Source organism: Peromyscus leucopus, chromosome 7, assembly GCF_004664715.2.
Source record: "Peromyscus leucopus breed LL Stock chromosome 7, UCI_PerLeu_2.1, whole genome shotgun sequence".
NCBI classification, from domain to species: domain Eukaryota; kingdom Metazoa; phylum Chordata; class Mammalia; order Rodentia; family Cricetidae; genus Peromyscus; species Peromyscus leucopus.
In genome coordinates, this window is record NC_051069.1 from 67251693 (window position 1) to 67375490 (window position 123798).

The following is a 123798-nucleotide window of genomic DNA, read 5'->3' on the forward strand; positions in this document are numbered from 1 at the left end:
GAGGACGGGAGAGACGAGAGAGGAGGGAGGGAGAGAGGGAGGGAGAGGGGAGAGAGGAGAGAGAGAGAGAGGAGGGAGAGAGAGAGGGCAGGGAGGGAGGGACGAGAGGAGGGAGAGGGAGCTAGGGAGGAGGAGAGAGAAGAGAGAAAGAGGGAGGAAGAGAGAGGAGAGGAGAGGAGGAGAGAGGAGGAGAGAGAGGGAAGGGATGGGAGGGAGAGAGAGAAGAGGGAGGGAGGAGGGAGATGAGAGAGGAGAGAGGGAGAGGAGGAGGGGAGAGAGAGAGAGAGAGAAACGAGGAGAGAGAGAGAGAGAGAGGAGAGAGAGACGGGAGGAGAGAGAAGAGAGGAGGGAGGGAGGGAGGGAGAGAGAGAGAGGGAGAGAGAGGGAAGGGGGGAGGGAGAGAAGAGAGAGGGAGGGAGGAGAGAGAGAGAGAAGGAGAGAGGGAGGAGGGAGAGAGAAGAGGGAGGGAGGAGGGTGAGAGAGAGAGAGAGGAGGAGAGAGGAGAAGAGAGAGAGAGAGAAGGGGGGGGGGGGGGGAGAGGGAGGGAGAGAGAGAGAGAAAGAGGAGAGGAGAGAGAGAGAGACGAGAGAGAGAGTAGAGAGAGGAGGAGAAGCAAAGAAAATGAGGGAGAAGAGGAGATGGAAGAGAGAGAGAGAGAGAGGGGAGAGAAAAGGGAGAGAGGCGAGAGAGAGGAGGGAAGAGGAGGGAGGAGGAGAGAGCAAAGGAGGGAGGAGGAGGAGGAGGGAGAGAGAGAGAGAGAGGGAGAGAGGAAAAGAGGAACGAGAGAGAGAGAGGGAGGAGGAAAGTAAAGAGGGAGGGAAGGGATGTAGCGGAGGAGAGTAGAGAGGAGAAGGAGGAGGAGGGAGGAGAGAGAGAGAGAGAACGAGGGAGAGAGAAAGAGGGAGAGAAGAGAGAAGAGAGAGGAGGAGATGAAGGAGGAGGGAGGCGAGAGAGGAGGGAGGGAGGGAGGAAGAGAGGGATGGAGGAGAGAGGGAGGAGGAGGAGGGAGGAGGAGGGAGCGAAGGAGGGAGGGAGGGAGCAGGGAAGTGACGGAGGGAGGAGGAGGGAGAGAGAGAGAGAAGAGAGGATGAGAGGGAGGGAGGGAGGGGAGAGAGAGAAGAGAGGAGAAGGAGGAGGAGAGAGAGAGAGGGAGGGAAGGAGGGAGAGGGAGAAGGGAGGGAGGAGCGGAGAGAGAGAGAGAGGAGGGAGGGAGTGAGAGAGAGAGAGGGAGAGAGGGAGGAGATAGAGAGGAGGGGAGGAGGGAGGGATGAGAGAGAGAGAGAAAGAGGGAGAGAAGAGAGGGAGAGAGGGAGGAGGAGGAGTGAGGAGAGGGATGAGAGAGAGAGAGAAAGACGGCGAGAGAAGAGAAGAGGGGGGAGAAGAGAGGGAGGGAGAGAGAAGAGAGGGAGGGACGCGGAGGGAGGAGAGAGAGAACGAGAATGAGGAGGAGAAAGAGGAGAGAGAGAGAGAGGAGGGAGCAGGGAAGGGAGAGAGAGAGGGAGGGAGGGAGGGAGGGGAGGGAGAGAGACGACGAGAGATGAGAAGAAGAAAGAGGGAGAGAGAGAGAGAGGAGACAGAGGGAGGAGAACGAGAGAGAGGGAGGGAGGAGGAGAGGAAGAGGAGGAGAGAGAAAAGAGGGAAGAGAGAGAGATGAGAGAGGCGAGGAGAGAGAGAGGGAGGAGGGAGAGAGGGAGGAGGAGGAGAGAGAGAGAGAGAGGGAGGAGAGGAGAGAGATGGACGGAAGGGAGAGGGAGGAGAGTCGGGAGGGAGGAGGAGGGAGGGACGAGGAGGGAGGGAGGAGGAAGAGAGAGAGGGAGGATAGGGAGAGAGAGAGGGAGGGAGGAGAGAAGATGGGAGGGAGGAGGGAGCGAGCAGAGAGAGAGAGAGAGGAGGGAGGGAGGGAGAGAGGAGAGAGAGAGAAAGAGAGAGAGAGGGAGAGAGAGGAGAGATGAGAGAAAGAGAGAGAGGGAGGGAGGAGGAGGGAGGGGAGGGAGGGAGGAGGGGGGAGGGAGGGGGAGGGAGCAGAGGAGGGAGAGGGAGAGAAGAGAGAGAAGAGAGATGAGAGAGAGAGAGAGAGAGAGAGAGAGAGAGAGAGAGAGAGGCAAGGAGATAGATGCTAAGAGCATCTTCCTTAGAACATGCTGGTACCCTATACCATACATGGACATGAACTAGACAATAAAAGAAATCAGGCTGGTAAATGTGTACGGTGGTTATCTTTGAGGTTTTTTGTTTTTAAATAATTCCTTATTTCTTCTTAATGCCTTTCGGTATTTTCTAAAAGGACTATATTAATTCTGTATCAAAAAGATGTTTTGAAATATATATTCCCCAAGGAAACAATACAGGAAAGAAACAAATCCAGAGACTACATATTTTCATATAAGTAGCTCATGCTAACCACTTGTGCCTCTGGATACATTGTACTTCCCTACCTATTTTCAAACTGAGACAAGCTCTGAAAACTTTACCTATTGCTAAGAGGTACTTTTCCCGGGGTGCTGCAGCCTGTGAGGCTTGTGAAGCTTTAGGATAGGATTGGCCAACAACCAGCATTGATGAGATTTTCCTGGACTCTGTCTTCGTTATCCACACCGAGGGGAGGAACTTGGGTGGCAGTCTCTGGGGGTATGTTGTGTTTCTTTTGCTTATGCTGATTCAGAAAAGTCTGTGAACGCCACAGATGCTTCCCCGACAGGCGTGCCACTGTGACATGGGGGTGGGGTGGGGTGGCCAAGGAATATTGGCTGTCTTAAGAAGAGTAGGAAGAGAGCTGTAGCACACCCGTCCAGGAGAGCTTGCCCTCAACTGCCACACAGCATGGCAGCACATGGACAAGTGTCCTCATAGGCAGAGAGACACCGGCTTACTGACTGTCTCAGTAGGAAGGGAAGCTCCTTGCAGAGCCTTGCTCTTTCTTGCAGCAACATCTCTTTTTTCTTTTTTCAGTATAACAAGAGAACCTCTATTCACCGTTCCCTCCCTTCCATGTTCCCATAGTTTGTACCCATCACTTCCCAGAAGCCCTCAGCCACTATTCTCATTTTATTACGTTTACGTATTTGCTTCTCCGTGTGCATGTATGTGGGGGGATGGCTGGGTGGGTATGCCCCACATGTTCACCTTAAGGTCAGAAGACAGCTTGTGGAAGCTGGCTTTCTCCTTCCAGCCTGGAGAAGGAGACTCAAGTCATCAGCCTTGGTGGCAAGTGCTGTTACCTGCTGAGCCATCCCACCCCCAAATGCCCCCAACTCCCATTTAGATTCTTTTTATTATCCCCGTTACCCTCTGGTATCCTCTCACGCATCCCACTGAACATTTTCATGCCGACCATTCCCCTCCAACTTTCCTATCTTTCCTGGCCAGCAGGGGCTGGGGGGGGGGGTTGGCGGTGAGGAGTGGTGGTGAGGTAGAGGATGGTGGTGTGTGTGGGGGGGGTAGAGGTCCGTGTAGGGGGGGTAGAGGTGTGTGAAGGGAGCGAGAAGTGGCCCGCAGCATTTCTTTAGGGCTGTTTTCCAGGCAGAGGTGGAGGTTGTATGCTTGGACAAGGAAGCCTCTTAATCTTTACATTTTTTCCCCCTAACTCCTCTGGTTCTTCGGGACTAGGTTTTGTAACCTAGAAGGCCTGTTTTGAGACTGCCATTTGTGCTTCAAATGCTGATGTCTTTGTGTTGAGTTGTGGGAGAGGTTAGGCAGGGCTAAGAGCAGGGGCGGGCGGTTTCTAGTCCTGAGCATGTGTAAAGGTCACCTCCATTAAAGAAGAACTGGGCTACACTGTTTTGTACTCAAGTATTGTCAAGGGTGGAGTCCTCATAGATGTATAGAGCAGCTACAGCAGGCTGTAATTTGGGAAGGGCCGTTAGCTTTAGAGACACTCAAGGCCTTTGCTCTGGACTATTGGGCTATTCGCAAGCTGCTGCTTCTTTCCTGCGGCTGGAAATTTAATTTTTACTTTTATCTCCCCCTTTTTACGATCTTTTGTTACTGTATTGTATACCTTTTTTTTTTTTTTTTTTTTTTTGGTTTTTTAAGACAGGGTTTCTCTGTGTAGCTTTGTGCCTTTCCTGGAACTCACTTGGTAGACCAGGCTGGCCTCGAACTCACAGAGATCCGCCTGGCTCTGCCTCCCGAGTGCTGGGATTAAAGGCGTGCGCCACCACCGCCCGGCTGTATACTTTTTAAACAAGCCCTGGAGAGTTTTATTAAAACGCTTCCCCAGTTTACTTTCACCAGCCTAGTCTGGCATGATTCTAGTAACATCAGAATCACCTGGGTCGGTGGTACGCAGATTTCTCCACACGCTGTGCCCAATTCAACATCATTGTCATTGGGGTGACGGACTCCGGTTTGGGCCAACATGGAATAGTGTTCTCTTTCCTATTTTCCTCAAAGCTGGGCAGTTGTCGGTGAGAATAACCAAGTTGGCTTTGCCCTGTCTGCTCATCTTCAGATCGGCTCGCATCCCACCAGCAAGGAGTAAAGTTTCTTTCTTGACGACAGCCATTCTCACTGGAGTGAGAGAGTCCATCTCACGCAAAGACGTTTTCATTGGCGTTTCCCTAATGGCTACAGATTTGGAATGCTTTCTTCAAGCATTTGTTGGCTATTTTTATTTCTTCTTTCGAGACTAGTCTGTTCAGTTCATTGACCCATTTGCTTTACTTTGTAATACATATTTTATTTTTAAGATTTGTTTTTATTTACGCATCTGTGTAATGTGTGTGCTTTGTGTGTGAGGATACCCATGGAGGCCGGAAGACGACAGAAGAACTCCCTGAAGGTGGAGTGACAAGTGACTGAGAGCTGCCTGATGTGGGTGCTGGAACCCTAATTCAGGTCCTCTGTGAGAGTAGCAAGTCCTCCTAACCAGTGAGCCATCTCTCCAGCCCCTGGCCCATTTATTTATTAGATGATTTGAGGTTTTAACATTTGATTTTTTTTGCAGTTTTTCCTATGTCCCAGATATTGGTCTTAAAGCACTCTATTAATAAGGAGTAGAGAAAGTGGACACCCTCAGATTATTTATGACTTTAGTGAAAATGCTTTTTCTCTATTTAGCATAATGTTGACTGTAGTTTGTCATATATGTTAAGACATGTCCTTTCTCTTCCTAGACTCTAGGATTTTTATCATAAAAAGATGTCTTTCCTGCATCTATTGATAATGATCACGTGACTTATATCCTTGAGTCTATTTATATGTTTTATTATATTTCTCAATTTATACATGTTGAACCATCCTTACATCTTCGGAATGAAGCCGACTTGATCATGATAAACAATTTTGTTTTTGTGTTCTTGAATTCAATTTGCAAGTGTTTTGTTGAGGAGTTTCGTGTCTGTGCTCACCAGGTATGTTGACCTGTAACTTCCTTCTTTTGCCACCTGGCCTTTTTGTTTGTTCTGTTTTGTTTTTGTTTTTGAGACAGGGTTTCTTGACATAGCTTTGAGCCTTTCCTGGGTCTCACTCTGTAGTTTGCTTTGATGGTAATGCCTGCTTTGTGAAATAAGTTTGGAAGTATTCCATCCTTTTCTGTCTTATGCACAAATTTGAGAAAGGTCGGTGTTAGCTCTTCTTTGAAGGCCTGGTAGAATTATGCTGAATCCACATAGACTCAAATTCATTTTGCTTCAGTTTTGTTGCTTGTTATAGAGCTGTTTAAATTCTTTATCTCAGGCCGGGCGTTGGTGGCGCACGCCTTTAATCCCAGCACTCGGGAGGCAGAGCCAGGCGGATCTCTGTGAGTTCGAGGCCAGCCTGGGCTACCAAGTGAGCTCCAGGAAAGGCGCAAAGCTACACAGAGAAACCCTGTCTCAAAAAACCAAAAAATTCTTTATCTCATCCTGGCTTAACTTTAGTAGATCATATGCACCTAGAAATTCATCTATTTCTTTCAGATTTCCTGACTTAGTGGGATATGTTTTAAGCTATATCCTTATGATTTTATGAATTTTGTTTTTATCTACTATATCTCTCTTTTAATGTCTAGTTTTATTAATTTGGGTCTTCTCTCTTTCTTTTGGTTAGTTTGGCTGAGGATTTATCAATTTTGTTGTTTTCCATGAACCAATTTGATTTCATTGGTTCTTCGTGTTTTTTTTTTAAATTATTGTCTATTTCTTATCATTTATTATTTATTGTTACTGTTTCTATTTCTTTTATTTCTGCCCCGTCTTAATTATTCTTATATCTGATGCTTCTGAATTTGGCTTGTTTATGTTTTTCCAAGACCCTAAAGTGCATCCATTTTATAATGTAGAAGGGCGTGTGATGACTCAACATATATAAAGACTCTCCATTGAGCTTTTTATTTGACTTACTGAAATTGTCGCTTCCCCAACATTTCAGTTTGATTTTTCTCCACTATTTCTTTATTTTAAAACTCATTTGTTTATGCACAGTTACATGTGTGTAGGCATGCTTATGCCATCAAATGCACGGGGAGATCAGAGGGCAGCTTGCAGGAGCCAGGTCTCTCCTCCCATCATGTGGGTTCCGAGATCAAAGCAGGCCATCAGGCCTGGCGGCCAGGGTCTGTACCTGCTGAGTCATATCACAGTCCTTCTTCGGCGCTCTGTCTCGTCACTGAATTCCATTTTCATATTCTGAGGTAACTTCCTTGTTTCATTCAGATGTTTGTTTTCTCTTGGAATTCACTCAGGCATTTGTTCATTTCTTTGAACATACTTATCATCATTCCTTTGAACTTTCTGTCCAGGATTCCATCCAAGTCACTCCCATTGGGTCATATACTCCGGGATTGGGAGCTCTTCGAGAAGACATATTGTCATGGTCTTCGTGTCTTTTATGGTTTTGCTCTGGGGTTTGCACATCAAGAGTCAGATAGTTGTTGGATTTTTTTTTCTTAATTATTTAGGTCATTTTTCTTCTTTCATTCAGAAGCGTCTGTAACCTTTGGGGGGGACTAAATTGTAATTGGATTGATGTGTCATTTCCCCCTGTATGAATTCTGTACGGGGCACCAGACTCTTTCCCAGCCGTCCCCTGCAATAGCAGTGGTCATCTATGGGTAGACCTTCTGTGAAAACGAAATCACAATCATACAATAATCACTCCTTAGGTGCTGGTCATTTCAGGAGTAAAGGGACATCGACAGCACTGTGGGTGGTAACATTAGTTATTAGGTAATATTGTGGGTACAAGTTAGGCTTGGGGGAGAAGAGTGAGAAAAAAAACCAGTAATTCTAGTAAGTAGTAGTATGGGATAGGGGAATGTAGAGGAAGGGAACATAAATAGGAGGGGGACTGTAGCGAGAAAGACTTGGGGAGATGAGGGCGTTGGGGTAAAGATGTGCTATCAGGTAACAGAGAGCAGTGCATCTCTCAGGAGGCTCAAGTCCAGGTACCCTACAAACCAAGGAAAGATGAAGGAGGAAAAGAGAAAGTGAAATGTAAAAAGCAAAAGAAAGAAAAGGAAGCAAGAAAGGCGGCAAGGTGGCCTGCAAAAACGAAATCGGGTAGTAAACTCGGGTGGTATAGATAGAGAGGGAGATAAAGCCGGGTGGGGATCTAGGACGTGAAAACTCTCCAGTTTGGTGCTTGGCTGTCCTCCATACTCCCTTGCATTCCTTCCCTGATGCTAGGAGGTCCTCTGAGATGGTCTGTTCTCAGTTCTGAGTTGGCCTTTGGAGGGACAGTGTGCTATTGCCGCACTTCATGGCTGGAGTCTGATGTGGTAACAGCTCTGGGAATACCTTCTGGGCTCTGGCTGCCAATACTGCCCTGCCTCGGTGGCCATCACCAGTCCTACATGGTGCTTGAGTCTGTGAAAGTTCTGGTGTAACTTTAGTTACATTATATTTGCAACTTCCTAAATGTGTTCAGATGCCTTAGAAATTTCTTTCCTGCAACCTTGGGGGGTCGGGGGACGGTTCTGCTGGTCAGATTACAATGTATCGTCCCATACCACTTTGTTTGGGTGGTTATTGTTCTGCTTGTTTTGGTGTTGTTTTAAATGGTGTCTTGTTTCTGTTCTGTTGGTTGCCAGCGCTGAGCAGCCATTGTTAAGGTGAAAGGCTTTTCCTGACTTTTCCTGTAAATTTGGCTACTGCCCTAGGGTGGACTCTCCTGGAGCCATTGAGTGATCATTGCTTTTCAAAAGATAACTGTATTCCAGCCTTCTCTGGATGATTCCCTGGAGACTCTGGCCAATGCCTGGAAGATTGTTCATCTTCCTCCCCTTACAACTGTCTCTGTGTGTGTGTGTGTGTGTGGTGGTGTGTGTGTGTGTGTGTGTATGTATGGTTGCATTTTTAACATCTTCACTACCATATGTTATATGGTGTCACCTCTCTGGTCACATCTATAGAGGATCCTAAATGCCTCTTATGTTTGAATATCTAGTTCGTTCTCTAGATTTGGGGATTTTTCTGCTACAGCTTTATTGAGCAGGCTCTCTATGCATTAGCATTTATCCTTGCACTCGGTGGAGTCTTAGGTTTGGTACCCTGATATAGCCCAGGGTTCTTGGGTGCTGCGGCCATGTTTCTTTCTTCCCCTGATGATGTTTGTATGTAACACATCACTGACATTGTCCTCCATGATCTTTCTACTGCTTGGCCGAATCTGTTGATGTTTGCCTCTGATTTATCAACATTTTCCATCACTGACATCATTTTTTTTTTTTTAAATCTGTATTTCCTTGCTGAAATTTTCCCCACATGGCTGATGTTTTCATCTGCATCACAGGCTTCTTCATCTATTTTTCTGGCTTTTGTCTCTGCGCTGCTGCCTGTCCCCTGTGGGTCCTGAATCTGAAACCTCTTTCAGGTCAGTGATGACTTTCTACTAGAAAACTTGTGACGTCTTCTTGGAGTTCACCTATCCTCAGTCACACACTGAGTTTGAGGCCTACCTGGGCAACAACTCTGTCTGAGAAAAATAAATTAAAGAAAGAAGGAAAATATAAATCATAAGACAAGGGGAAGACTTTTCTCGGCAATGTCCACACGGTGGGATTTGGCCCAAGCCTGGGAGAAACTATCATTTCTAGTTTCTTTATAAAACATGTCATCTCAGAGACAGCAGCACCAAAGAATCTATAAGAAGATTTGTCTTCCCATGTCTGAAGCCTGAAATGGTCCAAGCCAGACATCAAGGAATCAGACTGACATCAGAAACAGTATGAGAAAAGCAGAAACTGGCATGAGGACTTGGATGGAAATGGGCTAGCCAATCCTGACAGCTCAGTTATGCATGTTCCCAAGGCCCCTGGAGTCACACACAGCAGCGAGAGAGATACTGAGGCTCCTACAAAGCGGCTTCACAGGAACACGGAGGAAGTGAACGGGGCTTCCTGGTGCTTACTGTACTCTCGTATGCCAGAAAACGAGTAATAGTAGGAACAAGGAAAAAGAAGCCTCCATTCCAAGGCTGCATCTGATGAAAGGTTGACTGTAGTGCACTTTTCTTAATTAGTGATTGATGTGGGAGGGCCCAGTCCTTGCAGAAGGTGCCCCTGGACTGGTGGTCCTGGGTGCCATAAGAAAGCAGTTTGAGCAATGAGGAGCAAGCCAGTGAACAGCACCCATCCATGGCCCCTACATCATCAGCTCCTGCCTCCAGGTTCCTACCCTGATTTCCCTCAGTGATGGAGTGTGACCTGAGAGCTGGAAGGTAAAACAATCCTTTCCAAGAAGCTTTAGTCGTGTTTTTTGTTTTTGTTTTTAAATCACAGCAATAGAGACTCTAAGTCAGAAGCTTTGATGCTGATGAAATTTCCTCAGGACCGTTCTTTAGTCTGACAAACACATGCTCTGGTCAACACCATGAAGGGATATTGAAAACTTGGGATAAGAGGGACACCTAGAGGCAAAAACACACTTTACTCTATTTGCCAGGAGACTTTTACGATTTCTTAGTGGTTATTTTCCCAAGACACTGGAATCAAGGTTTTAAAGGAATTGGCTAGGTGTACACACCTTTAATCCCAGCAGAGGCAGGAGGATCTCTGTGAGTTCCAGGCCAGCCAGACTACATAGTGAGACCCTGTGACAGCATTCCTCTTGAGCTGCAACTGGCCCAGTCCCAGTGGATATATCCACACAACACTTGCACACTCAAGGCTCAGGGAACGCTGGGGAAGAGGGGGTAGAGGAATTGTAGGAGTCAGAGGAACATGGAGTTTGCTATGAGACTGTCTCCTAATAATGTCAGAAGCTCCACTCATGAAGTCCCACCCACACAACTGCCTAAATGTCCGCTGGACAACGATGACAACCATAGACATGCTCACATGGATGATGGAAAGCCCAGGAAATGTCAAATCCATACAAAGAACTGCAGGCAATTAAGAAATGCTGAGCCCCGGAGAAACAGTCTTCCCAAGGAAGAGCACTCCAATTGGTTACTGGACACCAAGCAGTCAGCCCGAAAAACACACACAGCAGTAACATTAGACAGTTGGAGCAGGCTGTGCTTATGGATGAGAGGGAGAGGGTGGGAGAGAAAAGAAATGTATATAACAATAATTGATTAAAAAAAGAGGCCATGAATTTGAAAGAGCAAGAAGGGGTCTATGGGAGGCTTTGAAGGGGGGAAAGGGAAGGAAAAACGAAGTAATTATAATCTCAAAAATAAAAAACCTCAGCACTCGGAAGGCAGAGGCAGGTGGAGAGGCAGGTGGATCTTTGTGAGTTCCAAGATAGCCAGAGATACATGATGAGACAGTGTCTCAAAAATAATAATAAAATTTAAAAATAACATATTTCCTCACTACCTTCATGAGGATAGTTAGCCAATTAACAATGTCTAACGTTACTTTTAGCTTTGACATCTCGTGTTTCATCTGAAATTTAAAAATCAATCGTATTTGTCATGTCTTAAAAAAAACCTGTCTTCCCATATGTGGCTCCTGTTGCCACTGACAGCTGTATGGAAGCCCAGGGACAGGTCAGCTACCTGAGTCCATGTTAGTTACCTAGGGCCATGATGCAGCCAGGGCCATGCAGATCTGAGTGGCCTGCACTGCTACCCAATGCCATGGTGCTATCGAGGCCAGAGCTGCAGCTGAGGGCCATGTCTGGGTCCATGGCCCTGCTGCAGCCAGGGTCTGCGTTGATGTCTGAGGCTCCTGTTACCATCAAAGGCCATGAAGATGCCTTAGATCTGGGGCCATGCTGATCTGAGTGGCCTGCACTGCCACCTGGGGCAATGGTGACATCCAGATCCAGCTGTTGCAGAGGACAACGTCTGGGTTCGTGGTCCTACTGTGACTGGGGTCTCTGCTGAAGTCCAAGCCCCATATGGCCACCAAAGGTTGCACAGAACCTGGGGTTAGGGCCTCAACCTGAGGTCTTGGTGTGGTTTGGAAGCCAAACTGCTACCAGACCCACCCCAATCTGAGTGACCAGCACTTCCACCCAGAGCCAGGATGTCATCTGGGCCCAAGCTGCTGCCGACGGTCATGTCTGGGTCCATGGTCCAGCTGTAGTCTGTGTTGATGTCTGTGGCCTGTATCACCTCAGGGACCCTAGGAACCATGGGTGATGAAATCAGAGTTCCATCCTGAGCCAGGCCTACCCTTCACTGACCCAGAGAAAGCTGGCCCTGCCTCTCATTGGACACTGCAGCAAGAGAGCTGACCCCTGCTCTTGGGAGAGGTGGCAGAACTGACCCTGATGACATGGGTGTAGGGGAGCTGGCTCCGCCTCCTCACCTCAGGGTGGCCCCGGTGGCCTGGACTGACCAGCTCAGCTACCACCCAGGCCCTTGGGTTGTCCCGCCCTAACATCTACCCCATCTAGGACCTGCTGGAGCTCTTGAAGGGACTGGTGCTGTGGGACAATACCAGCAGGACCTCCATGACTCTGGGTGGCTGCAGGATATCCCAGAGGAGTTCCGATGAGGATCCAGGGATGATGGTGAACCAGAAACCAGAGGTGTTGAACCAGACCAGTGACTCATTGCAATGAACATTTGCCAGTAAAGCTGATGGGACAAAGGGGTACACTGTGTGACACACCACAGCTCCCAATGCCACCAGGACGAATGAAGAGGTGTGGGAAAGATGGAGAAGTGAAGAGGGTTTATTTTGTTCTGTTCTTGTTTGCTTGCTTTTTTTTTTTTTATTTTGTTTTAGGGGGTACTGCAGGGGTGTGGGGAGAATGTGGGGGGACAGGGAGGTGAGTAGAATTGGGGGGGTGCATGTGAAATTCCCAAAGAATCAATTATTTAACAATAACAATTATTTTTTTTAAATCTTCCCAAGTTTTCTTCCTTTTTTATAATCTGCTGTTCTGTTTCGTTCATGCATCTTATTTCTCCTCTCTGACCATATTTGCCCCTTTATTTTCCCAGTACGTGATTTAATGACGCTCAAATGGTCCTTTATGAAGAAGGACCCTAGAGTCAGTTGGTTGAGCTTGCTGATTCCAGGCCTGAGGGAGAGTCACTGTCTGCCACTTACACGTTTGTAAGTCTCGTGGTTGAGATTAGAGTCCCCAAGGTCTGGGGTTAAATGTGACTGGGCAGTGACTCTCAGGCCTTGCTGGCTGTTCCAAGACTGTTTATTAAATACTCTCACATCTTTAAAGGCCATCCACGTATATCTCCTTGAAAGACACATTTATTGATGATCTTTATTGAACAGTTTCAAACAAATCCAGAACAGGTTTTACATTTTGAGTCTGATGCGAAGACACTATGTCATGCGGGAATAAATACTATCCAGTGTGCTCCCTGACATATGCGAGGATGAGGATGTTCAGGCACAAGGCAGCATACGTGACGGATCTGCTCAGAAACCTGCTTGAAAACATGATTTAAACCCCACTCTTAGGTTTACTACCACATAAATGTACTTAACAACTTCTAATTTCAAAACAAATTACCCCAGAAATCAACTACCCCTTTAAATAAAAAAAATAATTTATACTCTTCTTAAAGGAATTCCAACAACTTAAGATAAGTTCCAACTCCATGTATGTACATATAACTTAGGCATTCGGGCACGCTCTGCTTCTGCTCATGCAGCAGTGGCGTGCTGGCGAGGCTCTACAGAGGCCTTTCAGAGAAGGCAGTGTAGCTCCTGACTCTGGCGAAGAACAAGGGGGTGTACATCTTGTCGATCTCAAAAGCGCTGACTGCAGTCTCTCCAGTTGATCTAGAAACAAACACAAAACTGCCGAATGAGGAAATCCCAATTTATCTGAAACCCCTGCATGCTTGTACAGGGTGAGTTTAAAGTCTAAACAATGGAGGCACATTGTAAAACATTTAAGAACTTCCTCCAGAAACCATTCTTATTGGCTGCACAACATTATAACACCTGCTTGTATCATAACTTACTAAATAATTATTCTTTTAGAAAGTGAGATTGTTTGATATTTGGCAACTAAAGTGATGTGTATTATGACCCTCTACACATTCCTAAGAGAATTTCCAAGTCAAAGGCCACAGACAGATCTGCATCCCTTGTTAAACTGTTTCAAAAGAAATCCCATTATCACAACAGAATGACTTAGTATTGGACCAACAGCAAAATCCTAAGTGTGCGCATGCTCAGGGCCACTAATATGTTGTCACAGCCACATTATACACCCCGAAGAGAAATCAACCGACCTTTGACTATCACAAGATTGTGGTCACAAGCAGTTACAAAGCACTTCCCTCCTGAAGAGGGGTTCTCACTTCCTCCTGGGGCAAGTATAAACTGTGGTAACCACTTCCTGGCTTCCCTCTACTTATGGGGTTTACTTTGAAAGGTAGGAAACCATCTGCATCAGATCACAGACTGAATCGAGAAGGGAAAGATTGGAATGTGAGGGACACTCTGCCCATCTTGGTGGGCGGAGCATCCAAATGAGCACCGAAGTCATTCACAAGGTGGCCATGGGATGGAGAACATTGACCTTGCGTGGTCAAGACCACAGAACACATTAATGGGAGCCTACCTCAAAACTTCTCTCTCAGAATTCTGGATTCAACCTGCATGGAGAGCCCCAGAATATCAATCTTCTTTCAAGCCCGCCACCGTTAACTCGGGCAGTCACATGACCTGGTATTTCACCTCTCTGCTGTCTTCTAAAGTTTTTCTTATTTCTGTACTGCTCCTTTTTGATAGTCTTAATTAATTACCTAATCAGACTAAACCTGTTCTCACAGAATTAAGAGTTTTAAACAGGAATCATCTACCTAAGCCATTTGGCACTGGTTACACTGAGCACCATTTTAAAAACAGACATAATTTTCTAAGTATAATTTTTAAAATCATTCACTATCTGTGGAAAATACCCTTTTGAAAAGTGCCTAGAGTATGTCCATGAATAAGTATCTCGTTCACAGCCTGCAGAGACCTGAGTTCTGCTGATGGAATATCCCCTCCTCACTGAGTGGGCGTGAGTACTCATGCTTGGTCCTTCAGACTCTCACTTCTGAAGTGGTAATACTGACTGGGTAGGAGAGGCAGGGCTTCTCTTCCTCACTCATGGTCCACTTTTTACCTTTGAGCCTCTTTTTGGTCTGTGTGTTTGCTTTTCTGGTTCATATAGTTTTACACTGTGGTTTTTACTTTGTAACAAGATACTGAAGAAATTCAAACATATCAAGCTTCTCAAGCTGGATATAAAGTATACTTTATGCTAGTCTTGTCATTTTTTTTTTTTTTTTTTTACTTTATTTTAAAATTTTCTCTTATGTGTATTGTTATTTTGCCTGCATATGTTGTATACCACATGTGTGTCTTGCGCCTGTGGAGGCCAGAAGAAGGCATCAGATCCCCTGGGAATGAAATTACAGACAGTTGTAAACTGCCATATGGGTGCTGAGGACTGAATTTGGGTCCTCGGGAAATCAGCAGTGGCCTTAACTGCTGAGCCATCTCTCCAGCCCCTAATCTCGGCATCCTGTACTGCATTCACCTACTTGTAAGTGATGTGACAAGAGTGATGGATCCAGATGAGTTTGTTGAACCTCTGGTGGCCACTGGAACACAGCTGCAGCCCCACATGAAAACTGTGATCTGCTTCTTGCACAGGAACACGACGAAAATATCTGTATTTATAGTCAAGTGGTTTCTGTAACAGAAAAGACTCGTGAGCTACGATAACTGTGTAAACGAATACGATGTAAGCGTCACACTACAAGTAACTTAACAGTTACACACTGCAGACTGCATGAGTATCACATGCACATCTTGAAAAAGCAGTAAGTAACATACCAGGTTTGTTCCCCGCCACCACAGTAACTCATGTGTTAAACATATGGCTGAAGAAATGAGGATGCAGGGAGATTAAACAAGTTACCCAGCAGTTTCAGAAATAAAACTTTTATCTCCAACCTAATAGTTTCTTCTCTTAGGAAATATTTCCTTTAAAATACTTTTTAAGGACTGGAGAGATGGCTTGGCAGTTAGGTGCACTGGCTCCTCTTGCAGAAGATCTGGGTTCAATTCCCAGCACCCACCCACACAGCAGCTCACAACTGTCCACAGCTCCAGTCCCAGGGGATTCAATGCCTCATCTAGCCTCTGCAGCTACCAGGCACACACATGGTGCATGGACAGGCATGCAGTCAAAGTATCCATGCACATACAATAAAATTAAAAAAATAAAACAACTTTTTTAAAAGAAGAAAGTGATAAACTGGTGAAGGCTGCCAAAGAAAGCATGGAGAGAGGCAATGGTGGCACACACCTTTAATCCAGTACTGGGCAGAGACAAGCAGATCTCTGGAGTTTGAGGACTGCTTGATCTACACAGTGAGTTCCAGGCCAGTCACGGCTACACACCCATCTTACAACAATAAAATAGTCCACAGGTAAACAGATGTGATGAATTTGATTCTAATAACACTTTTGTAAATTGTGAACACTGTGACTGGTTTCATTATAAAAGGATACTGACACGCCACACGGGAAATCCTAAATACTTTTATTAGAAAAAAAACTTAATGTTGACTTGAGGAAATGCGTAGTCACAGTCAAAGTAATTATCTCTGTTCCTCAGCCTGTTGCACCACAAAATTCCAGGAGCCTATCAAAGGAGGCAGGGGAGCAGGGGTGGTGGTCACAAGTTGGTGGCCTCACAGATATACCCCTGCACTGTCTCACTATATGACAGCAGGAAGAGAGAAGGACCCCACAAGAATGACCCCTCAGATAGACGACACAAAAGTACTTGCTTCAGCTACCTCACAAGGGAGGTGACCGGTGTGCACTATGCCTCCTAACCAGGAGGGACAAAGGAATTTAGAGAAAGTTGTGAAAACATTTGCGCTTCAATCTGCCAAGAATTTAGAACGCTGCAGACTGTGACATATATTAATAATCACAGTTCTGCACAAAAGCAGAAGTGGGCAGCTTTTTTCCAAAAACTGCTCTCTCTCTAGTCTCCTGGCAAGAGTGGTCTGTGCAGGCAGCACAGGAAGTCGCATGGCCTGGTTAAGACACGAGAGTGTCAGATGCAGGGATCCTGGCCCCACATTCCTGTGCATAAGAATCCTAGAACAGTTTTCTGGAAAGACTAACACACTGTTCCAGAGAAAACAGCAGAAAACCCAAGTTCTTCTGGTAGATCTGTTAGAGACAGCAGAAATCTTATGCCAGAGTATCTCTGCTTTCTTTCTAGCTGAGAACATACGGATGGATGGGCTGTAGAACAGGAACACCCCCAGTTCCACGGTGCATACTCACGTCTTCTTTTTTCTTAGTTATTACAGCAAATACTTTGGTCTGATTGTCTGCATCTTGTGACAAGCGATAATGACCCAGCAGAATTGCATCCGTTCTAAGAAATAATAAATGTACCTTAAATCAACCAGTTATACTTACTGGAGTAATCTAAAAAACTGAGTTACACCACCACTTACTTAGGAATCTACAAAGGGTTACTAGAATGAGAATGAAATTTTCCTCCAAAGCCCCAAAGCTATTATACAGGCTGCCCAGGGAAAAGCTTCTGGAGACTGATTCCCCCAGCGCTGTGCCTGCTTTTTAAGTCATGCATTATTAAGAGGAGCACTGCCTTAGGTTAAATCTGAAAATACGGACTGGCTAGAAAGCTATGTAAAAACACTACCTGGTGTTCCTAGTTCTTAAACGAGGAACAATGGACTGAGGCTCCTCGGGGGTTGTCAACATCATCACATGGCCATCAGGAAAGAATCTTATGTACCTACATAAAAGAAAAAACACCAAACACCACACACACAATATAAAATGTGCCCTTAGTTTGCAGGACCTACACTTGGTCATAGCTGTGAAACCCAGACTGAAATACCATCAGCAAAGCACCGCTGAGACAGGAGAGCACACAGGACAAGTCAGTCTACAGGAGAACGAAGGCATTCTACGAACTTCCCTGGGACTCTGCTGATCTTTTCGTTTTACTCACTGAACAAACATTAAACTTGGCTCTTCTCTTAAAGTTCCATGTTTTCCTAAGGCACTAATTAACGCCTGACAAAGTGAGACCCAATAATTACTACACAATGACCAGCACTATTCTACTTATTCTCAGCAGCAGTCACATGTGGTAAACACTAAGACTGGGACAAGTCTTACATGTTATAATCGTAACAGACAAAAAGGGCTCTGGACTGTAACTAGGGGCTGGAGGGATTATAACATTTATGTTAATCTTTTGGTTTTAGAATGCAGTTCCTGTCATAATACTGGATAAAAATACTGAGGATCATCTTGTGGATAAATCATAAGCAATAGAAAACAGACAGAATAACTAAGGAGCTAATACTTGAGAGAGTTCTCCACTCACTCATTTTACAACAGCTGTACCTGTAGTATTCCACTTGGTGCCAGGCTCTATAGAAACCATCCAGAGACTGCTCTCCCTGGCGGATATATGTGGTTTTACTGATGTACACACCTAGAAAAAAGAAACAGTTGTTTTAAAGGTACATACATACATAAAAAAAAAAAAAGTACATGCATACAATTTAAGTCAGAATCATATAACATAGTGTTGTTTCTTTTAATTATGCTTATATGCACTTAGGTCCATTACAGAAAATAAAAACTTTGTTTTATCAAAATTAGCACTACATACCATGATTTCTCCTGAGTTCTTGAATCCAACTTACCATCAAAGCGAACACGAGGCCGTTCTAAAAACATCTCTCTCCAGGACGAGTATGGGACAAGTTTCATACAGCTTCTGCCCCACACTTTCAAGCAAGCCAGACGCCATATTTCAGGGTCTCTAGGTAAGAAAGTATATCACCAGTAAGTGTAAAAGCTAAGTCTTTAGAAGCAGTGAATATTCTGACTACCGTGTCTTTCTTTTGAATTCAACAGTTATTTGTTGAGCACCATTAGATACTGTCTCAAGGGGTAGGCACAGATTGACAGATGGGGTGCAGACCTTTTGTTGACTGGTGAGAGGAAATATTTCCGGTCAAGTGCTCAGTGTAAAATTCAACCACAGAAGTAGTTAGATAGGAATGACACTGTTCAAGAAACTGGCCCTCTGGACAGGGTGACCACAGGGACAGGAAGACTATCCTGGCAGGTGGTCCATGCAAGTTTTGGGATGAAGTGTGAATGATGGGCTCCGCAAAGAGCCAGAGGAGCACAGGCTGCAGAGGTGAGCAAGCTGAGCAAGGCAGAGGAGGAAGCCTCTAGCAGGAGAGTGCCGATTCCCAAGACATGCATGCCACTAGAAACTTGGAGCATGACTATGCTTTCTAAGGACAGCTCTGAGAGAAATGGAATAAAGAAGGGTGACAGAATCTGAGACAGCATCAACAAAGCAGTCAAGGCATTCAAAACAACAGAGGATGATAAAGGGACAGAAAGCTGATTTAAAGAAACTTCCCAAACCCAGAAAAAAAAAAAAAAACAAATACCCAGGAATCAAGAAGAACAAAGGATCTTAATCAAATACAACCAAAATATGACAAAGGGAAGTCCCAATGTGCCTAGCAACAGTCTTCCAACAGGAACTTCTACTAAAGGTCAGGGGCCTGGGGTGACCCATTCGAAACCCTGAAGGAAAAATAACTGCTAAGCAGAGATGAAGGACCCAAGAGAGCTGGAGAGCGCCCCTGTCAGGACTGCCACAGAGAATCCAACAGCAAAGGGAGACTGCACTCCACTGCTGGCTGGGGGAGAGCTCTGCAAACAGCCAGCTGGTGGCAAGTGCTCTCAACAGAAGGGTAACGTGGAGGGTGAAAGAACTGCAGAACTGCAGTTTCGGTGCCGGCTGCCGGGGACAGGTTTTCAGGGCCGGCTGCCGGGGACAGGTTTTCAGGGCCGGCTGCCGGGGACAGGTTGTCCTTGCACTGCCAGGAAAAGGAAAGTGGCTCAGTGCTGGCAAGAGCAGCTCAAGAGCAGGCTGGCAGCTCTAACTGTGGGACAGGGAGTTCCTGACACCACAGGCATGGCGGTGTGAGGCTGGGGATTGAACCCAAGGGCTTGCGCATGCTAAACTATCTACAGGGGTTTTCATCACAGTTCCAGGAGCTGGCTGGTCTAGGAGTGCCCGCCCTGCTCCATGAGGAGACTCACATTCCCTAACGGCAGAATCCTAGCTGCTTCAACAGCAGCCAATGTTGGATACGCTTCAGCTTTAGGGGCTAGCAGAACCTCTTCTGGTGCTGGCAGAAGCCTTGGGCTTGAGGCCTCATGGCCAGTCAGCATATTCAGATCACCAGATGGCACTGCCATAAGCTGGAGTCCCACCTGCATTTCCTGGGGAATCTGGGAAGGTGCCCCTTTGGCTCCCTTTCTTGGCACTGCAGCTGCTGATACGGGTCCAGCTTTACCTGTGTCTGTCCACCAGAAGGTGGGAAGGTCCTTGCCACTTCAAGCAGCTCTACAAATACCACCAGAGTTCCACCACCTGGTGCCATCCGCACTCTGTGGGAATGGGCAAGGTTTCTTCTCCAGCCTGTTACCTTGAGACTAGCTAGCTGTGAGCGCCAAAACCCAGCATCATCCACCACCACTGTCTCTCAGACCTGGGAAGAAACCTGATACACTTCCACCCTAGGTTTCCCAAAGGCTTGTGTGTTTACAGCTTGACCCTCAGATTATAGGGCTACTGGGAGGGGACAGAAGACTGTGTTAGGAGGTAGAAGCCATTGTTGTATTCCAGGGCATTACAGCATGCCCTTGAAAGGATTAAGAGGACGCTGGTTTCTTCCTATCCTTTCTTCCCAGCTACCATCAGGTCAACAGCAGCCTGGGCCAATATTCCAAACCATTATGATCTGCCTTGCTGCAGGCCCCGAGGCAACTGAGCCAACAGAGCAAAGGCTAAAACCTCTGACACCATCACCCGAATAAACCTTTGAAGTTGTTTTCCTCACCTATTTTGTCCGTGACAGACACCACCACAGGTCCATCTATGCCCATAGCTCTAGAAACCCAGCTCTTAGCACCCCAAATCTGTCACAAGTACACGCCTCCCCAGAGAAGACTAGGAAAGGCCTCCTCCCCAGTCCACAGCCTTAGTTCTGCAGTACCCAGCCTATCTTACTCATGTCCTGCAGTCCAAGACTCTGACTACCGACGCTTGCCCCACAGGACCTAGGGACATTTTATCCACACCCTGCAGAAAACAGATACCAAAACCACAAGCCCCTGAACCATGGACACTCAACCCACAGGTCCCCACATCCAGGATCCCCAAGAGTGCGGACACAAGCATCACAAACCCAACTCTTCCCTACACCTGCCCCACAAGGTCTGTGTACAGGGACCACAGTTGCTGGCACCAAAAGGTCACTTGTACTTGTCATTTGAGACCGAGTTCCCACAGCTCCTGAAAAGTGGCTGTCAGAGGTCCAAGTCCCAGAGCCACCCACAACTGTCCATGACAGAGAAGATGCCCTTTGCATCCTGTAACTTCTGGTGTTACTGATGCCACAGACACCACCATCAATTTGGTTTTTATCACATGGGAGCTAGGCAAGGTGACACCCTACCACATGGCTCCCAAAACTGGCCACTGGCACAGAAGTCCAGACATTTCCCCCATTTATCCCAAGAGTTGTGACAAGGTCTTTTTCAAATCCTACAGTTCAGGGACCATAGCTGTGGGCATCACAGTCCTTGGTATTACTTGTGCTTGTCATGAAGGACCTAAGTCCTCTTGACATCTCATACAATCGAGACTATGGTAGATGCTACCATAGATCCCAATGGAGCTTGAAGACACATGAGTCTCTGGAAGTCTGTGGCCATTGTAAAGTTATATAATTCCTGTATGAATCACTGTAGTCTAGACTATTCAGGCACTCGGAGACATTACTAACATCAACCAGAGCCAAAGAAATCAATCACAGAGATGTTATACATTTAAGCTCCCTTCTAACCAGAGCCAAAGCCCATAGCTGGCTCTGTATCTCATCTAAATGAGGGGAAAAAATGTTTCCAAGATGTACAGGAAACGAAAACAAGAGGAGATGAAATTACTTCAAAATAAGGTTTCTTTCTGGGTCGACGAGATGGCTCAGCAGGGATTAGCACTTACTGCCAAAACTGAGGACTGAGTTTGGTCCCCAGGACCAGATGGTGGGGGAGAATGCTGATTCTGTGAGTTGTCTCTGGTTTGCACATGCATGGCAAATGCATGCCTGTATACATGTACACATGAAACTCATAATTAAAAATAATAATTTAAAAGGCTTCTTTTTGCACAGCAAAGTAAACATCTAACAGCATGCAGAGATAACCAACAGAATGGGAGAATCTGCACCTGACAGAGTTGACATTTATAAGTCATTTATAAGAAACTCTAAATACTCAATAGCAAACAACAACAACAACAACAAAAAAACCACCAATAACCTAATTAAAACATGAGCAATGAATCTAAACAGACATTTCTCAAAAATAGGTATTTTGAGGATGAACAGGTACATGAAAAAAATGTTCTGTACCACTGATCAGCAGGGAAAGGCAAACACAACATTGGTATCACATACTCCACTAACAATGTCTCTAAGAACATAAATTAGTACAGCCATACAGGTTCCTCCAAAGATGAAAACAGGGCTGCCACAAGCTGCAGCAATCCCAGCAGTGGGGAGGCTGCAAAGGAAGTGAAGTCAATGTGTTAGAGACATCTGCTCCCCACTTCACTACAGCACTATCACAATAGACAACAACTAGAAAGGAGGATGCCTTTAAAAACATAGCGAATACACGCACTGTAATACTATTTGGACATACAAAGAGTAAAATCCGGCAATTTGTATCAACTGGGATGGAACTACAGATCATTAAGTTAGGTGAAATGCCAGTGACAACTGCCACCTATCTCGCTCGTTATGCAGGATCTATAAAAGATGAGAGCGCATCAGCGTCTATCTGCTTAGGTCACGGGAAAGAGGAATGAGGGGGGTGGCAGGGGAGGGGCTGGTCAACGGCACTAAGTCACATTAGGGCAAGAAGCGCCGTGCTCTGACACAGGAGTGGGCATAAATGTCAGTGTGCCGTGTAGTTTGGAAAAGTACACGGATTCTGAACTGCCACCATGAAGAAATAGGCCAGATATGGCGCCATACGTCTGTAATCCTAGCACTCCAGAGGCTGAAGCATAGGGATTCTGGATTAGAAGACAACCTGAGCTATACAGTGAGTTCACGGCCATCCTGAGCTATGTAGCAAGGCCTAGTCTCAATAACAAGTGCTAAGATGTAGTTTTATAAAGAGTACTTGCCTAGTACAAAAAACGGAAGTAAATATGCTTAATGTGATTACACATTATGCAATATACATATATCATACATTATACAGTACCATTAATACAGAAATGTTTTACCTTTTTATGCATTAGCTAAAAAAATAAATTAAGGTGCATGCTTATAGAACTAGGACTGGGAGGATGAGTCAGGAGGACTGTTTTGCATTTGAGGCCTCCTGGGCTATACAGTCAGTACCTGGCCAGACAGGGCTACCTTGCCTCAAAACCCAAAACAAATCAACAAACTCTTAGAAACAAACAGTTCTGTTCCCATTGGAACTGCCCTTCAGACATGAGGAAGATAAAGCTGTTTCCAGAGAAACAAGCTGCCCCAAAGTTATCACCATCATACCTATGTCAGGAAATACTAGAAAGAGTTTCCTAAGATGAAAGAAAACAGTACTGATAAATAACACAAATACCTCAAGTTTAAATAAAAATGTAAACTACCAACATCAAGAATTTAAATATAGGGGCTAAGAGTACTGGCTGCTCATGCAGAGGATCTGGATTCAGTTCCCAGCACACACATGGCAGCTCACAAGCATCTGTAACTCCAGTTCTAGGGGATCTAATGCCCTCTTCTGGCCTCTTCAGGCATTAGGCATATATATGGTGCAGACATGCATGTAGGCAAAACATTCATACACATGAAATAATTCTCTCTCTCTCTCTTTTTTTTTCTAAGAATTCAAATATAGGAGGGGTAGAATCAAAGTCTGAAGGGGTGTTTGTGTGTGTGTGTGTGTGTGTGTGTGTGTGTGTGTGTGTGTGTAAATTGTTATCAGCTTCAAATAACTTATTAAGATAATTTTTGTAGCTTTCATGGTAAATGTAAATACAAACCTGTAATAGATACACTGAAAGTAAAAAGCAGGAAATAAAAACATGCTACTAGGCAAAATCACCTCACCACAAAAGAAGACAGGAGAGGGGAGGGGCCTCCAGAGTAACTAGAAAACAGTGACAACAATAAATCCTCCCATATTGACAGTTACCTTGAATACAAGAGGATTAACTTTCCAACTAAAAGACAGATGCCTGGACAGAGGACTGACCTGGGAAACTGACCTCTGACTTCCATTCATGCTGTGGTACGGACACCCACAACATACAAACACACAAATAAATGATATACTAAAAACCGCTTTAAAAACTCATGTTAAACTATCACTTTGACTCTTGTTAGATTCTGAAATAAGGAAAAAATGGCAAAAGGTGGCAATGGTGGGGAGAAAGGGACTCTAACTATTGGTAAGAATGTACACCAGTACAGCCATTACTGAAAATGATACAGAGGCTCAAAATATTAAAGATATAACCATATGATCTAGCAACCCTGCTACTGGGTACCTTTTTAAAAAAAGATTTTGAAGCATTTACATTTATTTGTGTATGCATGTGAGAGAGACAGAGAGACAGAGACAGAGAGAGACTCTGTGTGTGTGCGATTGCGTGTGCAGGTGTGTGTGTACCAGATGTGTATTGGTGCCCTCAGAAGCCTGGAGGCTTCTGATCTCTCAGAAGGGCATCAGATCTCAGAGCTGAAGCTACAGGTGGTTGTGAACTACATCCCTCAGTGCAAATATATTTTAAAACATCACACTGTAAACAATAAATACACACTTTTTTTTTCTGTCAGTTAAAAAAAAATTCCCTCTGGTAGTTCTATGTTCTAGACTGACCCTGTTTCAATATGCAAAGTTAAAAATGATGGAGGAAGACTCCTTATTCAACTTCAGGCCTGTGATTGCACGGGCTCACGTGTGGCTAAAAAAAAATGCGAACACATACACATGTACACCATATAAATGCAACAAATTAAATAAAAGCTGTATTAAAAATAGACATTTTTATATTGATACAGCTCAAAATATTTTTAAATCCCAGTAGATGAAAGGCAGCATCTTCAACAAGTGGTGCTAGTCAAACTGGATGGCTACATGTAGAAGAATGAAGAAGCTACAGTCTTATCTCTGACCCTACACAAAACTCAACTCCAAATGGACCAAGAACCTCACTCAGGTAAGATCTGACTGAGGAGAAAGTACAGAACACACTTCAACTAGTAACACAGGAAGGACTTTCTGAATATGACTAGGACAGTACAAGCAATAAGACCAACAATTGTTAATGTCTGGAGAGATGGCTCAGTGGTTAAGAGCACTGGCTGCTCTTCCTGAGGATCCACACTCAATTCTCAGCACCTGCATGGCAGCTCACAACTGTCTGTAACTCCAGGGGATCCAATAAGCTTACACAGACATGAATGCAGGCAAAACACCAATGCACATAAAATAAAACATAAATAAATCTTTACAAATGTTTTTTTTTTTTAAAGAGCAACAATTGATAATTGACTTAATGAAACTAAAAAAGCTTCTATACAACAAAGGACACCATCACATGAGTAAAGAGGCTCCCAGAAAATGGGAAAATCTTCACCAGCTACACACACATCTGACAAGAAGAGCAGCATCATGTGAGTAAAGAGGCCTTTACAGAATGGGAAAATCTTACCAGCTACACATCTGACAAGAGGATTAGTATCTAGAACACACAAACAACTCAAAAGACTAGACATCAAGAAAACAACTAACCAATTAAAAATTTGGCTAAGAGACTAAACAGAGTTCTCAAAAGAAATACAAATATCTGGGTCCTCTGAAGAGCCGTAGTGTTCTTAACCACTGGGCCATTTCTCCAGCCCTAGATTTTCTTCTTTTAACAATTATTCATTTTATGATGATATAGGTTCCATTCCAGAAATTTTGCTTTATTTACCAAAATGCCATGTGTTTCCACCTATAATTAATGGAGTAATACTGATTGGTTCACCAATTTCAAAGGGTTGGCAGCAGTCCACCAGCTGTTCAGTGGTTATTTATGAAATAGACTAACACACAGAATTATTACAAACCTAGGCTTTGAATAATACAAATAGTTTATGCAAAATATTAGATTCTAAATGGAATTAGGCTATTTTAAAATAATACATTTGAATTTTAAGGACTAAAGTTAAAAAAAAAATTCTAGATGCTAAGGACTAGGCACACATTTTTATATAGAAATCTATAGAGGATCAGATGCAAATGGCTATGATTATTCTTTATGCTATAACATTTTTAAAGTATCCAACTGCTTATTTAAGGGGTCAAAACAAAATTCCAGGAAAGCTCAATTTAAATCATTAACATCTAATGGGTTTAGTGTTACTATCAAACACTGTGAATATATTTACTTCCATATCAACTGAACTGTCATGGGGACTGTGGAAGGAGTCAATGTGACTGTATCTGTTTCACAGTATGCTATACTTGGAATCCAGCACATTCTAACCTTTAAATGCTGTTATTTGAGAAAAATCACATTAAATACAGCTTTGCAAAGTTTCTGTTTAAGCTTTTACTCAGAACATCAAGCTTTTTCTTTGTCCTTTCTTTTCTTTTCTTTCTTTCTTTCTTTTTTTTTTTTTTTGGTCAAAACTGACAAAAGGCCATCATCTTTTGCTTCACTGTCTGAGTCATTTCTAAAAATAAGTACCTGGCACAGATATAGAATCCTCTGCACACCAGTGACAACTGCTCTAACGATCTGAGGTCCAAGTCACTTGATACCACCCATCGGAAGATGTACATCAGGACCTCCATAGGCAGGACTGCAACAGAAAATCATCCTTCAGTGATTTCCCTTACGGTCGGTCTTAGTACATTTATGCATTCTGAGAAACCGGTACATCACAGCCTCATGCTGCTCAGACACTGGCTGAGCATACTTTAACTACCCAGCAGTAAACAATGGCTCCTACACCAATATACGGGCTTCTTTACTTTTCAGCATAGATTTGGTGCTACTTAAAGTACCATTTTCCCCTGTAAAATTATTTTATCACTGAGATAGATTAAAATAGATGTAAAAAAATGATTCATATAGTTAACTGTAGAATATTCCTTTATCCTATGTGAACATATATCCTCTGATTGGTTTATTAAAAAAGCTAAATGGCCAGTAGCTAGGCAGGATTTTTCGGGGCAGAGAGAATGCTGGGAAGAAGGATGGAGTTTGAAGAGATGCCATGAGATGCAGAGCGAGCAGGATGGCATGTACATAGATGAGGTAAATGAGCCTTGGGGCAGCACATAGATTAATAGAAATAGGTTAATTTAAGTTATAAGAGCTAGCTAAAAAACAAGCCTAAGGTATTGGCCGAGCATTTATAATTAATATTAAGTTTCTGTGTGGTTATTTGAGGGCAGCTTGTGGGACAGAGATGATTGGCGGTCCCAATGAAAAACTCCACCTACAAATGGTGCCTACCATCAGGCAATTTAGATCCACATAAAACCCAAGAAAGCTTAAAAAAAAGCTTCTAGGGCTGGAGAAATGGTTCAGTAGTTAAGAGCACTGGCTGCTCTTCCAAAGGTCCTTCAATTCCCAACAACAACATGGTGGCTCACAACCATCTGTAATGTAATCTGGTGCCCTCTTCTGGCAAGCAGAACACTGTATACATAATAAATAAGTAAATCTTAAAAAAAAAAAAGGGGGGGTCTAAACACACAAAAACGGAGTCCAACATGGCTTCCTGGTAACCACCTTCTCTTGGCTCAGTGCTAGCAACACACAGAGGCGTGGCTCCTTTAAGAGGCGGCTTCCTGGCTCCTTGGTAGCAGCAAACACAAGAGTGGCTCTTCTAAAGGCCCTGCTACTGATCACTTAAATGGGGCTCATGAGCAGCAGGCAGCACGCTACTTCGTGGCAGTGTGGACCTCAAAACTTTGCAGAGTTGGGGCAGTAAAAGTGGCTCTCCTGTAACTCCACCATGAGGCTAAGCTCTCAGGGACCCGAGGCGGGAGAAGCCAGTCACCAACACGTCATGAGCTAAGTTACATAGTGGTTTAAGTTTTGCTCAAGCAGACAAAAAAGATTACAGATACACAATAAAGACAGATCCAAAGAAAAGAAACTTCTAAATGGGTTACAGTGTGTTTAAAAATATACATGAGCTTGGGAGAGAAAGGAAAAAGGATATATACAGTCATAGAATTAAAAAAAAAAGTTTAAAAATAATAAAGTCCTTAAAAAAGGAGTAAAGATAATATATATATGCGCCACATATAGATGGGAAATACACAGAGAGTCTGGATCCTGCATGTTACTGTATTGTCTTTGAATTTTTTTACTGTTGATAAAGGAGCGATAGCTGCTAAGAGACATTGTAGTATAAAATCTGCTAGATTAAACCAACCTAGATATTTTAAAAATACCTTAACTTCAAAATGGAAATCAAAAGGTGTGTTGCTTTAGGGGAGAGGTTATGCTTTTAATTCCATAGGAATTGAGAGGCTGTGGATTCATTCCAGGTTGATACAGATCAGGTTTGATCAGGAAAGACACCTGAAAATTCTGGCTACAGACATTAAAAAAATAAACCTAGAAAAACTACAAAACATGTAACGTATTTTACTTGCTCAAACATAAAACAAACAAAAAAATCATCTTTGGCTAACTTGTGTACAACACAAAGTCTATAATTAATATAGACATGTATGTTACCTTTAAAAGTTTATGTATTTTCAAAGCAAGGAAACCAAACACCAATAAAAACGAATGAATCAGGTGATCCAGCACCTCAAAATGCCTTTGTTACAGTTTCCTCAGAGTTCTGCATCCAAAACAGCTTCAAGGCTGCTGGCTAAGACAGTTCAGCCTCACTAACTACTTCAGCCAAAACTTAACAATTATCCTGATTTTCTTAAGGTTCCCCAAAGATGCCAGTGCCCCAGACAACAGGGAGCAGTCCACAAAAACAACACCCATATTCCCAAAACATGGATATTTGTAATTGTTTGGGGCTGGGGGTTGGTTATAAGTTGTTACTGGTTATAGTTAGGGGGAAAAAAACTAAACAAAGGAGTTAAATTCTAAGATCTCTTTCTAAATGAAAAAGGGGGATGTGACATAGAAAAGGGAAGATTGTTGAATCTACTTTAATCCAAAAAACAACTATTAATCTCAAAATAGTTTACATTGGTATGGATTTTGGTTATTGATACAAATTTAAAGTTAATTTTGTTATACTGTATGTATGTTTCTATTCTTGTTTGGGGTATTGTGTTTATGCAGCTCATTTAAAAATGTAATGTATAATTAAGAAATACAGATTAATACTTAGTCACCTTTAATAATCAAACTTGTAGTCATCATGTTAGGTATGTTTTCAAGGTTAAACAGATATATTTAGATAGATAGGTGATCTTAAAACACTTCAAAGACCTACAGAATATGACATTTAATATGTTTAATAACCTAAGGCTTTTCATGACAGTGAGATACATCTGCTCCTGACAGAACCAATTTACTTCAAAAGAAGTATAGAGTTTGTTTTCTTTATGGAAAAAGCTTGCCATTTGGGCAAAAAAAAAAAAAAAAAAACAAAAACCCTGCCCTTGCCTCAATTGCTGACAGTTTACTGTCCAAACTGGACCTGCAGCATGTGAAAGAAAGTGACTATCAAACTTCGCCAATACAAGGTAAGACAGTCCTTCAAAATTCCCTGCTTCTCAGAAAAGTTTGTCAGATATAGTAGGGCTATAGGTCAAAGATGGATGCCCCAATGTTACAAAAGAACTCTGGGTGACTGTCCAGGCAGCCAGATGTCCCTGTCATTAGGTAATATTACACTCTTCTGGGGTCTTTGATGGTGTTAAAGACTAAATAATTAGACTTAAAGTTTTCCTTAGTTATGATAAAAGGTAAGTTAGATATGAAACTTTAGACTCACAAAGACAAGATAAATAATAGAATATTTTCTCTAAATTTGCCAAATACAAATTGAGTGGATAATGTAACTGTAATTCTTACTTGATAACTGTTTTTGTTATATTATATAATTTTAGTATGTTAAAATCAAAACATTTCTTTTTTATTTAGACAAAATAAAAAAACAAAAGAACAGTGGAATATTCCTTTCGACTACGTGAATATATGTCACTGTGATTGGTTTAATAAAAAAAACTAAACAACTAGTAGCTAGGCAGGATTTTTGGAGCAGATAAAATGCTGGGAAGAAGGGCAGAATCTGAGGCAACACCATGAGAGCTAACAGAATGGGAAGTTCATAGATGAGGTAAATGAGCCTCAGGGCAGCACATAGATTAATAGAAATGGGTTAATTTAAGTTGTAAAAGTTAGCTAAAAACAAGCTTAAGCTATTGGCTGAGCATTTATAATTAATATTAAGTCTCTGTGTGGTTATTTGGGAGCAGCTGGTGGGACAGAGCTCATCAGCAGAAAAACTCTGCCTACAGTTAACACTAAAGCTATTTTCATTTAAGAAATTTTTAAACAGTTATATGAAAATGTAACTTCTGAAAACTTTGCCTTATCGTGACCACTGTACACTCTGCCTGATGTGCTTATTGACACCATGTTCCTCCAGTTTCCAAAGGGCTTCAATGAAAAAAGCATGTCATCCCAAATTCCTGCATCACCAGTTCTGTTCTTTCAGATTCTGAAAGCACAGATTTACATCTATAGCTATTTCTATTATAATTAGATCGCCTATCACATCTGGAAGTAGGGCACTAATTATCTGACTTTACACCAAAGTTCAAGTGTTTCTGAGTGAAAACGACCAAGAAGCCACCCACCTGATATGTGAGTCTGACTGGTTTCAAGCTCAGGCTGACACAGTTTGAGCATAGACTCCTGAAATGTGAGCTGCTGCTGGAAGTACGACAAGAGATCTGCCACCTTGCTGTCATCCTCATTATCTTCAATGCTGAAATGAAGAGGATGTGAGTCACTGAATGCCTCAGGCCATAAGAGCACACAGGTTAAAACCTGTTTGTTCACAGCACCTTCAAAACGTCTTTAGAAACTCACCTAAAAAACAAACTTTCTTACTACTTTTAAGAGATGTGCTAATGTGTGTCCTGCCTTGTTACAAAGCACCATACCAGTTGTTCAAACAAAAATGTTCTGGTAATTATCCAAAGAGTTAGGATTTTTAGGTTCAGGCATTGAGATTTAATTAGTTTAATTGTAGAGATTTTATGAGTTAGTGAAAAAAAATTAAACAATTTGAAAATTTTGTATAAGTTCTTTAGTGAATTTTTTTGTGTGGGGGGGTATTTGTCTGTGCACCATGCAGAGCCCCAAAGGTCAGAAATGGGATCGGATCCCTGGAACTGGTGTTACAGTTGTGAGCTGCCATGTGGATGATGGGAATTGAACCCAGGCCATCTAAAAGAACAGTCAGTACTCTTAACCACTGAGCCACATCTTCAGCCCCTACTTAGTGATCCAAAATCCCTTCTGACTGTATGAAAAAAAAATGCAGATGCCATTTGAGTTGCTAAGTTTTCTAAAGAAATTGCTTTAATCTGTCCACACTACCCTAAAGAGTGAAATATCAAATCTGAACAAGTCTTATGATCCACAAATCATCTACCAACATTTACAGATGTATAGCTGCAAGGTTGTTTTAGTTTTCCATTTTGAGGAAGTTAACCTTAAAGATGATCAGAGTTACAGAAAGGCTTGCAGGAGGATGGAGTTAGGAAAACAGGAAGGGCATTTCACAATACTGAAAGCAGATATGGTTGGCCCTAGATAAACTCAATGGCCCATCTAATAAAACTTCAACACAGGTGTGTTGAAACCCCGTGTCAAAAAATCAAATCAAACAAAACAAAACAAAAACAAAAAACTTCAACGGGGGTGGAATTGTTCCCAAAACAGAATCCTTAGAACTTCACAGATCTGGTAACACAAACCCCATGAATCTGGCAATACAAATTTGACTGAATCCTTATACAGTGCCCATAACATCTGGGTTTCTATAAAAAAAACACATTTTTTCTTTCTTTCTTTTTTTTTTTTTTTTTGAGTGTTTTTGTTTGTTTTTCTTTTTTGAGACAAGAGTTTCTCTGTGTAACCATCCTGACTGTTCAGGAACTCGCTCTGTAGGCCAGGCTGGCCTCAAACTCAGAGATCCACCTGTCTTTGCCCTGAAAGTGCTGGGATTAAAGGTGTGTGTACCACCACCAGGCTGCGTTTTTTTCTTAAAGCACCTAGCACATAGCTATAAAACCGACTAAGATCCATGTCTACATAACTCCATCCAAACTCAAAGATGATTTAGGAAAAGCCCAAATGATTCGTTTGAGTATGAACTACTTTACACTGTTAACTCTAATTTGGTGAACAGTATTATGAGCTGAAAAATTTAAACAGGCAATTAATACTGACTTCATTGGATGTCTATAATATGATTTATCCAACTCTTAAATGTTGATTTTTCTTTGTTAAGAAACACTGGTTCTGGGAGTAGGAAGAGGACCAGCAAGCAAGGAGAAAGAACAAAGCTGAATTACACCACACGAACACACCCCAAGATGAAGCACATCATTTTGTATGCTAACTTAAAATAATTAGAAACATTGGCAATAAGCATACATACTGAAAAATATAATTGTATTATTTCAAGACAGAACAAATAATAAAGTAGCGAATAATTCCTTAGCAAAACTCTATGTGATGGGCCAGGTGGTGGTGACACAAACCTTTAATCCCAGCACTGAGGAGGCAAAGGCAAGTGGATCTCTGTGAGTTTGAGGTCAGCCTGGTCTCCCAAGTGAGTTCCAGGACAGCCAGGGCTACACGGTAAAACCCTGTTACAAAAAGCCAAAAAACAAAACAAAATAAAACTCTATGTATTGGTTCCCCATCCCTTAATGAGACAGGGACTCGTGGCTCTGGCTATTCCTCAGTTCACTATACATTCAAGGATGATGCTAAACAGATCCCCTTCCTCAGCCTCCCAAGTGCTATGATCATGGGCAGGTGCCATCACACCCATTTGACACGGTGCTGGGGATCGAACCCAGGGCTTTGTGCATGTGGGGAAGCACTACTAACTGAGCTATATTCCTAGCCTTGTAACGCCCATTTGAACCTGACATTTCCTCCTAGGCACAAACACCTCTGCTTTTAATGCCATCAAGTTGGGCTTTGGAGGGAAGTTAGGTCAAAAGAATTTTGTAACTGTCTTGCAAAAAAGCATTGCTTTGAAATATACTCTTAATCTTTTTTCCGTTTAAACCATAATGCTTCTTCCTAACTGATGGAAGTGCTGTCAGGTACAATGAAACATGATTTCTCTCAATGCTTATACCTTGCACCTATGCTTTTAGGCAATGCTATTTGACAGGTTTAATAACACTCATCTATATACATTAAGAGAATGAGATCACTATAGTTCAGCATTTTCCTAATGAGATGCCTTTTTTTGAAATGTCAAAAAGATTAAAACACAGGCTTATATAATGAAGTTCTATACACCTACCACCACCTTCAAGCATTAATTAATATATTTATCAACTAACCTAACCACATTTTAGTACTTTCCACTTCAGATTTCTGAAGGTTGAAATATATTCTTTAATTCATTCTTTTCGATAATCATCAATTTCATTTTAAAAACTTTCATCACATTATGTTTGTTACATCTACTTAAAATGTAGATGTAATTCTTAAAATTTCTCTAATTAAGTAAGTCTACTTATAAACATGGAGACACTAAACACAACAGTAACAGAATCAGCATCACCTTCTTAGCAGCTTCAGAGTCAGAATGGCAAAAAGTGCTTAACTTATAAACTTTATGCATTACTGTCTGTCAAATTATATACGCACTAGCTGTTTCCAATGCCATCACCATCTGGAGACCGGGTATAAGTAATCTTGAACTCAATATCAGGTACAAGTTGCATAGCCCTACGGTAGAACTTGATGGCTAAAAGAAGAGATAAGCTGAATTAGCTATGGCCACACATTTCTGTCAGTTACTCTGATTGCCCTTACCTGTGGTTGGCACACTTCTTTATGAACAGCTGAATACTTCAAACATGCAACAGTAGCACACTGAACAAACATATCTCCAAACTATGCTGCTCAGGTTCCAATCCTCTCAAGGTTAACAGGTTGGGGGACTATCTTCTCATCCTTCCCATGTTTTTCCCACCCTCTCTGACTCATTAGACATGATTCTATGTGGGTGTTTCTTTATGGGACTCCATTTGTTAATGCAATTGTTATGGCTCAGAATCATTACTTCTGGATGAACTTTTCCTGTGTCACAAAGTTGAAGAAAATGAAATGCTGGGTATAATCAAGAGATTTGCAATTCATCCTTCCAATCCAATTTCCTTTACCCCAGTGTGCCCTTACTCAGCTAAAAAAAACTTTAAGTATTATTATTTTTATTTGAAATATTTTATTTCTACTTTTTAGAGCTTATACATATAACATTTACTCCTTCCCTTTCCTTCCCTTTCTTCCTCCAAACCTCACATATACCCCTCCTTGTTCTGTTTCAAATTCATGGCCTCTTTCTTTTAATTAATTGTTAACATATATAGAGATATGTGCATGTAGATACATATATATTCCTACATAAAACCTGCTCAGGCTGTATGTTACCTGTGTGTATGTTTTCAGGGCTGACTACTTGGTGTTGGTGTACTCCAATCTGGGGATGACTTTTCTTCCATTCTCAGAATACCTTAGTTTCCTGTAGTTTTTTGTGTAAGGTTGAGGCCTCCTGGACTTTCCCCCATTTTATTTTTTATTTCTATATATGTGTAGGTGCCCAAGAGGACAGAAGAGGGTGTCAGATCCCTTGGTGCTGGAGTTACAGAAGTTGTGAGCACCGCTGAGCATCTCTCTAGACTCATAAAACTCATTTTTGTTGTTTTATTTTATTTTTTTCTTTGAGACAGGGTCTTGTTTCCCTGGTTGGCCCTGTATACTCAGTATATAGCTGATATTGGCCTCAAACTTGTGGCAACCCTCCTGCCTCAGCCCTCTAAGCACTGAGATTACAGTATGCACTACTATGCCCCACTTAAATCCTGCTTTTCATAACTCCTGTGGGTAAGCAGTTTATAGAGATGTGGCACTCCCCCTCTCTCCCACGGGAATCTGGAACCCAAGAAGCTGATTAGCTCTTTTCCTTTGGGATTTAGTTCATTCAATTTGCTATATTCTGTAATGTTTCCACACTCTGAGTCTAGTACTATATGTTAAGTACAGAGTGAAGCCTCACAAACTAATGCAGACTACATAAGGGACTTGACCAGTTAGATACTCAAAATATGGATAAAAATATCAGTAGAAGAAATTTCCAAATAAATACAGTAACTTCAAATGATGTTATTTTCCATGTGTTTTCAAAGAACTTAATCTCAAACATTTTTTTTCATGCCCCAATTACTATCATTACCACCAAAAAAAAAAACTTAATATGGAAAGGATCACTCTTCTTATGTGTACATTATCTACCCTGCTCCTTGCTGGAGATAGAACCTAGGTCATGCATTACACACAGCAGGTGAGGATTCCACCACTGAGCTACCTCTCCATTTTACTAATGCATTTCTGTAGGGTTTGTAGAGACAAAAGCTGTAGCACCTGCCTTTGGTAAAATGTAAAGTTAAGCTTAGAAAGACCACCTACGTGTTCTTTGATTTTATCCTTTGTATTTCATGAATCCAAAATATTTTCACACGTGAAAAGAACACAGTATGATTTTTATTTTATTAATGAATAACTAATACAAAACTAAATATAGAAAATTTATTTTACTCATCCTACAAATATGATAATATTGCCCTGCAATGTATTTTGGAAACAAATTATATACAATTCATTTATTTTAACTAATTATTTTTATGAAAAGGGGTCTTTACTATGTAACTCTGGCTGGCCTGGAACTCTTCATGTAGACCAGGTTGGCCTCAAACCTTCAAGGATCTTCCAGCCACAGGAATGACTGCTGTACCTAGTCTAATTTTTGTTTTTAACTTAAAAATATAATTTCAAGTAGAAGGAGGAGAATGTTCTATTCCCAATAAATTCCATCACAAGAAAACACGGATCACTAATGAGCTACAATTCAGAAGTAGGGTTTTACCTTCATAGAGAGCTCCGTTTTGTTCTTCTTCTACTGCCTTCAGGAAGAGTTCTCGAGCCTGTGAAATAAAAAGGTGAAAAAAAAAATTTTTTTTTGAAAATCTGTATGGTAAGTAGACAAACTGGTATGGTGGCACAAGACCTCAATCCCAGCACTTGAGAGGCAGAGGCAGCAGGATCATCCTTATGTGAGGTCAAACTGGGTTTCATGAATCCCTATACAAAAATAAGTAAGTAAATAGAAAGTACATTTATAGTAGAAAGACAGCATTTTCAAATGATGCTGTAAAAACTATATATCCAAAGCAAAACAATGGATTTGGCCTAAGCCTCACAGCTTACATAAAAATAGCTCAAAATGGATTATGAACTCAAATGCAAAAATATAAAACTATTGAAAAAAAAAAACTTCAGGGAAACGAAAAATATCTTGGGGTCATAGGTGGCTCTTCTATGTGAACGACACAAAAACTATGAATCATAAAAAGAAAGGCTAACATACTACCTCATAAAGACTCCTGCTCTGAGGAGCACCCTGCTAGGATGCGGTGACATGAAGATGACAGCCCCCATGTAAGAGGACAGCGACAGGGTCAGGCAAGCAGCTAGCATGCAGAGTATGTCCAGTGTGAACAGCTACAAACTGTCCAGATACAGAAATGACTGACATAACATGACAACATGTTCAGTTTAAAATATAACAAAACACCCAATTACAGCTCCCAAAGAGCCAGGAGCCCAGCGCCAAGTGAGACGAGCTAAGGCATAAGGCAGCTCAGGCAGGGGGATCAGGGTAAGTTCTAGGCCACTCGGGCCTACACAGTGAGTTCCAGGCCACCCGGACTATAGAATGAGAACCTGTCTCAAGACAAACACAAAAAACCCAACCAAACAAAGATCCTTTGAAAAGGCAAGAGTATTTAGAAATTTCCACTTCTGCCTTTTTGGGCTTCTGCTGTAAATTCCAGGCATCCATTTTTAAGAGACTAGGTGACTCTTAAGAGGCAATAAATTAATACAAACCATTACACGAAAATGTTAGGTGACAGAAAAAAAGGCTGTATTAGTTACTGTGATAAAATGCCATGACCAAGGCAACTTAGAAAAGAAAAGCTTTATTTGGGCTCATGGTTCCAGAGGTTTGAGTTTGAGGTCCACAGGGGTAGGGGGTGGGGATGGGGGATGGAGTGAAGGCATGCTGCAAGAACAGGAAGCTGAGGGCTCACATCTAATGGCAAGCATGAAGCAAACTTGAAATGGCTGAGTCTTTAAACTCTCAAAGCTCCCTCCAGAGACACGCTTTCTCCAACATCTCTCCAAACAGTGTCACTAGGGACCACGCACTCAAACGCCCAAGGCTCCTGGGGACATATCATCACATCACAACCAAGCCCATAGTAATAACACCACCCCAGACAGTTAGAAGTTGTAAAGAATAGGTAAGCAGGAATACTGGTTAAAAAATTTTCCACTCAGAAAAACATTATTTTCCTTCACAAACACATCTCTATCAACAGAGTTGACTAATGATGAATCATGCCAGTGAAAAATCTCTATGTGCTGCAAAAGAGAGTGAATTTGTTAGAGCATTTCAGCACTTAACTTTTCTTCCTTTGCCAGCTCCTGCCTCCCTTTGGTGTCTGCAGCTGCTTTCAGTATGGAGCCTCTTCCTGACCTGCAAGGCCGAGTGTCTAGATTACTGGAACCCACACCTGGGGCAAGTTCAAACATCCACTGAGCTCTGAACATCTGGAGCTGTGCCTGTAACAAAAGGATATTTGGGGACCCATCAAGAGCAGGTAGTACAACTCTGGAGTGACTTAGCAATATGTCCAGAATCTACTTCAATGTACATTCTTGTAATTCTAAGGCCAGAAAACAGTCACTCTCTTCTTAACCAAATTCCTGATAAACGTACTTTTAAAAAAATCATTTTCTGCTTTAAACTTTAAAGAATAAATATCAGTTGAAAGTAAGTCTGTCTATACAACAAAAAGCCTAAAAATACTGGAGAATTAAATTGTAATTAGAATTGAAAATATAAGCCCTGAATTAGGGGCTGAATTTATATGGTGCTGAACAATTGTGAATAATGGACAGCTAGTAGATATTACAAAGCTCCAAAAAACTTCTATGTCAGCCCAAAGTCCTTCTCTTTTAGTAAACATTCTAGACTCCAAAAAGGAAATCCTTCTAAACAGATCATTTAAATATAAAACACAGAAAAAGTCAAGCCCTTATGTGGTAGACTGCCTTTAAGGAAGAAATTGTTACTCCAACTTCTGAAAACAGCCAAGTTATCATCCCAGCTGGGTACTGCCTCAGCAGGGTCACACCCCCTTTGGGCTCCCCACGTAATGACCTGGCTCCTGGTGAGGGCAATCTATCCTCAGAGGCCCACAGGACCAGCTCAGGCAGTCCACTAAGACTGCACTACAGACGGGCTTCTTCCTCTTCTGTCTCCCTCGCCCAGCCTCCCTCGCAAGGCTCTGACTCTTAGGTGCCCTGAAGAGCAATCTCTATTCTGCTTTCCCCGTGAGAGCTCAAACCAGTAAACTTCTCCTCCAGAAGAGAGCCACTTTTACCAGAATCGTGTCTATTGTTTCTGGCTAACTTTTTGAAAAGGCGTCTTACAAATGTTCTAAAAATGTTCTGTACAGGACTTTGGTTCCCACACTTTTCTAACATGTTACAGTTATACCTGACCTGCAGAATCTTTAGCTGCATTCATTATTTACTAAATGAAATGTACCAAATAAACAAGTATTATAATACCTATAAGTTCAATAATCAGTTTAATTACAGTAATTTTGAGTTTAATACACAAGATTTATGTCATCCTTGTAAATGGCTACAGTGTATTTCAGATTATGGTAGCACCATTCCTTAGAACAAGTAATGGATATTTAGGTCATGTGAAACTTTACTATATGTTGTAATGCTATGATAGGAATCTTTGAACCAGTATATTTACTCATTTTCCCTGTTATTTCCTTAGATTTAATCTCCTGGAGAATTGTTGCATCAAAAGGGAATGCATACTTTTAATTTTGATACACATTGCTTGTGTACCCTCCAGAAAAATAATGGCCGTTTATAATCTCAAGTGGAATGTGTGTGTTTTCACAGTCCAGACAGAATTGGACATTATTCCATAAACCAGTTAAATTATTAATGAGGCTTATTATGTCTTCAAATATTTAACAGCCATTCATATTTTTCCATTAACTGTCCCGTTCACCTTTCTGTCTTTTGTTCCTCTGATTTATGCACATAGTCTATAACTGAGGATTCTAAACCTTTGTCCACAAGGCAAACAGTTGTTCTAGTGATTTTTTTCAACTTTACCATGCCTTTTGTTATGCACAGACTTTAAACTCTTAAGTGATCAATCTTGTTATTTAAGGTTATGAGTTTTGAGGCATGCCTATGTATTATTTTGAATACTTTAAACCTACATTCTGGGGCGCAAAGCAATAGTTCAGTGGGTAAAAGCACTTGCTGCTAAGCCTAACGACCCAAGAAGCCTAATGATGCGAGTTCTATCCCTGAGACCCATGTGGTGGAAGGAAAGAAATGACTCCCACAAATTATCCTCTGACCTCCACATGGGCACACACATGTACACACAAATAAATAAAAGTTATTTTTTTTTAAAAAAAATTTAAACTACATATTGAACTCCAAAGCTGTGGTTATTGATATCTATTTTTACAGCAAAGGTATGGTTTAAGTATGCTATAAAGAATATGAAAGTCCAAGTCAGGCAGACACTGGTAGTTCATGCCTTTAATCAATCCCAGCACTTGGGGGCAGAGGCAGATCTCTGAGTTAGAAGTCATCCTGGTCTATAGAGAAAGTTCCAGGATAGCCAAGGCTACATACAAAAAGCAAACAAACAAACAAACAAACAAACAAACAGAATAGGAAAGTCCAGCTAAACTCCATGCAAAGAGCTGACAAATGCTCCCCACCCGGACCAGCTGTCAACAGAACTGAAGACACACACCTGCAGGTCTCTCTCAGCGGGACTCTCCTTTTCATCATCACCCACTCTGACAGCATCAGAATGACAATCTTCCTCCGCTTCTGCCTGAGGAGAACAAAGCAGAACAATGTCAGAAACTGGCAAACATGAGTTTCCCTTTGTGATCTACTCAACTGTTCACTAACTGTTAACAACTGTTAACTACTACCACACCTTTGAGTTTGTGGAACCCACTTTGAATATCAAGGCTGTACAATATTAGGACCCTGCTGTTTATTTCCAAAGGAAAATGAGTCTGAAAAGCATATACTCTACTCTAAGCCACAGGAGTGTTAGTATCACCATGAATCTTAAAATTTTATTCCCAAAAGTGTAATATCAATTCCGCTCATCCAAAAGTCATTTTGAGCTGGGCAGTGGGGGTGCACACCTTTAATCCCAGCACTCAGGAGGCAGAGGCAGACAGAAAGGATCTCTGTGAGTTCGAGATAGACAGCTGGTCTACATAGTGAGTTCCAGGACTGCCAAGGCTACACAGAGAAACCCTGTCTTGAAACAAACAAGTCATTTTGAATCTAGAATTTGCTATCAGTAAATGTTTCTTTGACCTCTTATTTTCTATAAATTGTGCCTGGATCTAGGAGAGGAAATAGAATAAAGTCTGGTAAGTCGGCACGGCTCTCTGAAGACCACCTCACAGGTAATGCGTTTTCCAGCAGGAACCCAAGTGTCCTGAAATGCAGCCATAAGTCCTATCACCAGTGTTCCAAATACAATTATTTCAGCCTAACTAAAAGCAAAAACTTTCCAAAACAATTCTGTGTTTCACAAAGCTCAGCACGTTATAGAGGCTGTGATGTTTCATGCCAACGAAATACAATTGCTTCTCTCTAGATGATCTACTTTGGTAAGTTTAAATGATACCAATGAAAGAAAATTTGTACTTTAACTCTTGTAATACTGTAGAATCAACTCCACTAGACTTCAGATTTGGAGTTGGAGATGGCTCAGCAGTTAAGAGCATTCTGTACTTCCAGATGACCCAGGTTCCGTTCCCAGCACCCACAGGGTGACTGATATACATTCAGGGGCTCGAACTTCAGAGGGCATGATATCTCAGCCAGGTATGGTATCACATGCCTTTAATCTCCAGACTCAGGAGAAAGAGGCAGGCAGTCTCCTTGAGTTCAAGGTCAGCCTGGTGACATACTGAGTTAAAGGCCAGTGAAAGAGTATACAGTGAGACCTTGTCTTTAAAAGGAAGGGAGGGAGGCAGGGAGGCAGGGGAAGGAAGGAAGGCAGGCAGGCAGGCGGGGAAGCCCATCTCTTTTTCCTTTTTTCAGTGCTGAGGAATTGAGTCCAGAGTCTTGCACATGGTAAACAAGTACTCTACCACTGAGCCACTGAGCTGTATCCCAACCAAAGCAACCTCTTCTATTTTCTCTCTATGAGAAACCCAATCTTTCACATTGGAGTGGCTGCAAGTAGAATAAAGGTGGACTGAATTATAGTATGTAGCTTTGGGCCTAATAAATGTTTCTGTTGACTATTTCCATTGTATCCTTTTAGTTTCAGTAAATTAAATGACTAAAATGAATCCTACTTCCCAGGAAAATGAAGTATTGCCTCAGTCCAGTCTGTTAGCTAATAACTTATCAGCAAGGGGAACTTGCTCAACACTCAATGTGAGCAGCCCTACACAGAAATGTGGTAATGTGGGAAAGGACACTGAAGGTTAGCTAGGGATAATACCAAAACCAATGTTCTTGTCCCTAGTATCCTCACACACATGCAGAGGGGAGTATGCAGAGTTTCATACACACATGCCACCCCCCAAAAAGAAAAGCCAAAAAAAAAAAAAAAAAAAGCAATTCCATGTAGTTCCAAAGACAGCAACTTTTATATAGCAATTTTTTTTTTTTTTGGTTTTTGAGAGGGTTTCTTGTGTTGCTTTCAGAGCACTTATAGGCTTGCTCGAGTGCTGGATTAAGCGTGCCCCACGCCGCATAATGACATTTTAACTGTAAGTTATTTCCAAGAGAGAAAAGGTTTTATTACCATAGATCTTTGAACAGAGCAACCAGACACACTTGCACCACAAACAGTATAACATAAACAAGCTCTGCTCACACCTTATCTCAGGCAACCAGCTCAAAGCAGGGGTCAGTAACACTTGACTAGCCGGTACAGGGTGAAATGCTTGGTGCTCTGTAAAGGTTCAGTGAAGACATAAACGAAAGAAGCATTTGTTCTAAGTCTGGACCTTGGGTTTGGATAAAAGGGCTCGGACAGCTGTCTCCCAAAAGGTCCATGTGTAAAAGGCATGGTCCTTAGGTTGGCACTCCTGGACATTGAGAGAACCTGTAGGATCTGGCTAGTGCTTGAGTCACAGGGGGCAAATCCTTGAGACAGACTGTGGGACCTCTTTCTTCTCTGTGTCCTGGCTCATGAGGTGGACAGTTTCCTCATTTACGTGTTCCTGCCAGGATGTGCTGCTTCATCAGAAGCTCAAAGCAATGGAACCACTTGGATCCCAGAATTGATCCTCTAGAACCTTTATAAATGATCACAGGTATTCTGTTGTAATAAGAAACTGATCTCCTAGGAAATACATCAGGGACTCTGAAATGCATGGATCCCACAGAGAAACATATTTCTCTTTTTTAAGAGTCGATTTATCACTGCAAACCCTAAGCATAGCTAATAAGAGAGGACCCGAGTCCAGCAGAATATCCTTTTTGTAGGACAGCCTTCTAGCTATTGCCTGGCAGTCAGACTAAGCTAACTTGATCTGAAGAGCTTTTCCTGCTCACACCAGGGTGCTGCTTGCTCTCTGGACCTGGACTACCATTTCCCTCACTTAGCTGCTCCGACTTATCTTCGAGATTCAGGTGAAGGTTCATCTTGGCAGCTTTTCCCAATTCTCTTTTTGTTACCTTAATTCTGTATTGAAATGATTTGTTTCCTTCAGTGGAATGAGTATACTGAAGGCAGAGAACACATCTTGGTCACCTTTGCTACCTTTAGGATCAAACACATTCCATGATGCTTGGTAAAACACCAGCCTAGTGAGCTTTTGTTCCTTGAAGCAAGGTCTCATGTGGTTTTCCTGCCTGGGACTCCTGAATGCTAGGAAGAATGGAAGTGTGAGACATAAGATATACACAATCACACTATGATCTCCTCCTTTCTTTGGAGGGACTGTGGAGCTGGAGAGATGGCTCAGCAGTTGAAGACTTGATATTTTTCCAGGGGACCTGAGTTTGGTTACCAACAACCATGTCCAAGCAGCACACAGCATCTCCAAGGGATTGGAACCCCCTTCTGGCCTCTGTGGGCACCTGCACATACATGACATCCTGTCTTAGATAGGGTTACTAGTGCTATGATGAAATGCCATGACCAAAAGCAGTTTGCAGAGGAAATGGTTTATTTGGCTTACACTTCCACATCACTGTTTATCATCGAAGAAAATCAGGACAGGAATTCAAACAGGGCAAGAACCTGGAGGCAGGAGCTGATACAGAGGCTGAGGAGGGGTGCCGCTTACTGGCTTATTCCTCAGGGCTTGCTCAGTCTGCTTTCTTATAGAACCCAGGACCACCAGCCAAGGGATGGCACCACCCACAACAGGGGATCTTATGAAAGCATTTTCTCAATTGGGGCTCCCTGCTCTCAGGTAACTCTAGCCTGTGTCAAGTTGATGTAAAACTATTCAGCACACATACACTCATACTCATTCACACACACAAATTTAAAAACAATTTAATTTAAGAAGAGAGAGAGATCTATAAAGAAAATTGATTATTTCTGGGTCTTTTCAGATATGACATTCCATGATTAAAAGTTTATCATAGATCACACTTTATAGGTTTGGTAACAATGAAGATCTGGTACTGTACCAAAATCCACACCATGCCACGCTAGTAACAGGCTCAAAAAAAAAAAAATAGTTGATAAAAATACAGAATGCCTATCTCAAAAATAAGAAAATAGGAAACCTGTAATAAGACAGGCTTTTCCCTGAGTTTCTGTATTATAACAGAATCCACTGTTAACCTGATTTTTGATAGTATGATCTGGGATTTTACTACATTTGGTCAATTTCAGTGCCACTTGAAATAAATAGGCGTTTAAGAAATTTTCACTTTTTTCATAATTGAAAATTACTCAAGCATCATTGTATATTTGAGTAAGTTTCCTCACAAATGGGATTAATTAAATACGAAGGTTTAAGGGCTTAATCTTGGTCAGAGAACTACTTTTCAAAGTTTAGAAGAATAATCAATTAGTGCGTCTTCTGTGCGCCAGGTTAGCTGCACAAAAGAAATCGTTTCGGCCAATTCACTTAAGGAACGACAACCACTTGAGTGGTCTAGTCAGTCTGGTATCTTTCATTCTCAGTTCATTCAGCCCTAGCCGGAGATGAGTTTCTTGGTCACTGCAGAGACGGGATATTCCATGCAACAGTCCCGTTGAGACCTGAGCTGCCACACATGATGGGGCTTAGCGCAGTCTCTCCACCTGCACACAGAGAAGTGGCTTAGGCCGCGGCTACCACGAAATTAGACCCGGAGGGAGCCCTCCAAGTCTGCCAGGACTGTCGGCCACTATCATCACACCCGGGCACTGAAGTCACGGGGGGCGTGCGTCCGGAACTCGGGGCTCCCGAAGACGCAGAGATCGTCTGTGGGCCCGGCTGCCAGAGGAGGAGCAATCAACAAGTGTCTCCGCTGGCCAGGGCCACCTCCCTCGTGCAGAGACCAGGAGCGCTCGCCTCAGACCCCACACTCCCTGCTCGCACAGCCTGGAGCCGCCGGAGCGGGCCTTTCCTCCCCGTCCCGACGGCCCGGCCCTCGCTGCCCGCCACCCCCCCTCCACCTCCCGCGGTTACCATGCTGGCGGCCGGCCGGCCGGCCCCGTCGAGGGGCTCCCCGCGCCCGGCTCCCGGAGGAGGGCTGGCGGCTGCCCGGTGTCTACTCCTGCCCGTCTGCTGCAGCGGGGCTTAGCAGAGTTCTCGGTCGGAGAAGCGCACCAGGCAGCGGCAGTAACTGCGGGCCCGGCGTACGGCAGCCATCTTCGCGGGACAGGGGGCCCGGGGCAGGCGCGCTGCGGCGGCGGCCGGGGACTCGAGCTGCGGAGGGGTCGCCGGTCGCCAGCGGAGGCCGAGCACCGAGCGAGGACCGGAGCGGCGTCGGCCCAACAGCAAGCGAGCTGGACGCAGCGACGGGGCTGCCTGCTCGGCTGCGGAAACTGCGCCGCCGCGCCGCGCATGCGCATGCGCACGGCCGCCGCCGCCGCCGCCGCGGTCGCCTGCTTGGCTCGCAGCGGCCGGGCGCGGGCAAAGGTGATGGCCCTACTGTGTGCAGCCCTCCGCGTGGCCAGGCTGCCCGGCCTCGTTCAACCCGCTTGTCTGGTTCTGAGGCCACCCAGGCAGGAGGAAGCAGACGTTAGCTCAAAATGTTTGGACCTGAGTGTGGAGTAGAGCCCCCTGAGTCGATCCTCATAACTGGACGCTAGGGAACAGTAGGTTAGGCGCCCTGGGCACTGGGTGCCCTGTCGGAATGGGAAGAGTAATAACCCAACCGTCATTGCACCCCACAGACTCTGGACCGAGGAAAACATACGCTCATGTGTGCGGCCGGAGAGTGGTAACAGCCAACGCAAGGCACGTCGAACTACAGATCCCACAATACAACGGGGGAAAGAACGTGCTTCTCCTAGACCTGAAACCCGACTCCTGCAGGGGGACGACGCAACGAGGCACGCTGGGATTTGTAGTCGGCAGGTCCACGTTGAGCCGGAACTTAACACCCACCCACCCCCAACCCTGTGCCACTTCTTAAAGCCCAAACATCCGATTCCACGTCAATAGAAGGCACTCGGATTGCACGTTTTAGAACTTTTTTCACCTACAGGCATATGCTAGCAAAACTTACGGGCTTCGTAGCCTTTGACAGACATTTAGACAACATTTATTGAGTTTCTGTAAGTGTCAGGACCTAACCACCAGGACTCTACATTCACCCGACTTCACAGAATTTAAATTTTTATTGTGCTACTTTATTCTGGAGCTCATAAATGAAGCACGTCTTCGGCAAAGAAATGGAGGTAAAAGGGAAGGGTGCAACTTGATTACAGTAAGAAATTGCAAATCCTTTGTATGTTGCTTATTGATTTAGTTTGTCATCCACCGAGTCCAGTTAATGTTGCCTGCTGGAAAATTGCCTGGTCTTGTTGGTTTGATTTTGTAAAAATAATCATAATTGCAGTGAGTTAATGAGTACAACTATCATTGTCGTGTCCAGAAAGCAGCATTTCAGAGCACACCCCGCCATCCGCATTCTCTCCACCCCACCTTCTTAGATGTTGCGGGAGCTGGGGGCTGGGGAGTGGATATAGATGTCCCATTTAGGGCTGAGCACTGTCGCTTATTCTCATCGGGTTTTTTGGTTTTTGGTTTTTGGAGACAGGAGTTCTCTGTGGTGTATTCACCTGGAACTCACTCTGTAGGCCAGGCTGGCCTCAAACTCAGAGATCTGCCTGCCTCTGCCTCCAGAGTGGGCATTAAAGGCGTGCATTAGGATTAAAGGCGTGCATTAGGATTAAAGGCATGTGCCACCGTTTTGTAATTAATGGAATCCACCTCTAGATGGAGACTGTCCTTAAGAATTAATCTAGTGGGATAGGTCAGGGGACTTGGCTAGGGACCACCCCTAGGAAGATGGGTTCATATTGTAATTTTCCTTCCCAGGATTCCCACCTCCAGTGCATTGTCTAGAAGCCAGCATGAAGTGTTCACCTGGGTCTGTCTGTTCAGGTCTGCCTGAAGACTTTTTTTTTTCTTTCTGCCTTTTTCTTTAAGATTCTAGCCAGAGCCTAAGTATGCTTTTAAACTCCCTAACTAAAAGCTTCCTTGCTCCTTCTCCAAAGTTTCCCTTCCTGTCATGTGGCTGCTGGTCTGCTCTGTTCTCTTCCTCCTGGCATTTCATGGTTTACAGCTCACCAGCCTTAGAGTTTTCCTTGTTCTTGAGCTTCTGCTTGTGTCCATTTTTAAACTCTTTTATTAACAAGACTAAGAACCCCAGGAAGGGACCTCAATTTCCTCAGTATCATATGATGGCTCTGCTGGGACTACCCAAGATTTCTTTGCTGCCTTTTAATTCCTTTTTAATTTTTTTTTTTTTTTAAACAGGATCTTGTGTAACAGCCCTGGCTATTTTGGAACTCACTCTGTAGACCAGGCTGGTTTCAAAGTCACAGAGATTCGCCTGCCTCTGCCTTCCAAGTGCTGGGATTAAAGGCGTGCGCCACCACACACAGCTAATTCCTCTTTTTAAAAGACTTACTTTTATTTGTGTTTATATGTGTGTGCACCTGTATAAGATTATGTGCACCACATGTGTGAGAGGACCCAAGAAAACCAGAGGGTTTGGATCACCTGGAACTGGCGTTACAGGTGACTGGTGAGCCAGGTCACATAGATTCTGGGAACCTAAATTCAGGCCTCCACAAGAGCAGTACCTGCTTTTATTTATTTATTTTGTTGTTGTTGTTGTTTTGGTGTTTTTGTTTGTTTGTTTGTTTGTTTGTTTTTCGAGACAGGGTTTCTCTGTGTAGCTTTGGTGCCTGTCCTGGCACTCACTTTGGAGACCAGGTTGGCCTCGAACTCACAGAGATCCACCTGCCTCTGCCTCCCGAGTGCTGGGATTAAAGGTGAGCGCCACCACCACCTGGCCTGCAGTAAGTGCTTTTAATGGCCAAACTGTCTCTCCAGCTCCCTGCTTCTTAATTCTTTAATCAGCAGAGAAAAGGAACCTGTTCCTTGACCTCTGAACAGCATCACTTTGACCAGTGATGAGTCTCTGCATTAACTGCTGTCCACTGCAGAAGACTTCTCTGACTAGGTAAGGTTGAGAGCAGTGCTAATCTCTGGGTATAAACAAATACTTAAAAGGCAGTTTAGCAATGTGTCCATCTAGTAAAACAAGTCATGGGTTTCCTCCATAGGACCTTAACCTCCTGAGCCATGGACTTGGACAAGGTTTACTGTCTCAGACATGAATTCCTTCCTGTGGAGCAGGTCTCAGAGCCAATCAGAAAGCAGTTGATTTTACCTATCACCTCCATGCCGCTATTACACCAGTGGACATGTCTTGCCTAAATCCTATGTTTTAGAGCAGCCCTTTTCTATGGATGTTTTTATTTGTACACTAAGTTAACTACGTATAAAAAAAAAACTACTTTATATTCAATGTTGGCCAAAAATTCAATAGTTTTCTTTGTTTTAAAAGGAGGCTCTAAAACATAGGCCTTCCGAGAAATGTTTTCTTCCAGTTATCCCTTTAAAATCAGGTTTTAAATGGGAAAAAAAATGCTTTATAATTGTAGCCGGAGTTTTTCTGTCCTGACTGCCTGGTCCCAGTTAAACACACAGAGGCTTCTATATTAATTACGAATGCTTGGCCAATAGCTCAGGCTTATTACTAACTAGCTCTTACATTTAAATTAATCCATTTTTACTAATCTATGTGTTGCCACGTGGCTCATGGCTTTCCCTGTCCTCTAGCATGTCTTGTTCCCTGAGTGGTTGCTCGTGTCTCTGTGACTCTGCCCTTCGTCCCCCCAGCATTTTCAGTTTGGCTTTCCCGCCTAGCTTTATTCTGCCTTGCTATAGGCCAATCAGCTTTTTTATTAACCAATGAGATTAATACATATTCCCAGCCTACAGAAGGATTATTCCACAGCGTATAACAGACGTGATTGGAATTATAAAGATCAGTTTTCAAATGAAGAATCATTTGAAATAGTTTCAGAACTAGTCAGTTTCATTGCAAGTGTTGAATGTTCAAGGTAGGCTGGCCAATTAACACGTGTTTTCTACTCTTCTAACAAGTTAAGAAAATAGTAAAGCTTAATAAAATAAATATTTGTGAAGAGAAATTGCGTACCTGCTTTATTGAAACGCTGTTTGCTTCACAGTGAGAGTTCCTGTTTCATTAAAGTACAATTAGAACTCACGGCAGGTGATTCATATTTCAGTTGGACTCCATTGTATCCAGTAGCCCTCATCACTGGTTTTTATTACCACAACATGTATTTACAGGGTTATAATTTCTCAAGGCCCAGAGTTACTAATCCAAGCTATTTAGTAACCCAATGGACCTCTACCAAAAGTAGATCAAGATAGTTTCCCTATTTACAAGGTAGACTGGCTTGGACCATTAAATTAGACTAAATGTAATCATTTTAGTTACTTTAAAGTTTGCCTTTTATGAGCACCGTGTGACTAATTATGTTCATGTCTTATGTTCACTGATGATGATTTGTGATTCTCACTTGCCATATGGGTTGGCTATCACAGAGTTAAGCAGAGAGGTAGATAAATGTTGACAGAAGCCTACGGGAACTTGACTATCATCTTGTAGGTTTCAACAGAAGCAAAAGGAGGAAGTGATTGGAGCTTTGGTAAATTCGGGGGTGGGGTGGAGTGGGGGAAAGACTACCTTCAGTCTTTAGGATTCAGAAGTAAGTAATGAAAGGAAATTGATATGGTGGTGAGCTGGGGATTATTTTATTTTATTTTTGAGACAAGCTCTCGTATATCCCACAGTGGCTTTGTACTCTTGACCTTTCCACTTCCACCATCTCAGTGTCAAGGCCAAGCCTGAACGGGGGAGTTAAACTCACAAAAAACCCAACAGTGTAAAGGGTTACTGATGCATTGGATAAAATAGTGTTGTTTAGAATGGTGTGGGTCTCCAGACTTGCAGCAACTACCCCAGGAACTTGTGGGGTGAGGCCCAGAAATTTGTTTTTACTAACTTCTAGGGATACCCCTGTGGAACAGTGGATTCCAGGGGTTGAGAGGTAGTTTGGATTTTTTCAAAATGCTTCAGAGCTGTCCCTTAAGATGATTTAAGGGGACGTCTACAATTTTATTATTTATTTGTTTGTTTGTTTGGGTTTTTGAGACAGGGTTCCTTTACATAGTCCTGGCTGTCCTGGAACTCACTATGTAGAACAAACTGACCCAGAATTCACATAGACCTGCCTGCCTCTGCCTCTTGAGTGCTGGGATTAAAGGTGTACAGAACCACGTCCACTTTACAATATAATTGTTATTATTTGTTAAATGACGTGAGTTTGTTCCGGTGTTTCTCAACCTTCCCAATGCGGCAACCCTTTAGTACAGTTCCTTCTGTGGAAAAATTATTTTAGTTGCTACTTTATAACTATAATTTTGCTACTGTTATGAATCGTAATGTAAATATCTGTGTTTTCCGATGGTCTTAGGCATCCTTAGATGCCCTCTCTCCCCAAGGAGTAGGGACCCTTCGGTTGAGAACCACCGGAAGTAGGGTTAGATTTCCTACAGCTGTGTGGAAAGGAGATTGTAGATTGCATCCGGATGATTTCCCACATGGAAAGGTAGCCATTCAGTCTTTCAAACTTAAGTTGCAACAACGCTGAAAGCATTTTTCTACCGTGGTTAACTTCAGACACCAAAATTTGTTGTTTTGAGACATTGTGAGTCTACAATTCAATCGCATTGATTTACATTCAAGCAGGAAGATGTTCAGCAGGGCTCCCTTCTTTGGATGTGCTGGGTCAGCCAGCCTGGCAGGTGGCAGGTCTGGTGGGGCCCGGGAGCTCAGCGCTGCCCTCTGCCGAGCGTCAGGGAGATGACCGCGGTGCAGGGCCGCGCGGGGCCAGCGAGGGGAGCTGCAGGGCAGCTTTTCCAGGGAAAGCGGCCGGTCGTCCCCACTAGAAGCCACTCTGCCTTTTGTTTGTTTTGCTACTGGAGGCCGCGGAGCGGCGAGTGCCTGCTGGATGCCACGCGCTGCCGGGTGTGGACTTGCGGGGCTCGCCCGCTCCGATCCCACTACCCTTGCCTGCCGGGCCCGCTCTGGTGCACGCGCCGCCGGGCTGCGATCGCTGCCAGTAAGTGGGGCTGGGGCTGGAGGGCTGCGCCGCGACCTGTCGCTGGGTGTTGGGCGGTACCGGCTGACCCGAGCGAACTCACAGCCAGGAAGGCTAGGGACTGCGGCTTTCTGGGTAGACCCCGCGGTCCTCTGGGTCTCACTCCTTTGCCGAGAAAACTCCCGACCCCAGGGCTCTTGATGGGTGTGTTTACCTTTCAGTCTGCAGAAGTGGAGCATCCTAGGCGACTTGAAACCTCTGGCGGGTCGGGGGATCCGGATGGGGATGCGGGTGGGTCGGTGCTGACGACTTGGGCTTACCATTTGCCTAACTAGGCCCTTGGCAGCCCCACAGGGGTCTGAGCAAGAATACTCAACACTTACTCGCAACCATTTTCCTCCAGATTTCCTTCTTCTCTGATTTCTTTCTTACACTCCAACCAGATGTTTGGAGGAAGATACTGAAAGATTTTTTTTTTTTCATTTTCAGAACGACCATTTGTTTTGTGGTGTTAACCTTTTAAAAGTTTGACGCTAGCATTTATGGCTTGTACAAGAGGTAAAATTAATGTGTCTTTCTGCAGAGGCGTGTATTCATTTCCACTTATTGAAGAGTAGCTTTCGCTAAGGCTGAGGACATCTACCCTGGATGTTGCACACCGGACCGGATTTCTGAGCTGTTGACAGTTTTTGTTTTATAATTTTGACCCCAACACTCTTTGTAGTAAGAGGAGTTTAATAGTTAGCAGTTTTCACCCTTTTCCTGGTGAGTTGGAGCTTCAGCGTGTGTCCCAATAATGAATGGTGCCCTTACATCATATAAAATCGAAAAGAGCTTTCAGTTAGTGTGGTCAGCATACACCTTATTTGAAATATCCGTGTCTTGACTCTATGCCCAACTGTGATAGGAGTTAATATATGCATAAGTATGCACATCTGAAATAGTTTCTGAACAAAGCACTGTAATTCAGTAGATTCTTTACGTCCTTCCCAGGGACCTAGGACTGTGGAACACTGGGAAGTCAGAGTAGAACTGAGGACAGTGCTGGGAGTTTGGGGGTTTTCCATAAAGAGTTTCTCTGTGATGTCCTGGCTGTCCTGGAACTCTCTGGCTGGCTGGCCTCGAACTCAGAGATCCGCCTGGCTCCGCCTCCCTGGTGCTGGCATTAAAGGCATGTGCCACCAGCACCCAGGATGTGCTGGGAGTTTTTTTTTTTTTTTTTTTTTTTTTTTTTTTTTTTTTTTATTTCAAATGACATCCTGGGTCAGCCCCTGCCTCTTAAGGTGCAACCTTACAGTGGCCCCTAACACTTCCTGCTTTTTCCTTCCTACTTTGCCTTTCCCTTTCTTCAGAGTCACACTGGTAAGTGGGTGGGAAGAAGGGCAGCCTCAGCTGTCAGTGAGACCAACCAGTTTCTGATCATGGAGGAGTGTGCTGTAGGGTCCATGGAGCCTGCCTGAGTAGGCAGACTCCTGCCAAGGGAACTGAGCGTTTATACTAGTCACAAAGAAATCACTTTTCTTACTGAAGTTTCTTCCCTATATGCCATGGTAATTGTTAGCAGGATGAGGAGCTGGCCGTTTGGAGTTTCACTTACTTTTCTTGGTTTTGCTCTTCTATTCCCCCTCCCCATAGCTTTTTAAGGTCCCCAATAAAGCTGAGGATTGTTTCGATTTTCAAGCACTTGGCTATCTTTAACCATCCTTCCTTTCATCCTTTGTATCCGTGAGTCATCAAGACCTTTGAAATGTGTTTCCTACAGCTCCTTCCCTCTACATCTAATCTAATCCTTGCCCTTCCCTTCCTGCAGCTTGTAGCACTGACACCACCTTGTAGTTAGTGTTCCATGCCTGTTAGTAAGCCCTCGTCAAATGTTTGCCCGGGGAGCAAATGAATGAGAAGCTTCCTTCTCTGTTCCCCTCATCATTCTGTTGCCCTTGGCCATCCAAGTTTTTCACGTGATCACTTTGTTATATTTCTCCCGGCCAAGCGGCCTTTAGTTGTCTCTGTCACTTATCTCAATTCTACACTAGTCCATCTGGTTTTTCAAGGCCTTTCCTAAGGGGCCTCATCCTTCATATCTAATTTCTTTGTGCTTAATGTTTTACGGTGGGGGCCAGACTCCATCATGCAGTGTCACCATGGTATTACTCTCTTTAGAACCTCTCTCTGTCCACACTCTCCTGTGCGAATAGTACCCATCCCTGGGGGATGATATTGTTTTGTGTGTTTGTAAATATGCTCGTGTGTGTATATGTGCAGGTACATGTATGTATAGATGTGTATGGCCAGAGGTCAACATTGTCTGTCTCATGTGGGATGTCCTTCTGTATCTGTGAATATGTGTTGCTCTCATTGGTTGATGAATAAAGCTGCTTTGGCCTATGGCAAGGCAGAATAGAGCCAGGTGGGAAATCCAAGCAGAGATACAGGAGAAGAAGGGCGGAGTCTGGGAGACACCATCCAGCTGCCCAAGGAACAACATGTCAGCAAACTGGTAATGTCACGGCCACATGACAATACTTAGATTAATAGAAATGAGTTAATTTAAATGTAAGAACTAGCTAATAATAAGCCTGAGGAATCGACTAAACATTTATAATTAATATTAAGCCTCTGAACGGTTACTTGGGACCAGCGGGCAGGAGAGAAACTTCTGGTTACAGCTGTCTTTCTCAGTCACTATCTCATGTCTAGAAGCAGAGGATCTCACTGGTCTGGTTAGATTACAAGCATGCACCTCTGTGCCTGGTTTTGGCTTGTGTGTGGGTGCTAGGGATTGAACGCGGGTCTTTGTGCTTGCGTCTTTGTCCTGTTGGGTTCTATCTATTTTAATTACTCATTTCTCCTTTGTTCATTAGCCTGTTGTAAGATGTCTCTCTAATTGGTCTAGGTATTTTAAGTCTCTTAGACCTAGAGCCTTATTTTAAGCCTGGCAATATGTCTGTGGTTTCAGAGTCAGGCAAAATTACGGTCAGGCTCGTCTCTCCTTTACAGTCATATGGCTGTGTTGGATTCTTCCAAGATCACTCTCCTCCTTGAGCCTGTTGTAGTGTGAAGACCATCTATAGTGCCTGCTCAGGAGTGGCCGACCAAGTTCTGCCTGTCCCTTCACAGGGACGGCCAGAGTCCTAAACAGGTGGCATACCTTTGGTAGATTTGTAGTAGACATTTCATAGTTGAGCCTAGAGGAGGGCCAGGCTAACCATGCGGTGGATCTTACACTTACTAAAAATGCTGCTGGAGCTTACATTATTCCTGGCTACAGTTCTGCTTCTGGGATCTGTTGCTATTTTTCCTTCTGAATCTTGCCAGGAACATTTCTGCCTTAAAAAAAAAAAAAATCAGCAACCTCTTCTACTTCATTTTGTGGGATCTTGTCAATTTAAAGATGTATTTATCTGCTTGTGGAAGATATCTATATTCATTTGTTTGTTTTGATTTTTGGGACAGTGGTTGTGGTGGTTTGAATGAAAATGGCCCCATAGGCTCATAGGGACTGGCACCATTAGGAGGCGTGGTCTTTCTGGGGTATGTGTGGTCTTGTTGGAATAAGTGTGTCACTGGGGGTGGGCTTTGAGGTTTCAGAAGCTCCAGCCAGGTTCAGTGTTACTCTCTCTTCCTGCTGCCTGCCAGTCCGGATGTGGAGCTCTCAGCAACCTCTCCAGCACCATGTCTACCCACGTGCTGTCATGCTTCCCACCATGACGTCAATAGACTGAATCTCTGAGCTGTAAGCCAGCCCCAGTTAAATGTTTTCCTTTGTAAGAGTTGCTGTGGTCATGGTGTCTCTTCACAGCAATAGAAACCCTGACCAAGACGCAGGCTTGCTCAGCAGCCCAGGGGGCCAGGTGAGCCCTCAGCCTCCCAGGTGTTGGGGTTGCAAGTGTGAGCTATCACCCTGGCTTTGGCTGCGTGTGTTTACGCAGGACTACTTACCCAGTGGTTTCTGGACAGAATTCTGGGAATGGTGACCATTGTAGTTTCATCTCTGTTGCTGGGATAGAACACATTGACCAAAAGCAGCTTAGGGGAGGAGGGTTTATTTTACCTTATGGGTTGCAGTCCATCATTGAGGGGGGCCAGGCAGGAACCACGGAGGAGAACTGCTTGCTGACTGGCTCACACAGAGCTCATGCTCACCTACCTTCCTAATGCACCTGCTGAGGGTGTGGTGCCACCCAGGGGGGGCTGTCTACCCCTTCCCCCATATCAACAATCAAGACAATCCCCCATAGACTAATCTAGGCAATCCTTCAATTGAGGCTCCTTCTCAGGTGACTCTTAGGCTGTGTCCGGACGATGGTGAAAACTGACAAGGACCGTGACCTTTCTGTATATGCTGATGTGTAGATTGAGAATCAGTGTCTCACTTAACTAACTGTTCATTCTCCATTAACATTCTTTGAAGGCCATGCCATTTTTTTTTACAATTGAATTTTATTTATGTCCTTATTATTTATTTTTGTGGTAGGGTCTCATTGTGTAGCCCTGGAACTTGCTATGTAGTTAGACTAGCTTTCGACTCAGAGATCTGCCTGCTTCTGCCTCCTGAGTACTGAAATGAAAGGCGTGCACCACCCCACTCCATGGCATTCTTTTTTTAAAGACAGGATCTTTGTAGTTCAGGCTTGTCTCAAACTCGGGACAGTCCTGCCTTAGCCTCCTGAGTCCTGGCGTTTCAGGTGTAAGACACCACACCTGGCCTGGCCATGACATCCAGAAAAGGGCCTGGGACTAGTGTATCAGACTCTGTCTGTGGCCTTGAGAGTTGATAGATGGCGTGGTTGACTAAGAGGTGTGTGCTGGATGAATTAGACACATTATTCTGAGATCACAGTGTAACCATGGCCTGACTTAGGTTAGTGTTTACCTTTGGACTACAGCTCTAACTTCCTTATGAAGATACACATGTTCTGGCCAGGTACGGTGGCTCACATCTATAATTGCAGCTCAAGAAACTGAGGTCTGTAGATTGCTGTGTTTGAGAACAACCCAGATTACATAGTGAGTTCTAGGCCAGCCTGGACTGTAGAGTGAGATCCTATCTCTAACAAAACCCCCCAACAACTTATTTTGTAAAAAGATTTATTATAAGTAGTTTTTTTAAATGTAACGTTTATAGGCATAACATAACGAAAGGTAAACACTGCTAATATGGCAGCTGTAGAGCCCACAGCAAAATGTAGCATTCACAAGCGGGAAAGTGGCTCAGCAGTTAGGAGCACTGGTCCCTTGAGCAGAGAGGACCTAGGTTCGATTCCCAGCACCCACATGGTAGTTCACAGTTATCCATAATTAAGTTCTGGGGGATCTAATACACTCTTCTGACCTTTGTGGGTGCCAGGCATGCACATAGTATACATACATACATGCAGGTGAAACCCTTATCCACATGAAGTAAATAAATCTAAAACTTAAAAAAAAAAAATAATAAAAATGTGATTCTCCAGAACTAAGATGAAGGATTACAATATCCAATTACTTACTTGACTGTACCATCTCTAACTAAACAACAAAAATCTGGTGTGCTTCAAGATGTGAAACTTTTTTTAAAAATGATTTATTTATTTTTAGTTTGTGTACATTGGTGTTTTGCTGCATGTCTGTCTGTGTGATGGTGTCCAGTCCCGTGCAACTGGAGTTACAGACAGTTGTGAACTGCCATGTGGGTGCTGGGAATCGAACCTAGGTCCTCCCTCCGGGAGAGCAGCAGCTATCTCTCCAGCCCCCAAATGTGAAACTTTTTAAGCTCTGATGTAACACCCACAATTGGACTTTTTTGATGTTCACACCTGACTCTGTAATAATTGTAGTTGAAATGCAGACATAATAAAAATACTCTATGAAATTACGAAATTACCCTCTTAACTGTGCCTGTGAGCTGAAGTCTATGTTTTTTTAAGATTTATTTATTTGTTATGTATACAGAAGAGTGTATCAGATCTCATTACAGATGGTTGTGAGTCACCACGTGGTTGCTGGGGATTGAACTCAGGACCTCTGGAAGAGCAGTCAGTGCTCTTAACCTCTGAGTCATCTCTCCAGCCCCTGAAGTCTATGTTTAAAGTATATACAAATATCATGTATATACAAACATTCCAAAATAGCATGCTTCTTCATAGACTTGTAGTTCACAGAAATGATAGTTAATTCCTTTGTCTTCTTGGATTTTCTTTCTTTAAAAGTAAGTTTATTAGAGAATGATTTCAGATGAAACTGAAGGAAAGGAAAACAAGATCTTTCAAGATCTACATGGTTTTCAAAATTACTGCACAGATTTTTAGAAGGACCCATACTTTTGTGCCCGAGTCCTAATATGGTTGACCTATTTTGCCAAAAAGGGGACTGTGAGGAATGGTGAAGGGAGTAACTTACTGAAACAGGAAGTCACCTACAATCAGCATGGCACTTTACGCATCTATAAAGTGCTCGTCAGCACACCTTTTTGATGGCTATTCTGTGTCCCAGCTGTCTGCTAGATTCTAGAAGCTAGGAATGCAATTATAATGATGCTAAAACCTCTGCTCTCCTGGAGTTGGAGTCTGGGGTAACTATACCTTTGTAAATGTGGCCTTGTAAAATGATTTCTATGGAGAGTGTTTCCATTTACATAAGGGTTTCCTGTTTGAGGGGTTAGGGAACTATGACCTGGGGACCAGGTCCTGGCCTCTGCCTGTTTTTGTGAATAACGTTGTAGTGGACTACAGCCATGCCAATTTCTGTGATGCCTGTGACGGCTTCCCGCCTACAGTTGCAGAGATGTGTAAGCCCTTGGAACCGCAAGTATTGCTGGTTCTTCACAGAATAAGTTTACTGATCCCTGCTCTATTTTGTTTTTTTCATATTAAGCTGCCATTTCATCCTTAATGCATTTTAGTGAAGCAGCGTAAGCAGCGTAAATCCATTCATAAGTTAAACATGTTGTAATCCCAATTTGACAAGATTTAGACTTACCATGGGAACATACCACCCTGAATGTGGGTTGTACCATCCCAAGGCTGGAGTCCAGGCTAGGTAAAAATGAGAAAAGGTGCTGAGCATTGGTGAATATTCATCTCTTCCCGCTCCCTACTGAGGATGCAATATGACCAGCCGCTTCCTTCCACAGTGATTTCCCTGCTATGATAGCTGCACCTTCAAACTGAGTCTAGAGGAACTCTCCCTTCAGTTTCTGGGGCACAGAAGAAGGAAGGCAGATGATTGATTTCCTCCTCTCGAGCAGTCAGTGCAATGGCTACAGGCGTCTTTAATGCACTCCTTTGTTAGGGTGCAGGCAAAGCAAGTTCTCTGGAAGGAAGTGTCTTTCAGGGTCATAGCTGCTATTCCTAACAGGAAAAAGTCGTCCAAGAGTCAAAACGCATAGAAGATTTATTTAAGTGTGTACAGGTGCAGAAATTAGGTCCTGGAGGGAGAAATACAAAAGACGTACTGTTTTCAGGCAGCTTTATAAGAGAAATTCACAATTTTAAGTTACTCTCATAAAGTTCTTACACATTTGAACTAAGGTCCAGAAAGTCATTAGAAACCTGTAAGGTGAAGTGCATTTCGGGAGGCCCATGAGAAGGTTCATTAGGGGCTTGCACACAAGCAGACTCACCATGGGGCAGTGGAAGCTACAGGAAGGTCCTCCAAGGCCGAGGGCTGGGGAGCTCTTCCTGAGGGCCTGGAAAGTGTGAGTGGCTTTGGAGCTCACAGCTAGAAACATTCAGTTTGCCCATAAGTTTATCTTTGTATATAATTGTGAAACTGCATCCTTGACCATCAAGGTTCCAAAATAAAGAATGGCCTATGGTTGCACTGGTCCAGGCCTGTTTCCCAGGCTGTGAATGAGCATGGTCCCTGATAGGAGTGCCTGGTCCTGAACAGAGAGGGGAGGGAACTGGGGCAGAGCACAGGAAGGTTTTTGCCAATGTCACCTTGCTAGGAAAATGGTAACGTTTATTTCGAACATTTGCCAGAATGCTTTGAAAAGAAGCCGTTCCCTGTTTAGATAGAGCATTACCCAAATACAAAAGGCTCCCCAAACAGCATGGAGGGGCCTCCCTGTGTCTGGAGGCCTAAGAGGCCTGCAGCTCCAGCAGCTCTGTGCTGTTCACCCTTCTTCTGCTTTAGAACTTCAAAATGCTTCCAGAGAGCTCAAACGATTCACTGGTCTTTGTTTTGGCCATGAAGAAAGAGACACACTGAGTTTTCTGTACCCAAGGAGGTACCGAAAATAAATAGTGAAGTCTAAACTTCCAATTTGGGCCAGCCTCTGAGAACCTGCCGTGTGCCAAAGTGTGCATTGTGAAGGCACAGAGAACAGAGAGGTGTGGGCTGCATCCCTGCAGAGGACTGTCCACTGGGTCACCCACCATGGGGCAGAGGCTGGAACAGATGTAGACAGACTGCTATGACATCGTGAGCAAGGATCCTTAGCTGTATCTGTCGGTGGGACAGGACAGGAGGTCTAAAATGGATGTGTGAGCTGACCTAGGAAAGAGGAGGCAATTCTTAACTTGGAGGTTTCCTGGTCAGCTTGCTTTAGTCAGATACATTGTAACAAAGGCAGAAGTAAACGATGCAGTACCCATCCGTATTGTGCAACAATGTGGATACACAAATATGGAGGCCCTCACAACTGCAGAAAAAGGTAATAGTTGGCTTTTTTACCAAATTGTAAGGAACTCTACAGTGTACAGCTGCCCTCTGCTTTTAGGCTGAAATCCTAGTGAATCATGGGTAAATGTGGAGAGGAGCAGGGAAACTTGAATCAGAAGTTGAGTTCCATACAGTTAAAGATACTAAGTAGTTTTGTGGTTACTTTTGGTTGTTTTAAAACAGGGTCTCATGTATCTCAGGCTTTGGGTGGCCAAGGGTGACCTTGAACTTCAGTGCTTCCTGCCACCTCTTTAGGAGTGCCAGAATTACAGGCATGCACCACCACACTCAGTTTATGCAGTACTGGGGATTGGACCCACCATACAGGGATCTTAAAGGCCCAAGAGAAACTGCACATAAAAATACTCTGGGGTGAAGAAGGGACGCTTCTGTTTTGGCCAGCTAGTTCTCCAGGCATCTCTTGAGTGATAGCAGAATAAGACATTAAGACATGTCTTGTTGTAGCTTTATGTTGCATTTATGCCATGTGTTCTTTCAAAATGGAAATGCATGGTAGAGGGAAGCTTGAAAGGAACCTCAGGCAAGTAGACAATCACCTCTTCTACATGTCTCTGACTATAGCCTGTTCAGTCATTATGACTGCTGTGTCTTAGGAATAAAATGGCTTGTGTGCTGAAGGCGTGGTCCCCAGCTAGTGGATACAGTCTTTGAGAACTGGTTGGATCCCGAGAGTTCTGACCTACCCGGTGGATTCATGATTTGACAGCATCATTGGATGGTGATGGGAACCTTCAGAAGTCAGTCCTAGTTGGAGGAGGTAGATCACTGAGGACATGTCCTCTAGGGCCCCCCGGGTCTCTTTCTGCTTTCTGTTGGCCATGATCACAGCTTTGCTCTAATGGGCGTGTCCACCCTCTGGCTCAAAGGATACGTGGTAGAGGATAATTATGAATATATCCAACATAAATCATAAACTTCAAACATTAAGAGATATTTTTGTGGGTATGTTTGGGTGGTGCTTTTTGTTTTGTTTTGTTTGTTTTTGTAACTTGAGTGTGTATTTCCTAAGTGTGAGCTTTGGAGACAACATCATTTCACAATGTTATAGGTTGGTCATGCCTGGTAGCACATCCCTTAGTCACAGTGTTCTGCTTTTCTACAGTCCAAAACCAGCAAAGCCAACCAACTGTGGTTGAAACTTTGGAAACAATGAACCAAAATCTATCATTTCTCCTTTTAAGTTGTTTGTGCCAAGTATTTTTAGACGGTGATGAAAAACTGACCCAATAATGGTGCTGATGATGAAAGTCAGTTTATTACCGTCCTGTCAATGGAGCCTTCACCTGCTATCTGGAGTGCTTCTAGTTGTTCTTGATAGAATAGTGTGCCCAGCATCAAGGACATTTAATTAGGTCATCCAGCAAGAACTCAAAGGCAGATATGTTCAGGGAGTAGACAGCAGCCCTGCTAATGGCAAACAGGACTGAGCTCTTGTCTTTCTGTTCTCATCTGTGCCATTGAGATCTCACAGTATAGCACAGCTTTATACAACCACCCTCAAGACAAAAACTCAGGCCGCTTCTCTGTCATCGATCTTATTCCTACGTACAGCCCTCCTCTGCCCTCACCCACTCACTTCCCTTTTGATAGCATGTGCTGGGGCTGTTGTCCCATCTCGAAACAGTTTTTAGTAGGCTTAAATTAATGCTTAGGACTAGAGCAGGTGGCTTCTAGACCTGAATCTGCTAATCTGGGATAAAATCAAGGTCCTATAAGCAAAGGAAGATGAGTCATGTTGCTGTTGAGTGGGCCAGTGATGGCATCTGCCAGAGCACCCTTTCTTTTTCTTTGCATTGTCTATCAGTCACCCTGTTGTGTCCCAGAAGAACTGAGCATCCGTTCCCTATTTGGGCCACAAAAGTAATATCTGAACAATCCTGATCTCAGACATTTAACCTCTTCTTGCTTGAATGTGCTTAGAATTGGTTTTTGCTTGGCTTCCCGCCTGGTGCTAATTTGAATAACACCACTTTATTCTTTCAGTATGGAACATAATTAAGCATGGAGAAGGAAATGACTACCTGTGGTGAATGGTTCTGTTCTCAGGATCCATACATAATGCAACTAACCTTTTCTCTAATATCATTTTTGCATACTTGAGAAAATTTTATGGCTCCCCAACCTCCTTTGCCTCCAGCATTCTGTGCTCTCATTGAGGACCCTCACTGTGTTCTTTAATGTGTCTCTGTAAAGTTTGGCATCCAGACGTGAACAGCAGTTCAGCTTGCTTTGAGCCCAGCATTGCCACGCTGCACAATCCAGTAGACACCATTCCTGTTGTGTTTTATGTGAATGAAATGCCATGAAATCTTGAAGTATGTTGACTTGGTCTGAGTATTATGTTTCTAAATTAGGTTCCACTAATGTACCGTCTTGAGGGGGAAAGTGGAACTTTTAGAGCTATTTGCAATTGCCTAGTGAGCAAGTCCAAAGGTTGTTTGGTTTTAGGGGTGGTTTTGTTGATTTTTGTTAGTGTGTTTGATAGTTAGTTTGCAGTTCAAGAAGGGTCCAACCCAGGCCATGTGCAACTAGGCATATCCTGTACCACTGAGCTACATCCTTAGCTGAGACATATATTCCACATCCCAAACGGTGTCTGCTCCTGTTTCTGATGAAGTCAGGCCGATTGCCTTTGTGTAGGCCTCCATCATACGTCACTCAACCGTGGCAGTGGCCCCTACTCTCTGCCTTTGCTTTCTCCTCTCTAACAACTGTTCAGTCTCTGGGGGAATCTTCCTCTTGTGTTTCTTGGCAAGACTCTGGAGGTTTCCTTCTGCAAGATAAAGACTAAACCTCCTGTACATGCACAACCCCCTTCATAACTGGGCCCCACTCTGAGGTGGTATTTCCTCCATTGCCCTTTCCTTCCATGCACCCTAGCCCTCCCTGGAGAGCTTTCAAAATGATCAAAGCTGGTTCCCACTCACTTTGCCTCTAAGGACTAGGCCAGCAAAACTTGACTAAAATTATACATGGTCAATTTGACATCAGTGAACGAAGAGGCACTAGACCGATCTGTCATGCAATCATTATGTAATTACTTGGTATAACAGCATACAAAGCTGCTACCCTGACATAGTGTCAGTCAGATCTTGCCATAATAATTGATTTTTGTTTCTTGATAATAATGACAAATTGTAACAAGGAAGAACTGTTAGGGTAATTGTGTGTTGAGTGGTTCAGGGTATCTTAATTTCAGTGAAGTACTTCATTCATAAGTAGTTTTCTTAGTAATCCAGGAAAGCATTGTTACAATTATCCAATTTAAGTGGATAAGGAAATAGTGGTGCATTAGCTATAAAGCAGAGGCTTTTGTTAATAATTGGTAGTATAAGGCCATTGCAAAAAGAAAAGCAGAGGTGCCCACACACCACTGTAATATAATCGTTATTAAGCTTTAGTCAACACAATTCATCAAGGAGGTGGAAAGGCTTGAGAGGATTCAGAAGTGCGTGCCAGAGATAATTAAGGAATGGAAAATGGGTCCTATGAGGAAAGCTGTGCAGTGAAGGCTGCAGAAAGCCGAGCAACACATGATGACTGACTTTATGTGCATACACACTTTCACGACATGGTTTCTTCAGAACACTAAACATGTAGAGATCAGCTTGAATAGCAGTGTGCCAGATTGGTTAGACAGGAAGAAAAATGCCTAATGAACTAGGAAACGACAACAGGAAGTGCAGCCTGGTCATAGCAGTCCCCTGGTTTTAAAAAAAACAACTTACCGTTATCTAAAAAGCAGAGCAGATGGAACCAAAATCAACCAATCAATCAGTGTGTATTTATGGGGCTAGCAGAGTGGCTCAGCAGGTAAAGGTGCTTGCAGCACAAGCCTGGTGGCCTGAGTTTGATCCCCAGAACCCATGTAAAGGTCCAGGAAAAGAACTGACCCCACAAAGTTGTTCTCTGACTGCCACACTCATGCCAAGCCACACCTGCCCGTCTCCCGACACCATGCCCTTTCACATACATAACATGCACCAAGATACAAAATAATAATGAAAATTTAAAGATTTTACAGAATTTAAAAGATTTTACAAAATTTAAAGAATGTAGTTCATAGCCGGGCGGTGGTGGTGCACACCTTTAATCCCAGCACTCAGGATGCAGAGCCAGGCGGATCTCTGTGAGTTCGAGGCCAGCCTGGTCTACAGAGCGAGCTCCAGGACAGGCACCAAAACTGCACAAAGAAACCCTTCCTCGGGGAAAAAAAAAAGAATGTAGTTCATTAATTAGATGAGTCTTGACAAATCAGAGTCCCAGTGAGTTGTTTTGTTGTTTGTTGGGTGGGTGGGTGGGTGGGTTTCTGGAAGATGATTTATCACGGTGGCTTGGGAGTCTTAATACACTACAGAAGCAGCTATGGTCGCCGTAGAAAGTATGCACACTACCAAATAGATGAGGATGAAGATGGTAAAGGAGGGACCAGGCGGTAAAGGAGGGACCAGACGCAGCACTGCTGCCGTTTCTCGGCTATGGCCAGATGCCCTAGGTGTCAGATTGAAGCGAGGCCTCGATGCCAATAGTCCACGACGTGATGATCACACATGGAAGAAAGAGGGAGTTCTGGGAAGGGCATGGCATGCAAATCCGCATTTGTATGTTTTAAAGGAAGGTAAACTGTTCAGTGTGGTCTATATGCCTTTTTAAAAGATTCCCCTCTTTCTACTGTTTTGAGGAGAAGCTTTTAAACTTTCAAGCTGCAGTAATGTCAAGTTTACAGAAAAGCTACATGGAAGCTCCTGTGCCTACCTCTGCATGCTCTACAGAGAGCTACAGAGAGCTGGCTGCCTTCAGCAATGGAGGTTTGTTTCTCTCAGCTCTGGGGGTCAGGAAGTCTTAAGGTCAAGGTTGTAATGAATTTCTGCAGGTGAGGTCCTTCTTCCTAATTTGTAGATTGCATGCAGATGACTTCCACGTGGCAGGCGTGGGGCAAAGGAGACAGGACACTAATCCTGTCGTACCCATGGGACCTCATTTTTAACCCAATTGCCTCTTTTTAGGCTTAATTTCCAAATGCAGTCACCTTGGGAGTTAGAACTTCTCCTTACAGATGGGAATGGGGTGGGGATACAATTTAGAACGTAGCACACCCTTTGCTCTGCTTTTCTCTGTTAACATTTTATCCAATTTGTCCCAGACCTGCACATATGCACGCATACACACAGAACGCTGATGGTGCTCAACTTCCCAGTGGTTCAGTTACAGAGTTCCGGCTTTAGGATGGAGCCCAAAGTGATATGCATTCCATGGAAACTGCGCTTGGAGTTCTCGGTTTTGATCTCGTCCCAGCCTTGTGTTAGGTGGTACAATACTTTCTTGATGTTGAATAGTGACAGCAAGCCCCAGCTCCCAGGCAGTCATTCCGTCAGAGGGCGAACAGCTGATCTCCACAGAGGGTGTTGCTGGCATCATATTGTGTTTTGTGTTTACATCCCATCATGTCTACAAAAAGTGCACATCTGTGTGTATAGAAGATATTTAATACTTGATGATAAAGTAGCCCAGCTGTGTTTTGAGCATGTGGAAGGTAGACAAAGCTAAGGGATGGCATTTGGAAGGATAGGAATATCAGATGCATTTTCAACTCACATTATTTTCAACTTACAGTGGCTTTATCGGGACATAATCCCATATGAAGCTGTAATCACATCCATTATTGTCCTTTATCTCTAGATCTTTCTGTGTATTTTCCAACAATAACATAAGTGCTATCACTGAGCCACAGCATATGCATCAGCTTCAATAAATTTATGACAGATACAATATTTATCTAATTTGCTTTCATTTATCTGGTTGCTTCCCTTGACTGAAAAATGTCTTTTTATATAGCATTTTCTTCTTTTTCAGAGTAGAATCCAGTCAACACCTATGTTGATAAACATGGGCAGCTGAGGAGATATGGCTCAGTGAGTAAAGCATTTGAAGACTTACTGAGTTTGGATCCTTAGCACCAGTATAAAAAGCCTGGGTGTACAGCTGTACTCCCAGTGCTAGGAAAGGGGGCGATGCAGAGAAAGTGGATCCTCGGGTCTCACTGTTTAGCCAGTCCAGCAAAACATTGAGCTCCAAGCTTAGTGAGGGACCCTGTCTCAATAAACCAAGGTGGGGAGCAGTAAAGGAAGACAGCCAGAATTGACCTCTGGTCATCATGTGTGCATGCGCAGGCCAGTGCCCCTGTGCCCACATGCATACACCACACACACACACACACACACACACACACAGATGTACACACATACACAAAGGTATCTGAGGTCCTCCAGAACAGAATGCTGGGACTGTGCCTTCAGGTTCCCCACTTTCCCTCTGGGTCCCAAGTTTAAACCCTTATGCTTTTGTTGCTGTGCTTCGTGTTGCTAGCATCCCTGTTTCCCATACAGCACATCTATCTTTCCTTCATGACTCAGTTGATTTGCTTTTCTTATTGCCTCCCTGAGCCCAGTTGGAACTGACCCATCTGGAAGCCAAGCCAACTAACCCTACTCCATATTCCCACCAAGCACCCGGTACCCTGGGCCTACTTGAAATACCACCCCCCTCATTCCTTACCATGGCTAAGCTCTTTGAAAGAAGGGCCTGTATTTATGCATATGTATTAATATTTATGTGCTTTATGAATATTTATCAACCCACAGTGGAATACATCACTGTGAAGGATAGCACAAAGAAGTTGTAGGGAATCAGATCCTGAAGAACAAGAAGAAACCAAATGCCCGTCTGGGGGAAGGAATGAGCGGAGCGTGTGTGGGCTGAGCTGGACTCCTGCATGCTCTTGCAGTTGTATGATAGGGAGTAGGAAGTCAGGATTGCCAGTCTGTTCCCCAAGGAGTCTCAAGTCATGCACGTTTACAAGTACATAGTCTAGGTTCCTTTTTTTATATTGTTGTTTCTTAGTGTTGAGCCTATCATAGACACAGGAAATTTACAAACGATAGTAAAGTACTTGTATCTGCACGTGGCATCTCCATCTTAGGTAACCATGGAGCCGTGGTCAAGACTAGAGAATTACTGTAGGTGTAATAATGTTACTGGCTAACTGCAGGCTCCGGTTCATTTCTTCAAGTCTCCACTGCCGTCCTTTCCTGAGGATCTTATTTGGGATCCTGTGTTGAATTTAGCTGCCATAGCTCCTTAATTGTCTCTAGCCTTACAGTTTCTCTGTCTGCTCTTGTCTTTTATGATCTGGACTCTTGAATCCTTCTGGACAGTTGATTGTAGAGTATACTGTATCCCTCGTTTGGGGGTCTGTGTGCTGTTTCCTTGTGATTAAGCTGACTGAGATTCTACTTTTGTTGGTTGGGGGAGGGGTTGAGACAAGGTTTCTCTATATAACAACCCTGGCTGTTCTGGAACTTGTTCTGTAGACCAGGCTGCCTCCCAAGTGCTGGGATTAAAGGTGTGCACCACCCTGCCTTGCTGAGATTCTGCATTTTTAAGAGAATACTGTAGACTACATTTTGTTTTTGTTTTTTGTTTTTCGAGACAGGGTTTCTCCATGTAGTTTTGTTGCCTATCCTGGATCTCGCTCTGTAGACCAGGCTGGCCTCAAACTCACAGAGATTCGCCTGGCTCTGCCTCCCAAGTGCTGGGATTAAAGGCGTGCGCCACCGCTGCCCGGCTGTAGACTACATTTTAAAGCACACTGACTGGTGATGTGCCTTTCTCAGTGCATTACATCTAGATTTTATTAATCACATCTCATCCAGGATGTTGAACTTACCATTGACACAAGGATGTTTGGGAGTTTTGTTTTGTCTTGAGATACAGTCTCATTGGTTTGTTGTTGTTGTTGTTGTTGTTGTTTTTCGAGACAGGGTTTCTCTGTGTAGCTTTGCACCTTTCCTGGAATTCACTTTGTAGACCAGGCTGGCCTTGAACTCACAGAGATCTGCCTGGCTCTGCCTCCTGAGTGCTGGGGTTAAAGGCGCATGCCACCACTACCGGCCTGAGATACAGTCTCATTGTGTAGCTCTGGCTGGCTTGGAACTCCCTTTTTACACCAAGATGGACTTAAACTCACAAGAGATCTGCCTCATTCTTACTCAAGTATGTCACTACCAGCAGCTAGGGAAGCGTTTTGGGTTTGGTTTTTGGGTTGGGGGGGGGGTTGTTGTTGTTTTGGGTTGGTTGCTGTTGTTGTTTAGTTTTGTTTTCTGGATTGCTTTTTGTGAAGTTCCCATCCCCCCGCCCCCCAGTAGTTAACCAGTATATTTTGAGATTATACAAATGTCCTGTTTCACCCACCCATTGCTTTCTTCGTGGATCAATGAGCCTCGCCTTCTGCAAGTCTTACCGTGGTATTTCCATCGTCGCGTCTTTTACCATTAGAATCTTCAGATTACTAGTTTAGCAGTCACAGTATACCCTCATCGTTTTCATTAAGTGTTTATGTTATGAGTGTTTGCTTGAGAACATTGTAGTCACCTGGATTACAAAGCTTCTTTGTTATAGGCAGACGGAGTGACTCTCAATTATATGTTTTTAAAAAATCAATGACTTACTATTTTTAAAAAAACCTACAACAATGGGTAGCATGGAAGCTGCTATATATCTCCTATATCGGCCTTGAATAAGTCATTCTTTGTTCAGCTTCCAATCATCTAAGAGAAAAAAAATAGAACCGTTGATGCTTAGCTACAAATAGTTCATGAGACACATGTCGGTTTTCTTTCTGCCACGGTGTGGTACTGGCTTCCTCGCCTTTGTAGGTTTACACTGCTGGTTGTAGCTCAAGTGCAAAGAATGCATTTAGCATGGGTGCTCTTAGTTCAGCAGTCCCCATATACCATAGTCTTGCAGTTTTCCCAGAGAAGCACTGAATTGGACCTAGTTCATTTCATCCGTTTCCAAGCATTGTGTCTCTAGTTTTATGAAGACATTTATTTGTATTTGAAAGAGAATATATAGGCCAGGAGTTGACAGCTTTTTCTGTGACTCCAGAGCATAACCACTCTTGGCTATACAATGTCAGAATCAGTTCTGCTATTATGAATAGAGGTAACCAGCAAGTGTAAATGTCCTTTGTCCCAATAAAACTTTATTTAAATGAATGAATGGCAGTCTAGTGACTACGGTTCACTGCCCATTGTTTTAGATTCCAGAAATACACAAAACCAAAATGTTCATGAACATCTGTCCTAATCCTCCATGCTTTTCTACAGGCAGAAGACTGACCTTCGAAAATATGTATTTGGGAGATAATCACGTTCTATTGAATACCTTGTGCTGGTGCTGCCATCGAAAAATCTGGTTACAGTCTGGGGAGGCCTGCTGCTGCTGCAGGACTGAACCCCCTCGGCCCTGAGATGAGTGTCCCAACAGAGCAGGCACACCATGAATAGATACACAACAATCAAGCAGCTTGGGGATGGGACCTACGGTTCTGTCCTACTGGGAAGAAGCATTGAGTCTGGAGAACTGATCGCCATTAAAAAGTAAGTGAATGCTTCACTCTTGTGAACTCACAGCCAGCTCTTCCTATCAAGGTGCTTTTAACTCTGTTCTGTCCATTCCGTCTTTGAAACATGTCTAACGGGGAGTGGATGGGGGGCATAAAGAAGAACATTAGGCGATGATTCTAATGTTATAAAGAAACGGTACAGCTTATGATGAGGTGGTAGTGAAGTTAATAAATTTCATTTTCCAGGAGAGGACACGTGTTTATCTGGTCCCTGCTGTCTTGTGTCACTCCTCCATATTTAGTGTTTTAGTGCAGACAGAGTTCAGACCAACTGCATTAGTTACCTGTTACTATATAGCAATTTACTCCAAACTTGTAGATTAGAACAACACACACACACACACACACACACACACACACACACACACACACACACACACATTGTATCGCAGTTTCTGTTGGTCAGCACAACTTAGCTGAGTTATCCAGTCCAAAGTCTCTTCTGAGGGTGCAATCAAAGTGTTGCTCAAAACTGTGCTATCATTGACAGCTGGGCAGGGGAAGGATCTACTGCCAAGCTCACTCATGTGACTTTAGATTGCATTTAGACCCTTGGACATTGTTGAACTGAGGGCCTAGGTTCTCTGCTGGTTGTCAGCCAGAGGCTGCCTCTCAGTCCTTTGCCATGTGGACTGCTCCAAAGAGTAGCTCACAATAAGGTGACTTGCTCCACTGAGATCTAGGCAACAGGAAAGCAGTAAGGGGCTGAGAGGCGGCTCAGTGGTTAAGAATATTTACTATTCTTATAGAGGATTGGAGTTCAGCCCCAGCTGAGCTACACAGTTCAACAACCTGTAAGAGCAGTTACAGTTACAACAGCTGTAACTCCAGTTCCAAGGGACCTAACACTCTCTTCTGGCTTCTGTGGCCACGTTCACACACGGTATACATAGTACCCTATTGTACATATATACACTAAATAAATTTTTTGTAAAGAAAGAGTGTTCTTAGATGGAAGTCATATCTTTTTACTCTTACAAATCAATCACAGAAGTGACTTCCTCTCAGAATGATGTACCCTTACTAGCTAGAAGCAGGTTATTGAAGTTTAAAGGGTATACACGGTTATAAATAGAGGAAGATAGGGGTCTTTGGGGATCATGTTAGAGTCTGCCTGCTGGGCTACCTATGCCCATCTGCACTAAGTCCTGTAATTATTTAAAAATCATTTCCCAAACCGAACTTACATGCAGAGTACTATTCCACTTTTATTCCAGACCTGTTTATCCTTCTTATCTTTGTTTTGTTTTGTTTTGTTTCTGTTAGACAGTCTTGCTGTGCAGTCTAGGCTGGCTTTGGATTCACACTTCTCTGCCTTGCCTCCCAAGGACTGGGTTATGGATGTGCAGAGGTTCCTTCTGACTCCGTTTTCCCTCTCTCCAGCCACCTCCAAACCTCAGCTCTCCTGACTTTACTCTCACCTATGCCTCCCCCTCAGTCATCTAGTCCTGGCAATTGTACTAAATAGCTATCTGGTCTACCTCCTCCACGCTTACTAGAACCTCACTTCCAGACTATTACTATTTACCATCTGACCGCCAGGTCCTCTATAGGGCTCTTGCTTCCAGTCATTTCACAGCTCATGCCAAACTGAAAAGACAGTTCATTAAAACCACTAGTGTTAAACATTCTCTGTGTTCTCCTGCCTCTTTGCAGCCCTGTGCTGGATGGTTTTCTGTCAACTTGACACAAACTAAAGTCATCTGAGAGGAGGAAGCCTCAACAAAGAAAATACTTCCATAAGATCAGGTTGTAGACAGCCATGTGGGGGAGGCTCAGGCCATTGTGGGTCATTGTACCTCCCTGGGCTGGTGGTACTGGGTTCTAAAAAAAAAAAGCAAACTGAACAGCCAGAGGAAGAAAGCCAGTAAGCATCACCCTTCCATGGCCTCAGCATCAGCTCCTGCCTCAGGTTCCCACCCTGTTTGAGTTCCTTCAGTAAATGGCTATAGATGTGGAAGCTTTAGTCAAATAAACCCTTTCCTCCCCAACTTGCTCTTGATCGTGGTGTTTCATCGTAATAATAGTAACCATAACTAAGACAGGCCCCTTGTCTCAGGTAACTCCCGTGCTCACAGCAGAGCTGGGCCTAGTCTTGGTATCAGCACAGTCACGTATCTCATGCCTGATCTTTCATCTTTCCCCTAGTTTTGCTGCTCTTTGCCCTGGCTTTCTGGAACCACCTTCTAAAAAAACTTCCTGAACGAAAGCCTAGGAGAGTCCAGTGTGACATAGCTTTCTCTAGGTGCCATCCTCTTAGCAACAGTCATCAACTTCTGTGACCTCCAAGTTGCTGCACCTTTGGCCTGTTTTCTCCAGCTTTATCTCTTATCACTGCCCTCTTTCCTCTTCGCTCCAGTCTCCAGCCTTCCAGTGTCTTGAACTTACTCCTGCCCAGATCTTCTTATGATTGGCCCTACTGCATGTGCCTAGATACATTGTACTGTTTTCTTACTTCCATGGTGGTGGAGCTGAGGGAGCAGGTTGTGGGGGAGTAGACCAGCGGCTGAAAGCTTACATCTGGAACCACAAACAGAAAACCGAGTGTACTTGCCTGAAATGGGGCAAGTGACTGTACTTCCTCTAACAAGGCCATACTTCCTAAGCATTCTTAAATAGCCACCAACTTGAGACCAAGTATTCCAATTCACTAGACCATTGGTCATAGACATTTCCTTCAACTACCACAAATAGTAAGGTACCATGTTGTTGTTTGGTCTTTGGTCTTTTCTCTTTTGGGGGGCCTGCCACCCAGCTCCCAAATAAATCATACATAGAGGCTTATGCTTACTTATAAATGACCAGCCTTAGCTTGGCTTGTTTCTTGTCAGCTTTCTTTAACTTAAATTATCCCATCTATCTGTTGCCTCTGGGCTTTTCCCTTTTCTTACTTCTATAAATCTTACTCTTACTCCGTGGCTTGCTGTGTATCTGGATGGCTGGCCCCTGGAGTCCTCCTCCTTCTCTGGCTACTACTTCTTCTTCTCCCAGATTTTTCCTCCTATATTCCAGATTTCTCTCTGCCTGCCAGCCTTGCCTATCCTTTCTCCTGCCTTGCTATTAGTCATTCAGTTCTTTATTAGACATCAGGTGTTTTAGACAGGCAAAGTAACACAGCTTCACAGAGTTAAACAAATGCAACATAAACAAAAGTAACACACCTTAAAATAATATTCTACAATAATACCATATCTGGTATCTGCATGTGCATTAAAACCCAGTTCCTGTGGTATACTTGCCATGTTTTGAGTGCTTAGCATATAGCCACATACTTTTTTAAAAATATAATTTAAAATTAATTTTTTGAAAACTTCATACATAGGCACAATGTATCTTGGTCATATCCATCCCCACCTGTCCCATGGACCTTCCCAATATATGTCTCTCCCACCTTCATCATCCACCTCTTCCTGTTCCTCCTCCTTTTCCCTTCCTGTTTATAATCCCCTGAGCCTAACTAGTGCTGTTTTATCCTGCAGCAACATATCTGTGGCTACCAACAACAGAAGTTGTGCGGGCCAGCACTGGCCTAGACAGAGTAAACTTGAGGGAGTTTCCTTCGGCCAAGTTAGTTTGTTAGCGTCAGACAGCAGACCTGGCTGTTTGTACGACACCAGGAGGCCTGGTTAGGGTTTCTGTTGCTGTGATAAACACCATGACCAAGTTGGTGTGGAAAGGGTTTATTTCTTCTTACAACTCTCAGGTCACACTCCATCACTGAGGAAAGTCAGGAGCTGATGCAGAGGCCCATGGAGGGGTGCTGCTTACTGTCTTGTTCCTTGTGGCCTGCTCTGCTCAGCCTACTTTTTTATACAGTCCAAAAACAGCTGCTCAGGGATGGCACCACCTACAGTGAGCTGGACCCACAAGCCTCAATCACCCATCAAGCCCCACGGACTTACCTGCAGGCCTGTCTAACGGGACGTTTTCTCAACTGAGATTTCTTCTTCCCAGATACGTCTGGATTTGTGTCAAGTTGACAAAAAAACAAGCAGTACACTAGGTCCCCACTGCTGCGGGAAGTATAATGGCTTAGGCTTGACATGTTTTCATATAAAGGCTTCTTAGATAGTATAATATTTTATACAAATTGGAACCAACATTGGTTAGGTTCAGAATGAAAAAAAATATTTTTATTTGTATGTGTGTGCATTCATGTGTGCCTGCTGCGTGTGTATGTGTGCATGCCCACAGAGGCCAGAAAATGACATTGGGTCCTCTGGAGCTGGGTTGCAGGCAATTTAAGCTGCCTGATGTGGGTGCTGGGAATGAATGAGGGTTCTTTGCAAGAGCATGCAATGCTCTCAACACTCAGCTGCCTCTCCAACCCTGAATGAAAACATTTCTAAGAAATGGTGTTCAGCCTATCACTTGGAATAAGCATGTTGTTTCTTTCTCTTCCCTTTCAGAATGAAAAGAAAGTTTTACTCCTGGGAAGAATGCATGAACCTTCGGGAGGTTAAGGTATTTGTCAATTTATCAGGGAATAATTCTATTTGGCTGATTAGAATAGCTGTATTTATGGCTAGATGTATACCTGCTGTAGTCATTTCATCGTTTTTTTTTTACGAATGCTGTGAAGGTAGAAAGAGGATATTTTATACAGCTGGTATCTGAAAGTGGAAAATTACTACGTTACTTAGTGGATGTATTATTACTAGAATGCTTTTGTCGTTAATGGATTCTTCAACCCGTATATTTCAGCAAGTGTTGGTTTGGTGGACTGTTGCCTCCATAGGTGTCGTTTCCATCCACTGATGCACAGGAAGTTCTACCTGTGGCTTATTTCCTAGATAGGATAGCAATGCCTCTTGAGTTTCCTTGCACTAATACTCTGTTGTATGCAATGGAATTCTTTGACTCACACAGAGCTTTGTCAGCATTGCATAGAGCGTGTCTTCACCGGTTTCCTTTGTTTGTTTCTTTTCTTTCTTTCTTTTTTTCTGCCTATGTAGCCCAGGTTGGCCTTGAACTAGAAATCGTCTTTGGCTCTGCAGCTTCCCAGTTGCTGTGATTTACAGGCTCCACCAGGCCTGGTTTGTTGTTGTTGTTGTTTTTCTTTCTTTCTCTCCAGTGCTGGTGAACAAACTTAGGACCTCATGCACCTCAGCAAATGCTCTAGAGCAGAGGTCCCCCCCAGCCCCTTTCCTGGGCAGGTGTTCTAGAGCAGAGGTCCCCCCCAGCCCCTTTCCTGGGCAGGTGCTCTAAAGCAGAGGTCCCGCCCCAGCCCCTTACCTGGGCAGGTGTTCTAGAGCAGAAGGTCCGCCCCAGCCCCTTTCCTGGGCAGGTGCTTTAGAGCAGAGGTCCCGCCCCAGCCCCTTACCTGGGCAGGTGTTCTAGAGCAGAGGTCCCGCCCCAGCCCCTTACCTGGGCAGGTGTTCTAGAGCAGAGGTCCCGCCCCAGCCCCTTACCTGGGCAGGTGTTCTAGAGCAGAGGGTCCGCCCCAGCCCCTTTCCTGGGCAGGTGTTCTAGAGCAGAGGGTCCGCCCCAGCCCCTTTCCTGGGCAGGTGTTCTAGAGCAGAGGGTCCGCCCCAGCCCCTTTCCTGGGCAGGTGTTCTAGAGCAGAGGGTCCGCCCCAGCCCCTTTCCCGGGCAGGTGTTCTAGAGCAGAGGGTCCGCCCCAGCCCCTTTCCCGGGCAGATGTTCTAGAGCAGAGGGTCCGCCCCAGCCCCTTTCCCGGGCAGGTGTTCTAGAGCAGAGGGTCCGCCCCAGCCCCTTTCCCGGGCAGGTGTTCTAGAGCAGAGGGTCCGCCCCAGCCCCTTTCCCGGGCAGGTGTTCTAGAGCAGAGGGTCCGCCCCAGCCCCTTACCTGGGCAGGTGTTCTAGAGCAGAGGTCCGCCCCAGCCCCTTTCCTGGGCAGGTGTTCTAGAGCAGAGGTCCGCCCCAGCCCCTTTCCTGGGTAGGTGTTCTAGAGCAGAGGTCCGCCCCAGCCCCTTTCCTGGGCAGGTGTTCTAGAGCAGAGGTCCCCCCAGCCCCTTTCCTTTGTTTTTGTTCCCCTTTCTTTCTCTTTTTCCTCTCTCCTCTCCATTCTGCTTTTAACATCTCTCCAGGTAGACTCACCACGAGGGTTTCCTTATGCATTGGAGTGGTGCTTCATCCATTGCTAGGCCTCGCACTCATCTCTGTTTGAAAAGCCCAGTGGGATGTGAAACCAGCCCTTTTAGAAGGTGAAATAGGGCTTCAAGTCCAGAGCAGGGACGTGCAAACTTTTTTCATAAGGGGCAAGGTCATAACTCTTTTAGACTCCATGAGCCAAAAGATATTGTTGAAGATATTGTTTGTGTATAGATGTAATGAGTGAAAACTATCCCATCAGGTGTGATGGTGCATGACTTTAATCCCAGCACTTAGGAAGCTAAGGCAGGTGGCTCTCTGAGTTCAAGGCCAGCCTGGTCTGTGTAGTGAGCTCCAGGCCAGCCAAACCTACATAGTAAGACTTTTTAAAAAAAAGAAAAAGAAAGAAGGAGGAGAAGAAGAGGAGGAGGAGGAGGGGGAGGGGAGAAAAAGGAGGAGGAGGAGCAGCAGCAGCAGCTGGGCGTGGTGGCACAAACTTTTAATCCCAGTACTCAGAAGGCAGAGGCAGGTAGATCTCTGTGAGTATGAGGACAACCTGGTCTACAGAGCACATTCCAGGACAGCTAGAGAGACTCTGTCTCAAAAACATACACACACACACACACACACACACACACACACAAACAAAAACAAAAGAAAAAAAGTATAGCATATAAAAATAATAATTGAATATAATTTTATTACAAGTCTTCCAATGAGAAAAATGGCTTCATTTGCTGGGAGGCCATAACATTAAGCTTAATTGAGGTTCAAGGTGATCAGGGTTAGAGAAATGGCTCAGAAGTTAAGAACACTTGCTGCACTTGTAGAGGGCCCTGTTTAGTTACCTCCCCAGCACACGGATGATTCACAACTGCATCAGTTCTCGGGGATCCAACACCCTCTGCTGGCCTCCTAGGGCACTTGTAAGCATGTGGTATACATACCTATATCATACATACATACATACATACATACATACATACATACATACATACAATCAGGCCAACACACATACATGTAGACAGAAGTTTTCCTGTCCCACAGCCACTCTCAACACAATGAGGCTTATATTGGTTATAAATGCTCGGCCAATAGCTTAGGCTTGTTACTAGCTAACTCTTACATTTAAATTAATCCACATTTTTAGTTATGTTTGCCACGTGGCTCATGGCTTGTTACCTCTTTTTCTATGTGCCCTGATTGCCCGATGGCTGGCTGGCATCTCCCCCTCAATTCCTGACTTCACCCTCACTCTTCTCATCATTCTTTCTGCTTCAGGCTGTCTCGCCCAATCTCTTCTTGCCCTGCTATCAGCCACTCAGTTTTTTTTATTAACAATGAGCATAATCCACAGAACATACATATAAAATAAAGTAAAAAAAAAAGTAAGAGTAGTATTCTGTCATAAAAGTGATTGGGAATACTCATCTGTAAAATCTGCTCCTAGTTCATGGACCCTTGAAGAACAGGTAGTGGATGGATTTCACCTGAGTCACAGTAGTATGTTAACCTCTTAGAGAATAAAAGCTCTGGGATCCCAAAGCATCACAGGTAAAGAACAAAGCATGACCCATGGAATTCTTGTGATGACATGATGCTTTGGGGAGTGCCCTTGGTTTTGATGGTAAGCCTTACTTTTCTGTACAACTGACTGTACATTTTCTCTCCTGGAAATGCACACCTTGGCTGCCTTTGTTGATACTCAGGCAAATTCAACCTCAGGGACAAAGGACTTATTTCGGTTCACAATTGAGGAGATAGAAACTATGCTGGTGAGGAAGGCATGACAGGAAGTCATAGATGTGACAGGAAGAGTGACACAATTGTTCTGTATGGAGTCTGTAGTCAGGAGGAGGAGTAGTTGATGAATGCGGCTGTTAGCTTGTTTTCGTCCTTCCTTTTTTTGTTGTTGATGCAAAATCTCTTATACTCAGGTTGGCCTCAAATCCACTGTGTAGTCAGGGCTGGTCTTGAACTCCTGATTCTTTTGCCTTCAGCTCCCAAGTACTGTCATTATAGGTATACGTCATGAAGCCTGCTTTCCTCTTTTCCCTTCTTATTCTGTCCAGGACCCCAAACCTGGTGCTGCCCACACTCGGAGTGGGTCTTCCTTCCCAAGTTAAACCTTTCTGGAAACTCCCTCAAAGTCATGCCTTGAGGTGTGTCTCCTAAGTGATTCTAAGTCCCATCAAGTGGACGGTGAGGACTAACTATCTCATGCTTCTTGTTTGTACCTCACCTTTGACCTTTAATATGTCTTCTTTATTGTTCCATTCATTATTTGTTTGGCTTTGAGACAGGATCTCACTGTGTAGCCCAGAGTGGCCTTGGTCTTATAGAGATCCACTGCCTCTGCCATCCAATCTGCAATGCACGCCACCAAGCCTAGTCACATGTTACATGCATTTTAAATTCATACCCTATGCTCACAGCAAGGCTACTGGCCTCTGAAAGGCAGACACTGCCTTGCACCAGTCTTATCCTTAGGATATAGTTCATTGTGGCTGTAACAGGGAGGACAGCGTTGACAAGTCCCTGAGGGTGGCAGAACTGGTACTATCGATTCACCCATGGAGTGCATCCCTGTGGGAACTGTTGGCTCATTTTTGAGTCGCTCCTGATGCTTTCTGCTCTGACACAAGTGGCCTGTGTCTACTCCTCCACAGACTTTCCCATAACCACATGAGACGCTTCTTTCCCGATACAGTTCTTTGTAAAGTGAATACGGTGAAATTCTCCAAGCAGAATTAACCCTTTACAGATTAGACGGATAGAAAATTTAACTTGCTCAGTAACCTCATTAAAACTGGAGCTTCAAGCTGTTCTTAGACATGAGCCTGTAATTCATGTTTCAGACAGACCATAGCCTCACAGCTGAACCAAAGCTCTAAAACAGACTTTTTTTTTTCCTGAGTGAATTTGCCATGAAGCTGTTCATCGAGAGATGCTTGTGACATGCTTGAAGCAAACAGGCAGGAAAGATGGCCGCCATCAGGAGCAGCCAGTGAACAACGGCCTATGTTGTTACTCATGGAAAACCAGGGCTCCAACCCAAGTAAAAGGGATAATCAACTGGGCTGGGCCATCCTAGAAGATTCTAGCCCAAACTGCTGAGGATCCATTCCAGTAAAATGACTTGGCAAGAATGTGTCCTCTGAGATGAAAAGTCTAGAAAAGTCTCACTTGGTCTTTATCTACTGGCCGTATTTCCTCTCTCTTCTAAGCTACATCAATCCAAGTTCCGATCATTTGGATCCTTCTGGATTTGGATGTTTACTTTAACTCTTCCTTCTGTACATTTTGTTTGTTTTATAGAAAGGGTGTTCTTTTTAATGAAATTCAAAGACGGAGGACAAATTCTATAATTTGTCATTATTGACCTCATTGCCCTGTGAGGGAAAAGACTTTTCAAGGTTCAAATTCTGATCATCCAGGTAGCACTCCCAATGATTGGGTGTCTCCAGATACTGATTGCTGGTCACTAACAGGACAGTGTTTTTGTTCACCATTGGCAGATGGTATATATGGAAAGTCATATGTACAGGGCTACACTCAAATGAACTTAGAAAACTACATGTGTATGATGAGTAATCAAAGCTCGTGTATCATCTTCTGAACCATGTCCATGTTCCTCAGCTACTGCCTGACTTGCTCATCTCTATTGCTCTTGACCTTTCACTCACTATTTCATCAATAATATGTCTTCAATCCCCCTGGTAATTAAAACTCATATTGTAAGAAGAAGCATTTTGTCGCAGGCACACAAGTCTGATCAAAGTCTAGAGAATCAGGCTATCAGCCTCAGTCCTTTCAGCAATTTCCTGTTGACTGTGTCTGCAGGCTGCTGTCTGGTGACCTCAGCCTTAACCAGCTGCATTCTCCAGCGCCAGAAGATTTAAAGCCATGGCTCTCTTTATTGGTTCCCCTCTGGCCACTTGTACAACCTGAGTTCCATGATCTGGAGGGGGTGAGCTTAAAACAGCCTGGGCCTGTTGCCACAAAAATAGTCCTGACCTATCGCTCCAGGAACAGTACAGTCAGGAGTACTAGCTAGTGATCAGATGCTTACTTTCTAGTCAATCCACCAAAGGCATGCTTCTAGATAAAGTCATGTTGACTTCAGAGAAACACTGTTTACAAAGTTGCCAATATAATGTGATTCATGGCATGTTCTCGGTTCTCAAATCAGAAATCCCTTTCTAAGTATGCTTAGGGTTGCTTTCCCTTTGAGACACATTTGTTTTTCTAATTTCATTTGGTTTTCTTTCTCACCTTGTTTCAGTCTTTGAAGAAGCTCAATCATGCCAACATAGTAAAGCTGAAAGAAGTCATCAGGGAAAACGATCATCTCTATTTTATCTTCGAGTACATGAAGGAAAACCTTTACCAGCTCATTAAAGAAAGGTATGGTTTGGTCATAACCTTATTTTTGAACAAAATGTCTTTGAGATTTATTTTTGTTGTTTAAAATTATATCTGTAGGGGTGCATATGTGTGTGAGTGCCCACAAATGCCAGAGGTGCCAGCTCCCAACTAGTGCTGGAGTTACGGTGAGCTACTCCAATGTGGGTGTGGGAACTGAACTCCCAAGGATCCTCTATTGCAAAATAGATATACTTTCTGCTTGGTTTATTTCAGCTTTCCGGTTCTTTCTATAGTCCTTTAACAGTCTTATGTGCCTCTGGATTTTAATGATGAAATCTGCCAGCTAAGTGAAGAACATTCCTGTGCCAGGGAGCCCCGGGACAACTCCAGGGATGCAGCTTGCTTGCTTGCTTTCATTTTGTGGTGGTGGTGGTGGTGGTGGTGGTGGTGGTGGTGGTGGTGGTGGTGGTGGTGGTGTTTTGAGAAAGGTCTCATTTCTAGGCTGACCTCAAACTTGCTGCATAGTTGAGACTAGCCTGGAACTCAGGATCCTTCTATGTGAACCTTCTGAGTCCTGAGATTACAGGTGTGGCTGCCCTGCCTAGCTTATTTTTGGATACAGTGTTACAGGTTTCTTATTTATTTTATTATAAAACGTTTACTCTTTTCTTTGTAATAGAGCTCAATGTACTTGGTGTTTATTACTTAGCCTCACTATGTCAACAAGTGATTATTTTTCTCTGCTATTTATTATCAAAGGATCTGGTAAAATTTCTTAATCAGAATAACTCAAGATAATAACAGAGATTCCTTTTACTACAGAAACTCAGCTCTTTAACTTTGTTTTCTTCTGGCCCATACAGAAATAAGTTGTTTCCAGAGTCTGCTATAAGGAATATAATGTATCAGATATTGCAAGGACTGGCATTTATTCATAAACACGGTAGGTGATTTGCAATATTGTGCTTCCGAATAGCAGTGAAATGTTATTGTGAATGAATATCAGGTGGATGACACAGGAAGCGTTAACGCCTGTAGAGCTGACAGGCTGACAGTGGCTTTCAGAATATTCAGGACTTTGTTTACTGCATTTCTCTCTCTCTCTCTCTCTCTCTCTCTCTCTCTCTCTCTCTCTCTCTCTCTGTGTGTGTGTGTGTGTGTGTGTGTGTGTGTGTGTTCTTCAGTTTTAGCATTAAGCTTGTTAGTTATAGATAGATCTAGGAATTATTTCCCACCATTTTCTGATGTATCCACAAGGTTTCCTCAGATCAGAATTCTGAGGTAGCTAGTGTCCACACTTAGCATCTCTGCACTGTGCTGGTCATTTTCCTACATTGTTTTTATTTCAGTTTGTTTCTAAGGGGATTAAAGTGGCCTAAAACTTTACACAACACAGGAAAACAAAATAAATTAAAACTTAGCAAATGGCTGGGCAGTGGTGGTGCACGCCTTTAATCTCAGCACTCAGGAGGCAGAGCCAGGTGGATCTCTGTGAATTCAAGGCCAGCCTGGTCTACAGAGCGAGCTCCAGAACAGCCAGGGCTACACAGAGAAACTCTGTCTCGGAAAAACAAAAAAACAAAACAGAAACACAAAAAACTTAGCAAACCAAAGAACAGACAAAGTCAAAACAAGGCAGTGGTACAACCAGGAGTCAAAGCCACTCATTCTTTCTTCCCTCGTTTCTTTCTTTCTTTCCCTTCTTTCTTTCTTTCTTCCCTCGTTTCTTTCTTTCTTTTCTTTCTTTCTTTCTTTCTTTCTTTCTTTCTTTCTTTCTTTCTTTCTTTCTTTCTTTCTTTCTTTCTTCCTTCCTTCCCTTGTTTCTTTCTTTCTTTCTTCCTTTCTTTTTTTCCTTTTCCTTCCTTCCTTCCTTCCTTCCTTCCTTCCTTCCTTCCTTCCTTTCTCTCTCTCTCTTTCTCTCTCTTTCTTTTTTAAGAGGAATCACAGTTTAGGAGGGGAGATAACCAACTGTGGTCACACAGTTCTTCAACCTCAGCACTTGTGAGGCAGAGGCAGGCAGAGCTCTATGAGTTTGAGTCCAACCTGGCCTACATAGCAAGTTCGAGGCCAGCCAAGGCTACATAGTAAGATATTGTTTTAAAAAAATAAAAGAAAAGATATAGTCCACACTGGTGGGAATGGTAGCAGGAATGTAACACAGTATGCCCAAGTCTTTTTTTTTTTCCTAACTTGTTATTTTAAATTGTTTTCATATAATATATTTTGATCATATTCTTTCTTCTCCCCTAAGTCCTCCTACATCCTCCTCACCCCTCTACATACCCAATTTCATGATCTTTCTCCTTCTTAAAAAAGAAAAAAAAAAAACAAAAATAAAAACAAAAGTCAAAAAATTACTAAATCACAACCCCCAAAAAAGCTTGGTGTCCACTCCCCCTCCTCTGTGCCCAGCTTCTGTCTGGCATGAATCTGTACAGGTCCTGTGTGTGCTGTCACACTCCGAGTTGACAGGGTGTGCGTCAGCCCTGTTGTGTCTGAAGGATGCTGTTTTCTTCGAGTCATCCACAGCCTCTAGTCCTCACAGTCTTTCTGCCTCCTCTTCTGCATAGATCCATAGCATTGGGAAGAAGGGTTTGATAAAGATACCCCATGTAGAGCTGAGTGCTCCAGGGTCTCTCACTGTCTGCACAGTGTCCAGTTGTGGGTCTCTGTGTGAATTGCCATTGGCTTCAAGTGGAGGCATTCTGATGAGGGGTGAGCCATGCACTGATCTATAGATATATCGCAGTATGGCATCACAGGGTGTTTTACTGCTGTAGTAGTAGGTTCTCACCTGGGGCCCATGGCCTATCTAGTCTTAGTGCCTTGGCCTCCTTGGTGATATCAAGTGTGGGTTCCTCCGCATGGAATGAGCCTCAAGTCTAATTTTTAATCAGTGGTTGGTTACTCCCAGTACCTTTATGCCGCTGTTGTACGAGTGTATTTTGAAGAGGTCACCCTTGTAGGTTGCAGAGTTTGTAGGGTTGAAGCCTCTAGTTGGGAACCAGCTTGATTTCTCCACGTGTGATGGCATAAGTAAATGGTGTCTTCAGCGATAGGGTCCTATACTCTGGTTGTGGGGGGAACCAATAACCAATAATCATAATAGCCTGTAATGTTTGGAGGATATGTCCGCGTGCCAGCAAATTTTATTCCAGTAGAAGAAGCAGACAACAGACTTGTGTCTGAGCTTGTTATACAAAGCAAAGTGTGAGCCGGGCAGTGGTGGTGCACGCCTGTAATCCCAACACTTGGGAGGCAGAGGCAGGAGGATCTCTGTGAGTTCAAGGCCAGTCTGGTCTACAGAGTGAGTTCCAGGACAGCCAGGGCTACACAGAGAAACCCTGACTCAAAAAAAAAAAAAAACAAAAAAAAAACCAAGCAAACAAACAAACAAACAAACCAAAGTGTGAAACATGATCAGTTAGAACGTATGTAGTTTCCTTGATTTAAAAATTGACTAGTCAAAAGCAAGATTATTATTTTTTAAATTAAGACCTTCATTTTACATGTATTTATCTATCTAATGTGTGTGTGTGTGTGTATGTATGTGTGTGTGTATGTGTGTGTGTATGTGTGTATGTGCGTGTGCATACGCATGCATTCCCGTGTGTGACACAGCATGGGTGCAGAGGACAACCTGCAGGAGTCTTGCAGTGACTCCTCTTCCTTCCTCCCTTACGTGGGTCTTGAACTAGTGTCGTCAGGCTTGGCAGCAGGCATTCCCACCTGCTGAGCCATCTTCCAGAGGTATTCTTGATACCCTGGCCAGGAAGACACTTGCTCGTGGGCCCTGTGGAGGGGACAGTGTGTCACTGATTTTATAGTAAACACAGTGGCAGGCTGCATAGGCCCGTTTTGCTCGATATCCTCACTGTAGGCCAGTCATGTCGCCTGATCAGAGAAAGCAGTTCTGCCCGGCCCCCGTGTGACTCTCTTCAGGGATGGTGTGGGTAGTCCACAGAGAGATCTAGAATGTCCAAAGGGAAGCATAGCTATGTGCCCTTCAGGAAACTCTCCATTTGTGTTTTCCCTCCTAACTGAGCTTGTGGAACGTTAAACAGCAATGACTATGAGGCAGTCATCTCCAGCAGCTCTCTGGAACGTTGCTGGTTCTAACCACTGGAGACCAGATGAGGCTGGATTGATAACTTTCCCGTGAACACGTAGCCAACACGTGGACATCTGTGGGCGAGGACAGAAGTGCTCTGAGAAGGTCATTTGAGGTGGTCTCAGCATGTGGACCTTGGCTGATTTTGTACAGGCAGAAGCCTCAACACTCTCAGTCTGTGCATGTTGCCGCTGTAAACAGTGCGCTAACAAATGGATGCATTACTCAGTAAGAGACTGGCTTGAAACCTTTCAACAATTACTGGATTTGGTGTAAATTGTCAGTGGGTAGAAAAATATTGTGTTGCACAAGGTGGCACATTATATCCAGGGTCAGCACCAGCTTGCTCTTTATCTCTAAGTAGCTCTTCAATGTTACAAAAAGGATGAAACACACAGACCTTGGCTGTCTCTACAGACCCTTGACATCCTCTATCACAAGCTTCATAATCCATGAGTGATACACACGGCTGAGCTGACTTGTTTGCTTGTTTGTTTGTTTGTTTTCCGAGACAAGGTTTCTCTATATAACAGTCCTGGCTGTCCTGGAACTCGCTCTGTAGACCAGGCTGGCCTTAAACTCACAGAGATCCACCTGCCTCTGCCTCCTGAGTGCTGGGATTAAAGACATGCAATACAGCCGTGAGCATGACTTCTTAATCCAGCATGGTGAAACACTAAGTACAGGTGATCGCTGATCCCACTAACTTCGGAGGACTGGCTTTTTAGCCATTATTCACAAGAATTCATGGCGAGTGGTGTGTAATAATCAGACACAGCACCTTGGGGACAAATAGAGGACATGTAAGAGCTCAAGGAGAAAAGTGGGGAACCACAGGGGTTTTCTGCCAGCTTATTTTTCAAATAGGGAGCAGTCAGAGTTTTGGTCATTTGGGCTGTTTCCTTAACCCTGGAACCTGAGTTAGAGACTTCCTTTTTACTCCTTTTAATGGGACTCAGATATGTCTAGGAAGAACTCACAACCTTTCTTCTGAGACGCTACTTAATGAAGTATTTATGGTCTCATAGACACAGGCTGCCTACGAGCTTCTAACATGTTCCTACACACGTGCCTATCTCTGTATGTACACATGCCCACATACCTATCATCTATACAGTCCCTCCTCTCCGTTACACGTGAACAGATGCACAGGCATTGGCACGTGTACACACACATCTTTAGCTAACAGTTTAGCACCCCATAAAATCCCCTTGGAACTCTGCACTGCCATTACTTTCAAGCCTTAGACATTGAGAGTGTGTTTGCAAACAGTGAGAGTGTGTGTGCAAACAGTGAGCATGTGTGTGCAAACAGTGAGAGTGTGTGTGCAAACAGTGAGAGTGTGTGTGCAAACAGTGAGAGTGTGTGCAAACAGTGAGAGTGTGTGTGCAAACAGTGAGAGTGTGTGCAAACAGTGAGTGTGTGTGCAGACAGTGAGAGTGTGTGTGCAAACAGTGAGCGTGTGTGCAAACAGTGAGAGTGTGTGTGCAAACAGTGAGCGTGTGTGCAAACAGTGAGGGTGTGTGTGCAAACAGTGAGAGTGTGTGTGCAAACAGTGAGAGTGTGTGTGCAAACAGTGAGAGTGTGTGAAAACAGTGAGAGTGTGTGTGTGCAAACAGTGAGAGTGTGTGCAGACAGTGAGAGTGTGTGTGTGCAGACAGTGAGAGTGTGTGTGCAAACAGTGAGAGTGTGTGAAAACAGTGAGAGTGTGTGCAAACAGTGAGAGTGTGTGCAAATAGTGAGAGTGTGTGTGCAAACAGTGAGAGTGTGTGTGCAGACAGTGAGAGTGTGTTTGCAGACAGTGAGCGTGTGTGCAAACAGTGAGAGTGTGTGTGCAAACAGTGAGAGTGTGTGTGCAGTGAGAGTGTGTGCAAACAGTGAGCGTGTGTGCAAACAGTGAGAGTGTGTGTGCAGACAGTGAGAGTGTGTGTGCAAACAGTGAGAGTGTGTGTGCAAACAGTGAGAGTGTGTGCAAACAGTGAGAGTGTGTGCAAACAGTGAGAGTGTGTGCAAACAGTGAGAGTGTGTGCAAATAGTGAGAGTGTGTGTGCAGACAGTGAGAGTGTGTGTGCAGACAGTGAGAGTGTGTTTGCAAACAGTGAGCGTGTGTGCAAACAGTGAGAGTGTGTGTGCAAACAGTGAGAGTGTGTGTGCAGTGAGAGTGTGTGCAAACAGTGAGCGTGTGTGCAAACAGTGAGAGTGTGTGTGCAGACAGTGAGAGTGTGTGTGCAGACAGTGAGAGTGTGTGTGCAAACAGTGAGAGTGTGTGTGCAAACAGTGAGAGTGTGTGCAAACAGTGAGAGTGTGTGCAAACAGTGAGAGTGTGTGTGCAGACAGTGAGAGTGTGTGTGCAGACAGTGAGAGTGTGTGTGCAGACAGTGAGAGTGTGTGTGCAAACAGTGAGAGTGTGTGTGCAAACAGTGAGAGTGTGTGCAAACAGTGAGAGTGTGTGCAAACAGTGAGAGTGTGTGTGCAAACGATGCAAAGGAAGATGCAGTGGAGGAAGTCAGGCCTGTCCCCTCACAGCCTCACCACCCTGGCCATCACCAGGGGCGGTGGCTGACATGTCTCCCACCAGCTCTGTGCCCCGTTCTGGTTGGAGCTAACGTCATCCACTGCCTCTGTCACTTCCCTGTCAACTTCACAGGTAGAAAGAGCGCACAGTAACTATGTCCTTCAAAGGAGGGACACTGAGGCTGTGAGAGGCTGAGAGCTCTGCAGAGACCCCACTGCAGCAGTGACAGGGGGTCGGTTGGCTAGTCAGTTGAGGACTCTTAGCGGAAGAAGATGGTCGGTAATGACTGTAAGCGGGGTAGACCCGAAATTCTCAAGTCCTGTCCTCTTTGTCTTTTGGAGGTTTTTGTTGTTGTTGTTGTTGTTGTTGTTGTTGTATTTTTAATAAAATGGGGAATGGGGACAGAAAGAGAGATGACTCAGTGGGTAAGAGCACTTACCACCAAGCCTGACAAACTGAGTTCATTCTCAATGGAACAAGTGAACCTAGTTCCTTCAAGTTGCCCTCTGAGCTCTACACAGGTGCCCTGGTAATACTTACACACACACAGACACAGACACAGACACACACACACACACACACACACACACACACACACACACACTCCCCTAATAAATCACTATGATTTTATTTTTAACTTAGAGGGTTTATGTGTTGATGTCTTCGGTTAAGTGCACATGTGCCTTGCTATTACCCCTTTCCTGTTGGGATAGAGAAACCATCTGGTACGCTTCCTAGAACTGTCTAGTGAGTCTCAGCCCTTCTCCGTGGCTCATTCTCACAGTGTGAAGGTGCAGTCCGCCCCTGGAGAGTACACTCCTCTGAGAGGGAAGAACAGTGCAGATGTAGTTGCTATGGCCATATTTCATGGCACTGAGTTTTCCCCCCTGGGGCGTAAACACATGGCCATACTGTCTGAACAATGCCAAAGCACGTGTCCCTGACAGGAATATAATACAAATTCTATGTTTCTTCCTCACCCACCCTTGTAGCTGTCCAGAGCACCCTTCCCCATCAGGAAATGGAAATGCATTTGGTAGTTGGGAGGGCAGGGTTTTGCCCCAGAGGTGATGTGGTGCCTCTGAGCCTCACCACTGTCGTAAGTGTGTGACCTTGACATGGCCTTTCTCCTGTCTGTGCTACTGCTCCTGTGGCCTCCTTTTTTTTCTTGATATAAACACTGTAGGTTTAGATTCAAGGAAGGAGGGGAAAGAAGGTGAGAATGATCTAAAATTGCTTTCACAGCAGAAAGATGTACTACATAAATTCATATTTAAATACTCTTCAATCGCTTCCTCTTATTTATCAGCATCATCAACAATAGAATATAAACAGGAGGAAGCCTCCTTGAGGCTTCCTTGGTTTTCCTTTCTTCCTTGAAGCTATTCGTGAAAAGCCTCTTGCATAATGAAAATGAAAGTCCTTCTGTTACTGAGCAGGCAGGCGGTATCCTGAACTTAAATGAAGGGTCTTTTTCTGTGTTCTGGAAGCTGTTTTGAGCAGGAAAGTTCTTGCTGTGGCAGTACTCCGTTGTTGCATGATGTCTCAGCGGCACGGCTAGGATTCCCATTGTCACGTCGGGAGGCAGAAGGAAGAAGGGCCACACTGCACACGTCAGGAGAGCACAGACCCAGGCAGGAATCGGAGCAGAGCTCTAGTGCTACCTCCTCACAGATGGCACTTGTCACTAGCCCCACAAGCCTTAATTCTTATCTGTGAAAAAATGACATCATGTACGCAAGCCCCCATTGACAGCTTTGGGGAGGTTACCAGAGAGAACTTTCTCGTAGCAGTCCTCATAAAGACAGGCTCTTGCAAGATGCTCAGCACTGCCCTCTAAAAGCTTTATGGATACAATGTGTTCATCCTGCAAAACAAGCCTGTGAGGTTTGCTAGTCTCTATTTCACAAATGAGGCAACTCGCACACCAGAGGGTTAAATGACTGTGGGCGGTCTGCACATTCACATCCTAAGCTGCCTTGTCTCTTTGAATGGAAATAGTAATGTTTCGCTAAAACAGATAAAAGTGTGGAAAAAGAACCCTCTTGGAGGGGTAAGTAAGAAATCTGAATCTTCATTCCCCTTTTGGTTAATGTTCACGTTCTCTGTGGAACTAGAATTAAGATGCATAAGCCATGAGGGAACGGATAAAGCCTGTCTGTCGGGAGGAGCGTGTTGGTGCTTAGCAGAGCATGAATCCCAGCGGGACACAGGAAAGGTCTGGAGTGCACAAGTGACGCTTGTATGGGTACCAGTGTGATAGGATGCACTGACCTGGAGAAGATGAGAGCCGATGCAGGTGTTACAGAGAGATGTTGCCAGAGGGAGTCGCTGTGGGTGGAGGAGGTTTGGGGACAGATGAGTCACTAGAAGAGAAATGCCACATAAGTGTATAAATAATAATTACCCCAATTAGAAGAGGAAGGGAGCGTTTACTAGGAGAACCAGTGTTGATATGGAATTGAGAAGGTCAGAGTCACAAATCAAGGTTTAGGTGTGTGAGCCGAGAGGGAGAGGATAGTGCTGGGCACTCTTGGGTTGTGACACATTTTTTTTGGTGGGACTGTGAGCAATTTTTTGCGCCCCCCCCCCCATGACTGAGTTTTCCCATCTGTTCAGTAAGAAAAATGATACTTGCCTTTTCTTCTTTCACTGGAGAGGTTTTAGAGCATTTGAGTTTTTAGGTAGAGAAACCATCATCTCATGGTTTTCAAGGATCCTGGAAACTATCCTAGGTATGTAGACAAAAGATAATTCTAATAATTGCGTAATTCTTAATTCGTTTCCAAGATGGGTACATACAGTCAAGCCTTCTGAGAACCGGCAGGTGTTGGCAAGAATAAAGGTCCCAAACACAGTGACTCAGTTATACCAAGACCATAGAACAGACATCACTCATCTAGTGGGTAGATAATCTATTTTATTGGGCTGATAATAAACCATCTGGATTTGTCTGTGTCAGTCAGATTGTTTTTTTCTTTGTGGGAAAGGCCATTCTTGACTAATATTGAATCACTTGGAGTTTCTTTAACCTGAGAAACACAAGTTTGGTGCTTATAATTATTTATATTTGGTTTACTACAAATCTGGTTAGGATCCTTGAAATTGGACTATGGAGGGCCGTTAGGCCCCTGTCAGGACAGTAACAGTATAAAGATGAAGCACTGAAATTTAAGCGAAGCTCAATGCATTTTCACAGTGTGCACATACCACGCATGAACTTACACCCGCAGATACACAAACGCCATAAAATAGACAGTTTGTGTGTTTGTCTCTTGTCTAACCCAGACCTGACTCTGATCTCACTTCCTGGGATGTGCACAGCAGGTGGTCCTGGGTTGTGCAGGAAGTACTTCTTACTTCCTGCCCGTGTCCCCCTTGAATGCCTCTGATTGTTTCTGTGCCTATGTCTTCATGTAGGCATGGGGCTCTTGGTTCTAGTTGTACTCAGCTAAGCCAGCCACTTGGTCTGCAAATCCATCGGTATGCATTTGGAACTTGACCTGATGCTAAGCCCAGTTGTCTCTAGGATGATAAACACAGAGCAATGTCCTTTTATTAAACCATTGCTCCTTTCCATCATACATCGAGTATAGTGCGTTTTGACGTCACAGTCACTTCCTGCTAGAGCAGAGGCAGGCTTGGAAAGTAGCCTTGGCTAATTGCTTTAATGCTACAGGAATGCCCTGTGTGATATGGACATCCATCAATGAGTCCTCATTGTCCCCGCCCTGCGTCTGAGACATTGCACTTGTTGCTCAGTTCTCAGTTGCTGACAGTTAGGACTTTCTTCCATCCTCCCAACAGCTCTGATCCACTCTGCTGATCCTGCATGTTTGGTCCATGTAGATTCATCACTGTAAAGTTCCAACAGGCCCATGTAGTTCCCTCAGTTCAGTCAACAATCATATGTTGTGAGACCACCATGCTTTTTCTTGCATGCAAGGCATTCAGAAGTGTAAAAGGTCTTTACTGTTAAAGGACTTTCCTCTACTTAGTAAAAATGGTGACCATATCTGTAAATGATAGAACTCTACACATGATCAGGATAATGGCCTGTTCTACCTGTGAAGGCAAAGGCCAAGAACCATGACATTTGGGTGGTTCTGAATCCACAGAGCCCAACCTGTTAGTTGGCATGGCCTCTGAATATTTCTTGACAGAGTGGAAGAATGTGAAATGTTTGTTTGTTTTTTTGTTTTTTGAGACAGGGTTTCTCTGTGTAGCCCTGGATGTCCTGGAACTCACTCTGTAGACCAGGCTGGCCTTGAATTCATAGATCCGCCTCCCTCTGCCTCCTGAGTGCTGGGATTAGAGGTGTGTGACATGACCACTGGCTGTGAGATGGTTTCTTAGACAAAGGGCAACTCAATAAACCTTGGAGAATGGTTAAAATTGGGATTGATACAGATAAAATGGAACAATTGTACATTATCGTGGAGATAAATCTTGGCGGAGTTTTCCTATCCTGACATCCTGCTCCCAAATAACTGAATCCGAGGCTGAATATTAATTATAAATGCTTGACTTATAGCACGGGCTTGTTACTTTTTTTTTTTTTTTTTTTTTTTGGTTTTTCGAGACAGGGTTTTTCTGTGTAGCTTTGCGCCTTTCCTGGAGCTCACTTGGTAGCCCAGGCTGGCCTCGAACTCACAGAGATCCGCCTGGCTCTTCCTCCCGAGTGCTGGGATTAAAGGCGTGTGCCACCACCGCCCGGCCCAAACTCTTACATTTAAATTAACCCATATTTCTTGTCTATGCTTTGCCACATGTCTCGTGGCTTGTTACCTCATTTTCTACATGTTCTGCTTCCTCAGTAACTGGCCGGCATCGCCCCTGACCCCACCCTTCTTCTCCCATCATCCTCCTAGTTTGGTTGTCCCAGCTATAATTCCTGCCTGGCTCCCAGCCAGTCAGCCTTTTATTAAACCATTTCCAAGTGACAGATTGTTGTTCCACAGCAGATAAATACAGTAAACTCAAAGGGAATGAAGAATTTCACCTGAGTGAAACACACTCTGTGTAACTGTAATCGGTATTGGGAAATATGTTTTCCAGTATGGGTGATTGAACCTAGGGCATCATGCATGTTTGTAAAATCCTTTACTACAGAGCTCTCTCCCCAGCGGGAAAATACATTAATCACTCTAGGTAGAATTAAAAAAAAAATCATATTTGTTAAACTATTTAAAGAGGCTATGGAAGGGGTGTGTGCGTGTGTGTGTGTGTTAGGGGGTCAGTGTTTAAATTATTAGAATGTGTAGAGTCCAAAGAAGCTGGAGGAAGAAGACCATGAAAAAGGGATCGTGCAGCCACAGGCAGGAAGAGCAGCTGGAAGGCAGAGTAAAAGGGAGAAAGGCCAGGAGGTATCCTGAAGGAAGTGCAGGACGGTCCATCACTATCAAAAGAACAGATACAACAGAACTACCAGGTACTTGATGATATTATTAAAAGTCGGAGGAGAGGTAGTTTTGGACAAGCTGATGCAGGCATGAAAATGGTACCCCTTAGGATCCTATTAAGGACATGGCTTTCAAGGATGGTTCAGGATTAGACATAGAGATAACGCAACCATTATCACAGTCAGTGTATTCAACTAAGTTGCCCTTCCTGTCTGAGTGTCTGAGATGTAGAAGCACCTTGAGTGATGTCTGTGGGTGGAACCTCAGGGAGGAGGTGGTTTGGGTTTGCAGTGCCATGTCTATTGCTAGTCACTGGATGTTTGTGTGTGCCCGGTAGACGCTCACAGTGAATATCCCCATGCTGCATCTCCAGAGCACCACTGTATCTGAGACTTCTCATTCAGTGAGCTATCTTTTCTCCCCATGATGTGTGCTACACATTGGGCAAATTAGTAAATACTCTTAGACAGTGTCACAACACATACCAGAATCACAAGTCTGAATAGACCAGATCCATCAATCCTCTCTCTCTCTCTCTCTCTCTCTCTCTCTCTCTCTCTCTCTCTCTCTCTCTCTCTCTCTCTCTCTCGTGTGTGTGAGTGATTTTTCAAGATGAGGGTTTCTCTATGTAACAGTCTTGGCTGTCCTGGAACTCTGTCTGTAGACCAGGCTAGCCTTGAGCTCACAGACCCCCTTGCCTCTGCCTCTCAAGTATTGGGATTAAAAATATGTGCCACCTCACCCAGCTAATCCTTTGTCTCTTATTTAAAAAAAATTTAAAAAAAAAACATATACATGTATATATATATGTTGTTGCAGTATACATTTAATGTCAATAAAAATTATTGTCTTTTGAAATAGTTTTACTCTCAACTTATTTCTGCTGAGTTGATAGGAATGAATTTCTCCCTGAGATAGTTTGGTTTGCAGTTATCTCAGCCTACAAGTTTTAGTATTCAAAAAGACTTCTTTGTAAGTAAGATGTACAAAGATCTACTTGGGATTGATTTTGTGTAAGGAAATGACCGAAGCCCTGCGACAAGTCTGAAGGGCTGGTCGTTTGTTACAGACGTTGTCAAAAGATTGTCAGCGCTGCAGAGGGCAGTGCAAGGAGGAGCATGCATTTGGATTCCTTTGCTGTCTCTGCAGGCTTCTTCCACCGCGACTTAAAGCCCGAGAACCTCCTCTGCATGGGACCAGAACTTGTGAAAATTGCAGACTTTGGATTGGCCCGAGAAATACGATCAAGACCTCCGTACACAGATTATGTGTCTACTAGATGGTAAATGCTATTTATCTCAAAATTGTTTAATTGTGCTTCTTTCAAAAGATATAATTTATAAGGCTAACTGGTGATACACACTTCTTATTCCCAGCACTCAGGAGGCAGGTGGTGCTTTGTGAGTTTATTGCCAGCTTGGTCTACAGAGTGAGTTCTAGTCTAGCCAGGGCTACATAGTGAGACCCTGTCTCAAAAAAAATCAAAACAACAGAAACAATAAAACTTTATACTGAGGACATTATTAATCATAAGCATTAATTTCTCACTAAAAGGAAAAAAACAGTTCAAACACTGCAGATATTTTGTTACTGAATGAAGATATAACCTTTTAAAAGGAAACTCATCATGTCCAAAGTCTAAATAATTTTTAAAGTTTTTAGATTTATTATTTTATGTGTGAGTGAGTGTTTTGCTTGCATATATATGTGGGGTGTGTGTGTGTGTGTGTGTGTGTGTGTGTGTGTGTGTGTGTGTGTGTGCTTGGTGCCTATGGAGGTTGGATGCTCTAGAACTAGAGTTACAGATGGTTTTGAGCTGTCATGTAGATGCTGGGAATTGAACCTGGTTCCTTTGCAAAAGCAACACGCGCTCTTAATGGCTGAGCCAATTCTCCAACCCTTGTATAAATAATTTTTGTACAAAAGCTTTTCTGAGGATAGTTTCTCCACATCCTTCTTCCCTGCTCTCTTTTTCCTACCCAATTCCTTGTGTTTCTGAAGACGCTAGAGGAGATTCCTGTGTGGAGGAGAGATGGCCAAGCACTAAGAGTTTTGTCCTGTTCTTGAAGAGGACCCAAGTTCAGTTCCTCACCCTCTTCAGGTGGCTTATATCGACCTTTTATAACTCCAGCTCCACAGGGATCCAGCAGCTCTAGCCTTGTGTGCACACACTCCCCCACCCACCCACCCACCCACACACACACACACACAGAATTCTTTAAAGACCTTGGAAGAGAAGGAAGAGGAAGAGACTATCTTTCTTTCATGTGTGCATGGAGTATATGTATGATCTATGTGTGTATATGGTGTATGCACATGAGTGTGTGGGTGTTCACACCCATGGGGAGGCCAGAGGAAGACACTCTTTTCCTCTAGCACTGTCAGCTTATTCCCTTGAGACAGGGTGTAGCTAGAGTTTTCCTGCCTTGCCCACAGTCAGGACAAATCTCTGTCACCCGCCAGTCCCACAGCCGCTCAGACCCAACCAAGTAAACACAGAGACTTATATTGCATACAAACTGTATGGCCGTGGCAGGCTTCTTGCTAACTGTTCTTATAGCTCAAATTAATCCATTTCCACAAATCTATACCATGCCATGTGGCTCGTGGTTTACTGGTACTTTACATGCTGCTTGTCCTGGCGGTTGGCAGTGACTCCAACCGCCTTCCTGTTCTTTTATTTCTCCTCTCTGTTAGTCCCGCCTATACTTCCTGCCTGGCAATGGGCCAATCAGGTTTTATTTATTGACCAATCAGAGCAACTTGACATACAGACCATCCCACAGCACAGCCAAGTGCAGACTATCTCAGACACCTACACTCAGGCCCGTGGTCTTAATCATCCTCTATGTGGACCTGCTGATTAAAGCCACGAGGAACCCAAGAACAGACTCCCACAGGACATACAGAACATCCCACAGCAACAGGGTCTCTCACTGAGCTGAAAAGCTCACCTTTTTGGCTAGGCTGGGTAGCCAGTAAGCTCATGGAATCCTCTGTCTCTGCTCCTGAATGCTGGAGTTACAGGCACAGTAAGCCATGCCTGGGTTTGTACTTGGGTGCTGGGGATTTGAACTCAGATCCTCATACTTGCACATAAGTTGACTTTCCCACTGACCTCTCTCCCAGCCCTAAAACTATTATTTGTTTATTAGCGGTCATGACAGTTGTCACGTCCTTGTAAGCCCATGTACCACGTTGCATTTAGGGAAAAATATATCCCTTAACTAAGAGTTACTTGTTATTGAATGTACCTTCTGACCAGTAGAAGCGACAGCTACCTGTTAACCTTGTCTTTTCAGGTACAGGGCTCCAGAAGTACTCTTGAGGTCTACCAACTACAGCTCCCCCATTGATATCTGGGCAGTTGGCTGCATCATGGCAGAGGTGTACACCCTCCGGCCTCTCTTCCCTGGGGCCAGCGAAATTGACACAATTTTCAAAATTTGCCAAGTGTTGGGAACACCGAAGAAGGTAATGACATGGACCAAAGGCTCATGCGCCGAAGCCAGCAGCTCCCTGCTCTGCCCCTCCCCCGTGCTGTGCACCGCCAACCCACCAGACTCTTCTAGAGTCTCTCTTGACCTTGACCATTCTCCTCTGCCCAGGTTCTCTAGCAAGGCCAGCTTCTCCCCTTCGTTCTGCCTACAGCTAGAGTGTTTGTCATAGATCTCTCTACCCCCTCTCTCGATATCATCTCATCCTTTACAGAATTTCTCCATTCGTATGGGCACAGTTATGTCTCATCTCCTAAGCCTTCCGAAGGTGATCTGGATCCCTACTTCTCTCCTTTATAACCGTTCAGATCTTAACAGCTGTTCGGGGCCTTTCTTCTCACTCCATCACCTCTGACTGAACTCACCTGAAGCACAGGGCTTACCATTTCGCATGCTTCCTTTCTTCATGGCCTGTATCCATATGTGGTCTTATCATAGTCCCTAGAGGGCCAGTCTTGAGGCTGAGTGTCATATGGCTCTTCAGTTTTTTTGTTTGGGTTTGGGTTTGGGTTTGGGTTTTTGAGACAGGTCCTCACCGTGTAGCCCAGGCTAGCCTGGAATTCACAAAGATCTACCTGCCTCTGCCTCCTTTATTCCTGGGAGTGAAGGTATGTAACCACCATGCTCAGCTGAGGCTGTCTGTCTTTGCAGACTAACAGCAGAATTGGAGCTAGAACTATGGATATCTCTGCTTGCTTCCCCTCCATACCCCCCACCCCTGCTCTACCCCAACATCACCCCAACCCTGTCCTCCAGGCTTTCCCCTCCAGCTTGACTTTCAGTCTGTGACTAGATTCTCCTTCCTTAAAAATAGCTGTGGTTGTAATCTGGTCTTTGCTTGGAAGTATTCATCATCCCCCAGTCCCTTAGTTCGTTGCTCCGTTCCAGGGCACAGCCTGGCTCTGTACCCTGGAATAGCCCCATTTCTGTGTGTTGCCTGAGTGAATGTCTCTTTAGTGACCATCAAGGTCCCTTCTTCCTCCACGGGACTCAATGACACTCCTCCCCACGGCTTCTCCAGTCTCTGCCATATCTGTGTTCTTTGCTATAATAGACTTGTCTTGTGTCTCTTTTCCCAGCTCCCAGTACTATTGCTGTTGTGAATTCAATCTTCATTTTCCTTCCCTGTCCTCCCCCCCCTTTTTTTTAGTTTGTGTATTTGTGTCTATGTGTCTGTGTGTCTGTGTGTGTGGCACCGGGTATCAAACCTAGGGCCTTAAACATGCTAGACAAAGTTCATTTTGTTTTTTTTAATTGTTTGACTGAGTCATTACTGCCACCCTGTTTATGATAAGGTTTTCAAAGCCCCCTGCTGACCCCCTTCCTCTTTGTATCTATTATCTACCCCTCTGGCGGCCTTTGTCATTTTTTTTATTACACTTTAAAATTATACCCTATTTTTGTCTTTTAAGGACAATGACATTTTTAAGAGAAGAATTTATATTGAATTATTTCTGGATACTCAACAACATTCAGCATTCACACAGGAACTGTCTGAGTGGATGGTATACACAGTACCAGTTAGCTCCAGGGAGAGGTCAAAATTCTATCAGGGTATGCCTTACAAAACAGTAGTGTTAGAACTGGAGAAGCCTCAAGCCTGGCTGTTCAGATTTCCCACCATTCACTCCGGGCCTCCACAGATGTGATGCCTGAAAAGGTGGGGAGTGGAGAGGACCTCTGTGTCTCAGCTAGTCCTCTCGGTATAAATACTTACAATCATTGGCGATATAGTTAACACATGGAGTGTCACAGATCTATTGGTATTTTGCTTTACTTCATTTTTATTTTGTCTTCCCCCTCAAAAATACCATACGAGCAGTTTCCAAAACCCACGTGTCAGATGCACAGCAGAGAAAATGCTGAGGGCCTCAGTCCCCAGTTCGCCCAAGATGGACAGTCTTCTGTAAAGGTTGTAAAACCAGCCAAGCCGGTGACAAGTCACTGTCTTTCCTTCTGGTTCTCAGATTTCGTGTACTGTAGTCTGTGTGAGGGTAGCCGTAGGCCTCATCACATACACCTGACTAGTGGAGTCACGGGACAACTGCCTTTGGTTCTGGGCGCATGTGGAAGACTCCCAGCCCCACACAGACACCGTCTGAGTAGCATTTCCTGTCTCTTCTTGCAGACTGACTGGCCCGAAGGCTACCAGCTGTCAAGTGCCATGAATTTCCTCTGGCCCCAATGTATACCCAATAACTTAAAGACGCTAATTCCAAATGCTAGCAGTGAAGCCATTCAGCTCCTGAGAGACATGCTCCAGTGGGATCCCAAGAAACGACCGACCGCTAGTCAGGTTCGCCTGTTTCTTTACTGTTCAAAGCATTTCTTAGGAAATCTCTACCTCACTCTGAGTATTTCTGTGAATTATGTTTGTTAACATGGCTGAAAATAGTACTGACTCCTATGAACTGGAGGAATTTAAGGTAATCTGAAACTTGTTGGGCATAATTAAAATAGTTAATATTAAACAGTTATTTATATTGAACATTAACACTGATATATGATATCATATATCACAATGTGTAATATATGATATCATATATCACAATGTGTAATATATGATATCATATATCACAATGTGTAATATATATATAAAATCTGCAAATATAAAATTGCCAGCTGGACATGGTGGTGCACACCTTTAATCCTAGCACTCAAGAGGCAAAGACAGGCACGTCTCTGAATCCAAGGCCAGCCTTGTCTACAGAGGAGTTCCAGGACAGCCAGGGCTACACAGAGAAACTCTGTCTCAAAACACACACACACACACACACACACACACACACACACACACACACACACACACACCAACAAAAGAAAAAAAGAAAGAAAAGAAACATAAAATTGTCCAGGAATAAAGAATAGTTCAGAAAAGAAATGTGTGTCTGTCTGTGTGTCTTTGGAGGTGGTTTAAAATATGTTCTCTGAGAGTTAAGACCATTCAGTAGTTTGGCGATGAGCCAGCACTGAGTGTTGAAAGGTAACTTAGGACACCAGCCCACTCGTGGACAGACAGCCGGGACAGAACGGCAGCCAGATGCAGCTGACATTTTCATGTACTTTGCACATGCTGTGGTGTGTTGTATGTGGTTTCAACCTAGTGCAGAGCCCATGAGGTAAATGCTTTTGTGTTCACTTCTGTGGATAATAAAACTAAATCTTAGAAGGTTGGAATGATTTTCCCTAGCCACTTATTCAGGAATCGGTACAGGTAGCACCTGCTGCTTCCGGATGTCTTCCCGCCCACCTTCCCCTGGGCTGCATTGATAAATTATGAAATGTGCCCAAAAGAGCCGAGGTAGCGCTTGTCACTCAGCGGCCTCCTGCAAGGCTGGTTCTGTTTGAACCTTTGTCAGCTTGACTCATGAACAATTAATTACACCGCTCAGAGCATCACACAGAGAACCGGTTCTAACCAGAGAAGATGACCTGTGGTCTTTTATCACAGAAGGGCAGAGCTATCAGAAGAAAGTGCCAGTGTGAAGGTAGAATTTGTGGTAGCTGCAGAGATGACAGCTGGGGATGGTTAGGGGGCAGAAAAATTTATTCTCAAAGTCCTAAGGAGGCAGCCTCAGCCTGGTGCCCGCAGCTTCTGGCTGGTCAGACACGGTTAGAAAGTGCATGCCCTTCTGACGGTAAAAGTCACCAATGGTTTTAGGGCAGCAAGGAAAATTCCTGATGAACCACTTTATTTTTTTATAGGATGCCCATAAAATATTAAGTTAAACAAATCACAACAAATCTCGTATAACCAAACCCAAGGGAGGAATGATATCAGAAAAGCTAAAAATATCCCCAAATCAGATCAGACTTACAAATATGCCAGGGACTACAAAGAATTCTTTCTAGTTACATGCCAGAGTCCTGGACTCTGGCACAGTACCCACATTATTTGGCTCTGAGTCTGCACTTGCATATAATAATCATAGATGTGCTGGGCGGTGGTATCGCACGCCTCTAATCCCAGCACTCGCACTCGGGAGGCAGAGGCAGGCAGATCTCTGTGAGTTTGAGGCCAGCCTGGGCTACAGAGTGAGTTCAAGAAAGGCATAAAGCTATACAGAGAAACCCTGTCTCAAAAAAAAAAAAAAAAAAAAAAAAACATAGATGTTTATAACTTAGGTTCCAGATCCATTAAGAAAATACTGTTATTTTCAGTGACTGCCATTAACAAATCCAGGGGAATACATATAGAATTTCATAAAGAATTGTAAGCTTCTGCATGTTAAGATTTATGCTTTGGTTAACCAGGAAACTCGATTATCCATGACTACAGGCAGCCGACTCTTGTCTTTATGGGAAGGTTTGAGTATTGTGTGTTGTACTCACACAAAACAGCCTGAATAACGGCAGAGATAACTACTGCCTGCTTAGTTGGTTTATTAGTTGGTTGGTTGGTTGGTTGATTGGTTGATTGGTTGGTTTTGAGACAAGATTTATATATTTATATAGTCCAGACTGACCCAAAGTTTCTGTTTAACCAAGTCTAGACTTTAAGTTCTGATCCTCCTGCCTCCACTTTCCTGAGTGCTAAGATTATAGGCATGCCCCACCATTCCCAGATTCATACCATCTGCTTTAGCCGAATAACTTTAAGTATTGCAACTAATATGTAAATTCTATATGCAGTATGTTGGTTTATGGCATGTTTGGGCTCAGAGCCTGTAGCGAATTGGTCACACGACCTGTAGTCCATTGATCGTGATGGACTTTTCCTTCTAATGCCTCATTTGTCGTTCCAGGCCCTTCGATATCCTTACTTCCAGATTGGACACCCACTGGGCAGCATCACACAGGATTCAGGAAAACCTCAGAAAGATGTCCAAGACAAGACAGCCCCACCTCCTTACATCAAGCCGGCCCCTCCTGCCCAGCCCCCAACCAAGGCACACACACTGATTTCTTCTCGACCAAACCAAGCCAGTCAGCCCCCTCAGCATTTCGTGTACCCCTACAAAGGTGAAGCCTCCAGGACAGAGCAGCTCAGCCATCTTCAGGAGGGCAAGCCAGGCCCGACGCTCTTCCCTTCCCTCCACAACAAGAACCTGCAGCCAGTAGGTGTCCAGTGTCGACAAGGAAACTGCAGCTTCTTCGCTCAGTTAATTCTCTTCTGGCTACAAATGTTGTGTGAAATTTGTTTTCCTTTTCAGTACATAAGGTCTTAGACGTTTATTTCCACAGTACCATGACATTGTGAGAAGGCCCTTGATAGAAGGTCTGAATTCAGTTTCTGCCCTTTCCATTAACAATCCCATTCTGTATTGTTAGTTCCTTTGCTGTTGCTCTGATAAAACACGTGACTACGGCAACTTAGAGAAGAAGGAGTTTATTTGGGCTTATGGTTCCAGAGGGTCAGAGCCCATGATGGCACAACAAAGGCTTCACAGCAGGAGCCGGCGGCTAAGGGTTCACAGCTTGAGCTGCAGACGCCAAGCAAAGAGAGCACACTGGGAACAGTGCATGACTTTGAAACTGCCAAACCCACCCCAGTGACAGATTCCCTCCAGCCAGGACGCACCTCCCACCCTGCTCAAATAGCACCACCACCTGGAGACCAGGCACTCAAGCATCTGAGCCCACAACATTCTCATTCAAACCACCACTGGGGTAACCGTGGCAAGCTGAACTCTGTAACCAGAGTGCTGCTCTTCAGCAGCTTGGTACATAAGCAAGTTACCCGGCTTCTCAGCTCCAGATTATCTCACCTGTTAAACAGAAGCCATTATAATGTCTACTTAATACTGTTGTAAAGACTTGAGAAGAATTTAGAACAGTACCTAGTATATCATATCTCCAAAATATGTATAGTGCTAGCATGTTTTCTGTCAACTTGACACAAGCTGGAGTTATTGGAGAAGAAGGAACCTCAGTTGAGAAAATGTCCCCATTAGACTGGCCTGTGGGCAAGCCTGTGGGGCATTTTCTAATTAGTGGTGGATGTGGGAGGGTCCAGCCCACTAGAGGTGGTCCCACCCCAGGCACCTGATCCTGGGGTGTGTAAGAAAACAACATGAGCAAGACCTGAGGAGCAAGAAAGTTGCCATGGAACAAGACCTGAAGCAGAGCATGGCTTCTGCTTCAATTTCTTGCTCTGCCTGGGCTCTTGCCCTGACTTCACTCAGGGGTGGACTGGAAGAGTAGGATGAAATACTCCTTTCCTCCATTAATTGCTCTTGGTCACGGTGTTTTCTCACAGCAATAGAAACCTTAACTGATACATCATAGAACTCAGAAAGCGCCGGGCATTGTTGCTGTTCATCCCTACAGAGTCAGTTTCTTCATCTGAGGAAGAAGATCTTAATTTATGTCCCCTCGCCCAGACCAGTTTGTTCTTGACAACAGAAGCTCCTAATGCCTGTGGCGATGTTTTGAAAATCCTAAGGAGCTGCAGTCAGCTTCTGTCTGTAGACTGTTTTTCATATTATTATTATGAATTGATGTCAATGCTGAACTATTAATTGAGCACAAATCTTTCTTCAGCTGATTTCTGAATAGACAGTGTGTGTTGGATCAGTAGAAGGACAACCTACCTGCCAAGGAGCTGGAGTTTATTTACTCCCTAATGCTCTCAAGTCTTACTCCCTAACACCTTTATGCAAAAGAGGTCCCTTCTCTGGACAGCTATTCACCAGCATCCCAACCAGTACCATGTGTGTGTCCCCAGGGCTATGGGCTTCCGCCTCTTAGAACATTACCCCTTCTCAAGATCGGGAAGTGGCCTGTTTGGAAATTCCCTGTTATACTGTTCTGTACATAAAGATTATATCAGAGATAATTCCCAGGCCACTGAGAAGCCATTGTTTATATTGTTTGATGTGATACAGCAGGGTGACCAAGATTTGGCAAGAATCGCTTGTCTACTATAACAAAGGCCCAAGTTAGAATTTAGCCATCTTCCTAATATGTCAGAAGAGTTGTGACTTCCTATGTGTTTTGATTGTTGACCTGACACAATGTAGACTAAGTCTCAGTGAGGAATTGTCTCAATTAGGTTAGCCTGTGGGCATGCCTAGGAGGGAGTTTTCTTTTTTTTTTTTTTCCTTAAGATTTATTGTTATGTAAAATTGTGTGTGTGTGTGTGTGTGTGTGTGTGTGTGTGTGTGTGTGTGTGTGTGTGTGTTGAGAACTCCGGTCCTCTGCAGGAACAGTCTGTGCCTATAACCACAGCGCCCTCTCTCTCCAGCCCACGGGTTTTCTTACTTGGGTTAACTGAGGTGAGAAGACCCTCAGTGTGCGCAGCACCATTTCAGGGGCTGGCACTGGACTTTATAAATGGAGACAGCAAGCTGAGCACTGGCACGCATGTGCCCCTTTATTGCTGTCTACTCTTGGCTGTGGATGTTAACAGGACTGTTGTCTCAGGTTCCTGTCAGCACCTCTTCCTTACCAGGAGAGACGGGAACCTGGAATTGCTCCACTGAGGCACACCCATCTGGGTGACCTGGCACAGCAGCAGACTAAATTAGGATACTTCCTTACATCTTACTCTCTTACATTCTCGTTTCGTGTAACTTTGTAAACTTTTGTTTACAAACAAAAAAACAACTAGTCGGTGCAGGATGAGTTGTAGACAGGCAGTATTGGTCTACACTTTGCACAGATGCCCTTTCAGAGGAATGAGGCCTGTGGGGTGGCGAGGTCCTCTAGGTCCTTCTCACTGTAGTAATAAAGGAAATGCAGAACACACACTCACCCTCTCAAACACGCGCACAGGCTATTGATAGGTGAACCCTGTTAATGTTGCTTTGTCTTTTCCTGTGTTTGTAGACACAGAAAATCCTCGCTGGCCTGGAACACAAAAATGGTGAAATCAAGCCAAAGAGCCGGAGAAGGTGGGGTCTTATCTCCAGGTCCACAAAGGGTTCGGACGATTGGGCCGACTTGGACGACTTAGATTTCAGTCCCACTCTCTCCAGGATCGATGTGAAAAACAAGAAGAGGCAGAGTGACGACCCCCTCTGCAGGCAAGTGTGCTGCTTGTCCCTGGGAGCAAGCTGGCGCCGGTCACCGGGGTCTCTCTGATGACGCGCCACCAGTATCTCTCCTGACTTAAGCCACTGTTCTCTTGATTCAGGTTCGAAAGTGTTTTGGACCTGAAGCCATCCGAGCCAGTGGGTACAGGAACTAGCGTCTCGACCCAGGCTTCCTCCCAGAGGAGAGACACGCCGACCCAGCGGTCTGCAGCCAAGCAGCTCTACTTGAAGCACTCGCGCTATTTGCCTGGTAACAGAGAGGGCGCGTGTGCCTGGTAACAGAGAGGAGCGCGCGTGCCTGGTAACAGAGCGCGCATGTCTGACCTCTGCTCACCAATAGCCAGTCTTCGCCCCCGGGGTCACATGTGTTTATAGATTCTCTTTCAGAGGACGAGCACATCCCTCCTTGTGCCCTACGTGACACACAGTATAGATCACATCGTGAGGCCCCTCTAGCTAAAACCCTTTAGAGCTATCTATCCACTGCTCATGAAATGAAATCCAAATTCCTCACAAGCCCCGAACATGCCTCATACGGCACGCTGTGTTGCCTCTGTGGTTAGAGTGCCCAGCACCCACGGGCCTCTGAGTTGGTGGGGACGTCATAGAATATTTGGGCCTTGCATTTCTATCTGACGTAGGCATCCTGAGATGAGAGACTTAGTGTAGGAAACGTGAGCTGAGCTTCTGAACTCGATGACTTGGCAACAAGTAGACAGCATACCTGGAGCCTGTCTTTTTCTCTCTGTGTGCACTCAGGAACCCAGGGTAGGAGTTTAGTTACACCTTCTGGGCAGGTTTGGTAAGTGCCCAAGCCTCTCTCCAGATTTCACATCCCAGCCTTACACTCTCATCCAATCATCCACTCACAGATTAACTCAACCAGTCTGTATGTGTCAAGCACCCATTATGTGCTAAGCACTGAGAATATTATAATGAAGCAGGACCCTCCACCCCCACCTTCCACAAATGCACAGCTCCAGGTAGCTCCTTCACACTGCAGCCTCATGGTGGCATCATGGAACTACCCTGCAGATAAAGATGAGTGGCACTCATGGACTCCCAGTGAGACTTTGTAGTTGTCCCAGATGGCGACACAGTGGTCAGGAAAGATTTCTCTGAGCAAATGGCTCGGCACCAAAAAATGAGAAAGACCCAAGTGTGCAGAAACCGAGAGAAGAACACAGCGGGCCATGGAAAGAGCAAGGGCAAAGCCCTAGAGGCAGGAAAAGCTTAGCCTGTGAGAGGAACAGCGCAGTGACCAGGGTGGCAGAGCAGAGAGCCAGAGGGACGGAGTGTGTAGCATGAGGTATCTTTGAAAACCTTGAAAAAAAAAATTCTGGATTTCATTTTTTGTTGTTGATTTTTTGGGTTGGTTTTTTATTGTTGCTGTTTTAGGGACAGGGCCTCACTATGTAGCCTTAGCTATATGGGAACTCACTATGTAGACCTTGAATTTACAGGGATCCTCCTGCCTCTGCTTCCTGAGTGTTGGGATGAAAGGCATGTGCTACCACACCATGCTGAATTTCATTTTTTGAGATAAGGGAAATCCTTGAAAGTTCTTAATTGGAGGACATGGGTCTCCAGTGAGGGGCCAGCAAGCTCTAGCTGTCACCCAGGTAAGAGGAGGGGAAGTCCAGTCTGGGAGTCCAGTGAGAAGTACAGCCTCCAGATGCATTAGTCTTCACTGTGGTCGGGAGTGTGATGAATCCGGGCAGGCTGTCAGGTTTGACATTGCACTGATGTTCCCTGGGTGACAAGCACGGGCTCCAGGCACAAGGGAATTACAGAGTTGATCCATCGCAGCTGGGGTGGAAGGAGATGATAAAAAGAGTGTGTGAGCTTCAGTTCAGAAGAATAGCTGCAGAGCCTGGCGTTGGCAGGAGCGTGGAGCATTGTGGAGGTTTGTCTTAAGGTCAGCTGCAAGGCTGCTTGCTGTGTTCTGTCCTGGGTAGCCCTGCATGTGAAGAGGCAGAATCCACGAGGCTTGTTGGCACAGTGAAGTCAGCAGCAGCTAACATCAAGGATGGTCCAGGCCATGTGAGAAGGTGGAACCTCAGAGAACAGACACAAAAAGAAGCCAAAGGCTGCAGAGCATGGCGTAGGGAGTATGGAGCAGGGGTGGGGAGTGGAGAGAACCTCCTCAGTGAGTGACAGGAAAGAAGTCATCTGGGAAGAGGGCAGATTCAAATGTTAGGAGGCCTGAAGGAGTGCTCCTGAGGGAGAGCACCAGAAAGACAAGATATGGACAGCTCTGTTAGTGGAAGCGTAAGAAAACCTCTCAGACTGCCCACAAATGAGACAATGCATTCCACTCAAAGATGTCCTCTTTCCTCTGCATCTGTCGGATGTTATCATCAATTTCTGGGGACGTTTTGTACCACAGAAATTTTGTGTGTTCTGTATTACTTTTATTTTTGAAATTTGGCATAAGATTTATTTTACATTTCAAATGATCTTGGCTATGTCTGATTAAATCATCTAACATAAAAAGAAACGTACTAGGGTGACTGTAAGTATCTAAGTCATTGTTCTATTGCTGTGAAGAGATACCATGACCATAACAACTCTTTTTTTAAAAAAAAAATAATTAATATTTTATGTGTATGGTGTAAGTTTAGATCTTCTGAATTTACGAGTTGTGTGATGTGGTGTGGGAATTGAACTGGTCTTCTGAGAGCAGATGCTCTATCCTGACCGTCTCTCCGCCCAGAGCAATTCTTATAAAAGAAAACATTGAGTTGGGGCTGGCTTACAGTTTCAGAGGTGTTCCTTTCATATGCAGGGCTGCAGGCAGACATGGTGCTGGAGAAGGAGCTGAGATTCTTATCCGATCTAAGGCAGGGGAGAGGGACACGGCTGCAGCTCTAACCTGAGTCCCCCCCTGACACCCCTTCAGCAAGATCACACCTCCTTAATCCCTCTCAAGTAGCAGTACCCCCTAATGACCAAGCATTCAAATCGATGAGCCCACGGGGTCCATTCTTCTTCAAACCACCACAGCAAGGGTGCAATGAAACCACCAGCCTGGACCACTCCATAAGTGGAAGGAGCTGTTTATTTGGGGAAATTCAAAACTGCCATGGCTATTTCTTGGAGATCAGAGAGAATAGCAAAAGGTGGGAAAGACTTGCCAGTTTTAAAAGGAGCAGGTAGCTGCGGGGTAGGAGAGGTGTGCAAGCCAGAACAACCAAGGAGCTAGTCTGGAGACTTTGATAGGTGTTACAGGTGTGTGTTAATAGGGAACTAGACGCCCGGTTGCTGGGGGTGGTCTACTGTTGTGGGATAAGGAAGTAGTGGCTCTTCCTGAAAAACAGAAACCCACTTCTCATGTTTCTAAGGAATGCTGATTTGGGGCTTTTGTTTATCTGCCTGTAATCCTTCTGTTTGCCAAGTCAGAGTCCATCCAGCCTGAGCTGAGCCCAGACTGATTTATTTACCACATTGTCAGTGGCACTGGTGGATGATCTTGGACCTAACTGTGACACATTATTAAGTATCCCTATGTCATGAGTTACTATTTTTTTTTTTTTTTTTTTTTTTTTTTTTTTTTTTTTTTTTTTTTTTTTTTTTTTTTTTTTTTTTTTTTTTTTTTTTTTTTTTTTTTTTTTTTTTTTTTTTTTTTTTTTTTTTTTTTTTTTTTTTTTTTTTTTTTTTTTTTTTTTTTTTTTTTTTTTTTTTTTTTGAATGTCACTGCTTCTGTCTGTCTGTCTGTCTGTTTTATCTTGCATTTTAAGCTCATTTTCTTCTCTACTAGGAATAAATATAAGAAATGGCGTGCTCCCAAATCCAGGCAAGGACTTTCCTCCATCAAATCCATGGTCCAGTTCTGGTTTGTCTGGAAAATCTTCAGGAACAGTATCAGTAGTGAGCAAAATAACTTCAGGCAAGTAACGGTAATTACCTTCTGAGTTACCAGAGGCAGGTTCCCAGGATGCTTTGGGGTTTGGAGAAGGGCACATAGAGAACTGTGGGATGAGGACTTTCTGGTCTGAGTGACAGGCATCTCTTGGGCTTCCCTGCCTTTTGCTCACTCCCTTTCTTAATAGTAGCCCTTGGGGTTCAGCCAGCTCCCACAGTGTTCTGATCTCCGGGGAGATGGGGAGTGGAGGAGTGCCCCCTCCCCCAGGGGGAAGCCAAAAGTAAGTGTACAGACCTAGCAGATCTGACCCCGATGCCCTAGTGTGCCTTGGGCACCTGGCTCCTAAAGTCAATATTGGTTTGGTCTTCTCCAGCTGGACTTTCTGACTGGTGAATCTGCCCTGCCCACGGAATCAGAATCCCTTTTGATTGGAAGATGGACGGCTTATCAGGCACCCCCACCCCCACCCCACGGGCACACATTTTAAAAAAAATAAAGTCCTCCAAACTGATTTGCCAGGTTCCCAGTAGACAATTTCCCCATGCTACTTCACAGCCCTTGCTGAGGGCTAGTTTCTCTTCCACAGCTCCTGGGACGCACCTAACCCTCGCCGCTCCTCACCTTCTTCCATTAGGGTTCACTTAGGAATACAGTGCCCAGGTACCCATCATGCCACCTAAGAACACACTTGAGGCCAAGAGTCTAGCTGAGTCCCCACACACCGCCCCGCCCCCACCCTACCCCCACAACATACCACACCACCTCACACCACACCACACCACCCTGCCCTGCCCCAGGCCGGATTGGGTGTTAACTTTTCCTGTGCATTTAAAAAATATGTATGAAATTCAGTGAGTTTTCCATATTTTAAAGTTTATGTGAACACTTCCTTTTAAGGAATAATATGTGTAGCAAGTATCTACCCTAAATTATAGAATATGCTATGTGTGGTTGTATGGTGCCGTGACTCATTATTATACTGGATCACTATTTATTGTTTTCTCAACAAGCACATGGCTATTTGTAGCTCATCCCTCAGAAGGGGCCAAGGTGGACACTTCTGTATCCATGTTGCTATTCACACAGGCACCAGGTCCTCTGCTGGAATCAGCATTTTAGGTTAGAGGGTGTGCCCATCTTGGGCTTTGTAGAGACTGTCAGATTGCTCCCCTGCTGGGTGTGGAGTTGTGCCTCACCCTTGGTGACACTTGGTACCCAAGACTACAGTGAGTCTTGGTCTGGTCTAAAATGGTGTTCTGTGTTTAAACTTGTATGTCTTTGAGAATGAGGTTTGTTCCTCATGTTTATTGATTAATTTTTATTGGGGGGTGGAGACTTGTTCGAATTCTCCTCTCATTTTTCTTCTTATCTCCTCATTAACCACTACTGCACAGTGACTCCATCTGACCAACCTTCTACATTCATTCCAGGACATTTGCCCACTCTGCCTTAAGCAGTTACTAAATGCCGTTTTTACTTTCAAGACAATACAACTGTACCATTAACACTTCCTCACAGGTGGAACGTTTATCTGTTTAGTGGTCTGTAATATCTTTCTCCATGATCCCTGTGTGCCTTTAGGCCATAATGGTCAGTGTTAGAAATACTCATTTGTCTGTCCGTGTTAACTGGTTACCTGCTATTTCAAATTATACCAATATCCTCCTAGAACACAAAGGAGGCAGTGTGCTGTCCACCCCCACCACACCTTCAGATGGGGATGATAAAAACAAGCCGATGGCACACACCTGTAAGCCCAGCGCTCCGGAGGCTAAGGCAGGCAGACTACCCATTTGGGGCCAGCCTGGGCTCTGTAGTGAGACTCTGCCTCAGAAAAGAAAGAAAGGGAGAAGGAACAAGGGAGAGAGACATGGCAGGTAGACATAAACAATGAATTTTTAGGACATTTTCATTGGGGGCCTGTGAGATGGCTCGGCAGCTAATGGTTGTTACTGTGCAAGCCTGGAGACTTGAGTTAATTCCTGGAACCCATGTGAAGGTGGAAAGAAAGAACTGCCCCATAGCTGTCCTCTGACCCCATGTGCTTGCCATGGCATTCACCCTCCCGCCCACATCGTACAAGCACCATAGTAATAAACTTAAATATATATATGTACATATATGTTTGTTTGTTTGAGACCGTTTCTCTGTGTAATAGGCTGTCCTGAAACTCAGTTTGTAGCCCAGGCTGGCCTCAAACTTACAGAGATCCACCTACCTCTGCCTCCCAAGTACTGGGATTAAAGGCATGCGCCACCACCACCCAGCTTAAAAATATTTTTATTAGTAGTTAGTTTTTCTAATTATCAACAGGATATTTAGTTTATATTTCTAACATCTAGATAGATGAGATTACCTTTGTGTATGATCAGTTAAGTGAATTATGTTCAGCTGTTCTTCAGAATTTGCATATACTGACAGGATAGTCCATAGGATGGAGCAGAAAGAGAAAGTTCTAGAATGGGTAAACCAATTCTTGGGGGGAAAAAAAAACCACAGAAACTATCAAATATGTGCCTTGTTTAGTTTAACACCATCCGCCTAGATGCTGTCTGTGGGAAGGCGCTTCCTGTGCCCTGCTGGCCTTTCTGCCTGGTGTGGTGGCATCGTTCTCAGAACTCTCCTCATTCTCCTTCTTTTCCCCAGAATGTAAAAACAAACTGTTGTGTGCTCACGGTCTCATGGAATGTGTCTTGGTAGTAATGAGTTTTCCTTCCCACACCTCAGTTGGCTCAGGCTCTACGAGTTCCAGCGGACTGACTGGAGGTTACATCCCTTCCTTCCTGAAGAAAGAAATCGGTTCTGTTATGCAGAGGGTACACCTGGCGCCGCTCACCGACCCCTCCCCTGGTGAGTGGCGTTTCAGATCATCTGTAAGGGAATCCAGTAGTTACCAAACAGCTGCCTCGTGGCAGGAACAGTGTAGACAGAACGAGTCGGGCAGCACTCCTTGCCCCAGGGTGAACTTGTACTCTATAGATGATACGTGAATTAAATAAATGTAAATATATATTCACATTTGCTTTTATGTGACATAAATGCATGTATATATAAGTCACATATACTAAAGTCTGATGTGCATAAATGGTAAGGGAAAAACCAAAGCCGGCAAGACCCTGGGGGTAAAGATGGGGAGGAGGTTAGTGAGTGAGCGCCCCAGCCCTGTGAATGGCATGGGATTCTTGCGTACACGGGCTTTGGAGCTTATCAGGCCTAGCACATCCGGGAGCAGTGAAGAAGCCAAAAGGCATGGGGCTAAGAAGAGACACGGGGAGTAGCTAGAGGAAGTCAGGGGTGAGGAGAGCCTGGAGAGTGAGTCCCTGGAGCAGGCAGCTGAAGTGTATCGTCATTGGCTGATCTTGGGAATCTGCTGGAGAGTTCTGTGTGGACCGCCATCTGCACAGGCGTCCTCCAGCTGACTGCTGTCATTAGACTTAAACGGGAGCCACGTTAGAAGCAGGAGCCGTAGCCTGGGCCAGGGTTGTCAACCCTTGATGACATCCACCACATTCTGGGTCTACATGGGATGCAGGGCCAATAGGGTTTGCTGACAGAGTGTAGATGAGAGAAGAAGAGAGGCCTAGGGTTTTGACTAGACAAATCTTCCTGCGGGTTCCTTCCTGCCTGCAGGAGGGCGGCAGAGGAGGCAAGTGTTCCTCCTGGACGTTGCAGACATTTATCCCTGTGCTGCGCTTTCCTGCCCTTGGCTTGGCTCCCTCGTGGGTCAGTTCAGTGTTTCTCTTCCACTGCAGGCTATTCTTCCCTGAAGGCCATGAGACCTCACCCGGGGAGGCCTTTCTTCCACACCCAACCTAGGAGCACTCCTGGGTTGATTCCACGACCCCAGCCGCCCAGCCTGTGCACGGCAGGATAGACTGGTCTTCCAAGTACCCGTCCCGTCGGTGACTGTCTCAGCCCTGAGGCCATCCTCCCTCCGCTGACTCCCTTACACCTGCAGAACCGCGTGATGGTGTAAAAGCACCCAAGCTTACAGCTCTTCTGAACTAACACATTTCAATATTTCTTTTAAAAGTTTTTTTTTTAATATTGATTTGAATGCAATACCCTCTTTTTGTATAAAATTATTTTATTCTAAAACTGGGTCTCATTATTTTCTTAAACAACAGCATTTTGTATATATGGATTATGTTTTAGCATTTTATACAGTCAACTTTGTAATGAACTTTTTAAAGATTAAGTAGTTTTTGTTTGTTGTTCCACATAATATTTTATACAGATTTTGAAATATATAATAATATTGATGCAGTATTGTGACAGGGCGCAGTTTAATGCTGTGCCGTAAGGGATTATGTACTCAATATATTCGAATATTGTGAAGAGGCTGCATTTTAATGTGGCTCATTTGGTACTTTAGGCTTTCCTGGACTGATCTGAGGAAAGCGTCCCATCCACTGCTTTTCTTAACAGCTTGTATCGGTTGTTCTGGGGGCAGAAGTTGTGTTGTTGTTGTTGTTGTTGTTTTGAAACAGGGTCTTATGTAGCCCAGGCTGGCCTACCACTTACCAAGTAGCTGAGGATAGCATTGAACTTCTGATCTTCCTGCCTCTGGCTTCCTGATGCTGCCATGCTTGGTTTTAACCCAGGGCTATTATTACATGCCTAACAGCCCTCCTCTACCATCCTTTATACTACTGTTCTATTAGAAACTGTCGCTTTAGCTGGACTTGTTTCACTTTATTTTTGCCCCCAGAACAAAGAATTTTTCGAAATTTTATGACGCTCATAAATACAGTTGCAAATATCCAGATAACAACCAAGCATAACCATACTAAACTATCACATTTCTACCTTTTTTTTTTTTTTTTTTTTTTTTTGACTGACAGGGTTGCTCTCTACTGGTTAAAATCCCCACTGGCCTCCAGCTTCAAGTAGTGCACTCCTGGCGGTGAGGATGAGGGAGGGGTTGAGCAGAGACAGCCAGCTCCCTGCTGGGCAGACACTGAGGGAGATGGCAGGACCTGTAGTCACCAGGCATTGTTCAGGTGAGCTTTACTTGTTCGGTAGGGCCTATCAGCCAGGAGGACCAACCTACCTACCTACCTACCTACCTACCTACCTACCTACCTACCCACAGCAATGCCAGCCAGCCCTCCTCCGGCCTTCACTATCCCCAACTCACCTGCAGCAGACTAAAGATGCAGAAAACAGTACTTAGCTCAAAACCAGCCGAGCCACGGAGGCAGGTGGGGAGGTTGCAGCCCCCTGCAGGTGTCTACACCTACCTCCCTAGAGCCAGAGAGGAGGCTCCCTCCCACCCCTGTGGTCCATGCTTCTTTCCATTGTTAAAAACTCTGGGCTGAGAGATGACTCAGCTGCTCCCGTTCCAAGGAATCCGATGCCCTCTTCTGGCCTCTATAGGCACCTGCATGCATGTAGATACCCACCCACTGACATAAACCCATGTCAAGTCTTTATAAAATCCAGTTGTTAAAATCCCTTAAAAGGGAAGCCTTTTTATGTCAAAGGTACCTTTTTATTATAATTTTTCATTGTTTCATTGTAAAAAATTTCCTAACGTATGTTAATACAATCAATTAAACTTATATCCCTGCCAAGATGAATGACCAAAAGAGCCTAGTGTCTTTCTATACAGCCCTGGCTGTTCTGGAACTCACTCTAGACCAGGCTGGCCTTGAACTCACAGAGATCTGCCTGTCTCTGCCTCCTGAGTGCTGGGACTGAAGGCATGCACCAACATGCTATTTTATTTTTTAACTGAGAAGGAATGTTACATTCAGCTCAGCTCGCCACACCTGACTAGGGGCAGCTCATCAACTATCCGAGCCAACATCTCAGGACAACTTTAGGAGTGGGAAAGACTTAGGGGAGAATTTCAACTTACCTGAGAAGTCACAGTTGCCACAATGTTATGTCTAGACGGTGCCACATCCCCACCCCCACCTCGTGTGGTCTCTTTCAAGAGTGAGACCTCTGTGGGACAGGCTGTTCCATTGAGAGGAACGTTTACAGCAGTTTTGCAGATGACAAAGCTAGTTTGGAGCCAGAACGATGCAGAGGATCCCCTTCCTTCCACCTCTGTATTGCACATCTGCCTCCACTCGTGGCTCCCTTACATAAGGACGGGTCACCACCAACGAGTGCAATAGCAAACCTCAACGGGATATTAACTCACGTTCTCCCAGGGCCCAAATGACTCTTTTGGTTACAGTTTCCAAAATACAGCAAAGCAAACCATACGAAATGATCATTCTTTGTAGGTTTGAAAGGGTAAGGTGAATACAGACATTCCCATAGAGTCCGACCTAATAAATTGGTTAACGATTGCTTTGATGTATAAATAATGACTTCCAAAGGGCTCTGTCTGTCCTAAAATCAGAAAATAATTGATGCTTTGGAGAATCTGACTCAAAAGTACACTTGACCAAGCACTTTGATTCTGAGAGGTTGTGTAGAAAGCACACAATGGACATGGTTTTGATAGGGTGTGTCTCCCTGTCAACAAGCTGGCAACAAGACTTGAGAAAATGTATATGCAAGCACAACTTGAGACCATTCATGTATGTATTATATTCTAAACCAACAAAATGTGTGTTCAGAGCTGAGTCCTCTACTGTGAGGTTAATATTTATTTTCTCTTTTCTGTATTATGTATAAAAAGTAAATTAATCTCAGATCCTGTTCAGCTAGCTGGAAAGTTGGCTTTAAATTTTAGATAGCACTTAGATATACAAATAAATCATTAGCACCACATTCTCCATAATCTAGCTAGTGTTAACTAAGGCCATTCTATTCCTTTTGAATTGACAAAAAACCTGGTTACAGGACGTTATAAACTTGTTTTCCTAGTGCTTTGTGGGCCCTCCCTTCACTTTCCTTCCCTTACTAGTAAACAGCTCCCCTTGAGAAGTTAAACATACTTGTTTACATGAAAGAAGTGACTAGGAGCTGAGAAAAATAGATAACTGAAAACCCAAGTTCTAAAGACCTCACAAAACCTCAGAAATACTTTTCCCTCGTCAAAATGGTAAAGGAGAAACTGTATACAAGTTATGTAATGTAGAGGAAAGTAGACCTTTTTAAACAGTGATAGTCAAACCTGCCTGTTGCATACATTTTTAGCTACTGTAGAATTATGAAGTGGAAAGCAAAATACTGACAGGTGTGGTGAGTTAGACTGCACCTACCCATGACTATATCTCATTTACAATCGCAAAGCTTTTGGGGGGCTCGAGAGTGGTTCAGAGGTTAAGAGCGCTGGCTGCTCTTCCAGAAGACCCAGGTTCGATTCCCAGCACAAACAAGGTAGCTCACAACCATCTATAACTCTAGTTCCAAGAACTCTACCCTCTTTTGGCCTGAGGGCATCAGGTCAGGCATGCACATGGTGCACAGATATGAATGCAGGCAAAGAACCTCTAGAGATAAAACTTAAATTATATTGCATTAAATTAAATAACTTTTAAATAAAGGGGATTTATTATTTAAAGAAAACAAAACCAAAACCAAAAACAGCTTTCTGGCGAGCCAGGAAATGGTACAGAGTGGCTCATTTTGGGCCTGTTTTGGTGGCAGGGTTTGCCTCACAGAGACAAGGGAAACTGCATTTTCGTAAAAGCTGTTGTTAATAATATTTTCTTTACAATAATCCCATCAGTCACCAAGTGTAGAAAGCTGATCCTAAAACAATGTTTCAGACATAGGGCTTGCCTGAGGACCACCTACTTCTAAAACAGTGTGACACTGTCGTGTTCTAGAAATATCAAGACCTGGATACATGAAGGCAAAGTGTGTCAAAGAAGACAGACTCACTTTCAATGCCAGTGTAAGTAAGTACTGTTGGAGTCCATGGCACCGTATTTTCCTATGAAGTCACATTTCCATAACATCAAGCCATTGCCTTGTGCCATTGGTGTGTGTGTGTGTGTGTGTGTGTGTGTGTGTGTGTGTGTGTGTGTGACACAAACTCTCTCAACTTACTGTATGACCAGAAGCAATATGTTTATAAGAAAACATTTGACATACTCATTGTTTTATGTTTTAACCATATTGTCGCGATGGGTTTAATATATGTGCATAGGTATTTTTTAGAATTGTTTTTACAATTTGCAACCAAATGTACTGTATGTTTGTATAATTTATTATGATGACCTGCTCATGTAAATTATAAAAACAAAATAGGGGCATGTGTCATCTTATTTGCTATTGGTTTTTCCTTAAACACTGATAATGTGACTTGAACACCACCTGGATGAAGCCTCTGATCTCCCATATTCTCAGTACAGAATGCAGGTTAGTTCTACCGATTTGATTATAAAGTGGTCTTCCCTTACCTAGAAGGCAAAGAACAGGAAAAAAGAGACCCTTCTGAAACAAAATGTTTCTTTTTGAATGATTTATCCGAAGATGTTTGATGGTGTTAACATTATATATGGAAACTTCTGCTCCAAATAAAGTTACAATTTAAGAAAATTGATTTGAGTATTTTGATTCTTTTTTGTACCTTTCACTAGCTGGTAACTTCAGGACTGAGAAGAAACAGTTGTTACTGTTGTTGGTTTTGTTGTTGTTGGTTGGTTGGTTTTTGGTGTTTCAAGACAGGATTTCTGTGTATAGCCCTGACTGTCCTGGATCTCTGTAGACCAGGCTGGCCTCAAACTCACAGAGATCCACTTTCCTCTGCCTCCTGAGTGCTGGGATTAAAAACCTGCACCATTTGAGATAGCATCTCACCATGGAGCTCCAACTGGCCTGACCTGATATTCCTGCCTCCACCTTCCTGAGTGCGGGGATCACAGTAAGGACCACTGTCCTGACTCCTAGCTAATTGGCCTCTCTCTCTCTCTCTCTCTCTCTCTCTCTCTCTTCTCTCTCTCTCTCCCTCTCTCCTCCTCTCCTGTGTGTGTGTGTCTTGTCTCTCTTCGCTGTGTGCGTGCAGTGCGCAGTCGCTTTTTTGAAATATGGTTTCTCTGTGTAACAGCCCTGGCTGTCCTAGAACTCACTTTGTAGATCAGGCTGGCCTCAAACTCACTTGGCTCTGCTGGGTTTAAATGCATGTGCTGCCCCCACCCAGCTAGAGGCTGTCTTTTAGGCAGCTCAGCTTGTCTGAAAGTGTCTCTCAGGGGGCCTTACTGCTTATAAGTGAGAGAGGGTCTTAGTGTATCTGATTAGTTTTAGGGACTTCCTGAAACCTTTTAATTGTTTGCTTCCTGAACTTAATGAGCTTCTTTGAAAATAGAATGTTTCACCTTCCCCTTTAATATACTATGTTGTAAGCAGCTAGAAGATGGAAGGTTCTATCTCAGGGGAAATTACTACACAACAAAAGTATAATCAAAGACAAAAATGATTGATATGTTTCTTGACAGTCCAAGGGATGGCACTCCCCAGACCCCAGGCTTAAGTCCATATGAGATGTTATTTACACCATTATTTCTCACTAACGATTTTTTTTTCTTCCTAAGGAAAATGCTACCCAAATATAGAACATTATAACCCCAGCTCAGTTCACCACTGTAGCACCTTCCTGCAGCCAAGAGAGAGGGGTCTAATGTTGTTTAATCTAAAAATTAAGTGGTGGGTCTTTTCCTTCTCTCCCTGCCTTTCCAGGAGCCATCGGGAAGGTGTTATGAATTTGCATAAATGGGGAACCCCAGCTAGCCAGGTGTGAGGGTGAACATGCTGGGCAGGTTGGGGAGGGGGGCAGTGAAGTGTGGAAAGTCATTCACACCCAGGCGCTGCATCCACGTGGAGAGTTTATTATAATAGAGAGAGGAAGAAAAAGACAGTAGACATAAAAACAAAGTAGAAAGAGTAGGCAGAGAAAGCGGAGGTGTGCACGCCTCATGGGAATGGAGAGAGAGAGAGAGAGAGAGAGAGAGAGAGAGAGAGAGAGAGAGAGAGAGAGAGCAGGAGAGAGGAAGAAGGTGAGGAGTTTTTCCATAAAATGGGGCTTTTACGTCAGAATACAGAGTGGCCCCAAGGGGTGGGTCAGGATACTAACATTCCTCTATTTTGATTATCATAAAAAGAGGTGAGTTATGGGAGCAAGTGGGGGAACAAGGGCGCTGAATTCCCGAGACTGCTTCAAGCCGACAGAGGGCGATGTGGGGAGCGGGGAGATCTCAGGTGCATCTGTTCCTTGAGGGAGCTGAGGAGGCAGGTTGCAGCAGTGGTGGTCCAGCTTGGGGGAGTGGCAGGCCAGGCCATATCAGGAATATAGAAGCCATGGCATCTGCTGTTTCTCTGGAGGTCAGGCGGGAACAATGAATCTGCAAAATATGATCGAAAAATAGGTGGGATCAGAAATGGGCTCTGGAGATAGTTAGTTTTCATCAGACCAGATTTCTTGATGCAGTAGCAGAACTTTTCCCAGGAACCTGTAAGTATCTGTAAGACAGCTGGAATGGATTTACGTCATGGCAAAAGGATTAAAAATCTTAAGAAGCATTTGTTGAAACTTTGAACCTCTAGAGTTATACAGCATCTTGCCAAGTCCAAGCAGTGCCAGACAGTTCCACAGAGCCTGGATAACGAAGTCAAACAGCAAGCTACCCCAGGACGTGGCCAGCACCGTAGTTTTCTCAGGTCCCCCAAAGATGATCAGGACCGCCCATACCAGCAGGAAGCAGTCTGGAGAACATGGGACCCTCATCCCGCCTCACCTGCTACCCTTTTCTAACGCCTCACCTTTTTATAATAAACAAAAGGGAGGCGTGTTGGCATTCAGGCATCTGTACTGGCCTGCCCTCAGGGTCCTGACAGGATGTCCTCAGCTGCAGCCGCTAAGAGCACCCCCTGTGCCCATTCACTTATAAAAGGCGGGCCTTGCTCACCTCCCGTCTCCTTTCCCTTTCTTGTCCCCAGGAACTGGTCCCTACCCGCTTCTCTGCCTCCTTTCCTGTCCCCTCTCTGCCCCTTCTCTCACTCCTTCCCCTCAATAAACCTCCTACATGGGCCCTGTTATATGGTGTGACTCCTTCCCGCCGTTTTAAAACTACAACAGAACAGACCTCACACTATGAGTCTAGTCACTCCAGTAGTTAACCCAGGGCCTGAAAACATCCTGAGTTCCAGTGGATTTGGACTTGGACATTTTTTAAATATCCCATTTTGGCTTCCCCTGATGCCTTTCCCAGAACTCACAATGCCAACCACACACTCTAGCTTTTACTTCTCTGTTGTGGAAGATTCCTTTACACTGTGAAGATACGTCACGGTTACTGGTTTAATACAAAAAGCTAAACAGTCAATAGCTAGACAGGATTTTCGAGGCAGAGAGAACACCAGGAAGAAGAAGGCAGAATCACTAGCCAGATACAGAGCAAGCAGGATGGGCACTACAGAGATGAAGTAAAAAAGCCACGAGGCAGAAAGTAAATTAATAGAAATGGTTTAGTTTATAAGTTAGAGACAAGCCTAAGCTTTCATAATTGATTATAAGTCTCCATGTCATGATTGGGGAACTGGCTGGTGGGACAGAGAAAGACTCTACACTTCTCCCTCAAATCTGTTTCCAGACACCCATTCTTCCCCACACTTGAGTCATACAAAGCTATCGATGCACTTTTGGGGGCTTTTAGATAGGCCCACTGGAGGGGTACCCCAACTGCCACACCCAATGAAGGGAACTCAAGTCAGCACAATATACCCCAAGGCAGAATTCTCAACACGAAGATTTATTTACCCCAGAAGGACAAAGGGCAGGGAATAAGAGACAAAGAAGATGTAGAGGATGAGGAAGGAACAAGGAAGACAGGGAGGGGGTATTTGGGGTGTTTGTTCTGGGAGACAAAGGACTGCCTCTGGATAGAGACAGACAGGGTCCATAGGCAAACTGCGGTTTATAAATATAAAAGGAGACACACACACACACCCCACCGTGTTGGGATGAGGTGCTTGATTTTCATTGGGTATGTTAATTAGATGAGCCAAAGGGGCACTTTTGATTGCTGGACTTTAACATTTTGATAGCTGGACCTTGGTTGTCAGCCTCAGGAGGAGGAAGTGGCCAAATAAGGGACTAGACCTTGGTAGCTAGCTTTAGGAATGTAATCTAACTGTTTGGCAAGGCAGAGGGAATGGGGGAAGGGCAAGCTCTGCCAGATCCATGTTTGCTGTGCTTGGGCCAGCTAGAGTCCCTTCACCCGATGCTTCCCATCATTTGGAAGAAGCAAGGTCAGTCAGTATCCCAATTCCTAGTGGCAGTTACCTGTGTAGAGGGGATGATGAGAACAGGAGACAGAAATTAGCTAGGCGGCTTAGGGTAAAAGACCCCAAAGAAAAGTAACCAGTTTATTTCTTGGCTAAGAGCCAGAAACAACGGACTGGCAAGATGGCAGAGGACCCAGGTTCAGTCCCTCAGCACCTACATGGAGGCTTACATCCAGCAGGAACTCCAGTTTCAGGAGACCCAACACCCTCCTCTAAACTCCTTAGGTATCAGGTCCACACGTGGTGCACATGCATACAGGTAGGCGAGATGCTCATAAACATAAAGGTAAATAATAAATAATGTAATAAAAAATAAAAGCCGGAAACGACAATGGGGCCTCTTGACAGCCAAGTCCTGGCCAGAGGCCAGAGATGTCAGAAACATTAATGAGGGCGCAGATCCCTGATCTGGCTCCTGAATGATTGTTAGTTGGGGTTACTTCTTGAGCAGGGTGGATATTAGTGTGTAGTAATAAATGTGTATTAAGAAAAAAACTCCTTCCAGTCAAGAGAATAGAATTTCTAGTCTGGGTGGAGACCTAACATTTTTCTTGGGCTAGGTCAATCACCCCGAGAAAGGACCGCCCTAAGTAGGCGAGTTTACTGTAAGCCTTGCTAAAGAAGCAGAAAAATTAGCCTAACAATGAGATACTGTCTTTACCTTCTCGGAAAGTCAGCCTGCAGGGCCACAGCCCCAAAGCTCCCCAAGTCTGTCTGTTTTTCGAAATTATTCAGAAAAGTGTGAGCTCTCCTTTTCTTTTCCTTCCTTCCTTCGTCCCTCCCTCCCTCTCTCCCTCCCTTTCTCCCTCCCTCTCTCTCCCTCTTTTTTTTCTCGGAGCTGAGGACTGAAGCCAGGGCCTTGTGCTTGCTAGGCAAGCGCTCTACCACTGAGCTAAATCCCCAACCCCTCTTTTCTCTTTTTTAAAATCTCTTTTCTAATCTAAGCATGCTTTCCATGATACCTTGGGTTTTCTTCCTCTTCCTCTAAAGCTCCCCTGTCCCACCATGTTCCAGGCTAGGTTAAATGGGATGACTTTCTTCACCACCTCCCACTCCACTCTCCTCCTCCAGCCAGCAGTCTAGAGTTACAGCTTGCCTGTACTGGGGGTTTGTCTTTTCAAGTGTAATAATATTGTCCTAATAACATTGTTTAAAAAAAGAAATTTAAGCTGGGTGTAGTGGCTCAGCAGATCTCTGAGAGTCCCAGAACAGCCAGGGCTACACAGAGAAACCTTGTCTCAATTAAAAAAAAAAAAATCAATAAAAAAATAAACAGATAGGTTAAATAAATTTAACTTTAAAAAAATTAAAGAACTGCTCTTTAATTTGACCCATGTTCATACCCAACGCATATATACCTATAATTTATAACTTATACTTTAATTATAATTTATTATAATCTTTAAAAAAGTTAGAGAATTGACATTAAATTAAGTAATTAACCAGGAATTGGACAAAAGAAAGGCAGACTGCCACATGCAGCGCCTCATTTGGATGTGTCTGGAGTCTTGGAAGCTTGACTACCCTACGTTCTCCTACAAATGGACCTTGAGAGCTTGTTTGGAGGTTCTAGCAGGGGAGCGCAGCTACTCGTATACCCTTGACCGAAGACCGGTCCTCCTCTATTCGGGGAAGGTCGTCCTCTTCGACCGAGCGCGCAGCTTCGGGAGGGACGCACATGGAGCGGTGAGGGAGGAAGGGGACACCCGCCTAGCCAGCCAGATCAGCCGAATCAACCCTGGCGATCAATGGGGTGACAGATGTCGCAGCCAGATCGCCCTCACATCCGAGAGACCAGTGCTATGCATCTAATATATAAACCCTGGGAAATTTATACCTTTTCACTTACGTCGACTTTCAAGCGTCTCCTCTCCGTACTAGGACCTTGTAGCAAAATTAAATCGTTTCTCATTTAAAGAAGGTGAATGTTACCTCCCTTTATGCTAAGTTTAAGGGGAAAAAGGACTTAACTTTAGGTTATTTTCACATTAACCAGAATGCTTTGTTGTAGCTGGGCGGAGTATGCTAAACACAGCCGTCCGGATTGGTGAAGCCTCCCGAGAGTCCCGCCCCCGGCGATGTCAGCGCGCGGTGCGCTGGGTGACCTGGCTCTCTGCCCTGGCTGTGGTATGGCTGGCCGCTGGCACCCTTGTCTCCTGCTCCTGGACTAGGCACCCGTGCGTCCCGGGTGTCCCGGGTGGGCTGGGGTCGCAGCCCTCGGTGCACGTTGGCAGCTCTGCTTAGGCGGGCTGGACGGCGGAAGGTAGACCCAGAGCCTCTCCGGCCTCGCGAGCCTCACGTGGCCCGGCCCGGGGCATAGTCGTATGTGTGTGTCCTTGTCTTCATCCCTGGCCGAAGTGACACACGAAAGGGAGTAGTAAGGCCAAGAATGTTATAATGTGCAGAATTTGTGGAATTCTGCGCCGATAGGATCATGCCTTATAGAAAGAAAGGCCCCAGCCTCCGCGGATCCAGAATATGAAACAGACACTATGAAAGCCAAGGCTTAGGGTTTTGCTCTTCACTTTTTAAGACGATGGCATCTTTTTATTGTGTGAGGGGAAACGCAACAATAAAAGAAAACACTTCTGCTCTCAAATCCTGAACATTTTATTATGCCCAGAAAACTGGATAGACGATAGGATCTATCATTTTGTTCTTGTTTGTTTGTTTGGGGTTTTTTTTTTTTTTTTTTTTTTTTTTTTTTTTTTTTTTTTGGGGGGTTGTTGTTGTTTGTTTGTTTCTCCCTCCCAGAAAGTCAGAAAGCCATCACGACGTCCGCTATCCGAACGGAAGAGGTCGCATGGATTCCGTGAGATGGGCATCAGCTGCGGTACCCGGCCCACTGTATCTTCACATGGCCAGACAATGGGTCTTCCGTCCACATCATAGCAGGTCCCATTCAGCCAGAGGATCCTTCCTGTCGGGGACTTTTCTTTGTAAATTGCATGTAATTAACGGAATATTTACCCCGCTATGTTACCCTTGGTTTCTGAGTCATGGCCGATGAATATCTATTAGTTAATAAGAACAACGGGAATTAACGTGAATTTTGCCACTTTTACTAATTATACACCCTCTGGGTGAATTTTCTGTTCCTGGTTCCCAGCTGGTAGCCATGATTATTTGCCTGCATGTGCACATTTACTTTTAGTTTCTGGTGGAAAATTTCAGATACAAGCAAACAAAACATTGCGTAAATTCTGTGTGTGCAGTCCTTACCCTGATTGACAGTAATCAGCTTATGCCGATCGTGTTCCGTGTGTCACCTGCCTCCTCTTGATTTGCGGGAGTATTTTAATCCAGACATTGTTTCCCGTGGGAGTGCCACACTTAAGTATTTATTTCTGGCAGGTAAGGATTATCACACCCACCCAAATTGGCAGGCTGATATCATCAAAGCAATGAGTTTTTAGTAGCGTGTCACAGTGCCCTAAGCAAGGTCTGTAAGCTTTACATTGAGAATAACTTTAGATTTATAGAAAACTTGTGAAGCCCCCCCCCAGCCTTCCCTCGTGCCAACACCTTGCATAACCATGCAAACTGAGAAATAAAGTGTTACTGGTGTGTGAGTAAATGGATGGCAGACTTTATTATGATTTCACTATGCTTTCCCACAGAGGTCCTCTTGCTGTTCCAGGAGCCACTGTTGTTTTTAGTCCTGTTCCCCCAGTTTCTCCAAAGCTGTGATGGCTTCTCAGCCTTTCCCTTGTTTCAACCCCTTGACAATATTGAGACCATCAATGAGGATTCACCGAGAATAATATCTGTCTCTCCACCATGTCCTTGGCCTTGAGTCCAGGCTGTTATCTCACAGAATGTTCCATGTCCTGAATATGCCTGATTTCTACCTGGTGGTTGGGGGACTGTTTGTATTTTTTTTTACAGATGATACTTTGCCCTTCTCAGTATCACAACAAGAGGAACAGGAGGGCATCCGAATGTCCTTCTTGGGAAACTGTTTAAGGATTAGGTAGTTGGTAATTTCTCTGTGCTTTTCCATGATAAAGATACATGATACATTTTTCTCTTCATAATAATCAGATAATCCATGGGCAATATCCAGACATTCCCTCAACCTTTCAGTATGTATTATGATCCTTATCAAAATAAGTTATTAGAACACTGGTGATTTTGTAATTTTATCTTTAATTAGCACTAACTTTTCATTAATTAGCTCTAATTCTTCTGCAAAATCGCTTTTATTGACTCCCTTCTTTTGGCACCGTCATTATTTGTGGCTAAGATCTTCTTGTTTGTTTGTTTTTTCTCAAATTATTCCAAATCTGGCTAGGGATCTCTTCAGATGACAGGCCTCTTTCATCCTTGAGTGCTTCCTAACTCTGGGGTCATCACCAAACACAGAGTCTAGGTCTTTGCTAGCAGGAGTCCTGCTTCCTTTTCCTGGATTGTATTATTTGGAAACCAAGGTGTGGGTGCTAATGGGTTCTTTCTCTCTTGCTTCTCCAGAAAGCTTAACTTTGTATTTTCAATCTTTCGCCTTTAACAACATTTACCTTCTCGGGGAATATTCATATTCTCTCTCTCTCTGTCTCTCTGTCTCTCTCTCTCTCTCTAAATTAGCTTGATAAAGAATTTCTGGAGTCAAAAGAGCAGTTCACAAGTTGCAGAATGATAAGTGTAACAGGCTACTGTGTATAGAGCTGATTAAAAAAAAAAAAAAAAAAAAACCGTTATTTATGTGGAAGAGCAAAGGCTGAATACTTGAAAAACCATGTCCTAAAGCCCTACTGGCAAGAGGGAATGCAGATTTAAAATTACCAGGAAGTTGCTCTGTATTTGGGACTGGAAGTAGCCTTTCCCCACTCCCTGGAACAGCCTTCTCCCTCCCTCCCCTCCTCCCTGTCTCCCTCCCTCCCTCCCTGTCTGTCTGTCTGTCTCATGACCTCCAGCTAACCTCTTTGTTCCCCTTCCTTTTCTCCTGTGCTCCACGCCTCCCATCTCTGTTTCTTTCATGCCAGCTGAGGTCATTACCTACCTCCTGAATATAATTAAGTCAACAAAAGGTCCGGTTTCAACCTCTGCTCAGCCTGCTCCCTCTGCGCCCATCTTTCTTACTAATGACCTGCAGCCAGCTAGAAGCAGGGTCCAGGCCCAGCTTCAGCTTCCCTTG

General features: G+C 44.2%; 2 protein-coding genes and 1 long non-coding RNA gene across 5 annotated transcripts; 1 reads left to right on the forward strand and 2 right to left on the reverse strand.

Moving 5' to 3' along the window:
• Window positions 1-12568: 12568 nt before the first annotated feature.
• Window positions 12569-45279, reverse strand: Fbxo9 (F-box protein 9). Of its 2 annotated transcripts, none has more exons than XM_037207796.1 (13): window positions 45261-45279; window positions 39655-39738; window positions 37248-37406; window positions 35647-35704; window positions 33369-33468; window positions 30320-30450; window positions 26211-26325; window positions 18058-18176; window positions 17753-17843; window positions 17037-17132; window positions 16652-16745; window positions 14884-15035; window positions 12569-13123 (listed from the first exon to the last, which is right to left on the reverse strand). In XM_037207796.1, exons 1-13 carry the CDS (start codon window positions 45264-45266, stop codon window positions 13015-13017), a joined length of 1314 nt encoding a protein of 437 aa, XP_037063691.1. In that variant the 5' UTR covers window positions 45267-45279; the 3' UTR covers window positions 12569-13014. The 2 variants fall into 2 exon arrangements, with proteins under 2 accessions (XP_037063691.1, XP_028718445.1); XM_028862612.2 differs by lacking the exon at window positions 45261-45279 and adding an exon at window positions 44528-44893.
• Window positions 44978-113763, forward strand: Cilk1 (ciliogenesis associated kinase 1). 2 transcript variants are annotated; one of them, XM_028862614.2, is made up of 14 exons: window positions 44978-45744; window positions 68388-68660; window positions 73096-73150; window positions 79024-79145; window positions 79970-80049; window positions 92284-92416; window positions 94437-94608; window positions 96760-96927; window positions 99377-99688; window positions 102402-102598; window positions 102709-102857; window positions 106368-106496; window positions 109200-109322; window positions 110225-113763. In XM_028862614.2, exons 2-14 carry the CDS (start codon window positions 68560-68562, stop codon window positions 110344-110346), a joined length of 1863 nt encoding a protein of 620 aa, XP_028718447.1. In that variant the 5' UTR covers window positions 44978-45744; window positions 68388-68559; the 3' UTR covers window positions 110347-113763. The 2 variants fall into 2 exon arrangements, with proteins under 2 accessions (XP_028718447.1, XP_028718446.1); XM_028862613.2 differs by lacking the exon at window positions 44978-45744 and adding an exon at window positions 50490-50577.
• Window positions 99947-102412, reverse strand: LOC119088348. Its single transcript, XR_005092005.1, has 2 exons — window positions 102328-102412; window positions 99947-100339 (listed from the first exon to the last, which is right to left on the reverse strand). It is a non-coding gene; the product is annotated as an uncharacterized LOC119088348 (long non-coding RNA).
• Window positions 113764-123798: the final 10035 nt, after the last annotated feature.

Excerpts from the sequence above, each read along its gene's own strand:
- Fbxo9 (XM_037207796.1), bottom strand. Across the intron at positions 30,451-33,368 it reads GATGGCATTGGAAACAGCTA|CATTGAAGATAATGAGGATG; the intron begins GTGCGTATATAA and ends TCTTCATTTCAG. Across the intron at positions 15,036-16,651 it reads TAACTAAGAAAAAAGAAGAC|AAACCACTTGACTATAAATA; the intron begins GTGAGTATGCAC and ends TTTCTGTTACAG.
- Cilk1 (XM_028862614.2), top strand. The coding sequence starts at position 68,560 with ATGAATAGATACACAACAATCAAGCAGCTTGGGGATGGGACCTACGGT. Across the intron at positions 102,599-102,708 it reads AGTGACGACCCCCTCTGCAG|GTTCGAAAGTGTTTTGGACC; the intron begins GCAAGTGTGCTG and ends CTCTTGATTCAG. Across the intron at positions 106,497-109,199 it reads AGTGAGCAAAATAACTTCAG|TTGGCTCAGGCTCTACGAGT; the intron begins GCAAGTAACGGT and ends CCCACACCTCAG.